Source organism: Humulus lupulus, chromosome 7 (assembly GCF_963169125.1).
Source record: "Humulus lupulus chromosome 7, drHumLupu1.1, whole genome shotgun sequence".
Taxonomy (NCBI): domain Eukaryota; kingdom Viridiplantae; phylum Streptophyta; class Magnoliopsida; order Rosales; family Cannabaceae; genus Humulus; species Humulus lupulus.
Window position 1 is genome coordinate 66,911,599 of NC_084799.1, and position 144,179 is coordinate 67,055,777.

At 37.6% G+C, this 144,179-nt stretch overlaps 2 protein-coding genes and 1 long non-coding RNA gene across 6 annotated transcripts; all 3 read left to right on the plus strand.

Annotated features, from left to right (window-relative positions):
* Positions 1 to 32,902: 32,902 nt before the first annotated feature.
* On the plus strand, positions 32,903 to 88,533 carry LOC133788240 (pheophorbidase-like). Of its 4 annotated transcripts, XM_062225641.1 has the most exons (5): positions 32,907 to 33,405; positions 59,267 to 59,419; positions 77,833 to 77,955; positions 87,089 to 87,321; positions 87,828 to 88,533. In XM_062225641.1, the coding sequence occupies exons 1-5, from the start codon at positions 33,091 to 33,093 to the stop codon at positions 87,859 to 87,861; spliced, it is 858 nt and encodes a 285-aa protein (XP_062081625.1). In that variant the 5' UTR covers positions 32,907 to 33,090; the 3' UTR covers positions 87,862 to 88,533. The 4 variants fall into 4 exon arrangements, with proteins under 4 accessions (XP_062081626.1, XP_062081625.1, XP_062081623.1 ...); XM_062225639.1 differs by lacking the exon at positions 87,828 to 88,533 and having other exon boundaries at positions 32,908 to 33,405; positions 87,089 to 87,575; XM_062225640.1 differs by lacking the exon at positions 87,828 to 88,533 and having other exon boundaries at positions 32,911 to 33,405; positions 77,836 to 77,955; positions 87,089 to 87,575.
* Positions 35,858 to 38,509, plus strand: LOC133788243 (uncharacterized). The gene is made up of 2 exons (XR_009873155.1): positions 35,858 to 38,225; positions 38,310 to 38,509. It is a non-coding gene; the product is annotated as an uncharacterized LOC133788243 (long non-coding RNA).
* LOC133788241 (uncharacterized) lies at positions 44,450 to 49,356 on the plus strand. The gene is made up of 2 exons (XM_062225643.1): positions 44,450 to 48,035; positions 48,135 to 49,356. Exons 1-2 carry the CDS (start codon positions 47,264 to 47,266, stop codon positions 48,182 to 48,184), a joined length of 822 nt encoding a protein of 273 aa, XP_062081627.1. The 5' UTR covers positions 44,450 to 47,263; the 3' UTR covers positions 48,185 to 49,356.
* Positions 88,534 to 144,179: the final 55,646 nt, after the last annotated feature.

Genomic DNA, 144,179 nt, shown 5'->3' on the forward strand with positions numbered 1-144,179 from the left:
CTTCCTGAAAAGCCCTGAAAGCTCTCTTGAAATCCGCAGAGAAATTCTTCCATGAGCTGATAGAGTGCTTTTTGTACTGTTTAAACCATTGCCTAGTCGGCCCGATCAAAGTCGAAGGGAATATTAGGCACCTTAGCTCAGGTCCAATGTTGTGAGCCATCATTAGGGTATTGAACATTCCCAAGTGGTCGAATGGATCTCCATCTCCATCAAATTTTGATAAATGGGGCATCATGAAACCCGGCGGGTATGCGGTTGCCGCAATGTTTAGGGCGAAAAGCTCGAGCTCATCCCCTGAATCATATTCATCTTTTTCCTTTTCTGATAGGAGTCTTTTCATCAGCTCCTCCATCTGGGCTAACCTTTCGAGGGTTTGGTCTTTGATTCCTTGGTTATTTTGGGGTTGTTCCATAGCTCCTGTCCTACTGTACGCGTTCGACGGGTTGTTGTCCCTCCAAATTCGAGCTTGGTTTGGTGGGACATTCCCGTTATCACGTACTTTGGAAGGACCTCCCTCTTGACGAGTGTAACTGACTCCATTTTGGGCTGAATTTCTCCTCTATGAGTTTAGGCGATCTCGAAGATCGGTCTGGGGATACACTTAAGGGCTCTGAGCCGAGCTCAAATGATTTCTCAAATCTGCATCGGACCTGCCACTTCGACGACTCTCGGTCCAATAACTCCCACTAGCGAAGCTTAGTGCTCGCAGTTGAGGATGAGGATCTGGGATACTGTCGCGTGTCTGTGGGGAATAGGTAGGGGCAGCGGGAGGAGGATTTCTCCTGCTGTCCCCATAAGCAGGAACATTTCACGCAGAACGAGACAGTGTTGGATGTCTTATGGGTGATGGGGGATGCCTAACCGACGAGGAAATTCTTGTCCCGTCAGGACAAACCAAATTAGCCCGCAGTTGTTCTGCTCCACACTTTCTAACTCTCTGCATCTGGCGATCTGATCGTGATGTAGGAGGGTTGGCTGGAACATGTTGTCTTCGTGAGTTTTCCCCAGACCTTCCCCATGGGTTTCCATGGGCATTTCTAGGAACATACGACGATGGTACTGAACTTGGGGTCGAGGTCCTAACCGACCGGCTGACTTGCCGATGACCCCTGGGAGGGCAATCAAGCTTAACATCTTGGTGATCTTGTGCCATGGGCGCAGAACTTGGGGTCAACGTCCTAACCGGTCGACTTGGTTTGGATCAGCCATCCCGGGGAGACTTATGAGACCCACCTTGCCTCTTTCCGACATTAACATTAGTTGCAAGAGGGGGTAGCCAAGCCAAAACCTCCCTGATTTGCTTGTTTGCTTTGGCCAAATGGCTTCTTAACTGCATGTTTTCCAGTTCTACCTGTAACGACCCAAAAATCACTAATAAGGCTTAAGGGCCTTGATTAGTATGCCAATAGGGCATAATTGGTTTATGTGTGAATTAAATAATTTAATGCATGATTCCATGATAAGCATTCTTATACGATTATATGGATACATGAGATGCATGTCTAAGAGTATTAATATGCATGTAGGCCCTATTTAGCTTAAAGGGGCATATTTGTAATTTTAGCCCATTGAGGGCATAAATGTGATTATATGTTATAATTTTGAAGACCACATTATTATGTGGATATATATTTGCAGCGAGCGGCTTGAGGCGATCCTAGGGAGCCAGTTAGCAGGAAAGTCACAACGGGACCCAATACTTGACTCGGGACTAGTCAAGGGGTATTTTGGGTATTAGATGGTTATTTGGGTTATCGGGTTATGGAAATAAATAATTTGAGATATATTTGAGGTTAGAAAGCTTGGGAGGGAATACTGGGGAAGTTTACCATTTTTCCCTCGGGAACGTTTTTGGTACCCTGAGCTTTAGGATTAACTTAAGTAAGATAAAACAAATAAGGGAATAGCTAGAAACACCTAAACTGACCCTTCTTTTCTGTATCTCTCTCTCTCTCTCTCAAGGAACCACTGAAACAAAAGGAAAACTTGGCTGGAAACTCAGAAGTTTGAGTTGAAACTTTTGAGATTAACTCAGTATTAGCTAAGGAATTCAATCAGGAGTTGAGGTAAGTCTTGAATCACATTCTTGGTCATTTAATTATATAGCTTTGGGATGGGTTCTAAGTGTTTTTGGGTTCTTGATTTTGAATATTAAATTGAGGCTAAGGATTTGGGAATTAGCTCAACAACTAATTGGTGGATTGGTTCTTCAGTGAAGGTAAGCTTTAATTTAAAGTTTAGCATCTGAATTCTGTGTTTCCTTGGCTGGGTTTTGGTGTTTATGAGCTTATGGGTTTCAAGAATTAAAGTGAGATTTTGATGAGTTTGTAAGCTAGGTTTTTGTTGGGTTTTGCTGCTAGAAACATGTTAGGATGTTTATGGTAGTTGAATTATGTCATTAGCATGGTTTTGGGTTGATTTGAGTGAGGTTTAAATGTTGGAAATGGTGAATTTTCTGGGTTCGAAGGGGTCAGGTCGCGGCTCAGTTCTTGGTGTGTCGCAGCCCTTTGGAGCAGATGGGAGCAGAGGAAGAAGGGTGGGTCGCAACATGGGGAGTGTTGGGCTGCGGCCCGTGTCTGTTATTTGGTGAGGATGGGCCTCTGGATAGGGGCGGGCCACGACATAGAGAGCTTGGGTCGCGTCTCTTAAGGGAATTTTTTGCCTTAAGGAGGTTTTAGGCGCGGGAACCTAACCTAGGGTGCTCGGGATCGATTCCACTACCGTGTTTGGTGGAATTCGATGTTTCGGAGGCTAGAACTTGGTCCGGAAACCTTTGTACAATTATTATTGATGGAATCCCTTATCTTGGTTGTGATTAGGTGTAAGCTAGGGCTCGAGAAATAGATCGTGCCCAAGGGTCATCTCTCGTAATCAGAACACTTGGAATTAAAGGTGCACCCGGTTGTGAGTTTATGACGAGACTAAGGGTTCCCTATTCTTGTATGCATTATGTAAGGTGCTATTATGCCATGTGAATATTAAACAAACGGCCTAAGAGTGTCAAAGTTTACATTGGCGTACAGGGCGCGGCTCAGCCACTCGTAGCTGAGGACGGCTTAATATTCACTGAGCTCGGTTTAAGCAGACCGGAGTCGGTGGGGAAAACAGAGGGTGCGACCTAAGGGCGTCGACCCTGATTGTTATGTGATTTGGTTATTGTTATTAACTGATGAGTATGACATGCTGAATATTTGAGTATTAGTTTGTGGATTTCCTAGTTATGTTTATTGATTATGTGATTAATATGGACTGTTAAGTATATGAACATGCTTAAAGAATTATTTGATTATTATCGTTGTTTGTGCTATGATGTTATGGTTTTCTTGCTGGGCCTTGGCTCACGGGTGCTACGTGGTGCAGGTAAAGGCAAGGGTAAGCTTGATCAACCCTGACTTGGAGAGCTCTAGAGGCAGAATGTACATAGTCAGCTGCCCGACCACCACGGTCGTGGGTTGGACAGGAACGGGAGAACCTTACATGTCTGTTTTTCCCTTAGAGTGGCTAGTGGTTGTATATACCTTGGAATTTTGTAAACTGTCCTTTTAACTCTATTTTCTTTTGGGATCCCATGTTTGAAATGTTTATTTAAATGAATGGTATCTTTTATGACCAAAACCTTTTAACCATAGTTCATTAATGGTTTTAGTAACACATTTTCAACTAAATGACTTGATTAGCAAGTCTTGCACCTTTATGAATACACAGTGTAACGGTCTTGGCTACCCAGGGCGTTACACTACCGCAGTCAAGTAATCCGGGTTCGAATTCGGCAACAATGATGCTAAAATCCCGATCGTTGCAGGACTTCAGAGATATGCTCATCGGAAACAGCAGCATGGTGAGCCTGTTGGGGTTTATGCCCTAATTAAAACCCAAATTCTTTGTAATCTCATTTTATTATCAATAAAAGAATAGAAATCATTTTTTGACTTGGTTAATCACTTTGCTCACATGTTTTATTTTCATAATTATTTGTTTAATATAAACTTCTATTAAATCCCGAGCATATAGCTAATCTTATTTATAGTGACGTAATCACAGTGGAATATAAATATGATTATATGTTCAAAATAAGTTAGTCCTAAGATTAGTCAGTGCACAGGATTTACACTGACTTGCCAATCTACGATATGATCTACTTATACATTACAATGTTATGTTCTTTCCAGAACATTAGCAAAGTAGATAAGATCTAATGTATATGTTACATCGGACAGGACCAATATTGACAGTTGATAAGATAAGTAAACATACCGTTATTATCTATTCTAGTCATATCATATAGTTGACCATAGGTCAATTCAATCTCAATTCTGAGTGGTTAGTGTAACGCCCTGGTTACCCTAGAACAGTTACGGTGAACCGGAAATTTGACCCGCTACCCGAGTCCTTTGGTTAAAAATGTGCTCTAAGTGTGATTAACAGGCTAAGGTGGAAAACCAATAAAAAGGAAAGGATATATTTCATTAAGTATATAAACTGCTCATGAGCTATTCAAAACATTTACAAGTTGTTTGCAGTACAAAATGGTCACTACTATTTCAACTTTACAGCCCTGCCGACCTAAGCGGCAAAAATAGGGTAAACCCCCTAGTTCCTCTGAGAACGCCTTGGCCGTGATGGTCAAGCGGCCGCATATGTACACATCACCACCTAAGCTCTCCACTCAAGGCAGGGTGAGCTTTTCTTTCCCTTTACCTGCACCACATAGCACCCATGAGCCAAGGCCCAGCAAGAAAACACAATATAGCATGATATAATATCAACAATGATTGTAATAATCATTCAGGACTTTCAGTCCAAAACAGATAGGTGACAGTCGCAAAAGTCACTAAGATGGGGACAGTTCCCTTTAGCCATGTGACGATAGGGTCACCAGAGCTTAACAGATAAGTGAACCTTTCACTAGCTTAAACAGGATAGGTGCATGGTGATTAGTCACCAACATAACCTTCCTCGTGACCATAGAGTCATAACCCTGGAACATCGTTCCCTAGCCATGTGACAAGCAGACACCTAGGCCTTTGGCCCTGGCTCTCAGTAACTAGTCTTAGACTAGCCAAGCGCTTATAAGTTCATCGACCTTAGGGTCGGTCCAGCATTAATGCCTTAGAGCCATTCAATGCTGATATCGATTAGATCTAATCTTCATTCGGCCCTGCGTTCAGGACGCTTATGCCATTTCTGACTCTTAGGTCAGTGCCCCTGACTAGTCAGTACCATATACAAGTAAACAATATTCACTAGCATTTAATATGCAATCCATGTCCACATTTATCAACCAACATGCCTCAATAACAATCATGCATGTCATACATACACAGGGTGCAGTTTTCTTACCTCAGATTCGAGCTAGAATGATTAAAAGAACGATCCTTGAGAACGATCAACCTTTAGTCCTTTAGCGATTACCTAGTCATAACCAAATATAGAATACCATCAATAAAAATGATCAACATAGGTTTCCAAACAAAAATCTAGCCTCCAGGACATCAATCCAAACTAATCCAAGTAGTAGGAATGATCCCGAGGCCTAAAACCATGTTCCTGGGGTCAAAACACACAAACGGGCTCAACCCTGCTCAAGGGCTGCGGCTCTGGCATCAAGGACCGCGGCCCCCAACCACCTCTGAAGCAAGGGCCGTGGCACCCTACATCAAGGGCCGTAGCACCCAGAAAAGGCAAACTTGGCCACCTGCTTCTTCGAGCTAGGGCCGCGGCTCTCCAAGAACAGGGCCGTGGCGCCCAACCCAAAACATGCCCAAACTCGTCCTCCAACATCCCAAAGCCTCCAAAATCATACCTAAACATTCCCAAATCATCAAATCAAAGTTCCCAACCTTCCCAATGGTCCAAAACCATCAAAACCCAAGGTTCAATCGAACCAAAAGCTCAACGATTCACAAAGTCCAATTCAAAGCTTAGAAACTCTAAAAACTCAAAACTTTAAACTTAAATTACCTTCGATTAGGTTGTTTCTCATCAAATTCTTCGGTCAAGAAGCTTCTAATCTTTCCTAGGATCGCTATGCCTCGATCCTCGCTTGATTTTGACGCCTAGAACTTGAGATATCTTCGAAAACACTTCGAACGGTAAAAATGAGCTAACAGGGAAGAACGAGAGGTTTTCTAACGTACGTTTTATCTAACAAGCTACTTCAAGCTTAAGTAACCTCAAATAAAACCTAGTGCTCGGGACCCCAAAAACACTCCCGGGGATATTATAGTCAAAACTTCCAAGATTCCATCCTGATCTCAAATACTCCCAATTTATCACCAAATTCCATCCTTATCTTTTCTATCAAGTATCTGAACTGGTTACTCCTCAAAGGAGAGATCTGGCTCAAGCTCCAGATCTTCATAACTCAAGATATGGCTCACATCAGATACATACCTCCGAAGATCTGAAACATGAAACACATTATGCACGGCCGACAACGCCGGAGGCAAAGCCAATCTGTAAGCCACTTGACCAATCCTCTCCAGGATCTCAAATGGACCTACGAATATGGGACTCAGCTTGCCTTTCTTCCCAAACCTTCTCACCCCTTTCCATGGCGAGACTCTAAGGAAGACATAGTCTCCCACTTGGAACTCCACGTTCCTACGCTTGGGATCTGCATAGCTCTTCTGCCTACTCTAAGAAGTGAGCATCTGAGCTCCAATCTTCTCAACGGCTTCACTGGTCCTCTGAACTGCCTCAGAACCTAAGTATCTTCTTTCACCTGTCTCATCCCAATGAATGGGAGATCTGCACTTCCTACCATACAGCATCTCATAAGGTGCAACTCCAATGGTAGACTGATAACTATTATTGTATGAGAACTCTATCAAAGGCAGATACTTACTCCAAGACCCACCAAAGTCCAGCACACATGTTCTCAGCATGTCTTCTAATATCTGGATCGTCCTCTCAGATTGCCCATCTGTCTGAGGATGATAAGCAGTACTGAACTTCAATTGTGTCCCCATGGCCTTCTGCAAACTTCCCCAGAACTTGGAAGTAAAAGTAGGGTCCCGATCTGACACAATCGACCTAGGCGCTCCATGGAGGCGCACGATCTCTCTCACATAGAGATCTGCATACTGATCAATTGTATAGGTAGTCCTCACTGGCAGAAAGTGAGCTGACTTGGTGTAGTGATCCACTATCACCCAAATTGAATCATTCTAACCAACAGTCCTGGGTAAGCCCACCACAAAATCCATTGTGATGTCTTCCCACTTCCACTCTGGGATATCCAGAGGCTGCAACAACCCTGCCGGCCTCTGATGCTTAGCCTTGACCTGTTGACATGTCAAGCACTTAGCCACATACTCCACTACATCTCTCTTCATCTCTGACCACCAATACAACGATCTCACATCCTGATACATCTTCGTGGTGCCTGGATGCAAAGAGTAAGGTGTAGTATGAGATTCATCCAGAATCTCTCGCCTCAAAACAGTGTCTAACAGAACACATATCCGCCCCTTGTATCTCAACAAGCCTAGCTCAGACACGGAATAATCTCTGGATGCTCCAGCCAGAACAACCTCTCTAATCTTGATCAGCTGTGGATCACTCAGCTGACCCTCCTTAATTCTCTCTAACAGCGTAGACTGTAGCGTAATATTAGCCAACTGGCCCACCAGCAACTCTATACCAGCTCTGGTCATATCATCAGCTAACCCCCTGGCTATCAGCCTCATACCATAAATCTATCCCGGACCCTTCCGGCTTAAAGCATCAGCTACCACGTTGGCTTTTCCTGGATGATACAAAATCTCACAATCATAATCTTTTACTAATTCCAGCCAACGCCTTTGCCTCATATTAAGATCTTTCTGGGTGAAGAAGTACTTCAGGCTCTTGTGGTCTGTATAAATCTCACACTTCTCTCCGTAGAGATAATGTCTCCATATCTTTAGAGCAAAGACCATCTCTGCCAACTCTAAGTCATGAGTAGGATATCTCTTTTCATACTCCTTCAACTGACGAGAAGCATAGGCAATTACCTTCTCTAATTGCATCAAAACATAGCCCAAACCCTGATGAGAAGCATCACAGTAAATCACAAACTTCTCCTGATTTTTCGGAAGACTTAGAATTGGAGCTGTAATCAATCTCTGCTTCAATTCCTGGAAGCTATTCTCACACTTATCTGACCACATAAACTTCTGGCTCTTATGTGTCAGTTTAGTCAATGCAGTAGCAATCTTTGAGAACCCTTCCAGGAAATGCCTATAATAACCTGCCAAACCAAGGAAACTTCTAACTTCAGAAGCATTCTTTGGCCTTGGCCAATCTCTGACCGCTTCGATCTTTGCTGGATCTACCTTAATCCCCTCCTTACTAACAATATGCCCAAGAAAGGATACCTAAGATAACCAGAACTCACATTTCTTGAACTTAGCAAACAATCTGTGTTCCCTCAATCTCTATAGAAGCAACCTCAGATGTTGCTCATGCTCTGACTCTGACTGAGAATATACCAGAATATCATCGATAAAGACGATCACAAACTGGTCTAGATAATCCTTGAATACTTTATTCATCAAATCCATAAAATCAGCAGGGGCATTAGTCAATCTAAAAGACATAACTAGGAACTCATAATGCCCATACCTAGTACGAAAAGCAGTCTTCAGTATGTCTCCTTCCTTGACCCTCAACTGATGATAACCAGAACGAAGGTCGATCTTTGAGAATACCTTTTTACCTTGCAACTGATCGAACAGATCATCTATCCTTGGCAAAGGATACTTGTTCTTAATTGTCAGCTTATTCAATTCTCTGTAATCAATACACATCCTCAGAGAACCATCCTTCTTTTTCACAAACAGAACTGGCGCACCCCACGGTGAAAAACTAGGTCTGATAAAACCTAAATCTAACAGCTCTTGCAACTGTACTTTTAATTCTTTCAACTCAGCTAGGGCCATTCTGTAAAGCGCTCTAGACACTGGCTCCGTCCTTGGTGCCAGTTCTATAACGAACTCAATTTCTCTATGTGGTGGCAACCCTGGCAAATCTTCTGGAAACACATCCAGAAATTTACAAACTAACCTGGTATCTTCTGGTCTCACTGGCATGACCTGGGTGGTATCAACCACACTGGCTAAGAATCCAATGCAACCTCCTTGCAATAAATCCCTAGCCCTCAATACAGAAATCATAGGAATGCGGGGTCCATGCACAGCATCAACAAACACAAAAGGATCCTCACCTTCAGGCTCGAAGGTGACCATCTTCCTTCTGCAATCAATGGTTGCCCCATACTTTGCCAACCAATCCATACCCAATATCATATCGAAGTCAATCATAACCAACTCTATTAAATCCAATGACAACTCTTTGCCTTCCACTATCACTGGCAAAGATCTGACCCATCTCGTGGATACCACTAACTCTCTAGTGGGTAACAAAGTACCAAACCTCACAGCATAAAAATCACAAGGTCTACATAGTCTGTCAATAACACTACTAGAAACAAAAAATGTGTAGCACCAGAATCAATCAATACATTATAAGGGGCTCCAGCACTAAGAAGTTGACCTATTACAACTGAGGGAGAAGCCTCAGCTTCTGCTTGAGTCAATGCAAACACTCGAGCTAGGGTCGAGCTGTCCGCTTTCTTGGGTTCTTCTTTTCTTGCCTTAGGGCAATCCTTTTTAAGATGACCCACTGCTCCACAAGAGAAGCAGGCTCTTGCCCTATATTCTCCCAATTGATGCCTCTTGCGTCTGGGGCACTCAGGATAAGACTTCCAGGCTTCACTACCACCTGGACGACCCATAGAAATACCACGGGGCCGCCTATCAGGACCTGGAATTGGGAAGGTGTCAGGAACCTTCCTCTTCTCATCACTAGGGCCAACACCCCTACCTGAACCCACAAATGGAGGACTTGGCCTCCTGAATTCCTTGCTGGCTACACTGTCACGCCAGATTCTGTTCTCTACACTCTCAGCTGTGAGTGCCTTCTCAACCACCTGTGCATAGGTAGTAACCCCAGCCACAGTTGTGATACGTACATCTCGGGCTAACCTGGGTTGTAGCCCCTGAAGGAATCTCTCCCTCCTGGTCCCATCAGTGGGTACCAACTCCATGGCAAACTTTGCCAAACCATCAAACTTTAAGGCATACTCAGTGACTGAAAAATTTCCCTGAAGTAGCCAATAAATTCCTCGGCCTTCGCCGCTCTGATAGCATCATTATAATATTTTTCATTGAATAGAGTCTGAAACTCTTCCCAACTCAGAGCATTTACATTCTTATTCTAGGTAATCACTTCCCACCAAATTCGGGCATCCTCCTGAAACATATAAGTGGCACAGGCCACCCTCTCATTACCAGTTACCCTCATAAAGTCAAGGATAGTGGTAATCATGCTCATCCCTTGTTCTGCCTTGGCAGGATCTGCACTGCCCTCAAAAACAGGAGGTTGTTGCTTCCTGAACCTTTCATAGAGAGGCTCCCATTTATTTCCAACCTCAGGCAGCTGCCCAACTACTGGCACCGACACAGGAGGTGCCTCTGATCCACTGGCCACTGCAGGCACTTGTTGTTGCTTCAGGAGACGAAGCTCCTCTCCCTGCCTTAATATTGTAGCCTGTAGATCACTGACTATCTGCTGCTAGTTTACAAGAGCTGGCTGTGGAATCTGAGACTGGTCATTTTCTTGACCCTGACTGTTATTATTATTCTGGCCCTGATCACTCTGGCCAGCTGAAGTGTCTGTCTGCCTTGGATTCATAATTCTATCACTGATACCTTGCTGAAATAATGATCAATACGGCCAGTCAGGTAGTAATAACTAAACCTCTTGCCGCCTTACGGTCCAAGAACAAGCAGACAATTATCACATTCCACAGTCATACAAATATATAAGCAGATACATGTCTATAGCATTTAGCACTCAGCATGTATCACGTAATAGTTCATAAACAACCATACTAATAAGTATGTTCCAGCAATTCTAGTACTAATAAGCACAAAGTTGCTGAGGATATAATATTTCAGGGCACATTCCCAACTCATCAAATCAAAGCTCCCAAGCTTCCCAATGGTCCAAAACCATCAAAACCCAAGGTTCAATTGAACCAAAAGCTCAACGATTCACAAAGTCCAATTCAAAGCTTAGAAACTCTAAAAACTCAAAACTTTAAACTTAAATTACCTTCGATTATGTTGTTTCTCATCAAATCCTTCAGTCAAGAAGCTTCTAATCTTTCCTAGGATCTCTATGCCTCGATCCTCGCTTGATTCTGACGCCTAGAACTTGAGATATCTTCGAAAACACTTCGAACGGTAAAAATGAGCTAATAGGGAAGAACGAGAGGTTTTCTAACGTACGTTCTATCTGACAAGCTACTTCAAGCTTAAGTAACCTCAAATAAAACCTAGTGCTCAGGACCCCAAAAACACTCCCGGGGATATTATAGTCAAAACTTATAAAATTCCATCCTGATCTCAAATACTCCCAATTTATCACCAAATTAACATTCTTACTACCCAATAATTGACCCCGTTATGACAAAACCACTAATCCATTATATAGGACCGTCTCATGCCGAATAGCTCGAATATATCTCCATAATAATGGGATCTCATTCACAATTCACAATATGCACCCAAATATACAATTATACCATCAATGGGCCAAATTATCAAAACATCATAATATACAAATGTGGACCCACATGCATGCATATAACATCATATAATAATATAATTCACATAAACATGCATATTATCATTTAATGGCATAACTAAACAAGTATGGCCCTCCCGGCCTACTAATCCCGCCATTAAACCACATCGGAGAATTCGGGGCATTACAGTTAGTATTCTAACTGATTGTATTATTTGAGTTCTTTGACTTGTTCGTTACCAACTTACACTACTGACTAGCCCATACTTACATCTTGGGAACTCGGTAGTATAATTGAGTGGGAGTGTTAATCATAGATATGAACATCTATAGCTTCTGATGAATAAGTGAAATGATGGTTTCCTTTTAGTTTGGTTCAAGGTGTTAAATGATAGAGATCTCATTTCAGTAATTAAATTAGTTTACTGAAATATCATTTACAAGGAACTAAGTGTTTTAAGGATAAAATACAATGAGGAGTAAAACGGTATTTTAGTCCTATCTCATTGTAGACTGTCTATAGAGGATTGAGTGACAATTATGGTTGTAACAATGGATAATTAATAGCGTATCTATATTTGTTATAGAGCGTTCTATGAATTCAAAAGTGCAATTCCGAGTCTATAGTAGAGTCACGAGGAATTAAGAAGTTAGTAAATTTATTTGTTAGATTTATGATAACTTATTGGAGCTTGATTTCATAGGCCCATGGTGCCCATTGTACCTTGGATAAAATCATCTAGATAGTTTCAATTAATTGATTTAATCATCAATTAGAATTATCAAAGTTGACTAGGTTAATTTTGGATAGTTTCACAGAGTTGTGTCGAGTTCTTCGAGTAAGTTCTTATAGCACATTTACTCAATATGTTTTGGGCATTAGCTATTTAGGCAACAAATTTTGTTTGGCTTCATTTTTATTGTAATGGTGCACTCGAGTATTCAGTGCCCGATCATATATAATGGTGACCACCTCATGTTTGAATTTTTGTTTGAGAGAAATTATAATAGCAATTCCGTCAAAATGGAAGTCAAAATACATGAAAAAAAAATATCAAAATGGAAGTCAATTCCGTCTCCATTCTTATTTTTCTCAGGTACTGTGCTCCCAAAGGTCCTCCCACGTAATACCACTCACAACTCACGTGACCATGACGTGCTGAAACACAAATTCTAATTCTTCCCACGTAATACGTGACTGCTTCCTTATGTTTTTAATAATAGCATACTTTATGTAATTTTGACTGATGTGCAACCCTATTTTTGATAAGTGACAGTACATTAACAACTCCACCATTTACAGGAAGACCTCACCTTACACTTACTTGATCCACTCCTCCATGCTTGTGTTTTCTATATGTATATATATATATGTGTGTGTGTGTGTGTGTAGGGATCGTGTTGACCTCAATTCAATCTCCACCACCCTACATGTATACTTGTCTATCCTCATTTTCTCTCTAAAATGGACTCCACACCTTTCCCAATGAATAACATCGTTAACTTCCCGTCGTTTGATGACAATCATCTTGAGCAAATGCAATACATTAACAGAATTGTGCATGACAACGTCAGGCTGGCCACCGAGTGGAACGAATGGGAGAGGAGATACAATGCGTCCAACATCCAGAACACTCTCCTTAAGTCTGACCTACAGTCCATCAAGATGTTTCATTTATTCTCCAACAATCAAGCAAGCAAGCAAGTACTGACTCTCCTAATTAATTAACCATCTAAATAACATTTTTCCATACCTAATTGAGTTAGTGATTCATTCATCCCAATATTGAATAAATGAAACTTCTCTAGGGAAAAAAGTTTAAAATATCTTATAAAACAACTACAAAATATATATCAGTTTTACTTACGTGGTTATTGTTGCGTCTCACTCAACATAACATATAAATCACTAGGCGGAAGCACAATGTTACGTTACCAAAATCGTAAATATCTCTCAAATTCATATTAAGTTTACAATCAAGTCCTCAACTGTACATATTTTTGGACAGGGAATTACTTTTTTGCCCCTATTTTTTTATACCCACATCACCAGCAACTTTCCAACCGGTTCACACAATTCTTCATTGCAAGTCAAAAACAAATGTGAAAAAAAGACTTACTCCTATAAAATTTGGACAATTAGCAAAAAACTGGACCCCACACTGAAGGACTGAGCCTGCGAGGGACTGAATAATTCATCATATATATATATCTAGATAACTTAATAGAATGATTGATATTTGGGTAGTCATAATAAAGACAAAAAATTTCATTATACCCATATAAGACAAAAAATTTCTTAGAACTGACTATAATTAATAGTAATATGTTTATATCTTTTGGAACTGTCTGTAATTAATAGTAATATATAACTACAAAAATACTGAGTTCTGAACCTTCCAACTCCACTTGTACATATGTTATTTTATATATATAGTTTGAATTTATGTTTTTATTGCTACATTACGTAAAAGTATGTTAATATTAACTTGGAATTTGTATCTCACGGTGATGTGCCGTAGGCACGTATCTAATCCTAGTATATATATATAAATAGATTTGAAAGGAAAACAAAAAAGTTAAAAACACTAGTAAAGATAAGTCCTAGCTAGAGCATTATATACAAAAGCATCTGGTTTTCCTAATCATAATAATTTGGTGTTTTGTAATTATTGTCATATGTTAAGTTCAAGCCATATCCTTTTCTTTTGTTGCTATACAACGCATATATCCATTATCTCCGTTATTTGTCACTTCATTATCTCAAAATCGTTGAAAAAGTTTATATAAAATAATAACATAATTATATTAGACGTAACCATTTGAATTTTTACTTTTTTTTTTAAAAAAAAATTTAGATCTATACATTTTTTTGCACTTGAATCCCAACTTTAAATTTTGATGTTAATTTTTTTTTCCTCTAGATAACTTCAAATTTATTGAATATATATATATATTTTAATTATTTTTAATTGATAGATATATTAGATCTACTATAATATCAAAACAATAGTTGATTTTTTTTCTTTAATGTACTTTTAACATAGTTGCAATTAGCGACAAACTGCCATAATTTCATTTAAGAGGGCACAATTTAAAAATATATATATATATAATTTGCTAAAAAAAGATAATTAAAAGAAATGAGACAACTCATTGTTGATTACAACATGTGAAATCGATTACCGAGGAATGCTATTAAGTACTTTTTTTTTTTTGCTGAATGGAATGCTATTCAGTACTTTAAAAAAATACAAACAATAGCTTAAAATCTTAGCAAAATAAATCATGAAACCACTAGTTTTATTGTTCATTTATATAAAAATTCATTATCTTCCACTACCTAATATTTTCTTGGATTTTGTAAGTTAAAAAAAATAGGTTGAGGAGGAGAAATGACAGATAGAAAAAAAGTTGTTTTATATCTAGTCGTAAAATTTGCTGTGATTAAAAAAATACATTTACTCCGAACAAATTTTGACTTGGACTTTTAGCCACGAAAAATATATATAATGAAATCTTTAGTCACAATTTTTTCACTATTAATCACAAATCTTCTTTTCACTAACCCTACGTTTGGTTGAAAGGAAAGTAAAATAAAGGGAAAGAAAAATTATAAAAGATAGAAAATAGAGAAGATAGAAAAGGAATGTTGTTTCTTTTATGGTATATAGGGTGGAAAAAAAATATAATAGTGAAATTATAGTTTTATATTAATTATTTTGAATTAAATACAAGGGTAAATAAGTAATTTTACTTAAATGTGTATTATAAAAGGGGCATTATATTTGCACACCAAGAATATAAACAAGCACTCCATTAATAAAAAAAATTAAAATCATTTTTAACACTTTCTCTCAATATTGTTTTTTATATTCTTTAATTTGTTTTTTTCTTTTTGTTGATTTCAATTATTATATTTTATCTTGTTTTCATAATTTTTTAGAAAAAAAAAACTCTTACTTTAACAAGTTTTTATATATATTTTTTGTTTTAATTTTTTTAATTTAAATTTTTTTTATCTTGTCGTAGTGGGAGGGTTTCTAGGAACTCCATTCGCTATGGTTTGGATAGTGAAACCAATATGGTTGTTGGTGACACTAGTGATGATGATCTGTTATCTTTCAAACAGGCAATGGCTAGCCCTAAAAAGGAACTATGGCTCGAAGCCATGAAACAAGAAATGGAGTCCATGTACTCAAATTCCGTCTGGGATCTTGTAGAAGCACCTAGTGACTTTAGGGACATTGGGTGCAAGTGGATCTACAAGAAGAAATGAGGTGTTGATGGAAATATCGAGACTTATAAAGCTCGATTAGCGGCAAAGGGTTATACCCAAAGAGAAGGCGTGGACTATGAGGAAACTTTTAGTCCGGTAGCCATGCTCAAATCTATTTGCATCCTCCTATCCATAGCAGCCGCTCTCGACTATGAGATCTGGAAAATGGACGTCAAGACATCTTTTCTTAATGGAAAGCTTGACGAAGTCATTTATATGGATCAGCCAGAAGGATTTAAAGTATCTGGACAAGAAGGAAAAGTTTGCAAGTTGAATAGGTCCATCTATGGACTTAAGCAAGCTTCTTGTTCCTGGAATCTTAGGTTTGATGAAATAATCAAAACCTATGGCTTTGAACAAAATATTGATGAACCCTGTGTTTACCAATTGAAGGAAAATTAAATAGTGGTATTCCTGGTTCTTTATGTAAATGATATCTTATTCATTGGAAACAATGTTAAGAAATTCTCAGATGTGAAGAATTGGCTGAGCACTCAATTCCAGATGAAGGATTTGGGTGAAGCAAGTTATGTTCTAGGTATCCAGATCATCAGGGATAGAAAGAACAAACTTTTAGCTCTATCTCAAGCAGCTTACATTGATAAAGTGCTTGAACGTTTCTCTATGACAAATTCCAAGAAAGGGCGTCTACCGTCCCGTCGTGGAATTCATCTTTCAAAGAAGCAGTCTCCCCAGACTCCTGAAAAGGAAGATACAATGAGAAAAGTTCCTTACGCATCTGCAGTTGGAAGTCTGATGTATGCCATGTTGTGTACTAGACCAGATATCTTCTATGCAGTGGGAGTAATGAGCAGGTATCAGTCAAACCCAGGACCGGAACATTGGATAGCAGTTAAGCATGTCCTGAAGTATTTGAGACGGACTAGGGATTATATGTTAGTCTACAAGGGTGGTGTTCTGAACCCTGTAGGCTACACCGATTCATATTTTCAGACTGATGTCGATGACAGAAAGTCTACTTCTAGAATGGTGTTTACTCTTGGGGGTGGAGCTGTGATTTGGAGAAGCGTAAAGCAGTCTGCAATCTCATTTTCTACCATGGAGGCTGAGTATATAGCTGCGTCAGAAGCAGCTAAGAAAATAGTCTGGCTTAAGAATTTCTATTCGAATCTTGGTGTTATTCCAGAAATGGATAAACCGCTTGTGTTGTTTTGTGACAATACAGGAGCGATAACCAACTCAAAAAGAACCTCGAAGTCACAAGAGGAGTAAGCATATAGAAAGGAAGTATCACATTATTCGAGAATATGTAGCCAGGGGAGATGTGAAGGTTATGAAGATTGCAACTGAAGACAATCTTGCGGATCCGTTTACAAAGACACGACCAGAAGCTACATTTGATAATCATATCAAGGAAATGGGATTAGTAGAATTAAGACATTAGTTTCAATTAGTGCAAGTGGGAGTTTTTTGGGGTTTTATGCCCTAATTAAAACCCAACTTCTTTGTAATCTCATTTTATTATCAATAAAAGAATATAAATCATTTTTTGACTTGGTTAATCACTTTGCTCACATGTTTTATTTTCATGATTATTTGTTTAATATAAACTTCTATTAAATCCTGAGCATATAGTTAATCTTATTTATAGTGACGTAATCACAGTGGAATATAAATATGATTATATGTTCAAAATAAGTTAGTCCTAAGATTAGTCAATGCACAGGATTTACACTGACTTGTCAATCTACGATATGATCTACTTACACATTACAGTGTTATGTTCTTTCCAGAACATTAGCAAAGTAGATAAGATCGGATGTATATGTTACATCGGACAGGACCGATATTGACAGTTGATAAGATAAGTAAACATACTGTTATTATCTATTCTAGGCATATCATATAGTTGACCATAGGTTGATTCAATCTCAATTCTGAGTGTTTAGTATTCTAACTGATTGTATTATTTGAGTTCTTTGACTTGTTCGTTACCATCTTACCCTATGGACTAGCCCATACTTACATCTTGGGAACTCGGTAGTATAATTGAGTGGGAGTGTTAATCATAGATATGAACATCTATAGCTTCTGATGAAAAAGTGAAATGATGGTTTCTTTTTAGTTTGGTTCAAGGTGTTAAATGATAGATATCTCATTTCAGTAATTAAATTAGTTTACTGAAATATCATTTACAAGGAACTAAGTGTTTTAAGGATAAAATACAATGAGGGGTAAAACGGTATTTTAGTCCTATCTCATTGTAGACCGTCTATAGAGGATTGAGTGACAATTATGGTTGTAACAATGGATAATTAATAGCGTATCTATATTTTTTATAGAGCGTTCTATGAATTCAAGAGTGCAATTCCGAGTCTATAGTAGAGTCACGAGGAATTAAGAAGTTAGTAAATTTATTTGTTAGATTTATGATAACTTATTGGAGCTTGATTTCATAGGCCCATGGTGCCCATTGTACCTTGGATAAAATCATCTAGATAGTCTCAATTAATTGATTTAATCATCAATTAGAATTATCAAAGTTGACTAGGTAAAGTTTGGATAGTTTCACAGAGTTGTATAATTTTGAGAAGAAATACACGTCGTTGGCCAAAAACGCGGTCAACATTTTGGCGTTTTCATTGAGAGCCTGAAGAGAAGAAACACATGACTATCATATCGAAATGGCACCCAAGAATACCAATGTGGCATCCAAAAAGTCAGGCACGTCAAAAGAGCCTGCTAGATCAAAAGATCCTGGACCGCAGAACCCAGAGACTGAGCCCAGGGTGTTTCTCGAGGAGACCACTCCAGAAGTTGAACAATTCCAGGAAGCAATAGGTGCTGTCCAAGAGGAGATGATGAAATTCAATGCTCGGCAGGAGTCTTTCGCTGAAGAGATGGCCAAGCAGAGAGCTGTGTTAGAGCAGCAAAGGTGCGATATGGAGGCCAGAAGCGAAGAGCTTAGACAGCGACAGGAGGAAGTTGACTAGAGACATCATGAAGCAGCACTTGCTCTAGAAGCGGCTACCCAATTGGCCCAAGCCAATGCTCAAGTCGCGGCATGAGAAACCTCCCAGGGAGCAAGAAATAATAATGCTAATCGGAGGACCACTGACAGAGCCAATTCTCGTGGACCGGACAGAAGCAGGAGTAACCCCCGTGGTCAAGAAGACAATGGGGACCGATCTAGAACTGCCTCGACCAAAGGGAGCACTCTAGAACCCCCTCCAGGAGCCACCGATCAGAAACTTCTAGATCAAGGAGTCACTGACCGGGCAGTAAAAAGACTCCACCCAGGCAGGATCAGACCAAGACTCCTCGAGATAAGAGGACTTCACAATTCAGAGATGGGCATGGTCGTGATGAGGGTGATAGTCATCACACCGACCAGTCAAAGGAAAAGAGGGGCAACGACCAACAAGGAGGAAAAGACTGCTCGGGACGTACCGAAAAGCCCCCACTGCACCCCGACCAGCAGCGTAGTGGGAGAGAGCAAGTCCCGCGTAGTAAGCCCTCTGAAAAATCGAAGAGTACGATGTTCGATCGGGCAGGAGAGCATGCTTCCCAGAGGGGTCTAAGGGACGTTATCACCAACAAGAGGAGGACCGCCCTGGTCGAAGGGCAAAATCTGAACCGCCCTGCCAGTCAAGTAGAAATACTTGACGGAAGTGCACCAAATGGTAATGCCCGACCAGGCGGTCAAAACCTTGGAACTTCATCACTTGCACCAACCATCCAAGCCCAGATTGACGTGCTAACAGCTGCAGTGCAAGGTTTATCAAAACGACCTTCCGAGATGAATGCGATAGACCACCGGTGTGGCAGCCCATTTTGTGCCCCGATAAGAGCAGCTCAGCCGCCGGCGAAATATAAAGCACCAGTTCTGCCAGTATATATAGAAAAAGCAGATCCTATCAGACATGTTGGGAAATTTGAGGACCAGATGGAATTGCTCGGAGTAAGTGACGATTATCGATGTAGAGTTTTCCCAACTACATTGTCAGATACTGCCCAGGAGTGGTATTGGAAGTTTAAGCCGAATTCCATTACCTCTTGGGAAGCATTCAGAAAGGAATTTTGTAGACAAGTCAACACTGCCTGGACTCAACCATTTTATGCCAACCACTTGGCAGATATCAAACATGGAAAAGATGAATCTTTAAAGAATTATATACAGAGATTCATGAGAGAAGCCAATAGAGCAACTGCTGTAGGAGATGAGGGGAAGATGGTTGCCATATCCACTGGGATAACTTATCGGAGCCCTTTATGGGACAGTATACATAGAAATCCAATTTCAACACTTCAATAATTTCTTGACCGAGCAGACAAGTATATGAAATTGGATGATGCAATTGAGAAAGAGGAGAATGGCATAAACAATCCGGGCGGATCAACTGACTCTCCTAAGAATGGTGAAAAGAAACGTGGAAATAACGGGTCTGACCACCATGAGGAAAAGAAAGCAAAGTTGAGTTCAAGCGAAAAGCCAACCAAGTATGAGCCTCAATTCACTAATTACACCACTCTCTCGGCCAGCCGAGCGGAGATATATCTTGCTAGTCATGAAGAGGCTCCCTACAAGAAGCCTCCCCCCATCAGGAAAGAGATGAGGAAGAGAGATATGAATAAGTTTTGTCGTTTCCATGGAGATTATGGTCACGACATGAATGAATGCATTCACCTCAAGGACGAGATAGAATTTCTTCTCCGGTCGGGCAAGTTGAGAAAGTACCGGGCAGAGACACCCTAAGGAGAAGGAGACAGCAGCAATCCCGGGTTCAAACGACAAAGATCTCCACCCTTGCAGCCCGGACCTGTGGACTTTACCTTAGACACTATATGTGGAGGTCCACACTTAGCTAAGGTCAGCAACAAAGCAAGGGAGAGGTATGCTGAGCGGGAGTGCTAGGATCATAAACCACTGGAGCAGCGAGCATCGGAGGATATATTATCACTAAATACCGCTTTCAAAGTGGTAGTTTAATTTCAAGTTGTTTAACTTGTTATTTAAATTTGGTTTGTGAGCTGGTTATTTGCTAACCAGTCATCTATTTTTGAACAATTTTTGTTGTTTAAGACTCGCTATTAGACACGTATTGTCCTTTTTTAATTTACGAGTAATAAAAGAGATTACGCGCAACGTGGTCGATTCTTGCTACAAATATGCATGTGTGTTAATTATTCGAACAGTGTTCAATTGGTCGATACGTTCAAGCAGTGTTCAACTGCTCGAATATTTTCAATATATTCTATGTGTTTCATGAGTAATAAAATGCTCGAACAGATTCGGTCAAGTAGCAAGTGACCCAGGATCTTTCAACCCTCAATCGATTCGGGGCACATGGGGTATGCTGATATATAATTTAACACAGGCAATAAGAGCACGAGTAAACATATTTTTTTTTAGGCTAACTTGTAAAATTTTGAAGTCAAAAAAGGCCATTAAGCTAACTTGTTTGACAAAGCTTAAGTAACTTGGAATTTTTTTAAAAAAAATTTCAAGTTAGAAGCAAATATTCGTGTGACAATAAACATTATGCTCATAAAATGTTAGAGCAATAAGAGTGTGAGAAAGTATACTTAGTATGGACTTATGAAATGTCTAGAATTTCTAAGTTAGAAAACTAAGTACTCATGCGAAAATATATGGCATACATCAGAGTGACTTTACTATTCATAAAAAACTTATAACTTTTTCCGTCTAAAAAGACTTAGAAAGTTTCAAGTTAACAAAGAAAAGTAAAGTATAATTGCATGAACCATAAATATTTTGAGCAAACCCGAGGACATAAAGGCATGCATCTGAATGGTTAGGCTATGGTGTCCGAGTAGCCAAGTGCATAGCGAAGCAGCTATGCATGTCCGAGTGGCTAGAGGCGTGTCCGAGTGGTGAGGCTGCATGTGTCCGAGCGGCAGCGTGTGCGACCGAGCAGCTGCATGCGTCCGAGCGACTGGGTGCTGGTCCGAGTAGATGGTGTGCATCTGAGGAGCCAAGCAGCAAGAGGTGTCCGAGCGAATTTGGTGCATGTCCGAACAGCTGGGCATCTGAGAAGCTGCATCCGAGGTTGCGTGACCGAGCGGATGGAGGAGCATATGAGGGGTTGGCGTGTGTGTCCGAGCAGCCTGGGGTCTGCATCCGAGCGGTCATGCGTGCGTCTGGGCGGATGGTGGTGGGCGTGTCCGAGCGGAGCATACGTGTCCGAACAGAGCCTGTGTGTCCGAGTGGCTTAGATGCGCATCTGAGCAGCTTGGGACATACCCATTGTCCGAGCGGTTAGATGAAAATGGCCGATTGGCCATACACATATTTTCCAACGAACCATTTCCGAGGAACTAGGCCTATCCTATTAGTCACGTATGCATTCAAGGGCCAAAAAATAATGACCAATTGGCTATAAGGCCCAAAAGAGCAATAGAAATGAGAAACTGATAACTACCGTTTTCATGAAAGGAAAAGTTCAATCGTGGGTTCAATTGTGGGGTTTTTGTCGTTTTGACGTCTACACGTCGCTGGCCAAAAATGCGGTCAAGACATTGGAAGATTGTGAAGAAAATAGAAGATCGGTTCAGTTTCTTGATAATACTCTGCGACAGAGAGCATACAAGAGTTAGAGAAACTGAAGGAAGGACTCTTTAATTTCGCTGCGTATACTATAAGTATTCTATTCTTTGTTTCTCTTTGAATTCAATTTTAGAAACATGTTTTAGGCTATCTCGTATTAATTTGTTTAATATTAGATATACATGAAAATAAATAAAGATCATGTATAAGCTAATCTAACAGAGCCTCCTGCCCACCATGTTGTTCCATTTCATTACCGTGCCTCAATCGAGTGACCACCATGATGAACTTTGACTGGGATTTTGATGAAAGCACTAATCTGCAGCTCTCAATGAAAGCACCAAACTATTGACGCGGTTTTTTGCCAACAGTGAATTATGAAAATAGCTGGGATGGATTAGTGCTTAATGGTAAATCGCAATAAGAAAATGATACTCAAGAGCACCATAAAAGAACTCTCAAGAACACTCGTCTTTTTTACGTGGTTCGGTGGTTAAAATCCACCTAGTCAATGAGTCTATATTATTACTATTTTTCTCTCTAAATTTAGACAGGGTTTTTGCATTACAGAAAACTATCTCTCTTCCCTATCCAAGATCTTAGTATTTATAGAGAAAATCCCTGGATAGGCCTTGGGGTCATCGCGTGACTTAACCCCCAGTGTGACTTGTACCACACTAATTATAAATATTACAATTTATCCTAAGGTATGGTCTGATCATTAGGTAAAACTGATCATGGATCCTCAAAGATAATCGGACATGTCATGCCTGACCATGCATGATTATATTAGGTGTCCGGGTTTTCAGGGATCCGCGGATATGCTATGTCTGACCATGCATGTCTATATAACGTATCCGGGTTTCTAAAGATCCAAGGATACGTCAGGTCTCTAGCGTACCCCGAGTTGAATACATCGTGAGCTCGTGTCAGGGATGCTACACCTTATAAACATTACAAGCTCATGCTTATGGCTTTGCATTCCCTAGCTCGTGCTATTGACCTGGGGAACCATGCTGCCTTAATGGAGAAAATACAGACTTATGGATTATTTATTATAGTTCTTTACTCACCAGCTATACACGAGCTAAATAAAAGACTCGTGCTGAATTTTAGGATGCACACAGTGCTTGGACCAGAGGTAAGAAAACTACACCCTGTGTTATGATTAAGGCTCAGGGCCCTATGAATGAGCATGATTATGCATGTGATTGTTTGATTAAGCATGCTTGAATGCTCTGCATCTGCATAATGCTTAAATGAATTGTACTTGTCTGTTTTATTTGATTGAAAAGCTTGACTTATGAGTCAAGGGTGGCAATAGCGCGATGAGCGTAGGCTGATATGGTTAGGCATATCCAGGAGCGTGGTATACGCTTGACCGACCCTATGGTCGCTTGGAAAATAAAGCGCCAGGTGTGCTTGGCCATCCCTAAGGCTGGTTATACAGATAATAGGGCAACGGACCCCGGGGTGACTCTACAATCGTTTATCTAGGGCAACGGGCCTTGGTGTGACTGTAACGCCCCACGTTACTAAGGTTGCTTCCTGGAATGACAACTGGCCCTACAAACCAACACGAGTCTTTCTAGCATGCTTTGTCCTCACTCGCACGCTTCCTGGGAAAACTTCCCAGGAGGTCACCCATCTTGAGATTACTTTAGGCCAAGCACACTTAACTTTGGAGTTCTCAAGTGATTGGCTACCGAAAAGAAGATGCATCTTGTTGATATAGGTAGTACCCATCAATCCATTTAAGCCCTCTTCAACTGTGTAGTCTCATACCTACACAGTCTCATAATCATCACACTTGACCTTCCCCAGACAGTGTGGGATTGCACAACTTTACCCGGTCTTCCCCTCTACGGATCACGGGATACTGACTGTCACAATCACCCCCCCTTAGGAGTCTGACGTCCCTGTCGGGCACACTTCTGGCTAGGTCAAGGCTCTGATACCATTTGTAATGCCCCACGTCACTATGGTTGCTTCCTGGAATGACGACTGGCCCTACAAACCAACACGAATCTTTCCAGCATGCTTTGTCCTCACTCGCATGCTTCCTAGGAAAAGTTCCTAGGAGGTCACCCATCTTGAGATTACTCCAGGCCAAGCACGCTTAACTTTGGAGTACTCAAGTGATGGGCTAGCGAAAAGGAGATGCATCTTGTTGACATAGGTTATACCCATCAATCCATTTAAGCCATCTTCAACTGTGTAGTCCCATACCTACATAGTCTTAGAATCATCACACTTGACCTTCCCCAGGCAGTGTGGGATTGTACAGCTTTACCCGGTCTTTCCCCCTACGGATCACGGGATACTGACTGTCACAGTGACTCTATAGTCACTTATCTGGATTGAATGCATGCATGAGTAGGGTTATTACTGCTAGGCATGCTAATTATGATTCTGTAATATGTTATTAATTTTTTATGAGCATGTCTAATTTTTATTGATGAGTCTTGGCTCACGGGTGCTATGTGGTGCATGTAAGGAAAATGGGAAGTTGGACCAGCGATGAGTTAGAGAGCTTCGGTGGTGGTGTGTACATATGCAGCTTGCTCGACTACCACGACCGGGGATTCACAGAGGAACTAAGGTTGAACCCTAACTTTATCGCTTAGGTCGGCCGGTTGTATTTTTTGAATTGTAAATGACCTTTTAACATTTTATTCTGGGATCCCGTGTGTAATCTTAAAATTTTTAATGAAATGATTACTTCTTTTGACCAAAAATTTTAACCATAACCTATTAATTACTTTTAGTTACATGTTTATGACCAAATAACTCGACTAGCGAGTCTAGCACTTTTTAAAGTACATTGTGTAACGGTCTTGGTTATCTAGGGCGTTACATATTTGTTCTTAAGCAAATATACATATGTGAACCTAGAGCAATCATCTATGAAAGTAATAAAATATACACTTCCTCCAGTAGTCAACATTCCATTTAGTTTACATAAATCAATATGTATCAAATCTAACAATTTATAATTTCTTTCAACACTAGGAAATTGTTTCTTTACCATTTTAGATTTAACACATAGTTCACATTTATCATGCTCAACATTATCACAATCAATCAGTCCACATCTAATTGCTCTTTTAATTGTGCTAAATCCTATATGTGCATGTCTAACATGCCACAAAGTAATAAAATTTGAGCTAAGCATATAACAAGAAGAACTATAAGATTTATTATTTATATTCTCAATGTGCTATCAGACCGGTTGTATGATCTCTACACCAGCACAAAGGCCCCATTTGGGACAGCTTTTAAAAAAGCTAAAATCTTCTTTCTGGAAAAGCTGGGCAATGATAGTGTTTGATAAACAGTCAGAAAACAACTTATTAAAGAATTTATGCAGAAACTACAGCTATAAGCTAAAGCTGACAAAACTCAACTTTTAATTTTTTTCTAAAAATAAATTTTTGAATAAGCTTTGCAATTAATCTATTTATTATATATTACTCAAAATAAAAATATTTATAATATATTAATATTGTGATAAAATAAACAATATTTAATTCTTAAATATATTTTTTTTCAAAAAATATTTTTATAATTTATATTTATTATATATTATTTTATTTTAGTAAGTTTAAATTAACAAACCATTTTAATATAGAGTTTGTTATACACTATAACATTATTTTTGTATCTCGTAGTATTTTAAATTATAATTTATCAAAAACTTATTAATTTCATGTTTTAGGAAGAAAAATGGAAAATAATTAAAGACATAAAAAATTAGAGTTTTGAGATAACTTAAGTTTTACATATTTGATTATATCATGAACAAGATTATAATACTATCATCATTGTAATTCGAATATTAACTACATTGACTAATTATAATATATATAATATAATATAATATTTTTGTTTATGATCACTTTAATAGTCTCTTATCAAAAATATATTTAATTTAAACATGTAAATTTGTTTAAATAAAATAAATATGACATCCTGATACAACTTTTTCAACTCACAGTACTTTAAAATCTGTAATTTACCAAATACTCAGCAACTTTTTCCCACAACACAACTACGCCTGCTTTTCCCCACAACACAGCTGTAGCAAACTGACCCAAAGACCGCAAATGAGATTTGGCAAACTTTAGAGAAAAAGTACAAAGCGGAAGAAGAATGTACAAATAAATTCATCAACACTCAATATATGGAATTTAAGTTTATGATATGAAACTCCTTCCCCAAATACAGGAGTTGCAAATTATTGTGAATAAGCTATCTACCATAAATATTGTATTGCCTGAGCAATTCTTTGTTAATGTCATAATAGTCAAGTTGCCTCCATCTTGAAGGAGCTTTAAGAAGAAAATCATCAACAAGAATAAGGAGATTTCAATAGAGGAAATTCTCAAACACTTGAGTATTAAGGAGTAATCCCGTTCTAGAGATAAGAACTAGAAAGAGACTAATGGTGAGACTTCAAATGTCAATATGGTGGTTAATCCTCTCAACAAAGGCAAAGGAATTTATAAGAATAATGGCTTAGCCCGTCGAGATTGCTGCCTATCTCAACAGTCTCCAAGAGGCTCGTCGACATTTCCTCTACCTCGGCGGGCCACAATTTCCGATATTGCTCCACACTTGGTCGAATATTCACCAATCTCGTCGTGCCTAAGAAAGCCCACCAAAATCGACTCAAAATTCTTGGTGGGCCATAACCGCCGACATAGGCCAATTAATTAGTCTCCGCACTAAAATGTTCAATGGACCCGGCAAGTCAGATACAATGTTTTTTTAGCAGTGATATATATATCGGGGAATTCTTCCATCCCTCGGTTTATTTTGAAGGACTTAGTACTGTGTTGATTTTGAGCTTTTGGATTTATTGTTTTAGAAAATGGATGGTCAGATTTAGTTGCTGAGTTTATTGGGTGTCAAAGTACCGTTATGCCCTTAGTCACCCCTTAGTAACCGGTCACCTTTTTTTTTATTCTTGTTTTCGCCCGTTTAGGCCATTCTTCTCCTTTCAAAAGGAAAAGTCCCTCCGAACCCAAACAATAATTGTTTGGATGGAAAATTCCCTCCCCTTTAGTCAATTCTTCTCCCTGACGAATTTGAGGTAGATTTTTTTGTTTGGAGTAGTGGGGATTTCGATTGAGCTTGGTAATTTTTTCCGGCGTGGTTTGGAGGTGTTTGATTCTACATGCGATGTTGTTTGCCGTGAGTTAGAAGGACCGAGTGCCCACTATTCTGATGTAAAGCATAAATCCCTGCATCTTTGTGTCGAGTTCTTCGAGTAAGTTCTTATAGCACATTTACTCAATTATGTTTTGGGCATTAGCTATTTAGGCAACAAATTTTGTTTGGCTTCATTTTTTTTGTAATGGTGCACTCGAGTATTCAGTGCCCGATCATATATAATGGTGACCACCTCATGTTTGAATTTTTGTTTGAGAGAAATTATAATAGCAATTCCGTCAAAATGGAAGTCAAAATACATGAAAAAAAATATCAAAATGGAAGTCAATTCCGTCTCCATTCTTATTTTTCTCAGGTACTGTGCTCCCAAAGGTCCTCCCACGTAATACCACTCACAACTCACGTGACCATGACGTGCTGAAACACAAATTCTAATTCTTCCCACGTAATACGTGACTGCTTCCTTATGTTTTTAATAATAGCATACTTTATGTAATTTTGACTGATGTGCAACCCTATTTTTGATGAGTGACAGTACATTAACAACTCCACCATTTACAGGAAGACCTCACCTTACACTTACTTGATCCACTCCTCCATGCTTGTGTTTTCTATATGTATATATATATGTGTGTGTGTGTGTGTAGGGATCGTGTTGACCTCAATTCAATCTCCGCCACCCTACATGTATACTTGTCTATCCTCATTTTCTCTCTAAAATGGACTCCACACCTTTCCCAATGAATAACATCGTTAACTTCCCGTCGTTTGATGACAATCATCTTGAGCAAATGCAATACATTAACAGAATTGTGCATGACAACGTCAGGCTGGCCACCGAGTGGAACGAATGGGAGAGGAGATACAATGCGTCCAACATCCAGAACACTCTCCTTAAGTCTGACCTACAGTCCATCAAGATGTTTCATTTATTCTCCAACAATCAAGCAAGCAAGCAAGTACTGACTCTCCTAATTAATTAACCATCTAAATAACATTTTTCCATACCTAATTGAGTTAGTGATTCATTCATCCCAATATTGAATAAATGAAACTTCTCTAGGGAAAAAAGTTTAAAATATCTTATAAAACAACTACAAAATATATATCAGTTTTACTTACGTGGTTATTGTTGCGTCTCACTCAACATAACATATAAATCACTAGGCGGAAGCACAATGTTACGTTACCAAAATCGTAAATATCTCTCAAATTCATATTAAGTTTACGATCAAGTCCTCAACTGTACATATTTTTGGACAGGGAATTACTTTTTTGCCCCTATTTTTTTATACCCACATCACCAGCAACTTTCCAACCGGTTCACACAATTGGTCATTGCAAGTCAAAAACAAATGTGAAAAAAAGACTTACTCCTATAAAATTTGGACAATTAGCAAAAAACTGGACCCCACACTGAAGGACTGAGCCTATGAGGGACCGAATAATTCGTCATATATATAAATATATAAATATAAATAGATTTGAAAGGAGAACAAAAAAGTTAAAAACACTAGTAAAGATAAGTCCTAGCTAGAGCATTATATACAAAAACATCTGGTTATCCTAATCATAATAATTTGGTGTTTTGTAATTATTGTCATATGTTAAGTTCAAGCCATATCCTTTTCTTTTGTTGCTATACAACGCATATATCCATTATCTCCGTTATTTGTCACTTCATTATCTCAAAATCGTTGAAAAAGTTTATAGAAAATAATAACATAATTATATTAGACGTAACCATTTTAATTTTTACTTTTTTTTAAAAAAAAAAATTTAGATCTATACATTTTTTTGCACTTGAATCCCAACTTTAAATTTTGATGGTAATTTTTTTTTCCTCTAGATAACTTCAAATTTATTGAATATATATATATTTTAATTATTTTTAATTGATAGATATATTAGATCTACTATAATATCAAAACAATAGTTGATTTTTTTTTCTTTAATGTACTGTTAACATAGTTGCAATTAGCGACAAACTGCCATAATTTCATTTAAGAGGGCACAATTTAAATATATATATATATATATAATTTGCTAAAAAAAGATAATTAAAAGAAATGAGACAACTCATTGTTGATTACAACATGTGAAATCGATTACCGAGGAATGCTATTCAGTACCTTTTTTTTTTTGCTGAACGGAATGCTATTCAGTACTTTAAAAAAATACAAACAATAGCTTAAAATCTTAGCAAAATAAATCATGAAACCACTAGTTTTATTGTTCATTTATATAAAAATTCATTATCTTCCACTACCTAATATTTTCTTGGATTTTGTAAGTTAAAAAAAATAGGTTGAGGAGGAGAAATGACAGATAGAAAAAAAGTTGTTTTATATCTAGTCGTAAAATTTGCTGTGATTAAAAAAATACATTTACTCCGAACAAATTTTGACTTGGACTTTTAGCCACAAAAAATATATATAATGAAATCTTTAGTCACAATTTTTTCACTATTAATCACAAATCTTCTTTTCACTAACCCTACGTTTGGTTGAAAGGAAAGTAAAATAAAGGGAAAGAAAAATTATAAAAGATAGAAAATAGAGAAGATAGAAAAGGACTGTTGTTTCTTTTATGGTATATAGGGTGGAAAAAAAATATAATAGTGAAATTATAGTTTTATATTAATTATTTTGAATTAAATACAAGGGTAAATAAGTAATTTTACTTAAATGTGTATTATAAAAGGGGCATTATATTTGCACACCAAGAATATAAACAAGCACTCCATTAATAAAAAAAATTAAAATCATTTTTAACACTTTCTCTCAATATTGTTTTTTATATTCTTTAATTTGTTTTTTTCTTTTTGTTGATTTCAATTATTATATTTTATCTTGTTTTCATAATTTTTTAGAAAAAAAAACTCTTACTTCAACAAGTTTTTATATATATTTTTTGTTTTAATTTTTTTAATTTAAATATTTATAATATATATTATTTATATGTATATTTTAGGATATGAAATAGAAATTTTTTTTAAAAAAAAAATGTGAGAATAATTTGAAAAATATATATTATATATTAATTTTTTTAAAAAAATTGGATATTTAATCAAATTTTGTGGGGTAAATATAATGTCCCATTATAAAAATATTTTTTTTCACTTTTCTCTCAAAAATTAGAGAGAAAGAAATTGGTGGGGCCTATATACCAAATAACATAAGGGAAGCGAGTCAATAGTTAGCATGTGTTGTCATTTGAAATTGCTCTATGAGCATTTCGGTGTGTTAGTACTTTGTTAGATTAATAAATTTTCTATTACTTTAAAAATAATGGTGGGATCCACTCAATTTTTTCCCACTATATTTCTTACTTCTCTGTAAAAGTAAATTTTTTTGCTCACGTTAAAAAGAAATAAAAAAAGTTAATTTTACTATGGGTTTATATTTTTTTGGACCCTGTATTTTTTCTCATTACCTGTTTAGACCTTGTGTTTTGATAAATTATTTTTTGGACCATAAATTTTGTAAAATGGTTAAAATAGAACTCTAAACCCGATTTTGGTCAATGTTTTCTCAACTAAAATCACAAATAATTTACTAAACTAACAATTCTGAACAAAAATAAAATTATTCTGCTTAAAAATTGTATTGTTATATTCAATTTTTTCTTCATCAAAATTGAGTTTAGGGTTCTATTTTAACTAATTTACAAAATACAGGGTCTAAAAAGTAATTTGTCAAAATACAGGGTCCAAACAGGTAATGAGACAAAACACAGGGTCCAAAAAGGTATAAACTCTTTTACTAATTTTATCTTTTCATGTCATGAAAACTCATGCGTGCATATATAGGACAATTCTTCTATAGGGACTTCACTTTAAGCCCTACCGATAGGGTTTTCAGTGTTTCTCGACCCGTAAACAGTTTTCGGCGCAACTTTTTTTTTTTACCGTGTATATTGTAGCTATTTAGAGCATCCTGCAAATTTTCAGAAAATTCCGAATAGTTTACAGTACCGAAAACTAGGTTCAAATGTTTTCCACGCGCATAAAAAAAATTAGTCACGCGTGCAACAACATGTTTGAACTTAGTTTTCGGTACTGTAAACTATTCGAAATTTTTCTGAAAATTTGCAGGATGCTCTAAATAGCTACAATATACACGGTCATAAAAAAATCGCGCCGAAAACTATTCACGGGTTGAGAACACTGAGAGCCCTACCGATATGGCTTAAAGTGAAGCCCTTATAGGAAAATTCCCCTATATATATATATATATATTTATATAGGACAATTCTTCTATAGGGGCTTCACTTTAAACCCTACCGGTAGGATTCTCACTATTTACAACCCGTGAACAGTTTTCGGTGCGATTTTTTTTATAACCGTGTATATTGTAGCTATTTAGAGCATCCTGCAAATTTTCAGAAAATTCCGAATAGCTATTTAGAGCATTCTACAAATAATCCCAAAGTGAAGAATAAGAAGAATATCAATAAAATGACATTATTGAGTTTGTAATGACTTGTAATAGACTTGGTGATATTTTTTTATGAAATGTTATTAGTTTAACACTCATCGTTAAGTAATGAATATTTTATAATATATGTTTGTTTATGTTATTATTAATGTTAAATAATTTATTTAAGAAACAATGTTAAATATTTTTAAAATTAATTACTTTCATTTATTATTTATATTAATTTAATTTAAATATATAATTAAAACTACCTATCTAAAAAATTTTACTTACCAATAAATAAGTTTAGGTAAAAATAGGTATACCACAACATGCCACGTGGACCAATCATTTAGTGCCACATAACCGATAAAAAGAGGATAAGTAACACAATCATTCGAATTTCTTGTAGTACGTGGACAAATTATTATTTGACACGTGGAGCAACCACAAGATGCCAAGCGGCGGTATTGACGTATGCCACATGTATGCTACTATAGAAACTATGTCAGCAGACACGTAGGATGACACGTCATCTGACGACTCATCAATTGATTTATAACTTAGTGTGGTCCACTGATTCTTTTACCTACCAGTATTAATAAGTGTAGTTAAAGATTCTTTCTCCATTAACATTTACCTACCAGTCTCTATCAATTCAATATTAGTAGGTAAACCATATCACCTACCATTAGGCTAGTTTTACTTACACTTACAATTGGTAGGTAAAGACCCAATTTTCTTGTAGTGTATATTACCATGTATCCAAACTTAGTACCACGTCATGTGTGCGAATTTTTTGGATAACTACAGTGCAGTCCATAATTTTTCCTATTTTTTTCACTTCATGTAAACTCGCACGTATGTATGATAGATGGACAACATACAAATTAGAAATAAAGGTGTAGAGATAAGGTATAAGGCAACCAGAAAAGAAAACTAGTGTGTGTATATTTACATATGCTCCAGACCAGACAGTAAGAAGAGAAAGAAGAGATCACAAGTGAGCACTGAGACCCCATCCTCGACGACTACAGAAGTAGAGAAAAGAAATAATGCAGCCAAAAATGAAAACTACTCTATACATATCTATCATCCTTATGATCATCCTAGAGATAAGGATGATGAATTGCGAAAGTGGTTTAGGTTCAAATAAGCAACTTCACTTCGTGCTAGTCCATGGAGCTGGGCATGGAGGGTGGTGCTGGTACAAGATTCGGAGTCTGCTCGAGGCTGCAGGGCACAAGGTCACATGTCTTGACCTTAAGTGCTCAGGCATCGAACCCACTGATTTCAATACCGTCTTCACCTTCGACGACTATAATCAGCCTCTTACCACTTTCATGTCCTCCCTCTCTCCCAATCACAAGGTATTAGACTTACTCCTCATACTTATATATGCATACATGGTCTCCCAATGATTTTCTGTCCCTTTTGTTTAATAATTTTGTGTTCTGTCTGTTTTTCTCTTATATTTTGTAATTTTTTTTATAGGGTCTTCTATTTTGATAAGGATGTTTCAATTTTATTTGTTCCTCCGTATGAATCTATATATCTACATCGTTAAATTAATCCAATTTTAATTTCAAACCGATCTAATATAATTAATTAATAATTAGATCTTTTTTATCTTCAATGTTAAATAATTAAAAAAAAAAAGTTATCATTTTAAAAAATATTTTAAATATAATATTGAATATTAAATACTAGCTAGATTTGTTTTGATTAGTTTGCTCATAATTCATTATAAGTTTTAGTAATTGTTGTACCGAGAAATAAACCTAAGGCATACATGTTTGATGTTGTGGAATTCGTGTTGGTCGAATAATCAACCAAATTGCCAATGTATTTTTTCTATTTGTTTTGTATATTTATATATCCCTGATTTAAATTAATTTATGTTTTGTGTTTATATTTTTCTCTCTTCTTTTTTTGTTGGTTTTTGTTGACTTTGATTTAGGTTGAAATGAAAATGACATCATTCAATATTGCTCAAAGAGAAAATAAATGGTATATATAGAAGAAAATATATATTTTTTTATCGGATAAAAGAATATAATTTTAGTTTGAGGCCTACCAACTGATAGATGGTTAAAGATTTATCTTAACCACACATCTTAATTACGAGAAAAATACAGACCCAGCAAAGAAAGAAAAAACCCAAACCAAAATAAGTGAAAGTGAGGAAAAGAATAATTAGAAGATGAAGAAAATCATAGTGAGGATCCAAAAACAATATAAGAATTTTATGACTTTATTTGGGAGACATTAAAAATCTACAATGTCTCCCGCTGGGGGAGACATCGTAAGTGGAGTCATTGTAGGTGCATATCTCACGTCTCACATTGAGAGAGGTGAGAGACATCTCACGTCTCCGAGTGGGAGACGAGACGTTGAAATGTGTCAAAAAACGTGAACTTTCAATGTCTCCCACTGAGAGACATGAGATGTCTCTCACCTCTCTGGGAAACGTGAGAGACATTTCACGTCTCCTAGTGGGAGATATTGAAAAGTCTCCCAAATTTTGTAAAATAAAAAAATTAAATTAAATTAAAATTTATTTAATATTAATTTAAATTAATTAAAATAAATTTGATTTAATAATTAATTAAATGAAAATTAATAAAATTAATTGAATTGATATAATTAATTAAATTGAAATTGATATAATTAATTAAAATGAAATTGCAAATCTTTGTTAATGAAAATTTAGAATATTGTTTTACAAGATAAGAAATATTTGTTAGACATATGCAAAATTAACAAATATTACACTATATATGAAGAAAGCGGTAAAAAGTAATGAAACCTAATAACGAGGTTGGTAACTTTGGATTATCGGTAACACATATGTCGTCCATTCTTGTCGCAACTCATCAATTTGTGCTTCTGTATATGGCGTACTTGTTAGCTACAAAAGTTATATAAAGTAAAATATATTAATTAATTAATTGATTACAATTATATATATGGTTTCAAAAATAATTTGTAAACTTTAATTAATAATAATGTTCTCAAGTAATGTCTTGGACTCACATGTTCAATCAAATCCTTCAACATCCTCATCATGTAGTATCCACATGCCACATGGTCCGGTTGGTGTGAACATTAATTATTTAAAAGTATAAGTAATTAATTTGGGCAGCATTCCCCTATATTATTAACCTAACCATCCATCGATTTAATAAAATCAACAACATGATTTAAATACAAGAAAAAAATATATAATCCTAGATAAAATCGGGCAGCATTTCCACTACAAGAAAAAAACTCTACAGCATCGACTTTTGTCGTCGTTGTAGATCAAGAAGTCGTCGTCGTTGTAGGTTCGTATGTGTAGCGACCTACAACAACGACAAAACGCAGTTGTCGCTGTAGTATTTTACTACAGCAACCACATGTCGATCGCAGTGGGAAATGTTTTTTTCAGTTGGACTAGGATATTGCGACGACATGTCGTCGCTGTTTGTGGTTACAAAATTTGAAATTTTGAATTTTAAACACTCCTACAGCGACCACATGTCATTGCTATAGGTCCTTCGATCGCCCCATCTACAGCGACGGCATATCGTCACTGGAGAGTGTCTGGGTTTATATTCCTTCAGCGACGATATGTCATCGCTGGGTCACAAAATCTCACATTTTTCGTGTTCAGCGAGCACCCTTTGGTGACGACATGTCTTTGTTGTAGGTATATAAGTTTTTTTTTAAAAATTAATTAATTATATTAATTAAAATTTGTTTAATAAAATATTAAATATTATTTAAATAAATAAAACCAATTTATTTAATTAAATAATAAAGCCAATTTATTAATTAAATAATAAAACTAATATATTAATTAAATAATAAAAAAAATTAACAATATTCATAGTCTCCAAAATGTAAAAGACAAAACATTTTGTCATCATTATCGTCTCTAAAATAAAAAAAAAACAACACAAAATATTAATAAGTTCAAAATAATAATACAATCAAACTAAATGTCATCTAAATCAATTCCAAAGTCATCATTATCGTCGGGTTGTTGTGATGGCTGTGGTGATGGTTGTGGTGGTTGTTGTTGTGGTGGTTGTGGCTGTTGTGGCTGAAAGTTCGCCATCATGGGCTGTATCATATTCATGTCCAAGTTGACAGGCTGAAATTGTGGAGCTTGGATGTTCGGATTTGTACTTGCAAAAATTGTTGCATTTGGTTGAAGTTGTTGTTCTGGGTCATAATGGCTTGACTGAAGTGTTGAACCATGGTTTGGAAAGCCTCAGGTGGTACCGTTGGAGGGCCGACTGTAGTTGACTGAAATGGTGATGCCTCTGATTGTGAAGAGGATCTGGTGGCGCCCGAGGCAAAGGCACTAGTGCCCTTCAACTTGCGTCCAATATATCGGTTGTCGCCATGACGTTGACCAAGTACATGTGAGACGACTTGTGTCTCATTGACAGTGGCACTTCCTGGTGAAGATTCAGATTGAGATTGGGATTGTGTCTGGACTTCTTGCTGCAAGGCATCCTGCAGTTTAGAAACAATACAATTAATACATAATATATTTGAATAATATACATATATACAAAACTTAGAAAGTTACTTACATATGCATCCTTAGCATTCGTGTTCACCCATCAACGTGTCGGATAATTATACATGTCATGGAACGTATCGATAATACTGGGCAATTCCTTAGTCTGAAGATTCATCTTTAGAAAACAAAATATCAGTTAAATATTGAAATTATTACTAAGAAAACTTAAAATATTTCAAATAATCTATATATTTTTATTTAGCTTCTTAAATCGAGCAAAAGCATAAGAGGTCGATCAATGGAGATTTGGATACTTCTGTTTTGCTCTGCTGGTAGTATTTTCCTTTGAGTGTGCCATGAACTGTGGAGTGGTGAAAAAATCCAACCAACTTCTGCCAACTCTCAGTGTCCATGTCCTCTGGTGGATTCTTTCTGGCTATCTCGATATCATCATACCCTCCATGTTCATCAAAGTGTCTTTTCTTGCGACCTTTTCTATCCTTGTAGCGATCCTGAAACTCTCACTCAATCCCAGTCTCTAACAGTCGCCACTCAGGGAGAGCTCGAGGGAAGAATGAAAATTTCCTTCAAAAAAAATAAAATGGTTAGAATTTTGAAATTATATATAAAAAAAAAATAGTACATGTGAATAAGTTGATAAATTTACCTCAAGCTTTTGCATCAATCATATTTTGTGCTCATCCGGAACACCTTGCCACGAGTCATAATATAACGAGACATGGTGACCAATAAGGTTATCAATAAGTCTCGTGAACAATGTCCCAAAATTACTAACTGTTTTGTAGGTTCCCTCCTTCAGATCAAATTATAGAGTCAACGAACCTTTATTGTAGTTGACAAGTTGCTGTAAATTTTTGGATCGAGACCGACCTTTTCCTTTTGTGGCAGCCGCTGCATATGTTAATTAACCAATAAAATTAAATTGAATAAAATAATAACAATTTTTCATTTATTGATAAAAGATAGACTAATTATAGTATATTACCTATCTCACAGAAAAGTAGGAACTCGTGTGGGATCTGAAGGAGGATCACCCGCTCCATCACCGCCATGAGAACAAGCAACAGTAGCAGACATATCTTTGTAGCTTAAATAATAATTAACTTAACATTAGTTATAGTTGGAGGTTAATTACATAACCTAAATAATTTCAGTAATGCATTTGAAACTATTGAAAAACAAACATTGTTGAGAAAATTCATATATTGATTGAAAAATCATGAAATTAAAGCATACACATTAAACATACAATAAGAATATGCATAAGAAAATATTTGTAACGCCCCACGCCACTATGGCTGCTTCCTAGAATGATGATTTGCCCTGCAAACCAACATAAGTCTTTCTAGCGTGTTTTATCCTCACTTGCACGCTTCCTGAGAAAACTTCCCAGGAGGTCATCCATCATTAGACTACTCTAGATCAAGCTCGCTTAACTTTGGTGTTCTCAAGTAATGGGCTACCGAAAAGAAGATGCATCTTGTTGGCATAGGTAGTACCCATCAATCCATTTAAGCGGTCTTTGACTGTATAGTTCCATACCTACACAGCCTTAGAATCACCACACTTGACCTTCCCCAGCTAGGGAAATCTTTTTGAAGATTTATGTTTGAATTTTGTCGAAGGCATTCGCTATATAGCACAAGGATTAAGGTAAGATAACAATTTGTTATGAATTAAATTGAATGAATTTATATATGTTTTGAGCTACTTACTCCAAATATGGTTGGATTTCAGGGAAATTGTTGAGTACAAACCACTCTGCTTTTTCCGATGAAGATAGTCAAGGGATATGATTTTCTTTTTGCTACTTGGACGACATTGTGATTCAAAAATTGACAACTGTCTTTTAGGAATAACAATATTTGCATTTCTTTTTGAACGATTAAATTTTGTCTCTACACCCTGAAGATATTGCAAACAAGAAATCAAAGTTTCATTGGCAACATAACCCTCCACTATAGAACCTTCAGGGCGCACCTTATTCCTAACATTATTTTTTAACTTCTTCATATATCGCTCAAATGGATACATCCACCTTATGTAAACTGGTCCTCTGAGAATAGCTTCTTGTGGTAAATGAAGAATTAAATGAATCATTATGTTAAAAAAGGCTAGAGGAAAAATTAACTCCAACTTGCACAAAATTTGTATCACTTGATCTTCTGCATTCTCCATGTCCTTAACAACCAATGTACGGGCACAAATTTTCTTAAAAAATTGCAAAGCTCAATGATTGTCTTCGAAATAGACTTATCCAAGTAGCTTCGAACTCCTACCAGCAACAGACGTTGCATAAGAATGTGACAATCATGGGATTTCAACCCAACAATGTTTCCATCATTGTCAGTTACTTTCTTAGAGAAATTTGAACCGAAGCCATCAGGAAGTCTAACTCCTTTTACGAACTGACAAAAAAATCGCCTATCATCCGGTGTGAAATAGTACATAGGATGTGGTTTGATCAACTTCGTACTGTCTTCCTTAAGGTGCAACTCTTCTCAGATACCCCAATTCTTCAAGTCTACTCGTGCGTTGGTGGTGCCTTTAGATTTCTCATTCATAAGAAAAATACCGACTAAATTGTCGCAAACATTTTTCTCTACATGCATCACATCTAAATTGTGCTTCAGTTCAAGTTCGAACTAGTAATAAAGTTCAATTTAAATATATTTTTTTACTCAATTAAGCTCTTTTGGATCTCACTTTCTTTTCACACCCCTGAAACTAACATGTTTACCCGGAAAATGATCTGGAACATACGCTAATTGTTCGAGTATGTCTTGACTACTGAATTTTCTTGGAGGGTGTCTTTTTTCATAATTCTTAACAAGCGACTCTTCCTCCACTTATGCGTAGAAGATAAGAGTCTTCTATGAGCAACATAACTCATCTTCTCAATTATCCTACATGAAGGAGTGTCTTCATTGCATGAAGGACATGCCATATATCCTTGGCCACTCCAACCAGACAAACTACTACGGGCCGGAAAATCATTGATAGTTCATAATAGTGCTGCACACATTCTGAATACACTGTTCATTGCAGTGTCTCTGGTTTGAAATCCTTCATTCCACAACTCCTTCAATTCGTCTATCACATGCCTCAAAAAGACATCCATGTCCTTCCCAGGTGATTTCAGACCGAAATCAATAAGGTCAGCATGAATAATGACTCTTTCATGCACAGCCAAGGAGGCATATTGTACGTGCAGAATATTACCGGCTATATGCTGTAAGATAGACTCATGTTACCAAATGGATTAAAACCATCAGCAGCCAAACCCAATCGAATGTTTCTGGGTTCTTTGGAAAAATCAGGATATCTGGAATCAAATTGTTTCCAAGCACTCCCACCAACAAGACGATGCATCACACCATCTTCTTTCGATTGTCTCGTACTATGCCAGATCATATCATTTTCCTTGAACCATAAAGATGCTTCAGCCTAGGAGTCAAAGGGAAGTACCGCAACACTTTGTGGGCGAATTTTTTCCCCTTTGTGTCTTTGTCAACTCTCACCACATACAAGACAACTCTGTTTTTGGGAATTCTCATTCCAGAACAAATAACAGTCGTACTTGCAAGCATGAATTGATTGATAACCTAACCCTAACTTCCTCATTTTTTTTCTTAGACTCATAGAATGATGTCGGAATCTTATTCTCCTTCGGGAATGCAAATTTCATAAACTTCAATAGTTCATCAAATGAACTATTTGTCCATTTATTCTTAACCTTCATATGCATCATCTTCACCAAGAAGTTCAAGGAAGACAACCAAGTACAACCAGGGCATAACTCAGCTTCGGCCTCTTGAAACAGCTCATCAAATTGATTCTCTGCACTATTGTCACCACCATCTGAAATTTCTTCATTTACGTCTTCTTCGTTAGTGTCTTGTTCACCAATAACATCATTGATGATGTCAATCATCTCATTAGTCACTAGAGCCCCGTCGTCCACTACTGGAGGCATATCAACTTCACCTTGGTAGGTCCACTTCATGTATTGCTGCAGAAACCCATATCTGTGTATGTGAGCCTCCACCACATCCAGTTTTTGATTTAGCATATTGACACACTGAACGCATGGGCATCTGACTTCTCCCGAAGCATTCATATGATTCTTGGCCATTTGTATAAATGTTTGAAGACCATTCCAAAACTCATCAGAGTTACGTCGTCTATTAGTTATCCAACTATTCTCAATCTTCATAACTAATTCAAGTGGAAAATAAATTATCACAATGTGATCGTCATAAAAAACTACCTTTATTTGCTAATAATTTTTTTATCATAAAAAAACTAATTTTTTCAAGTAAATTGTGAAACCTTATGAATAAATTATTAAATTTTATGAATATATTATCAAATTTTATGAATATATATTTATTGTTAGTTATGAATGTATTATAAAGTTTCATTATATAATCAAATATTTAATTATAATTATTATTATGTTATTTAATAATTATCAAATTCTTAATATAATTTTCACTTTTTATTTTTTTAAAACAACAATATAGTTTTATTATTTAAAATTATTATTTTTATCTTAACTTAATTTTAAGAGTAAAGTTAACTTAATTACCTATTTTATCTACATATATTATCAAATTTTATGAATATAATATAAAAGTAATCAAATAAACAAATATTTAATTACAAATTTATTAATTTACCAGATTATTATTTTAATTTCTACTTATTTTATTAAAAAAATATTGATAAAGTTTTATATTGTAAAACTATTATTTTAATTTAAACTTGATAATTTTTTAATTAATTTTTATTAATTGATTTAAAATTTATTAATTAAAAAAATTAATCACACTAACTTTAAAAATATTTTGTAATGTTTAGTTTTTCTAAATTTACAAAAATTTCGGCAGCATAACAGCTGTAATCTAACATATCCCAAAATTTAAAATCTGCATATAAACTAAAAAAACTAGTCCCAGAGCATACATAAAATTGCATAAAATCATTTAAATTCTCATATCAACAAAAAAAAAATTATAAATAAATAATACAAAATATTAACATGATTTATCAATAAATTATCAACATTTATTTATAAACTATAATCTTAAATAACATTAAACATCTAACATGGATTTATCTAACCTAACATACAATTAAAAAAAATTATATCATCTAACCTAATATTTTTTTTATAACATACATTCATATTTTCTTAAAACATAAATAAATAAATATATAAATATACAATTTTCATCTTTAAAAAGCACAAATATAATCAAATTAACAAGCAAATATACTTCTAACAATCATTTAAGTATTTAAAACGAATCTAAAAAAAATTAACACCATCTAAAATAACTAATCGCACACCGATAAAATATAAATTAAACATACATCAATACATTCATCAATCACAAAAAAAAAATGCAATTAAAAACAATACCCAAGGGAGGATCTCTACAATCTGACCAATACCCAAAAGCGGATTCCTCTGTTATCTGAAAAAAGAAAAGAAAAAAACAAACATCAAAAACTCATTTTTACCAAAAAAATAAATAACCACAAAAACATACACACATATACTAACAAAAAATACATTTTAAACCGTTAAATACAAAGAAAATAGGATTAGATTACCAAAATAAGACAAAAATGGCAGCAAAAGGCTCGGATCGATGAAGAAGGCTTAGATGGACTCTGGTTTTTCCAGAAAAAATTGCAGAAAATGAAGAAGAAAGCTCGGGCTAGGGAGTTATATCGACTAACTTTATAGCAACGACGTGTCATCGCTATAGAGTACAATAATGTCGTCGCTGATATCAAACGCATCGTTTCACTCAAACGGTGAGACCCTACAACGACGACGCATCGTTGTAGGATAGTGAATAGTGCACGAATCCTTTCGTGTGCTACATGTCGTCGTTGCTATAGGCAGTGAAATTTGACTGAAATTTTTTGGCGGTCCACTTTCCCAACGTTTTATTTACCCTATTGCGACGACATGTCGTTGCCATAGACAAAAAAGTAACTAATCAGTGGATTAAATTAGAATTTATAGCGACGACATGACTCCGCTATAGTGAGTGAAAATAGGCAACCAACTCTTGGCGGTTAAGTTCCCTCCCCTATCCTACAGTGACGACATGTCGTCGCTCTAGAAAAACATATTTCCCTCCTTTTTTTTACGAGGACTCTACTACGACGACATGTTGTCGCTAGGGAGTGAAAATAGGCAACCAACTCTAGGTGGTTGAGTTCCCTTCCCATCCTACGGCGACGATAGGTCGTCACTATAGACATACATATTTCCCTCTTCTTTCGATAGGTCGTCACAACATGTCGTCGCTATAGGGTTTCTCGACGAAAAAGAAGAGGGAAATATATATGTCTATAGTGACGACCTAATCTACAACGACGACATGTTGTCGCTGTAGAGTTAGTTCCCGCCTCTAGTTCCCTCCAAAATCATGGTACTCTACAGCGACGACATGTTGTCACTGTAGGGTACCAGGATTTTGGAGGGCCCGGTCGTGTGTTGTTGACGACCCTACAGCGACAACATGTCGTCGATGTAGCTTATTTATTTTAATAAATTAAAAAAAGGAATTTTTCGTGGATTTCGAATACATACAGTGACGACTTTGGAGTCATCGCTATAGAGTCTTTTTCTTGTAGTGTTCCTCTATAATAGTGTCATAACCATCTGCATGTGAATAGAAAAACAAACAATTCAAACAACATATAATAAGTTTCTTCCTTACAGCTCCACAGCACACGACCAAATTTTCCCAAACCTACTTCACTAAAATACACAAGTTCTCAACCTTCGGTTATCACCACAGCACACAATTTTAATCTTTAAGCCTAATTCACTATGGATGAATATTTAAGATATTCAAACTCCTCTAACATTTGTTTAATAATATTAAAAGTAAAAGTAAAAGAATATATAATAATTCAAGCTAGAAAAATTACTTCACTTAGCAATCCACTTTGCTATTAAATCCACAACCAACAAAATTAAATTAATAATTAATAAATAAAATATCACTAAATATCTAACAATATATAATTATTCTTGTGATTTTAGAAACTTGTTCCCTCAAATTTGTGTTTCAAATAGAAATTTTGAGGCAAACATCACCACAAAATCTCACTCCAACAAAACATCAACCTACAAAATTAAAATTAATTAATAAATAAATGATTACTAAACAAATAAAAAAAATTCAATGAGCCACTAATTAAGCTAAACATAAAATGTGGTATATATAGAGCTTAGACTTATAAACTTTAACAACTAAGAGGGTGTTTGACACCTTAACTAAAAAACTGTTTTTTGTTTTTGAAAGCTAAAAACTGTTTTTTGAAAACAAGTTGAGGTGTTTGGCATTGTTTTCAAAAAACAGTTTTTTAAAACAGAAAATTTTGAGTTAATTAAAAAGTTGTTTTCTATTGTTCTCAAATTTTTTTTGTCTATCTTTTTTTTATCACATTATTTTTTTAATTATTATTATCTAACATCATTTATTGTCACATCATTTTCTCTGTCATTAGTTTCTCTCTCTTTACATTCTTTCACATCACTTTCTCTCTCCTCATTTTCTCTCTCATCATTTTTTCTCTCTCCCCATTTCATCTCTCATCACTTTCTCTCTACATACTTCTCTCTCTCCACTTTCTTTCTCATCACATTCTCTCTCATTTTTTCTTGGATCAATTTCTCTCTTCTCAATTTCTATTTCTTCAAATTTTCTATCCTTACTTTCTCACTTTTTATTTTTCATCATTTTTTTTTCAAATTATTTTATCTCATTATTTATTACAAACTTTTAAAATATTTTTCTCTTTGTAAATATATTTGTTAATTTTTATTTAAAATTTAAAAAAAATAAAACTAAAAAATTGTTTTTAGAAAACATTAACCAAACACCTCTTGTTTTTTGAAAACTACAAAAACAGTTTTTTGTTCTCAATTCTGAGAACACAACTTTGAAAACAAAAAACTGAAAACAATGCCAAACAGGCCCTAAGTCACTAAAAACTCAATAATCAATAAAAACATATAACTTTTCATATTGTTGACGCCGTTTTTTGTCAACTTAAAATGTCGAGCAATTAAACAATAAGAACTATGGTGCAAATGAATAGTATGGTGGAACAACAAGGGTTTTACGTGGTTCAACAATTAAATCTGCCTAGTCCACGAGTCTATTTTATTAGAACTTGGAGTTTTCTCTCTAGATAGCAAAAGATTCGTCCCCTTTTAAGTGTTCATGACCTCTCTATTTATAGAGAGTTTTCAGAGTTCATTGCCACATTTTTCGGGAAGATACTCCTGCTTATTAATTGAAATAATGATATTAAATGTTGTAACTCCTATATATAAGGAGACGTCCCCTGAAGACCAGGAAAACGGATAACAGACTTGTTAATATCCCTTTAATGTACAAAACGTGTTACATCAGATGATTCATCAAATCTCCGAGATCAGCAATCAACATCGCATCAGTCAAGGTTTACAGACAGGTTACGAACTGACCGTCTTACTCCAAGACCTACTCGGGGCAGATAAATACCATTGAGACTGTCATATTTCGAGCTTGCACTCTTTAAGATCGAGCTACTCGATCCGAAGACACTTGATAATGGATGTATCCTGATGCTATGTTCTTTCGAGCTCAGAAAGAATCCTGAGGCTACATGTCTTCGAGGTTGCCGTCTTGCTTCGAGGGTTTTACAGGTGTACCATGAACACACGTTTTTATATATTTCAAGCTCACACTCGACGAGTCCAGCCTTCGAGGTCATAATTTCTTGTCTCGAAATCTGGGTGTAACAGTTTGCCCCCTCAAAAGTATTATTTCGAATCCTATGAGAAGGAAACTTTTGAACTACTTCCATTGGGAATCGTACCATCAAACATACTCGAATGTGGACACGTGTCAGCTAGGTATTAACCACTCAAAGTACTTGAGTACCTTGGAAACCTACCCACGTCTATCCTCCTGCCATCCTTTATGGTCCCATCGAATCATTTGTCCCTGACCGTCGGATCTGATACAAAATATGGCCAATGGCCTAGATTAATCCAGCCTTTTGCATTCCTACGGGTTTATAAATTGGAATTCAGTCGTCTTCTTCTTTTACTCTCACATTCATTTCAGAGAGAGAAAAGGAAAAAAGAAAAACCAGAGACCTCCTTGCCCATTCCTTGCATGTTCTCCAAGCCGAGTAGAAAAGTAACATTGGACTCTTTGATTCCGTGAGATCGTACTTGCAGCCGCTTCTACAATCATCCATTTCTCTGCTTTCGCCAATCGCATTGTGTAAGCTCTATGTTCATGGCTTCTTTGCATTATATATATATAGATATATATATTATGCGTGTTTATGTTTCTGTTGCACCTTGGGCACTAGGATTTTGTTGGTCCATTAGTTTAATGCACTAGAACGTTTCGGCCATTAAATATTAGGTTTAGGTTCTGACATTATTGACTCCAAACCCAGTTCATGCGCAAAGAGACCCAAATATGGCTCTTTTTCTTAGTTTTCAAATTTCGGAGGACATATCTTGCACACCAAGATATTGGGTACAAAATCAGGGTTTTTTTTTTAAGAATGCACGATTCCCAAAAATAGCACTTTTTGAATAACCGCCACCTTTTGTCCCTGATTTATTGGGATTTCCAATAATATGTCCACCTTCTTTTCTTTCGGGTGACTACACGCTCTGAGATTGGCCTCATCCTTTGGATCGAGCTTGCCTCGTAGCCTCGATCATTCGAGCTTAGGAATTCTACTTATCTCATTATTTCCAGCTTGCATGGCCCTCACCCTTTTGCTTTCTTGTTAGATGCCGCAGAAATCAGGTAAGTGGTGGGGGTCAAAGCTCGCGATTCCTTATTCACCCGCAGCTCCGAGCCCGGAGTCTCCTTTTACTCGGAACCAACGCCTGATTCGGGAGCACAAACTGAGGCGTGAGCAAGAGAACATTCGAGACCACTTCCGATGCCAGATAGACGAGGTCGAAGTAGGGAAAAGGAGAAAACTAAGGGTCCCCCTTTATCCCGATTCAGACACCGAGCCTAGGCCGATTCCTCTCGACCCTACGCTCAAAGTGATCGTCGCCTTCAAGCTGGGAGATCTTCAATTTTCACTAATGGTGGAACCTTCCACCTCGCAGCCGAGGAGAGAATTCTTCGAGGCCGAGCACTACTGGAGCTCGGTCACGTCGCTTGGTCAGATAACTGACATCCTGGCCTTTCACGACATTAGTTTGTCGGGCTCGCTAAGGTGTCGAGCTCCGACCTCCCACGAGCAAAGTTGTCGTGCTTCAGGAGATGGAAATCCTGACAGCAAGCTGAGATACGCGGCTTGGAGCCAGGAACACATGAAAGCAGGGGCAGTGCTGCCCTTGAAATCCTTTTTCAAGGACTTCACTGTCTTCGCTGGGCTCGCTCCCTTCCAACTCAACACCAACTCATACAGGGTTTTGTCAGTCCTAAGGTCGCTCTACCATGAGCTAAAGTGGGCAAGACCTTCACCAAAAGAGATTTTGTATCTCTTTTGCTTGAAAAGCAATCCCTCCCGAGCTCGGGGAGGGGACGGCTTCTATTACCTTTCGAGCTATCCCAAGGAGCCAAAGATCTTTGGGGATTTACCCAATCATCCACCAGACTTCAAGAAAGCCTTCTTCTGGACGGATGGCCTTGCTCTGTCTAGATATTACTCATTTAGACGAATTCGTAAGTATCTCAACTTCTTTCTTTTTTGTGCTCGAATTTTGCTTAGGCTTGTATTTAGTTGAAATGTGTTTTCTTCCAGCCAACTACCACCGCCTTACTCCAACCAAGGATATGAAAGATCATAGAGAAGCTCTGCTTCAACTCCCCTATGGCAGAAGGTCCCTTTCCTATCTCCTGCATGAAGACAAGCTCCGGGCATGCGGCCTTTTGGGGGAGGATCAGTCTACATCTGACTGGTCCAATAAGAAGTACGACCAGTGGGAGCTCGTGTCTCTCCCAACCGGCAACCTTCCTCCGAGGAGAAATGCAAGGCCTCCATCTCCAGCTCAGCATTGCAGGAGTCCACAATCGGGAAATGAGGCCAACGATGAGGCCTCGAGCTCGGGCTTAGATGAGAGAGGTACAGTCATCCTTAGCTCGGATTTGTGGTCTCCCTCACTACTAAAACATAAACCTGATAGATTAATATTGTGTGAGGATGATAGGAACCATTTCTATGTATGGTCTTGGGTAAATGAGAGGGTACATAGGTTTGACTGTTGGCTCGGGAAATACGACACCATGTATAGCCTAAATGAAGTATGGGACAGAGTAGCCGTTCAATACGTGACTAACGACTATAGGGACCTTTCGAGGTTGACTTCCACCTATAGGGAAGGCACTCCCCCCGCCTCTTCTGAAGATGGGGGAATTTCATGGTCGCCGAACACAAGCTCAAGGGAGAGTTCCAGTTAGGTTTCTCTCCACTTGTATTTTCAGTCCTTGTTTGTCTTCATTATGCCAACTTGTTTTGTTTTAGGCTATCTCATAATGTGATGTGAATGTGCAGGTGAGATGGACTCCGACCTTGACAATGTACTAGCCAGCAGAGGAGCTTAAAGGAGTAAACGCCCGAGGGGGTCGCGGAAAACAGATCGGCCTGCTAAGGTCCTTAAGAGGACCAAGAAGACGCCTCCTCCCCCAGCTCCAGTTGCTCCGAGCCATGTTTTGAGTCCACCTACTCAGGCCGAGATGTCCTCTTCGACCTTACCTCTTGCTCCTCCTGTACTCCAGGTCCATTCCACACTTGGCCACCTCCGAAGAAACCCTCAGCCTCAAGAACACAGTTGCTTTCGGTTTCTACTCACGTCGATGAGTATGTGATTGACAATGCAGCTGGACCCCACGGAGCTACGCTAGGCTCGGACATTCTATCTCGAGTGGACCAGAGTTTTGGTAGCTTTGACGCCTCTCACTGGCAGTTTTTGAACAGTGCTCGAGATTGCAATACTCTTTACGAGAAGAGCATCGAGCTTACTGCTGCAGTAATATTTCCTCTCTTGCTTCTAGCTATATCTGTACTTGGTTCATATGCTAATTTGATTTCTTCGTATGCCAGACTCTTGTTGTCTCTGCTCAACTTAATTACAGGTTGAACCATGAGGTCCACACGAGTATGTCTTTTGCTCAGGAGGCAAAGGATCTCCAATTCAAACTGAGTGACGAGCTTAAGGCCACAAAGGCAAAGGTGGAGGCAGGAGCTAAGGAGCTAAAGGCCAAGACATCCGAGCTTGAAAAGCTGAATGCCCAGCTCGCGGAGCTTGAGAAGGAGAATGCTCGGGCCAAGGAGATCAATACCAAGCTCGAAGAAGAGAAGGCTGCCACTTTCGAGATCATGGAGGGTGAAAAGACTCGTCTTCTCGAAGAGTTTAAGGAAAAGAAGGATCGGGCAGTCAACATGGCCATGTACGAAATCTGGGCCAACAATGTCAACCTCGACACCAGCTTCTTAGGCCCTCTTGAAGCAAAGTTCCTGGCTAAATGGCAAGCTCGGCTTGATGAGGAGGAGACTGCTCGGGATGAGGCAGAGGGAGCCAGGGGTGGTGCCGATGCTGAGAAGGCCAAGGAGAACGCTCCTTCTTCTTAAATCTTGCCTCAAGGTTGCGTCCCTCTTAATTTCTTTTAACAGTTTTTTATGATTGATTTTTATTTCTTATGCCCCCGAGGCGAAGATAATTTTACAGCTTGTGAAAGAGCTGCCTTTTGAGATATCATTTTTTGACTTTATTTTAGTACATTTTCTTTACATTTCTTGGGTTGAAATATTTTGCGCATTTTATATTAAAGTGTCATATATGCCTGTTTATTCATACAAACATAGTTTGGATTTAAGCTCGAGGTTCAATGCATTCATGCACAGTTTGCTCGAAATATCCGTATTCGATCTCGTTATTTTATCAAGGTCAACGATTACTTTTACCATGCACCCGAAAGTACTTATATGGTGTGTAATGCAAGTGGTTTAGTTATATCTTACTTTTTTAGTTACTTTTTCTCGTCCTCGGGTAGCTCCCCGAGGTTATGAGATTGAAACTATCGTTTTGCAAGATACTCCAGCCTTGATCTCGACTTAATGTGAAGTGGGTTTATGCTCCAACTTACCGTCGATTAGTTTTAGCTGGTTTGTTCCAAACCTATTAAGGTTGTGCTTGGTTTGTAATCCATACACTTATATTATTCATCTGGTTTGCGTATTTGGTTATATCCAAACATTTTTAACTCTTGATAATTTGGTTACGTCCAAACACTTGTATGTTTTTGATAGTTTGGTTATATCCAAACTATCTTAGCTCACGCATTTGGTTATATCCAAACACTTGTATATTTTTTATAGTTTGGTTATATCCAAACTATCTTAGCTCGCGCATTTGGTTATATCCAAACACTTGTATATTTTTCGTATATGCTATTTTATTTTTTCAAACCGATGGTATATGTACCACTAATGCCCCCTTAATATCCTATGATTGTGATCATAGGTTATTTAATTAAGAGAGATTGCAAAAAATACAACATATTAAAACGAAATCAAACTTTATTCGAATAATCCAAAAATAGAAAAATAGTACAGACAAATAAGCATGGTTATAGGCGACATCCTTCCTATACTATTGATAGTAAGGTCGTAGGTGTTCGCCATTCCATGCTCGTGGGACCAAACTTCCATTCAATCTTGCCAACTTATATACGCTGGGTCGGATGACTGATTCTATCTGATAAGGTCCTTCCCAATTTGGCCCAAGTACGCCAGCTGCGGGATCCCGTGTTGCCAAGAATACACGCCTCAACACCAAATCTCCTACGCCGAATTTTCTATTTCGAACTCTTTTGTTGAAGTACCGGGTAGCTCGCTGTTGGTATGCATCATTTTTTAATTGAGCTTCGTTCCTTCTTTCTTCAATCAGGTCCAGAGTTTCTTCGAGCTGAGAGTGGTTTGAGGTTTGGTCATAAGCAAGAGCTCAAATTGTGGGAATTTCGACCTCAATTGGCAACATAGCCTCGCAACCATACGCCAGAGAAAATGGGGTATGTCCTGTTGATGTACGGGCCATGGTTCTATATGCCCATAGAACTTGGGGCAATTCTTCGAGCCATCTTCCTTTAGGTTCTTCCAACTTTTTCTTTAGCGAACTCTTTAGGGTCTTATTTACAGCTTCAACCTGGCCATTTGCCTGGGGATGGGCCACCGATGAAAAGCTCTTTATTATCTCATTTTTTTCGCAAAAGTTGGTAAATAGATCGCTGTCGAATTGAGTACTGTTATCGGACACAATCTTCCTTGGCATCCCATATCGGCATATGATGTTTTTCACTACGAAGTCAAGGACTTTCTTCGAGGTTATTGTTGCCAAAGGTTCGACTTCAGTCCACTTCCTCAAGTAATCTACGGCGACTACTGCGTATTTTACTCTGCCCTTGCTAGTGGGCAGTGAGCCTATGAGGTCGATTCCTCAGACCACAAATGGCCACGGGGAGGTCATCATAGTTAGCTCGGAGGGTGGAGCTCGAGGAATTGTGGCAAACCGCTGGCACTTATCACACCTCTTGACATAGTCGAACGAATCTATTTTGATGGTAGGCCAGAAGTACCCCTGTCGTATGATCTTCTTGGATAGGCTATGCCCCCCCAGTATGGTCTCCACAGAACCCTTCGTGAATTTCCTCTAAGATTTTCTTAGCTTTGGGTGGGGACACACATCGGAGTAGCAGCATGGAATATCCTCTTCTATACAGCTTTCCATCAATATGGTATACCTTGGGATCTGATACATTAGTTTTCGGGCCTTGGTCCGTTCTTCTTGGAGACTGCCGATCTCAAGGTATTCAACTATCGGAGTCATCCAGGTTGGCTTGGAGTTGATCATGCAAACATCCTCCTGCTCAGGCTCGTGAATGCTGGGTGTCGCGAGATGTTCGATTGGCACGACATTCAGCTCATCAGTCTCGGAGGAGGTCGCAAGCCTGGCTAAGGCATCCGCATTCGAGTTCTATTCTCGGGGGACCTGTTCTATCGCATAGAACTCGAAATGCCCCAGTGCTGATTTTGCCTTTTCTAAATATGCTGCCATTCTAGTACCATGAACCTAGTATTCTCCTAAAATTTTATTAACCACCAACTGGGAGTCACTGTAGCAATGTATCGCTTTGGCTTTGAGTTCCTTGGCTATACGGAATCCTGCCAGTAGAGCCTCGTATTCGGCTTCGTTATTCGATGCGTCAAAGTCAAATCTCAATCCATTTTCATTAGAAGACCTGTCAACATAAAGTTTCCACAGATCGCGGGCCGGGGTTATAACTTTGTCTTTGGCCACGCCAGTGCACTCCACTATGAAATCTACCAAGGCATATCATCTTATGGTCGTCATTGGATGATAAGTGATCTCGAATTGTCTGAGTTCAATGGCCCATTTGAGCAGTCGACCTGAGGCTTCTGGCTTGGACAGGACTTGTCTTAGTGGTTGATGGGTAAGTACATGGATGGGGTGCGCCTGAAAATAGGGTCAAAGCTTTCGAGATGAGTGAATTAGGCTGAGAGTTAACTTCTCCATTAAGAGATATCTCGATTCTGCCCCCAGTAACCTTTTACTGACATAATATATGGGTCTTTGCACCTTTTCTTCTTCCCGCATGAGTACCGCGCTTATGGCGTGCTCGGTCGTAGCAAGGTACAGGTACAGGACTTCTCCCGTAATGGGTTTTGACAATATGGGGGGTTCTGCGAGGTGTTTCTTGAGCTCTTGAAAAGCCAACTCGCATTCCTCCGTCCATTCGAATTTCTTGCCTCCCCTCAAAGGGTTGAAAATTGGAAGACAACGGTCCGTAGATTTCGAGATAAACCTACTTAACGTCGCCATCCTGCCAGTCAAACTTTGGACATCCTTATGCTTCTGAGGTGAGGGCATATCAATCAGAGCCTAGATTTTGTCTGGATTAGCTTCTATTCCCCGAGCATTTACAATGAATCCCAAGAATTTTCCTGAAGACACTCCGAAGGAGCACTTCTGAGGGTTGAGTTTCATGTTATATCTCCGTAACACGGCGAAGCATTCTTAGAGGTCATCCACATGGTTATTGTTAAGTTGAGATTTAAATAACATATCGTCAACATAAACTTCCATGTTATTACCTATTTGTTCGGAGAACATCATGTTCACGAGTCGCTGGTAAGTGGCTCCAACATTTTTGAGCCCGAATGGCATGATGTTATAACAATACAGCCCTTTGTTTGTTATGAAACTCGTATGCTCTTGGTCAGGGGCATGCATGGCAATCTGGTTATATCCATAATAGGCATCCATGAATGACATGAGTCCATGCCCTGCCGTGGCATCCACGAGCTGGTCGATCCGAGGTAAAGGGAAGTAGTCCTTAGGACAGGCCTTGTTGAGGTCCAAGCAGTCAAGACAGGTCCGCCATGTCTCGTTAGGCTTCGGGACTACTACCGGGTTGGCTACCCAATCGGGGTAAAAAGCATCCCTGATGAATCAGTTTGCCTTTAATCTGTCGACTTCCTCTTTAAGGGCCTTCTTCCTATCGTCATCTAATAGTCTTCGCTTTTGCTGCTTCGGCAGGAAGCTTTTGTCGATATTCAATGCGTGACTCACCACATTTGGAATTATCCCTATCATGTCCGAATGTGACCATGCGAAGACATCCTGGTTCTTCTTCAAAAAACAAATTAATTGCTATTTGGTTTCTTTGGGGAGGTTTTTCCCGACCTTTACTGTTTTCGGGGGGTCTGCTTCTTTGAGCTTGATTTCTTCGAGCTCTTCCAATGGTTCGAGATCAGCTCTTTCCTCTATTCTTGGATCGATTTCTTCATCTATCTCAAAGATTGTCCTGTCTTTATTCTGAATAACGACGAGTGCTTGTGCGCTTGTCTGCTTCTTTCCTCTTATGGAAATGCTATAGCATTCCCTTCCGGCTAATTGGTCTCCCTTCAATGTCCCGATGCCACTAGAAGTCGGGAACTTGATGGCCAAGTGCCTTACAGACGAGACTGCCCCCAACCCTACTAAGGCGGGTCTCCCGAGCAGAACATTGTAGGCCGATGGCAGGTCCACTACTACGAACTCCAGCATCTTAGTTGTTGAGACTGGGTAGTCTCCTAAGGTCACAGGGAGTTCAATGGACCCCATACAAGAAATCCCTTCTCCTGAAAAACTGTATAGCGTCGTTACACAAGCTTTTAGGTCACGAAGCGTGAGTCCCATCTTTTCTAAAGTGGCCTTATAGAGAATGTTCACTGAGCTCCCATTATCAATAAGAACTCGGTGAACCCTCTTGTTCGCAAGCTGAAGAATGATGACCAGTGGGTCGTTGTGAGGAAACTGAACATGGGACGCATCGTCCTCAGTAAAGGTTATAGGCTGAGATTCAACCTTTTGGTACTTTGGAGCTTTGGGTTCGAGTTCAAAAGGGGACCCGTCCCCAGTTTTCAGCTCGTTCACATATCGCTTTTGGGCATTCTTGCCCAATCCTGCGAGGTGAGGCCCGCCCAAGATGGTTACCACATCTTCTCCATCAATCAAAGGGGGTCTCTCTTCTTCCCTAGCCCGGGAATTGTTGTTTTGGGCAAGCGGCAGTGCAGCTGTCCTCTGGCTGGTAGAAGCCTGATTGTTGTTCTGGTTCCTGATATATTGCCTGAAGTATCCTCTTGAGATCAGACCTTCGATCTCATCCTTCAGTTGCCTGCACTCATCAGTAGTGTGCCTAGTATCTCTGTGAAATCGACAGTATTTACTGGAGTCTCTCTTGGACTTTTGGTTTCTCATGGGGTTTGGACGCCTGAAAGGGTCCTAGTTTTCATTAGCCAGGTAAATATTCTCCCGAGACTTGTTGAGCTCGGTGTACACCTTGTACACGGAGAACTACCTTTCCACTTTCTTCTTCTTTCCCCCTTCCGCCTCGGGGTTATTTCATTCATTCTTCTTTCTTTTGGAAGGGTTTTTTGCAGGGGGTTTCGAGGCTGATGGGTCCGCCGAGGTTGAGGCAGAGTTTACGTTTGTCGTTGTAGTTATGGGCTGAGAGGTCATATTCAGTGTCGACCTCGCCTTTTCTACATTGAAAAACCTCTGAGCTCGTCTATTAAACTCGGTTATGGACCTCACAGGCTTCCTCTTCATATCTTCCTAGAGGGGACTTCCCGGCATTACCCCAGCTTGGATGCCCATTAAATGACTGAAGTCATCTACATCACGAGCTCGGGCGACTTCCAGATTAAATCTTGTAAGATAGATTTTCAGCGTTTCATTTGGTTGTTGCCGGACGTTGGTCAGGGTCGATGCCTCGGGCCTTATCCCCATCATGGCTCTAAATTGCTTCTTGAAATCCCTTGACAGCTGATCCCAAGAAGTGATTGAATGCCTCTTATATTTTTTGAACCAGCTTTTTGCTGGTCCTGTAAGCGATTCTAGGAACAACATGCATCTAAGCTCGTAACCCACATTACTTGCCCTCATAATAGTGTTGAATGTACTTAAGTGACTGTATGGGTTGGATTTCCCTTCAAAAGGTGGGACATGAGGAATCCAAAACCCCTGAGGAAACAGAGTGTTGGAAATGTGGGGAGCGAATGGTTCGAGCTCCTCATCAGAATCTTCGTCCCGATTCTGGCCTCGCTCATTCTGTAAGAGCCTAATGCTCTTTCCAGTTGACCAATTCTTTCCTGAACTGGATCCACAGGGGGTCTCGCCTGAAATTGGTTATCGTTGATCGCAATTCCAGGCTCGCGCCTTCGCATGGGATCATTGCGTCCATTTAGGCGATCTCTCAGGTCTGGGTTCAAGGGATTACCACTACCCCGATTTTGGTTCAGGTGTTCCCGCATGTCAAGGTGGTTCCTTTGGTTCCCAGTATTTCTACGTCCTTGATCATACATACTGACTGATCTGGTGTCTCCTGAGTCGTCGCTGGCAAGGCTCGTTGCATAATTGTTTCGAGATGGATTCCTTTCAGGCTGCCTCGTCTTTGCAATGCGAGACCGAGACATTTGCCTTCTCGTAGGCTGGGCTCCTCTCCGTTCTCTAATATTTTATCCATTCCCCTGCTTCCGTCCAGCTCGCCTTACCCTATCACCCTGAGTCGGTTGTGTGTTTCTCCAAGGCGGTGAGGGATATCTTATTGGCGATGGAGGGAACTGTATGGGTGATGGTGGATGCCACCCATTTCGGGGTCTGGATGGTCCCGATTTCGCCTGTGTCGGCTCGGTAACATTCTTTGTGTTACCAGGATTCTGAGTCCGAGCCTCTGCAGGGGCTCGGTTATTCCCAGCTTCAGCTGGTAACTCAGCAGTTGAGTTAACCGGAGCTCTAGTCCGGGTGTTTCTTCGGGGCCTCGAAGGGGCAGGTTGTTCTGCCGGTGGCAGAGGTTGCTCCGTTCTTCTTGTGGCGGCATTTTTGCGAGGTCACCCACGAGATCTACGGGGAGGAACATGAACGTCCCGTGGAGGAGGGACCTGGGCCTCAGACGGAGGTTAAGGCTGAGCCGCCTATGCCTCCGCATCCAATCTAGCTATTTCTTCATTACGCTTCTTGGCCCCAGCCAACTGTTTTCTTAACTGACAATTTTCGAGTTCCACAATGGGAACATATCGCTCAAGATTATAGTACATGTCCTCGTAGTCCCTGGGGGCCGGTGGTGCCGGAGGTCCTCGAGAATCGGAGGACTCACTTCTCTCTTCTAGTTCTGGATTCGTCATCGGCTATTTCCCAGGGTGCCGTGGATAGTTTTCTTCAGGAATATTCGGATCATTTGCGGCCATAGCTAATTAGGAATTGTACTGCTTAAGGCTCTCAATGAAAGCACCAAACTGTTGACGCCGTTTTTCTTCAACTTAAAATGTCGAGCAATTAAACAATAAGAACTATGGTGCAAATGAATAGTATGGTGGAACAACAAGGGTTTTACGTGGTCCAGCAGTTAAATTTGCCTAGTCCACAAGTTTATTTTATTAGAACTTGTAGTTTTCTCTCTAGATAGCAAAAGATCCGTCCCCTTTAAGTGTTCATGACCTCTCTATTTATAGAGATTTTTCAGAGTTCATTCCCACATATTTTGGGAAGATACTCCTGCTTATTAATTGAAATAATGATATTAAATGTTGTAACTCCTATATACAAGGAAACGTCTCCTGACGACCAGGAAAACGAATAACAGACTTGTTAATATCCCTTCAATGTTGAGACGTTACAACAATAAATATCGTTAAATGTACAAAACGTGTTACATCAGATGATTCATCAAATCTCCGAGATCAGCAATCAACATCGCATCAGCAAGGTTTACAGACAGGTTACGAACTGACCGTCTTATTCCAAGACCTGCTCGAGGCAGATAAATACCGTCAAGGCTGTCATATTTCAAGCTTGCACTCTTTAAGCTCGAGCTACTCGATCCGAAGACACTCGATAACGGATGTATCCCGATGCTATGTTCTTTTGAGCTCAGAAAGAATCCCAAGGCTACATGTCTTCGAGGTTGCCGTCTTACTTCGAGGGTTTTACAGGTGTACCATGAACACGCGTTTTTATATATTTCGAGCGCACACTCGACGAGTCCAGCCTTCGAGGTCATAATTTCTTGTCTCGAAATCTGGGTGTAACACATATATCTTTAGTTTTTAAAAAAATATTTTAACATAACTATATATAATCAACCTAGCTAGAATGTTAATACACACACACACACATATATATATATATATATATTAATAGAAACCCACTCAAAATCTACTAATAAAGAAAAATCCCACTAAATATCATTTTAACAATTATTTATACTTATAATTTTGAAAACTTATCTCAAATGTCTGCTTGAAATACAAATTTTGAGTCAAAATCTCAAGTTCCTACACCTCTTATACTCTCCAAGAAAATCCTACAAATCCATTAAAAAATCTCATAATCATAAAATACTAACACAAAATCGCATATATATATAATCTTAATAGTAAACCCATAATTTTTTTTTAAGAAAATTTACATCAAAAGCTTGAAAATGGAGAGAATTTTGTAACTTTCAAGCCCTAAAATTGCAGAAATTTTCCCCAAATGCCTCTATGTAATTGCGCACGAAGAAGGAGAAAGAAAGAAGCCAAGTCGCTCATTACATATATGCAGTGAGGACTTCCAACGTCTCCCACTGAGAGACGTGCAAGTCTCTTAGTGGGAGACGTTGGAAGTCATGTACTTTTAACGTCTCCCACTGGGACACGTGGCACGTCTCCCAGTGGGAGACATTGGATGTCATCCCTGGACACGTGTTAGGCAAGGGTTTTTCAATGTCTTCCCACCCTTTTAATGTCTTACAATTTTAGTCATTAATAAAAAAATTCAATGTCTCCCAACATAAGACATTAAAAACCCCTCCTAATTTTTAATGTCTTACACCAATGGTGTAAGACATTGTAGGGAGTCATTGAAAGTAGAATTTGGTGTATTGTAGACATGCTTATTTACAGCAACAATCACCCATCTAAACCATTTTTTGTATTATATCCCTTACTCTAAATGTTTTGTATTTACATCCCCAACCACTTAAAAATTAACATCGTTAAACCTATTTACTTTTCCATCTTTTTGTTTTTGTTTGTTAAAAACTAAAGTTTTTTGGTAAAAATCCCTAATCTACACATCATTTTGCATTTAGGTCCCAACTTGAAATTTTTATTTATTTTTATATAATCTGATCAAAATAATAATGACATTAACTTTGTAATTTATTTATTGTGAATTAAAAGAATTAATTATAATTTATCTTTTAAATTTTTAAAGAACTTAGAATATAACTATTGATTAACAATTATTTATTGGGAGTATACAAAAAATACATTTTAAAAAATATAAAGCTTAACTATTGTTGAGATATTATAAAAAAAATTATATTTTGAAATATATGTTTTTTTAATAAATTTGAAGTTATATTTGTTTAGATGGAAGAAAAATCAATGCCAAAATTTAAAGTTGGGGATCAAAATACAAAATGATGTATAGATTAGGTTTTTTTTTTTCACACAAAAGTTGGTTTCTTTTTTAACTGAAAAGGTGAAACCTTCTAAGATGTTAGAATTATGCAAATAATAATAATAATAATAATAATAATAATAAAATTAAAGCTGGAGATCTAAGTACAAAAGGTGGATTATGTTAGGGATTTTTGCTGCAAATTGGTCCTCAACGTTCAGAGAGAAAAAAGATGACGATGATGGTAATTGATGGAAAATGATGCTTCTGGCATGTATGAGTTTCATTCTATTAAAAGAAAAAGAATAATGACAAAGAAGAGAATGAAAAAGGCATACCTTACCAAATATTGAGCCCTAATTTTTGAACTTTTAATTTATGAATTTTATTGTGTTTTGATGAATTTTTAATTCTTTTAATTAATTTTTTATTGCATAGAGATGTTGAGACAAAGTTATGAAGAACTAACATACAATATAAGTATGCACAAAAAAAAAATACAATATAAGTACGACGTGCTTAAATAGTTTTATCCATCCATTCAAATTCACACAATTATATTTTGATATTGGATTTTTACCAATTTAAATTATATACATTATGCTTATTCAGATTAGATTTTTAATCTCAAAATTAGCAATTATTTTTCGTAATAATATTGAAAGTAATATTATCGTAGGTAATAATGGTGGGTCATAGCGCTGGGGGTAGCACTGTCACAGATGTCGTACACAAATTTGCTGACAAAGTCCCCATGGCCATATATGTGGCAGCTGCAATGGTCAACAATAATAGCAGTATAGTTTCAACCGATAAATATTCATCAAATCAAGTAAGATCACTCACTTTATTTTTCTTTTTTTTTAATTTAAACTATAAATTTCATTTTTTTTAACTGTCCATCATATTTTATATTTATTGTCATAAGTAAATCGCAAAATTTACTATTTTTTTAGTAAAAAAAGACAAAATGAATTGAATTCATTTCTTACACAAATAGATATAAAACAATGAAAAATTTCACATTAGGTGTGAAATTTGATTTGATTTGAATTTATTTTGTGTGATTAGCATAAAAAATTGACAAACTTGAGTTTAGATTGATACAAACCACATCTAAATATGTTGGAAGCAATTGGTGAAATTTCGGAATGATTTAGGCATGCAAAAGAAGGCAAAAACGTTTGAAGACATGTCACTTGAAACTAAATTTTGAAAACTTCAGTAAGTGGTGATATGCCGTTTGGTTTATTTTCTATTGCGACATGTCACCAAGAGAGTGGCAACATGTATCGGCCTAATGACTTTTTTGGCTAGCTCCAAAAATGTGTGCATGCATTCGTAACAGAAGTAAAGATTATATTATTTTGGTAAAATTGAAGAGATAGAATAAATTAAAAAGTAAAATTAAAATAATGAAATTGGCTATATTGATAGATAAAGAGTTTGTTAAGGTAGAGACACACTTATGTAAATCTTATTCTAACACTTATATTAATTCTAACACAATTCTACATCATTAATTACAATTAGAAAATATATATGATTAATGCTTGAATTAAATAATCTTAATTAAATTGAATATAACTTCTAATTTCATAATATATCATATTATATATCTGAGAATAACAAAATACTAATGACAAAATACCATAAAAAACCTATAGTATAACAAATAAAACAAAATCAAGTCTAAATTATATAAGAGAAATGTGATTGCGAACTTATGTAAAAGATGTTAACTAAAATTTAGGATCCAAATCAGAAAATAAGAACAATTTAATAATTGAGATATGCAAATGAAGTATTAAAAATGGTGATGTCAGTAGTAAGAATAAGATGTACAAAGCAAGTAAAATTAAGCTAGAAGTAATTAAAGTAAAATAAAAACAAAGTAAAATTTTCTACTCCAAAATTAGATGTCTTTCTACACTACCAAGGCTCACTATTTATAGTACCACAATGTAGGCAAAATCTGATATAATGAGTGGGCAAATGGAGCAACAATTTATGAAGTATAGAGGCAAGTAATATCTCAAAGAGATAAAATCATTTTTAACTTAAATATTTTTCACATTTAAACCCATAAAAGTAAAATTTGTTAAGGAAAATTAAGGATTCCATAACAAACGCGTCACTGTTCTTGTGGAGGGGGAGCGAATTCACCCAATAAAGGGGTGTCAATATGATTGACAAAGGTAATAATATCATCAGAGGAAAAGGATTGATTGAGGTAAAAGAGTGTGAAATGAAATAAGTATGGGGTTGAATGAGTCTTAGCTTTCTAGGCAGTCGGCCTTTGTGGGTGATTGTTTGAGGAGTAGTGGAAGTATGGATTAGGGTTGGGGTGAGAATGGGCTATGCCTAGATGTGTTTGGAAGTTTGCGTCGAGTCTCGCGAATAGGTCTACATTGCTACGCAGCTTTTTTTTTTCTTTTCTTTTGAACTTACTTAATCACAATTATTAAGAAATTATATATAAGTAAAAATAATCAAAATAATAAGGATATCTTTTCAAAAAACTAAGTTTTTTTACTCTCTATTCGTTGGAAATATAGTTTTGTTTTATTACAAAAGTACAATCTTTTGCATATGATACATGACATTTAATCAATTTTTTAAAAATGTACCAGACATCTATTTTAATATATATATATATATATATATATATACACACACAAGATTTCTCAATTATTACTACTCATAGATTGATACTAACAATTATGATGATGTGGCAACATAGTCACTTGGTATAGTAAGTCACTAACAGATATTTTTTTTTTCTACATTAATTTCGAATTTTCAGCTTAAATAAGATTTTTTTTAATTTTTTAATTTAATAAATATGTGACCGTCATGTAATTATGTAATTTTTCCAAAAATTTAAAAAAATCAAAATTTATTTTTAGAAATGTTAATTAATAAATATAAATATGGATAATTGATCTTAATCTAATGGTTAATATTAAAATAATCATCTATGGGTAGTAACCATTAAGAGTGTCCCATATATATAAATATATATATATTAGGTAGAAGCAACGTGCAATACACGTTTGCATAGTTTTAAAGTCATAAAAATTATCTATATTTTAATAAATATTAGTTCACTATTTTTTTAAAATATATATATATATAATAGAAAGAATTATAATTCTATAGTATATATAAATATTTACATGGTTACACGACACATATATAAAATACAATAATATTTAAAAAAAAATTAATAATAGAAATAAAATAAGAATAGAAAAAGTCATAGTGTAGACAGTAGTATACATATATTAACTATTTTTAGTTTCTAATGTATTTCACAATGTCATTTGATGAAGAAAAAAAGAGCTCCAATCACTTAAGAAAAAATAAACTATCACACAAATTTATAAGATAAAAAAATGATATGTATGTCTTTATTATTTTTAAATAAATATGATTTAATTATTTAAATTAACATAAAATATCTTTAAAATATTATTTTTTAATTAATTTTTTTGTTATTTAAGTTTATGTTTGTTCTAGTTTTTTAATTTGGCAGTGACAACAAAAGATTATATATTATATGTTTAATATAATATTAAGTTTAAGTTTAATTATATTTTATTTAAGTTATAAAATATATAGTTTTATTATTTTTAAATAATTATCATTGTAAAATATCTCAAAAATATCATATTTTAATTTGTTTAATTATTTGTTGACGCCGTTTTTCGTCAACTTAAATAGTAGAGCAATTATACAATAAAATATTGGTGCAAATGAATAAAGAGGAAAACTAGAGGATTTTTACGTTGTTCAGCAGTTAACTCTGCCTAGTCCACGAGTCTCTTTTATTAAGACTTGAGAGTTTTCTGGAAACTTTTCAGAGAAGAGTTGCCCAGAGTTTTCTCTCAAGAAATCAGAAATCGGTCTCTTACAAATGGTGTCTCCTTCTCTATTTATAGAGAAGGTTGCATAATTCATTCTCACATATTTCGGGAAGATAATCTGTAAATCAATTAAGATAATGCTATTTAATGCATTATTTCCTTTATATACGGAAACGTCCCATGAAGATCGAGAACGGATAACAGATTAAATGATATCCCTTAAATATTGGGATTGTACAACAATAAACATGTTCACACGTAACTGATTATCCCAAATGATTCATCAAATCTTTGAGATCAGCAATTAGTATTGAACTTGCCGAGACCATGAGTCAACCACGAGCTCATCACCTAACTTCGCGCTATGCTCGGAACAAGTAGATGCTGTCACATCCGAGCTTGTACTTCCCGAGCTCGATCCATCTCGCCTGAAGCAATCATGGAAAAGTATACTCATGCGTCATACCATGACCATTGCGAGCTCAAAGCACACTCGAGGCCACACATTCTCGAGGTCGTTGCTTACTTCCAAGAGGTCTGACAGTTGAATCATATGATGATCGCATATGTTTCGAGCTCACACCTGACGAGCCCATTTTTTGAGGTCATAACTTCTTATCTCAAAATCTGGGTGTAACATTTTGCCCCCTCAAAAGTATCAGTTCAAATCCCATGAGAAGGAAAATTTTGAACTGCCCTTCTTGGAAACTGTACCATTGATTGTACTTGAGTGCAGACACGTGTCAGACAGGTATTGGAAGATCAGCGTACTTGAGTATGTTTGCACCATGCCCACGTCTTCTCATCTGCCACCCTTTTTGCCACCATTGCCACGCCTGTACCCATTCGTTTGATCAGATACCAGACTCATCCAACGGCCCAGATTGATTCATCGAATGACATTCTCTTGTGGCCTATAAATATGCCTGTGCAATCTTCTACCCTTACTTTCGCATTCAGAGCTTTTAGAGAGAAGAGAAGAACAAAAAGCCAGAACTCAAAAACTCATTCGGTTCTTGCATGTTCTTTAAGCCAAGGAAGCAAATCAACGCTGGCATGTTCGACTCCGTGAAATCGTTCTTGCAACCAATCCTTTGGTCATCGATTTCTCTGTACCCACCAGCCACATTGCGTAAGTATCTGTTCTTGATCGTGTACATTCTGTTTTTCCATGCATGTTTATGTTATAGTAGCACTTTGGGCACCAGTTTTAGTACCAGTTTAGCACTAGATTGCTTTAGTCAATGTCGTGTAGTTTTTAGGCTCATCCAATGTTACGGATTTCCAAACCCAGATTTTGCATGAATGATGCAAATATGGCTTTTTTAATGGGTTGTCTTGATTTTGAATATCATATCGTGTAGACCAAAAAATGGGGTATAAGATTAGGGTTTATAAATTGCACGTTTCCCAAAAATATGACTTTTCGAGTAACTACCAACTTTTTCCCTAAAAATCCGAGATCTTTTAAAAATAAATCCACTTTCCCCCTTTTTCGTCAAATACACGCTCGGGGCTTGATTTTTTTGATATCTCAAGTTTCCTCCGAACCCGATCTCGTTCTTTTAATCGAGCTTATTCGATGGTCTCGAGCATTCGAGCTCAGACCATTTCAATTTTTATCCTAGATTTCTTATATGCCTGGCCCTCACCCTTTTTCTTTCTTGCTAGATGTCGCAGAATTTGGAAAAGCGGTGGGGGTTAGTACTTGCGATTCCTTACTCGTCGTCAACTCCTAGCCTGGAGTCACCCTTTACTCGAAACCAGCGGCTGATTAGAGAGCACGAATTGAAGTGTGAGCAAGAGGATACTCGAGCTCATTTTCGATGCCAAATCAATGAGGTCGAAGAGAGAAAATGGAAGAGCCTTAGGGTCGCAATCTATCCAGACCTAGACCCCGAGCCTAGACTAATCCCCCTCGACCCTACTCTTAAAGTGACAGTAGCTTTCAATCCAGGCGAACTTATATTTTCACTGATGGGGGAACCAACAAATCAACCGTCCACCTCGCAGCCAACCACCATTCCCACCTCGAGGGGGAATTTTTTGAGGCCAAGCATTATTGGAGCTTGGTCTCTTCGTTGGGGCAGATAACAAAAATCCTAACTTGACATGGCCTGGGATTATCAAGCTCGTTAAGGTGTCGAGCTCCAACCTCCACTGAGCATAGCTGCCGTGCTCCGGGAGATGGCAATCCCGACAGTAAGATAAAGCTCGTGGCTTGAGCCATGAGCATATGAGGGTAGGGGCCTTATTGCCCTTGAAGTCCTTTTTCAACGACTTTCTGGATTACGTTGGGCTCATGCCTTTCCAACTCCAGACCAACTCGTACAGGGTCTTGTCAGCCCTGAGGTCACTTTACCACGAGCTAAAGTGGGAAGGTTCTTCACCAAAAGAGATTTTGTATCTCTTTTGCTTGAAAAGCAATCCCTCTCGAGCCCGGGGAGGAGATGTCTTCTACTATCTCTCGAGCTATCCCCGGGGGAAGAAAATCTTCGAGGACCTGCCGAACCATCCTCCCAACTTCAAGGTGGCGTTCTTTTGGATAGACAGCCTGGCTCCCTCCATATATTATTCGTTCAGACGAATCTGTAAGTATATGATCTCTTTCCTCTTATGCTCGAATTTTGTTTAAGCTCGATCCACTCATAATGTATTCCGTGTTCTCAGCCAACTATCACTGCCCCACTCCCATGGACGCAATGAGGGAGCATAAAGAGGCTTTGTTCTAGCTTCCTTACGACAGGCGATCTCTATCCTATCTTCTTCATGAAGATAATCTTCGAGCCTGTGGTCTTCTAGGAAGGATCAATCCATAGAAGATAGAGCCTACAGGAAGTACACCAAGTGGGAGTTTGTGCCTCTCCCCACCAGCAACCTTCCTCTGAGGCGCAGTTTAAAGGCACGACCCACAGCTCGCCGTCCGAGGAGTCCGGGTTCGGGGAACGATGCTAACGATGAGGCATTGAGCTCGAGTGATAGAGGTAAATTCATTTTCAGCTCGGCCTTGTGGTCTCCTTCCCTCCTTAAGCATAAACCCAACACCTTGGTCTTGTGTGAAGATGATAGGAACCACTTTTATGTATGGTCCTAGGTAGATGAGATGGTCCATAGGTTTGATAGCTGGTTAGGGAAATATGATATGATGTATAGTCAGAACGAGGTTTGGGATGGAGTAGTCGTACAATATGGGACAAACGATTATAGAGACCTTTCAAGGTTGACTTCCACATATAGGAAAGGGACTCCCCCAACCTCCTCCGAAGATAGGGGAATTTCTTGGTCGCTGAGCACGAGCTCGGAGGAGAGTTCCAGTTTGGTCCCTTGTCACTTGACTTTGATTCCTTAATCTGTATGCATTATGCTAATTTTAGCGTCTTGAGGTCATTTTCTAAGGTGATTTGATTGCGTAGGTACTATGGACTCCGATCTCGAGAACCTGCTTGCCAGGGGTGAGGGGGCCAAGCAGAGTAAGCGTCCGAGAGCCTCACAGAGGTCTAGTCGGCCTGCTAAGGTCCCCAAAAGGACCGAGGTGACTCTACCCCTAGCTCCTACTGTTTTGACCCCAGTAGCAGACCCTAATTCCCAGGTTAATGCTTCCACAACAGATGTTCCTCCCTTGCCTTCCACAACAGATGTTTCTCCCCTGCCTCCTGCCACCAAGATCCTCCCAACGCTCAGCCCACCTCCTAAGAAACCGGCGACGAAGGGGCGCCTGTTGTCGATTTCTACTCATGATGAGTATGTTGTCGATAAGGCTACTGAGGCTCGTGGGGCCACCCTGGGCTTGGACGTCCTGTCTCGGGTTGGCCAAAGCATCAGTAATTTTGAGGCTCCCCAGTGGCAGGTTTTGGTCAATGCTTGGGATTGCAACACCCTTTATGACAAGAGTGTCGAGCTCGCTGCTGTGGTAACCTCTCTCACCTTATTATTTGTTGTAGTTGTACTTAGTGTATGTTCTAACATGGTTTGTTTGTGTGTTAGTCTTTTACCGCATTTGCTCAGCTAAATTACAAGCTGAACAATGAGGTCCACTCGAGCATGTCTTATGCTCAGGAGGCGAAGGATCTCCAGCTCAAGCTCGCAGGTGAGTACAAAGCCTCGAAGTCAAAACTGGAGGTCGAGGACAAAGAGATGAGCTCTAGGGTTGAGGAGCTTGAGAAGCTGAATGCAAAGCTTGGGGAGGCAAAAAATAAGCTCAAAGAGAAGAGCTCCAAGGTAGAAGAGCTTGAGAAGATCAATCCCAAGCTTGAGGAGGAGAAAAAGGCCACCTTCGAGGTGATGGAGGATGAAAAAGCTCGTCTTCTCGAAGAGTTCAAACAGATGAAGGATCAGGCGGTTGACATGGCCATGTACAAGATCTGGGCCAGCAATGTCAATCTCGACACTAGCTTCCTAGGCTCTTTTGAGGACGAGCTTGTGGCCAAATGGCAAGCTCAGCTAGATGAGGAGGAAGCTGCTCGGGAGGATAGTCATGCTATTCGTCCTGGTGGGGGTAGTACTCTCGATGATGCTGAGAAGGCTAAGGAGGGTATTCCCTTGAATTGAAATATTTCAAGCAACTTATATTAAAAGTTTTCCTTATGTTTTCTTATTCATACAAACACATGTCGGATTTAAGCTCGAGCTTCCATGCGTTCTCGCATAGTTTGTTCGATACATCCACCTCCGATCTCGTTATTTGTCAAGGTCGAAACTTACTTTTACCATGCACTCAAAAGTACTTATATGGCGTGTAAGATAAGTAGTTTAGTTGTATTATGCTTTCTAGTTACTTTTACACGTCCTAAGATAGCTCCCCGAGGTTGTGAGGTTGAAACTTTTGTTGCAAAATACTCTAGCCTCGGTGTAGACTTAGCTCGTAGTAGGTTAATTTTTTCCCACTTGCGTCGATCAATTTTAGCTGGTTTGTTCCAAACCTATTTAGGTCGTGTTTGGTTCATAATCCATTACACTTGTATATTTTCAATCTAGTTATATCCAGATCGTACTGGTTTGCATACCTGGTCATATCCAGATACTTTATTTTATATGATTTGGTTATGTCCAAATTTTAGCTCGTGCATTTGGTTATATCCAAACACTTTAATTTTAATAATCTGGTTATGTCCAAATTATCTTAGCTCGCACATTTGGTTATATCCAAACACTTTAATTTTAATAATCTGGTTATGTCTAAATTATCTTAGCTCACTCATTTGGTTATATCCAAACACTTTAATTTTAATAATCTGGTTATGTCCAAATTATCTTAGCTCGCGCATTTGGTTATATCCAAACACTTTAATTTTAATAATCTGGTTAACGATCCAGACATTTGCTTGTTTTATTTTCGAGCAATTTTTTCAAACTTATGGTATATATACCACTATGCCCCCTTAATATCCTATGAGTGTGACTGTAGGTTATTAAATTAAGAGAGTTTGCAAAAAATACAACATACTGAGACGAAAATGAAGTTTATTCAGAATTGAACAATTTAGAAGCTTAGTAAAGATAAATAAGCATGGTTATAGGAGACATCATTCCTACACTATTGATAGTAAGGTCGTAGATGTTCGCCATTCCATGCTCGTGGTACCAATTCCCAGTTCAATCTTGCCAATTTGTAGATGTCAGGTCGAATAACTGACTCGATTTGATAAGGCCCTTCCCAATTAGGTCCGAGCACACCTGCGGTTGGGTCTCGTGTAGCTAGGAACACGTGCCTTAACACCAAGTCTCCCAATCCAAATTTCTTGTCCCGAACCTTTTTATTGAAATATCGAGTAGCTCACTGCCGATATGCTGCATTTTTTAGTTGAGCTTCGTCCCATTTTTCTTCGATCAGGTCCAGACTTACTTCGAGTTGGGATTGGTTCAAGGTTTGGTCATAAGCGTGGCTACGAATAGTGGGTATTTTGACCTCAATTGGTAACATGGCCTCACATCCATATGCCAGAGAAAAAGGGGTATCTCCTATTGAAGTGCGAGTTGTGGTTCGATAGGACCACAAGACTTGGGGCAACTCCTCGAACCATTTTCCTTTAGCTTCTTCCAATCTATTTTTCATAGAACTTTTTAGTCTTATTTACAACTTTGAATTGTCCGTTTGCTTGGGGATGGGCGACAGAGGAGAAGCTCTTTGTTATCCCATTTTTCTCACAAAAATTGGTAAACAGTTCATTTTCGAACTGAGTATCATTATCTAATACTATATTCCTTGGCATTCCATATCGGCAGATTATGTTCTTCACTACAAAGTCCAAGACTTTCTTTGAGGTGATCGTTGCCAGAGGTTCGGCCTCGGTCCACTCTGTAAAATAATCTACCGCGACCATTGCGTACTTAACTCCACCTTTGCTAGTTGGCAACGAGCCTATGAGATCAATTCCCCAGATTGCAAATGGTCATGGGGAGGTTATCATAGTTAGCTCAGAAGGTGGATCTCGCGGGATTGTGGCGAATCGTTGGCATTTATCGCATTTCTTGACATAAGCAAATGAGTCTGCTTTGATAGTGGGCCAGAAGTATCCTTGTCGTATAATTTTTTTTGATAGGCTATGCCCCCCAGTGTGGTCCCCACAGAATCCTTCATGTATCTCTTCTAGGATCTTCTTGGCCTCGGGTGGAGTTACACATCGGAGTAGTGGCATAGAATATCCTCTCCGATATAACCTTCCTTCCACAATAGTGTATCTGGGAATCTGATACATCAGTTTCCGAGCCTTGTTCCGTTCTGCTGGGAGAATGCCGGTTTCAAGGTAATCAACTATTGGGGTCATCCACGTTGGCTCGGAGTTAATCATGCAGACATCTTCCTGTTCAGGCTCGCTTATACTAGGTGTGGACAAATGCTCGATTGGCACAACATTCAGCTCGATGACTTCGGTGGATGTGGCGAGCTTGGCTAGGGCATCTGCGTTTGAATTTTGCTATCGGGGAACCTGCTCTATTGTATAGAACTCAAAATGTTCGAGTGTTATTTTTGCTTTTTCTAAATAAGCAGCCATCTTTGTTCCGCGAGCCTGGTATTCCCCTAAACTTTTGTTGACCACCAACTGCGAGTCACTGTAGCAATGAATCGCCTTAGCTTTGAGTTCCTTTGCTATTCGGAGTCCGCCCAATAGAGCCTCATATTCAGCCTCGTTGTTAGATGCTTCGAAGCCAAACCTTAAGGCGGAGTGAAATCGACTTCCTGTTGGAGTGATCAATATAATTCCTACCCCCGATCCATGTTCGTTGGACGACCCATCGACATAAAGTTTCCACAGCTCACGGGCTGGGGTTATAACTTCATTGTCAGTCATTCCAGTACATTCCACTATGAAGTCTGCTAAGGCTTGTCCTCTTATGGTTGTCCTCAGATGATAAGTGATCTCGAATTGTCTGAGCTCAACAACCCATTTTAATAATCGGCCCGAGGCTTCTGGCTTTGATAAGACTTGTCGTAGTGGTTGGTCAGTCAACACATGGATGGGGTGTGCTTGGAAGTAAGGTCGGAGCTTTCAAGACGAGTGGATTAGGCTGAGAGCAAACTTCTCCATTAATGGGTATCTCGATTCTGCCCCCAGTAACCTTTTGTTGACATAGTACATTGGTTTTTGTACCTTCTGATCTTCTCGGACGAGCACGGTGCTGATGGCATGCTCGATTGTAGTGAGATATAGGTACAAAATTTCTTCTGTGATAGGTTTCGACAAGATAGGAGGCTCCGTGAGGTGTTTCTTGAGCTCCTGAAATGCTAGCACGCATTCATCTGTCAACTCGAATTTTTTGCCCCCTCTCAAAAGATTGAAAAATGGAAGACAACGGTCTGTAGATTTCGAGATAAACCTACTTAATGTCGCCATCCATCTAGTCAAACTCTGGACATATTTATGCTTTCAAGGTGAGAGCATGTCAATTAACGCATGGATCTTGTCAGGATTAGCCTCTATTCCCCGTGCATTCACAATGAAACCCAGGAACTTCCCCGACGATACTCCAAAAGAGCATTTATGGGGGTTGAGCTTCATGTTGTACTTTCGTAGCATGGCGAAGCATTCTTCAAGGTCATCCATATGGTTATTGTTATGTTTAGATTTGACTAACATATCATCAATATAAACTTCCATGTTATTACCTATTTGCTCGGAGAACATCATGTTTACGAGCCGTTGGTATGTGGCTCCAGCATTCTTGAGCCCGAACGACATGACATTGTAGCAGTACAGTCCTTTATCTGTCACAAAACTCGTATGCTCTTGGTCCGGGGCATGCATGGAAATCTGGTTATATCCAAAATAAGCGTCCATGAATGACATAAGTCCATGCCCGGCTGTGGCATCTACGAGCTGGTCGATCCGAGGTAGGGGAAATCAGTCCTTAGGACATGCTTTATTGAGGTCTGAGTAATCGATACAAGTCCTCCATGTTCCGTTAGGTTTTCGGCATAACACCGGGTTGGCGACCTAATCAGGGTAGAAGGCGTCTCGTATGAATCGATTCGCCTTTAACCTATCGACCTCTTCCTTCAGGGATTTCTTCCTGTCATTGTCCATGAGTCTTCATTTTTTGTTGCTTCGGGGGGAAGCTCTTATCAATGTTAAGGACATGGCTTATCACATTCAGACTTATCCCTACAATGTCCGAATGTGACCATGCGAAAACATCCTGGTTCTTTTTCAGGATGCAAGTTAATTGCTACTTTGTTTCTTCCAGAAGGTTTTTCCCTACCTTCACAGTTTTCGGGGGATCAACCTTTTTGAGCTTGATTTCTTCGAGCTCTTCTAGCGGCTCGATATCAGCCCTTTCTTCTACTCTTGGATTGATCTCTTCGTCTATTTCGAAGACTGTCCCATCCTTATTCTGAATTACGACAAGTGTTTGTGCACTTGTTTGCTTCTTTCCTTTAACGGAAATGCTATAGCATTCCCTTCCTGCGAGCTGGTCTCCTTTCAGAGTCTTGATGCCACTAGAAGTCGGGAACTTGATGGCCAGATGCCTTACAGACGAAACTGCCCCCAGCCCTACTAGGGCGGATCTCCTGAGCAGTACGTTGTAGGCCGACGGAAGATCCACTACTACAAACTCCATCATCGTTGTTGTTGGGACTGGGAAGTCTCCCAAGGTTACGGGGAGTTCAATGGATCCCATACAGGAAACCCCTTCTCCTGAAAAGTCATACAACGTCATTGCACAGGCCTTTAGGTCGTGAAGCGCGAGTCCCATCTTTTCTAAGGTGTCCTTGTAGAGGATATTTACTAAGCTCTCGTTATCAACAAGGACTCGATGTACCCTCTTGTTCGCGAGCTGAAGGGTGATGACCAGCGGGTCATTGTGAGGGAACTGTACATGAGATGCATCGTCCTCAGTAAAAGTTATGGGTTGAGATTCAACCCTTTGCTATTTTGGAGTTCTGGGTTCGGGTTCGTAAGGAGACTCGTCACCTGTTTTCAGCTCATTCACATATCGTTTCTGGGCGTTCCTACTCGATCCTGCAATATGTGGTCCCCCCGAAATGGTTATGACATCTTCTCCATCAATCAGAGGGGGTCGTTCGTCCTCCCTTGCTCGAGAGTTGTTATTCTAGGCAGGTGGTGGTGCTGCTGCCCTCTGGCTGGTGAAAGCCTGATTGGGGTTTTGGTTCCTAACATATTGCCTGAAATATCCTCTCGAGATTAAGCCTTCGATCTCATCTTTTAATTGCCTGCATTCATCGGTCGTATGTCTGATATCTCTATGGAATCTGCAGTACTTGTTGGAGTCTCTTTTCACCTTTTGGTTCCTCATGGGGTCAGGCCATATGAAAGGGACCTAGTTTTCATTAGCCAGGTAGATATTCTCCCGAGACTCATTGAGCTCGGTATACACCTTGTATAAAGAGAAATATCTTTCCCCATTCTTTTTCTTTCCCCCTTCCGCCTCGGGATTATTCCCTTCATTCTTCTTCCTTTTAGAAGGGTTGTCCCCAGGGGGTTTTGAGGTCGTAGGATCCACCGAGGTCGAGGTAGAGTTTGCGTTTGTTGTTGTAGTTATGGGCTGAGAGGTCATATTCAAGGCTGACCTCACCTTTTCTACATTAACAAACCTCTGAGCTCGTGAATTGAACTCGGTTAAGGACCTTACTGGCTTCCTTTGCATATCTTCCCAGAGAGGACTTTTAGGCATTACTCCAGCTTGGACAGCCATTAAATGGCCGCTATCATCGACATCACGAGCTTAAGCGACTTCTAGATTGAATCTTGTGAGATAGTTCTTTAGTGTTTTGTTTGGCTGTTGTCAGACATTGGTCAAGGCAGATGCCTCGGGCCTAATGCCGACCATGGCCTTGAATTGTTTTTTGAAATCTCTTGATAATTGATCCCAAGAAGCAATCGAATGTCTCTTATACTTTTCAAACCAGTTTTTTGCTGGTCCCATGAGCGAGTAACAACTCTCGAGCAAGGGAGGACGAACGACCCCCATTACTGGCTTGCATGGTTTGCTGGCCCACATTACTGGTTTGCATGATTGTATTGAACGTACTTAAATGACTGTATGGATCCAAAATCCCATCAAATGGTGGGACATGAGGAATTCTGAATCCTTGAGGGAACGGGGTGCTAGAGATGTGCGGGGCAAAAGGTTCGAGTTCTTCATCGAACTCATCATCCCTCTCCCGGCTCCGTTTATTTTGTATGAGCCTAAATGCTCTTTCCAATTGCTCAATCCTTTCTTGGACTGGATCTACGGGGGGTCTGACTTGAATCAGCGGGAACTGGTTATCGTTGATTACAACTTCAGTTCCCCGTCTCGGCGCAGGGTGCTTGCGCCCGTTGAGATGGTCTCTCAGGTCTGAATTCGGGGGATTGCCACACCCCTGATTATGGTTTAAATGCTCCTGTAAATATGGGTGATCACTTCGATTTCCAGTGTTTCCACGCTCCTGGTCATACATACTAACCGATCTAGTGTCACCCGAGCCTTCACTGACATGGCTCGTTGTATGGTTGTTTTGAGATGGATTTCTTGTCGGTTGCCTCGTCTCAATAGTGTGAGATTGAGACATTTGGCTTCTCGTAGGTTGGGGACCCCTATGCTCCCTAATAGTTTCCCCATTTCCACGCCTTCGCCCAGCTTGCCTTTCCTTATCACCATGGGTTGGTTGTGCGTTCCTCCGAGTAGGTGAGGGATGCCTTATTGGCGATGGTGGGTGTCTTATTAGCGATGGTGGGTGCCTTATTGGTGATGGTGGCTGCCATCCATTACGGGGCCTAGAAGGCCCTGAGTTTGCTCGATCATGCTCTGCCATATTCTGCGTGGTACCAGGATTTCGGGTCTGAGCCTCCGAGGGAGCTCGGTTATTCCCTACCCCGGTAGGTGCCTCTGCAGTCGGGTTGACAGGGCCTTTAGCCCGGTTACTTCTTCGGGTTCTCGGCGGAGCAGGTTGTTCTGCTGGCAGCGGAGGTTGCTCTGCTCTTCGGGTGGCGGTGTTTTTGCGTGGCCGTCCTCGAGGCCTACATGGTGGAACGTGAACGTCCCGCAGAGGCAGAGCCGAGGCATCTTGCGAAGGTGGAGCCTGAGCCGCCTGCGCTTCAGCAGCTAGTCTGGCTAGCTCTTCGTTGCGTTTCTTAGCCTCTGCCAACTGCTTTCCCAGTTGACGATTTTCAAGCTCCATTATCGAGACATATCGTTCAGGATTTTAGTATATGTCCTCGTCGTCCCTAGGGGTTGCTGGTCCCCGAGAGTCGGATGAACCACTCTTCTCATCAGGATCTGAATTCACCATAGGCTACTTTCTAGGGCAACGGGGGTACTCAGCTTCATCTAAAATTTCCTCCTCAGGAACATTGGGATCATTTGCTGCCATTGTTGATTTGGGAGGCTTCCTGACTAAACAGACTCACACACGTGTTGTTTAATGGCTCTTAATGAATGCACCAAACTGTTGACGCCGTTTTTCGTTAACTTAAATAGTAGAGCAATTATACAATAAAATATTGGTGCAAATGAATAAAGAGGAAAACTAGAGGATTTTTACGTTGTTCAGCAGTTAACTCTGCCTAGTCCACGAGTCTCTTTTATTAAGACTTGAGAGTTTTCTGGAAACTTTTCAGAGAAGAGTTGCCCAGAGTTTTCTCTCAAGAAATAAGAAATCGGTCCCTTACAAATGGTGTCTCCTTCTCTATTTATAGAGAAGGTTGCATAATTCATTCTCACATATTTCGGGAAGATAATCTGTAAATCAATTAAGATAATGCTATTTAATGCATTATTTCCTTTATATACGGAAACGTCCCATGAAGATCGGGAACGGATAACAGATTAAATGATATCCCTTAAATATTGGGATTGTACAACAATAAACATGTTCACACGTAACTGATTATCCCAAATGATTCATCAAATCTTCGAGATCAGCAATTATGATTGAACTTGCCGAGACCATGAGTCAACCACGAGCTCATCACCTAACTTCGCGCTATGTTCGGAACAAGTAGATGCTGTCACATCCGAGCTTGTACTTCCCGAGCTCGATCCATCTCGCCTGAAGCAATCATGGAAAAGTATACTCATGCGTCATACCATGACCATTGCGAGCTCAAAGCACACTCGAGGCCACACATTCTCGAGGTCGTTGCTTACTTCCAAGAGGTTTGACGGTTGAATCATATGATGACTGCATATGTTTCGAGCTCACACCTGACGAGCCCATTTTTTGAGGTCATAACTTCTTATCTCAAAATCTGGGTGTAACATTATTTATTTATTTAATTTTATTTAAGTTTAAGTTGTGTTTATAATCTACTGTTAAATATAAGAATATTCTGTTAAATATAAAAATATTCTGTTAAAGTTAATGGGGAAAAAAATTAAAAACTATTAAAACCAATAATTTATGTTAAATATAAGAATATTCCATTAAAGTTAACAAAAAAAATAAAAAACCGTTAAAACCAAGAATTTCCGCTATCTACACACTTTATTATATAGAAGATATATATATATATATATATACTAGATACAGACAACGTCCAATGCAAGTTTGCTTAGTTTTATTTATAGAATTTATTAATTATTTTTAGTAAATTTGTATCATTGTTATATAAATTTCAAATAAATAAACAATATTATGTATAAAAGAATGACATAAACATATTAAATAAAAAATTAAACCAAAACATTGTTTGTGATTTTTTAAAAATATATATAATATGATAATATTTTTAAACATAAATGATAATTTTTTTAATAAAAGTTAAGAATATGTATTATGTATTATTATTATAATGATGTTTATAATATTTAAATATATTTTAATATAAGTATTAAATATTTAGTATTGTATTATATGTTATATTATAACATTTTATAATATTTAAATTTATATTAATATAATTATTAAATATCTAGTCTTGTATTATATATTATTATAATAATGTTATTTTATAATATTTGAATTTGAATTTATATTAATATAATTCTTATATTTGTAGTCTTATATTAAATATTGTTATAATAATGATATTTTATAACATTTGAATTTAAAGTTAAATTTATATTAATAAAATTAATAAATATCTATTTTTAATTAATTTTAAAGATATATTCAGTTGAATATTTAAAATATTCCGGTTAACAAAACAATATATTATTATCTACACTATAACTTTTCTATTCTTATTTTATTTCTATTATTAATTTCTTTTAAAATGTTATTGTATTTTTTATATGTGTCATGTAGCCATGTAAATATATATTTATGTCAACGTTGTGTTTAGATGTCATATATGTAGAGATTATTGATATAAAGTATAGAACTATAATTCATTCTATTATATATATTTAAAAAAAAACAGTGAACTAGTTTTTATTAAAATTATAGACAACGTTTACAACTTTAAAACTAAGTGCTTCTACCTAATATCTCTTCTATATAATAAGTGTGTAGATAACAGAAATTATTGATTTTAATGGGTTTTTATTTTTTTAATGTTAACTCTAATAGAATATTCTTATATTTAACGGTAATTTGTAAATACATAAACTTAGATAAAATAAAATAAATAATTAAAAAAATTAAAATAGGATATTTTTTAGATATTTTACAATGATAATTATTTAAAAATAATAAATAATTAAACAAATTAAAATATGATATTTTTTTATATATTTTACAATGATAATTATTTAAAAATAATAAAATCATACGTTTTATAACTTAAATAAAATTTAATTAAACTTAAACTCACTTATTAGAATAATATCATATTAAACATATAGTATAATCTATTGTGAATTAGCAACAAATTGCTTTTTTTTTTTAAAAAAACTAGCAAGAAACTTAAATTTAAAATCCACTTAAAATATTTAATATTACATTAAACATATAATATATAATCTTGTTGTCACTCCCAAATTCAAAAACTAGAACAAACATAAACTTAAACAAAAATAAATAAATTATTTAATTAAAATAGGATATTTATTTAAAATTTATATGACATTAATATAAATTTAATAAAAATAATTAATAAATTCTATAAATAAAATAAGCAAACGTGCATATTGCACATTGATTGTATGTAATATATCTCTTCTATATAAAAGTGTGTAGATAACGGAAATTCTTAATTTTAACCGTTTAGTATTTTTTTAATGTTAACTTTAACGGAATATTCTTATATTTAATGTTAGTTTGTAAACACTTAAATTTAAATAAAATAAAATAAATAATTAAAAAAATTAAAATATGATATTTTTTTAGATATTTTACATTGATAATTATTTAAAAATAATAAATAATTAAACAAATTAAAATATAATATTTTGGAGATATTTTACAATGATAGTTATTTAAAAATAATAAATAATTAAACAAATTAATATATGATATTTTTGAGATATTTTAGAATGATAATCATTTAAAAATAATAAAATCAAACGTTTTATAACTTAAATAAAATTTAATTAAATTTAAACTCACTTATTAGAATAATATCATATTAAACATATAATATAATTTAATGTGAATTAGCAACAAATTAATTTTTTAAAAAAACTAGCAAGAAATTTAAATTTAAAATTTACATATAATATTTAATATTACATTAAACATATAATATATAATTTCTTCTTGTCACTCCTAAATTTAAAAACTAAAACAAATATAAACTTAAACAAAAATAAATAAATTATTTAATTAAAATATGATATTTATTTAAAATTTATATAATATTAATATAAATTTAATAAAAATAATTAATAAATTCTATAAATAAACTAAACAACGTATTACTTGTATCTAGTATATATATATATATATATAAATAAATGTATAGTATTACACATTAAATGTCAAGCTATAATATTAACCTGATTCGAATGTCTTATATGGTGGTTAATGATTATTTTTTCGTAAAATGTGTTCTAGCAGCTGAGAGAAATTGATGCATATGAATTCATATTTGGACTCGGACCAGACCAACCTCCAACTGGGGTCATGGTTAAGCCTGAACTTCGGCGCCAAGTTCTGTACAATGAGAGCCCTGTTGAGGTAATTAAAAACACCAAAATTAAATAATGATAATTATTAGATTTTTTCACGGGAATTTAAAAAAAATATGATTTTTATAATATTAATATACAAAAATATAGGAATTATACTATTTTAAATTTGTATGAGAAAGTTTATTAAATAAAAACTTATAATATGAGAAACATAATTAGTAGTTAACTAAAATATAGAAATGCCACATTTTTTATTATAGTTATATTTTCTTTGATTTTAAATGTTATTTTTTTCCTTCATTTTTAATTATTTTTCAGTTATTTTTTTTTACTTATTTTTTCTTCCATTTTTCCCTTTTCTTTTTATTTTTCTACAAATTTTTTCTTTCATATTTTTTTCTCTTTCCATTCTTCTTATTATTTTCATTTTTATTCATTTATCTAATTTTTTTTCTTTCATTTGTATTGTTTGTTTTTTTTTGTTAATATTTTTTCAGTTTTTTTCCTTATATTTTTTCTTCATTTTTGAATTTATTATTTTCTCCTTTCATTTTTTTTTATTTTTTCACACATATGAGCTTTTTTTCTTCTTCTATTTTTTTCTACCAATTTTTTCATTCATATTTTTTCTTTCCATTTTTCCATTTTTTTTCACCTTCTTTTCATTTTTATTCATTTATCAGTTTTTTTCCCTCATCATTTCTTTTGTTTTTTTTCTTCATATTATTTTAGTTTTCTTTCCTAAGTTTTTTTCCTTCTTTTTCTTCATTTTTATACTTATTATTTTCTCATTCCATTTTCTTTTATCTTTTTTTTTTCACACATATTTTAACATTACATAATTATTCTACTATTTTTTTATTTATTATCTTTTATTATTGTAATTTTTTAATAGTTTTTTCCAATATATATAAAAAAAATCAAATCAATTTTTTCAGCATTTTCTTTTTACTGTAACCTTTATTGAAACAACAAAATTTGAAAACAAAACTAATAAAAATATGAAAACATGAATGGGTAACCAGTTACCGTGATGGGAACATTCAAATCTAGAAAAAAAATTATATGAAGAAGATGGGAGAGAAGGGAAAGGGAGTGGATCTGAACCAACGTGGGATTCCGCTCCAAAAAGAACCCAGAGGTTATGAACCAGTAGTGTCTGACATCCGGGGGTTGCTTCCAGGAGCTATAAGGGGCATGATAATTGCCACGAGGCTTCAGTCTATAGAAGCCGTCCCGGGTCTTATCCTTGGCATTGAGCAGCAACTCCAACTTGTAGAAGTATAGCACCTCCGCCAGGGTAGGCTCCAAAATGCCCTTCACCACACAAAAAATGTGCCATCCCGTGAGAAGCTTATTGGTTTAAGGCAGGAGCTGGAAAGGCTCGATCCCCACGAATTTCAGAAATCGTGCGAAATAGTCATGGAGCGGGAGAGTGGCTCTCGCACTAATGTGGCCCATGCTCCAGGCCCCGAACTCGCCCACGTTGGTATGGGCCCTCTCCTCCTTCCTGGTCAGACGATTATAGAAGAGCCCGGGAGTCGATTCCAGTCCTAAGTGCTTCTCCAAAGCATCCAGCATCCAGTAGTTTCATAATTTATTTTTCTCCCCGTCCATCTCCCATGTGTTGCCACTGGGAGGTTTGCGTCCTTCCAGGACGATGGGGGCTGACTGGACATATTCCTCCGGGTGGAGAGTAACGCCAAGACTCATGGTCGGTGACCTGGGAACAACAAAGGAAGCTAACAACCAAGCAGTTAGCACCAGAACCCAAAAATATTGGTTGAGGTACGTGGGCTCTCCTAAGAACTGCTTGGATGAGTCCCCTCCGGACCAGATCCGGGATCATTGGAGATCCCCAAAATCTTGATCGGGAACTAGGAAGAAGAATTTTTTTCTCAGTTTTCCCAATTCAGTCTATAATGCCCTGAGAAGATCCGGGACGACCTAGACCGCTTGTTCTATAGACCTATTACGCACAGAAACACCCTAAACAGTGGCCCCGACTCTAATAACCCTATAGCCGCAGATGTAATACTACAAAACAACAAATACGAAGAAACAAAAATAAAGGTTCAAGGAACTTACTGTAAAGTACTGGTTGTGGAGGTTGTAATGTTTCTGGTGATAAGGTCGGCAAGATCTCAATTTTGAACAGACGGAGGCGACACAAGAGCTCGTCTAATGGTCGAACTGAGATCGCACTATCAGATGATGGCACGGAAATAGGGCATGTTGGAAAGAGGCGGTGACAAAAATAGAGTAGTTGTTGAAGAAGTTCGTCGGCGAATTCAGACATAAAAAACTCTCTTTATAACTCTGGTTGTCCAGAATGCATAAACTTGCAAATGAAAATATGGGGGTATTTATAGAGCCAAAAGCACATTTCTTGATCCGATGGTTCAGGATGACTTCCCTCATCTAACAGTCCTAGATTATGTAGGGGCTTTAATTAGCCCACTCAAGTATTGGATTGCGGATTCGCCAAGTCGCGATTCGCGCCATCCCGATCCAACGGTCCAAAAAAGGAAATTTCAGAAATTTTCCCATCCGACGGTCCCAATTGATGCAGAAATATTAAATGATCCACTCGATTACCCCATCAGCATCACTCGTACAAACGGGACACCTAGGAATTTACGCTGACGTTTGGCTGCCAACACGATAATCAAGAGATTCTCCTCAAATCTGTCAGGCGCGAGTAATATGGACGCACGAGTTATAGGGAAACACGTGCATGTAGCATGATGAAGTTGAAAGGTCAGGGGTCACCCAAGCTTCCTTGAAGTAAACGAACCTGCCTCTTGGTAAACAAACCGGGCAGTTTGGATTTGATCAGGGATATTGGCGCAAACACTTTTCATGCGAGTTTACATCAAGCGGTCCCCCACTAAAATGGACCCATTTCTCAGGGAACAAACCGAGATACTGAAAATTGATCCAGGAAATGAAGTAAGCCTCCACAACGCGAACACAAATAAAGGCTTGGGGGGTAAATGTTATCCACGTTTCCTCCCCACACACATGGCATGGTACACCAGGTCCATGGGCTATCCTGAAGGGATCTGAGGCCTAGATTGAGCCCAATGGACGGGGAAGGAATGAATTCTGGTGGCCCAAATATCGACAAGCCCAACATTATCCACTAGACATCCCCACACCGAGGAAGCTGGGACCATGACTTGGGCACGGTTCGTCTTCCTGGACCCCGTATAGGGCGTCGTCCAGGGTGCGAATAAGGAGGGTGTTTCCAAGTCTAAGAATGGGTCGGGATGATAGCGGATGAACCCGAGCTCTGGTAAATGAACCAGGGTCCTGGTAAATGGACCGGGACATTGGTAAATGAACCCGGATTGGGCATTCGGGTTGGATATGATGGACTGTCCCTGACACTAACACCACCCCGAGAAACACTGAGTTTTTTCTCCTCAACTAACCTGCATAAGAGGTTACATACGGAATGTACGCCGTTATTCAAAACAGTACTGCCACTACTCTGATGGATCCTGTCCCCAGGATCTCCTTAGAAGCCCACGCGAACCAGACTGAAGCTGTGTACTGTTGTCAGTTGTACAACGTGGTTATGCTTGAGTTGGCCCAATGGGCCCTGATTAGTGTATTTTATTTGATAGAACCCTTTGTATTAAGCCTCCGTTAGAGAGAAAATCCTAATTACATCCGTATTGGGCCTGGATTAGTCCGACCCAAGTCCAGTGCATCCAACTGCCTATAAATAGGGTCAGTTGTGCACTGTAGAGGGGATCTGATTTTCTTTTGTAAGCACATACTCTACTCTAACTTACAGAGAACTCCATTGCTAAAGCTCTCTAAGCTCTAATACAATAGACTCGTGGACTAAGGCTCTTTAACGCCCCAACCACGTGAAAAAGTGATTCTCTTTAAATCCTTTCTTTTTGCTCTCTTATGTTTGATAATTCTAGTTTTCGAAAAACTCGGTAAACACTTTTAATTAGGTTAGTTATCGTTAAATATATGTGTTTTTATAGTTTTGTTATTGAAAGTTATTACGTGTCATTTTTTTCTGATCAAAATGAGAGAACAAAAATTAGAGAGCTCTACCAATGACAAAGCCATAATTTATAGATAAGGGGGGCCAATTTTGTTTTTGTATAATAAATATCATACATAATAATTCATATTGTTACACAACTATAATTTATAATAATTCATCATAAAGATCCAAATATACTATGTATATAACCTTTAAAAACAAGTTATAGTCTTTCAAATAACAAGTTTCTCAATCATAAGAGCGACAATGATAATTCAAAACATCAATTTTTATTTTCATAAGTAAGTTGTGCTCGACGATTCTTTATAGATGCAAACTCATCTATAATGGATTCAGTACTAAATTTTTAGTAATTTCTTTCTCAATACAAACAATTAAGCAATCATTCAAAAAAACTATCTTCCATCTTGTTTCAGAGCTTTGTCTTGATAATTTCCATGATAGAAAATGCTCATTTTGTAGTTGCTGTTGATTCAGGAAGAGTAAGGAAAAGCCTAAGTAATCTGTCAATAAGAGGATACATAGTTGCTTTCCTTGTTTTCACCAAGCCTTGACACAATTCATGAATACTAGATAAATTCTGTAATTCAGGATGATTTGGAATGTCAAGCAGAAAATGTTGAAGTTCAATTCTTAGACATACTACTTCTTGCTATGAAAAATCACCAGGATAGAACTTATCTGCAAGTTTGCAAACATCATCAATCTTGAACAATTTAAATCCATCTCTAGGATCAAAAGCAGTGCAAAGAACAAGAAAATCTATTGAATGTTCATTGAATCTAGAGTTTAATTCTTGCAACTGATAATCAAGTGTAGTAATAAAGATATCAACTCGATAATAATGCATAACACTAATCTTATCTTGTTGATTTCGAGATCCTCCACCCCTGCAACATATTGAGCATCCAAATTTGGGATATCAATTTGATGTTGCTCACAAAATGATGTAACCTTCATGAGGAAAGAATCCCATCCTGAATCTCGAAAGCTCTTAAGTAGCCTTTTTGTACTTGCAACAATATGCATAGCATTCAAAATATCTTGTGATTGTCGTTGTAAGGCTACATAAAGAATACGAGTAATTTCCAAAATCTCTTTCACAAGATGTAATATGAAAACAAACTCAAAAGATAATAATTGATTGCAAGCAAAATCTGAATCTCCATGTTGAGAATATGAAACTTTTTCTTTTGCAATTTTACTCAAAACCACACAAGTTGCATTAAACATTTTGAGCAAGCTAGAAATAGAATCCAAATGAGAACCCCAACGAGTATCTCCAGCTCGCTTTAAGGTGCCAATTTGATTTAGCCCTGTCCCTGATTCGATTTCATCATTTACAATCTTAGTAGAAAGTTCAACAGATTGAGCCTCCTTTAATTCATCATTACGCTTGCAAGATGCAATAGCAATATTGATAATGAAAACCAAGGTAGAGAAAAATTGATGAACTTGACTTACTTCTCGAGAAGCTTCAACTAAAGAAAGTTGGAGGCGATGGGCTAAACAATGGATGTAATATGCATATGGACATTCATTACAAATTAAAGCCTGCGAGCCATTCCACTCTCCTCTCATGTTACTAGCTCCATCGTACCCTTGCCCGCGTATGTTAGAAATAGCTAAATTATGTTGAGAAAGAACAAAAAATATACCTTCTTTCGAAACTAATGCCGTAGTGTTTCGTACATGGACAACACCAAAAAATCGTTCACGAATGAACCCTTCTTTATCTACAAATCTCAAAACAAGAGCCATTTGCTCTTGGACACATCACGTGCTTCATCTACTATGATGCAAAATTTTGAGTCTCCAATTTCTTGACGAATCTCTTTCTTGACCTTGTTGGAAAATATATAAAGAATCTCCTTTTGAATATCAAGTGATGTATATGTGGCATTTAAAGGAGCATTTTCTTGAACAACACTTGCAACCTATACATTAATTTTAATTAAACAAATTATTTTATGAAAGAACATACAAATATAAGAAATAAAAAAGAATACAATTTTTAGAAAATGATATATAAAAGAATAAAAATCACCATTACCTTATCATTGTAAGATGCCAATAACTTCAGAAGTTCATACCTGCACTTTCCACCTAGTTCACTGACCTCACAAGTCTGATTTGGCTCTATATTGTCCACCAAGGAAACTCCAAACAACTCCACTGCGACTGAGCGATCTCATCGATCTGACCTTCCTACTCGGTATGGAAGGACTCTTGACTGACTCTGAGACTCAGTCTTCTGACTTGGATTGGCATACTGGGGTCAATTCCACCCTATCCTCTGGATTCCATCTCCTTTACGTACCGCTAAGGTTTTCATTCCTAACTCATCAAATCAAGTAGATTAATTGATTCTTTACTTTCGTCACGTCCTCGAAAGGCACAAGCTTGAAAGGCAAGCTATTTGACTACATCAATTGTAACTTGAAGTCTTAATCTATTATTCTCAATTTGCTCGGAAGTTTGTTTTTCAATAAAACCTCTAATATGTATTGAAGCATTCATCAAATCATTGTAGGCTTTTACATTATTTTTATGAACTGAGTTAGGATTTTTACCCACATGTCGTAAGAGAGCACAATTATTTCCATCGTTGACTTTCTTCCAGTTCTTAAAGCCTCCAAGAACAAACTTATTTGCTTCCATCTGTCCAATTGGCTTACTAAATAAATAGCAAGGCAAACAAAATACTGCATCAACTGATGGAGAGTATTCTAGCCAAAGAGGAAACAATTCAAACCAAGAGCTACAAAAATTTCGAAGATGCTCCTTTGATCCGGATGGCGGATAACTTTCAAGTTTGATTTGATATGGTCCAGCTTTGATATAAGCTTGACGAATTTTATCTTGTTGATTAATTGGATATTCCTAAATTGGAGGACGTTTTCCAGGATCACGCTCCAAAGAGGCAATATCAAATATTTCACTTTCAATTCTTTAAAACCTTCTTAGGATGTGTGGGAACTAAATTTTTAGAATTTGGAATAGATGTTTGACCATTTTCTTGAAATTATTGATCTTCAATGCCTTTTCTTTTAAAAAAAATGCATCAATTGTATGCTTTCCCATGACCATGAAGAGTATTTGAACCTAAAATTGTATTGTGAAACTATATATAAGAGAAAAATAAATCAAAATTTATAACAACACAAATATATAATTTTAAATGTAATAGATTTGTCAATTGTAATTATGTACAAATTACAATCCATAACCACACAGCAATACAATCAATCTTTCAATCAATTAAATTATAGCATCTTATATGACAACCAACGATATCAGTTTTATCAACCTTTTGTATTGCTTTGTAACAAACGATGTATATATATATATATTCTTATGAAGTTTTAATTAGTTGCTGGCATTTAGTTAATTATATTAATAAAATAAAATCCATGAGATATTAAAATCATAACAAATAAACCCAACAAAAAAAATTATAACAAATAACAAAATCATAAAAGATAATTATAACTAATTACTTGGTGGAGGACCTTGATTAGGGGCTCTTGATTGGAAGGGTATTGGCTCATTCGAGAAGAAAATTTTGGTGGAAGAGGAAGATTAAAGACTAATATAAGCTTCTTCGCTAACTTTGTCGAGATTACTAACAAATAATATGGGCCAATTTAATTATGAGCCTTATACATAATTTTGTTAATAGTTGTAAACTTTAAACCCAAATTTCAATTATTACATTTGTTAATTTATTATTTTTTTATTAAATAATAACTAAGTTATTAATTAATATAAGTATGTAAAAAAATTAAGAAAAAGTTGAGGGGGTCATGGCCACCTCCAGCCCCCTTGTCTCCGTCATTGAGCTCTACATTGTCCTGAGAGGTTTCTCTATGAAAAGTGAGAGAATCTTTATTGTTTGAGAGCAAGAGAGAAAAGTTGAAGAAGGATTTGTCACTGGTTTTGTTCATCTAAGTTTTTATTGGGTGGGGGAATTAATGTGTCGTCAGGCATTTTGGTTGTCTCGTCTAGAGAAAGTTTTGTCTTGATAGTTCTTTTGGATTGTTCCACCGTTATTGTGACCGTAGAACCTTGAGTTGCGGGTTGCTATGGACAAATTGCCAAGAATTGTGTTTGTTACTTGTTTTGATTTTCTTTACTAATAGAAAGTCCATTGTTTGGTATGAACCAATGTTGTTTTTGTGTTCTTGTTTTCTTTATGTTTAATATTGGGGTTTGTATTTTTTTAGACTATGTAAATTGTCACATTCTTTGTTTAGATTGTCTTTTGACAAATTACTTTTTGGATATTGTGTTTTGTAAAATTGTTCAAACATACTTTTAAATCTGATTTTGATCAAATATTTTGAACTAAAATGATAAATAATTTACCAAGTTAATAATTAAGAACAAAAACACAACCATTCTGCCTAACAGATGTGTTGTTATATTCATTTTTTTATTTATCAAAATAGATATATTATTTGAACTATTTTACAAAACACATAATTCAAAAAATAATTTATCAAAATATAGAGTCTGGTCTAATAATTAATGAAACAAAACACAAAATCTAAAAATGTATAAACTCTTAAGGCTTGTTTGGTATTGTTCTCTGTTTTTTGTTTTCAAAATTGTGTTTTCAGAAATGAGAATAAAAAACTGTTTTTGTAGTTTTTAAAAAACAAGAGGTGTTTGGTTAATGTTTTCTAAAAATAATTTTTTAGTTTTATTTTTTTTAAATCTTAAATAAAAAATTAATAAATATATTTACGAAGAGAAAAATATTTTAAAAGTTTGTAATAAATAATGAGATAAAATAATTTGAAAGAAAAAATGATGAAAAATAAGAAGTGAGAAAATTTGAGAACAACAGAAAACAACTTTTTCTTGTTCTCAAAATTTTCTGTTTTTTGTAACTTTGTTTTTAAAAATTATTTTCTAAAAACAATGCCAAACACTCCATTTGTTTTCAAAAAACTGTTTTTAGCTTTTAAAAACAAAAAACAATTTTTTAGTTAATGTGCCAAACACCCTCTTAATATTTTGCCCTTTTTTTCTTGTTTTCATTTTCTAAGTTTGGGATCCTATAAAGATTTTACGACATATACATATAAAGAAACTATTAATTTTGTATCAATGTTGATGATGTGATGTTATATATGATCAGGATTTCATACTAGCATCAATGTTGCTGAGGCCATCACCAGCGAGGGCTTTACATTCAGCGAACGTAGTAAAAAACGGCTGTTTGGAAAACATAGTAGTGCCAAGAGTGTTTATAAAGACAATGAAGGACAAACTATTCAAGCCAGAGCGCCAAGAGAGTATGATAAAGCAATGGCCACCATCTAAAGTGTTTGCAATTGATGAAAGTGATCACTCCCCATTTTTCTCGACCCCGTATGTGCTTTTTGCCCTTCTCCTTGAAGCAGCCACTTCCATCAAAATGCCATAATTTATGAGACATAATGCATCCATTAATTACATATCATAACCATGCCATATATATGCTTTGAGATGTGTGTTAATTAATTTTGGTTTGGTTAATTTGTCCGACGTGCACTATATTGGGTCGATAATTAAGAATATTAATAATGTACTTGTAAATCCTATAATTGACATTTTTATAAAAACATCTTTTTTAAAAAGATAAATTGATTGTTTCCCTTTATTATAATTTTCGGAATTAATTGTTTCCCTTCATTATAATTTTCGGAATTGTTTCTTTCCCTTTATTATAATTTTCGGAAATCCACTTTCCCATTTTGTGAATTTTGGATAATTGTGAGCTTCCTTATTTAGCTTGTATTGTCCCATTTTGTTTATAAATGGAAGATTTATATTGCAAATATTCGGTACTTACCCAAAGTTGTTTCTGGTTTATTTGTTTATATATTTTCGTGCAGCTCAAGAATTACAAACAGGAAACTGGTTCCTTAATATCATTAATTGTTGTTTCCTTTTTGAGCTTGTTTTTAATCCGACACATGTCTGAGCTGTCCCCACCAAAATTGTATCTTTCGGATTAGCATCTTCTAAAAAAGACAACTCTTCATCAATCAAGAATATCTTCAATTATTCTTGCCTTTATTAGAAGAATTATTTCTCTGCCTTTATGAGCACGAAAAATGACTCTATAAATAGGGCTCTAAAGGCAGTGAGAAAGGTGAACTCTTTGGTACATTATTCGTGAGCATTATTGTAATATTTGTGAGAGTTCCTCTTTGTATTCAAGATCATAAGTATTCATGTGATCTTGTAGAATTATGTGTGTTTAGTTTTAGTGGTGAGTTTATACCATGTTCATGAGTGAATACACATTGTAATTTGAACACAACGTTTATAGTCTTCGGGAGAAGATTTTTACAAGCCTTGTGTCGGGAGGATGCAAGCACTCGCTGGCCATTGAAGGGAGTTCAAGTGGTTGAGCATTTCAATCAAAATCAGATTAGTGAAGAGAAGTACAACAAAGTTGCGGCAAATCTCAAGAGGGAGTCTTGTTTTGTTTAAGTCAATATTTTTGTACTTGTGATTCTTTATTAATTGGTTTTATTCTCTGGGCGTGGCCCCAATGAGTAGGTTATCCGAAAGGGTTTCTGAACCTTGTAAAAATTCGTTGTGTTCTTTATTGTTTTGCACTGTCTTTTTATTGTGTTCAGTTTCTGTCGTAACAAGTTTGGGTTCTGTCCCGACAGAACTGTTATCTGTATAAACAGTTAATTACCATTCCGCACTTTAATTAATTCACATGGTTTCATTAATTTGGTAATTACTAAAAACGGAATTTCAGTACTGTTTAAGATAATTTAGTTGAGTCGATTGGGTTGTGTGTTTCGTGCATACTTTTTTTTTCTCAAAATAAAAATTATATTCTGTTGGAATATCACAACAACAAGCCTTGAGACTAATCTAGAACATTCACAGATACAGTACGAAATTACCCTAGTTCAGCCCCAATATGGAACCTACATCCAGCTAGAGCTCGTCCACACATGAGTTCTTGAATCCACTAAGAACAGTAACAATACAAACCCAGTCAAGACAAATGTTCTTGACAACTCTCACAAAACTCTCAAACACTCTGTGAACAATCACTCTTTGAAAAAACAAACAAGTAAATGGTACACACTCTCTTACTCTGTTTTCTCTCCAAGAATCAACTCACTCTATGTTTCTTTCTACTTTGTTACATAATATAAAAGTATTACAACTCTCTCTCTCTCTATATATATATATATATACTGACCTAAGCGGATACAAGAAATAGATGAATAAGGAATTGACATGTGGCTGTCAATATTGTTACTATGAGAATTAAACACCACATATACTTATAAGTATGTCTAAATAAACTAGCTAGTGTATCCTACTTTTGGGTAGTAGACGTTGTTTGAATCGATTGGGTTGTGTTTTGTAGTTACTTTTTTCTTAAAATAAAATATAGATATTGTTGATGTGATTTAGATTATCCTGACAAGAACCGAAAAAATTACCAAGAAATTAACAGCAACAAATATGAACAGAACACAAGAACTTAATCATAAAACTAAAGGAAATAAGAAAACACCAAATTTACGTGGTTCAACTCAACTAGTGAGTCTACATCCACGGAGGAACAGCCTTGTGGCATTTGCTTCTTATTGATTTATTTGGATGACTTTACAACTCTAAACTTTCTAATAATGCTAGCCAAGAGAAAGACTTGTCGAGTTGTATGATATAACTAACTTAACGACTTGAACTTGAGAGAGCCACTTTAATTGTTCACGTGTAGCTGAAGTGAATTCAAGTGGTTGAATCATATCCCAACAAATCCTCCTTGATTCAGTTACTTGAATAAATTTGAAGAATTTAAAATAAGTCTGTTCCCCATTGCCTCCGAGGAGGATTCATCAGCAACTATCAACATTTAGTAAGTTTAGGCAGTGCCAACTTTTCTCGAGTTACACTCTTTGTAAGCATATCAGCTGGGTTGCCATGGGTACTTATTTTCTTGACAACAATTTCTTTTCTTTCAATGATGTCTCTAATGAAGTGTAGCTTTATATCTATGTGTTTTGACCTATCATGAAACATTGGATTTTCCATGAGGTGCAACACACTTTGATTATCACAGTGAACATCAAAAGTTTCTGAGTTGAACCCTAATTCCTTTGTGATTCCCTTTAACCAAATTGCCTCTTTTATTGCTTCTGCAGATGCCATATACTCTGCCGCAGTAGAAGAAAATGCTACAAGAAAAGCACCCTATAATGACGACTTCTACTGTGACAACACAGAAGTCATCGCTGAAAGTAGGCAAATTCCACCAAATAATATTTTTTTAAAATTTATTTAAAATATTGAGCTATCATCGCTGTAGTGATCAACGAAGAAATGGCCAGTCTCTCAAATTTCCTAACGCCCTACAGCAATGACATGTCATCGCTCTAGGGTCTACGTATAGTAACTGAAACGGTGCGGGTATTGTCGCTATAGAGTCAGACGATATATCCACCAACCCGAGCCTTCTTTTTCATTTTTCTGAAGTTTTTCTCTGAAAACCAGAGACGGAAATCGCCTACCTCCGCCGCACCTTGCTGCTCCAAGGGTGTCCCAGCCCATTTTTTGCCCATTTCTTCCAAGTTTCGGTATTCTAACCCATTATCTTACTATTATAGCCTTTAAAATGTATTTTTTTTCTTAATATGTGTGTGTATTTTTTTTTTTGTGGAAATGGGTTTTGACATTTTTTTTTGTTTTCTTTTTCAAATTTTAGTATTGGATCATTATCCCGAGCCTTTGCTTTTGAATAAGGCCCGAGCCTTGGGTAATTTAAAAAAAAAAAATTTTATGATTGATTAATGGTTAAATTATGTTCTTAATTGTGTAATTGGTAATTTTTGATAGTGTTGAATTTTGTTTTTCATTTTAGAGATTTGTATTGTTAATTTAATTATATTTGTGATTTTTAATTTTGTTTTATGTTAATTTAATTTAATTTAATTAAATGTTATGTTACAAAAAAATGTATGATAGGTTAGATATATGTATATGTATATAAATTTGAATATGTTTATATGTATATAAATGTGAATGTGAATTATATTTTTAAATTGGTGGTAGGTTAGATTAATGTGAATGTGAATATTTTAAAATATGTTTACAATATATTTATGCTCTCGGACTGGTTTTTTTGTTTTTATGTAGATTTTAAATTTTGGAATATGTTAGATTATAGTCGTTATGCTGTTGAAATTTTTGTAGATTTAGAAAAACTAAACATTACAAAATAGTTTTAAAGTTAATGTGATTAAAATTTTTAATTAATAAATTTTAAAGCAATTAAAAAAATTATAAAGTGTAAATTAAAATAATAATTTTACAAGTATAAAACTTTATTAATATTTTTTTATAAAATAAGTAGAAATTAAAATAATTATATTTAATGGTAAGTTAATATATTTATAATTAAATATTTATTTATTTAATTAATTTTATAATATATTCATAAAATTTGATAATATATATAGATAAAATAGGTAATTAAGTTAGCCTTTCTCTTAAAGTTAAGTTAAAATTAAAATAATAATTTTAAAATAATAAAACTTTATTGTTATTTAAAAAAAATAAAAAGTAAAAATTATAATAAGAATTTGATAATTATTAAATAACATAATAATAATTATAATTAAATATTTGATTATATAATGATATTTTATAATACATTCTGTTATCCTAAAATATTTGCATGATGACATGGCAAGTTTAAGAGGCACATGGACAACACGTGACTGGTTATTGATGAAGACCTGGTCGACCAACGAATATGATATCGAGAGTAAATTAAAGCTGCTCGATAAGCGTGAGGAATATGTTGAGCAACAGGAAAAGAAGATGTGCGGACACATGCGAGCAAACGCTCGGGGACGGTCATGAGTTAGATATTCCCAAGATATTTGATTATTTTTATATGTAAATATCATTATTTATTTCAATTAAGGACATCCCATAGGTCCATATGTACATTCTTGAGCCTATAAATAGGACTCATGGGATTCATTTATTTCATGCGCAATATTTTGTATTCAAAGAGAACAAGTGCTTTTATACACGATCATTGTATTCAACTTCGGAGCTTGTGAAACTTAGTAAACCCTAGTTCGCTGATCGCAGGTTTTGGAGTCTACATCAATAAAAACACTAAGTGGACGTAGGTTATTACCAATCTCTGGGGCCGAACCACTATAAAACCATTGCGTCGTTTTAATTCTTGCATTTAGTTCTATAATTCTTATCGTTTTTCGTGACGCCGTGTCATTGACAAAATTGAGGGTCAACATTTTGGTGCTTTCATTGAGACCTGAACTCAAGAACTTCAAGATAACAATGGCCAATAACTCTAGGAGAGTGGGTCAAGCTGGACAAACATCTGGAAATGTACCAAATCCGCCTCCTCCACCAAGTGTAGCGGAGGATGCGCCACATGTGGAATTGGAAGAGGAGGAGATGGACCCTGAAACCTTGCGAACAACTTTGGGAATGTTGCAAGATGAGTTAGCCACTCTAAAAGCTCACTAAGAGAATGTGGCTGAAACTATGGTGATGCAATAGATGGAGATCGACCGATAACGCGGAGAGTTGAACGAATGACAAGTGGACATGGATCATCAGCAAAGAGACGCTATAGTGGATTTAGAGGCATCCATTCAGTTGGCTCGAGGATAGCCACTTGCTCCACTTGCACCAACCTCTTAGCCAGATCTGCCACCAAACCCTCACCCTCCTCAAAATCCACAGTCAGATCACCCCGGGTGTCCTCCAAATCCAGAATCAGATCACCCCGAGTGTCCTCCAAATCCACAATACCGAAGGAGTCCACAGTGACTGGAACAACATCCAACTGCTCAGCAGAAAAGGTAGACCCATAAATTTAATAGAAACAACGAACAAAAACAACCCTCTCATGCTAGTCGAGATAATACGCAGCAGCACAGACAGAATAGGGACAAGCAGCGTCCTAGAAGCCCTAGATGTCAAAAAGTTGACGAACAGAACCCTCCTGGAAGGGGGCAACGTCCCTCAGGAAGTAAGAGACAAATGGACTCAGGCTCTGCAGTCTGGGACTCCCCATGACAGAGTAATGTTCGGGGACCCAACGACCAGCGCAGGCCTTCACCTGTTTACCGAGACGGACCAGGGAGAAGAGAGGGGAACAGGGCGTACAGCAGGTTACACACTCACATGTCGCAATTCAAAGACGGCCATGATTACGATGAAACGAACTCCGGTTATGATAGGAGAAATAATGGTCAATAGCAAGAGGAAAGGAACGGGCAGCAAAACCCTCCTCCAATGGACAACCGACCAACAAGCCAGAACGCTAGGGGGCAGCCTAAGCAACCCAACGTCTTTGACCGACTAGGTGCAAGTAAGCAAAGGTGTAGGCATGACGATCTAAGGGACGTACTTAATGGCCGAAGGGAAAGGCACGATGAGTACGCCCTACCAACAGTGGGCGCTCCTGCCATACCAGACGCTATTCAGGCTCAAATAGATGGCCTAAATCAAGCTGTGCAACAACTGTTCGGGAATAAAATTTCCCATATAGAATATGACTGGAGAAAGGGCACCTCATTCATCAATAGAATTGCTATGGCAGAGATCCCGATCAAGTTTACTGCCCAACTTTACTAGAAGAGAAGACCTGGTATCTCACGTAAATAAATTTGAGAAACAAATGGACATCCAGAAGGTGTCCGAAGATGCTCGATGTATAATCTTTCCTGATACTTTATCTGATTCTACCTAGGAATGGCACTTCAAGTTTCTGTCAGACAGTATAAGTTCACGGGAGATGTTCATAAAAGAATTTTATGGACAATTTTATGCTGGTTGCATACATCCAACATAGGCCAATCAGCTGGTCGATATCCGACAGAAGGAAGGAGAGTCTCTCAAAGAGTATATGCAGAGGTTTATGCGAGTAGCTACTCAGGCCAAGACTGTAGGAGATGAGAGAAAGATGATGGCCATCACGGCTAGAATGCAACGCCAATCTCCCCTCTGGAGCAGTCTACATAAAAATGGAGTCTATTAAGAATTTCTGGATCGAGCAGACAAGTACATCAAGCTGGAGGAGGCCATCGCTAATGAAGGAAAAGTCCCCAAAGGCTGACCAGGGTAAGAAGGAAGAGTCAACCAAAGCTGCTAGTGGGTCTGGCAAACACAACGGTAGCAACGACAAAGGTAATAATAAGAATGGAGGAAAAAGGGCAAACACTGAGCAGGCGACATCTGATAACAAGCGCCCTAAGCATAATAGACACGAGTCGAGATTCACTAACTATATGGCCCTGGTCGATATCCGAGCTGAAGTGTATCAGGACAGCCACACTACAGTCCCTTTTAGGTGACCAGCCCCGATCAGGAAAGACATATCCAAGAGGGACACAACCAAGTTTTGTAGTTTCCACAACGACTATGCCCATGATACCAATGAGTGTAACCAACTGAAGGATGAAATCGTGTTCCTTATCCGACAGGGACATTTGAGAAGATATGTACGAGCAGGGGGAAATTCCCAAGAAGGGGCTAACAGAGGCAACGAGTAGGCACCTATACGTTAATGCTCGCCTCCTATACAGTCCACTTCGGTCGCTGGTACTTTTCTAACCATCTGTGGGGGACCGCATATATTTGGTGACATTAGTAAGGCAAGAGAGAGATATGCCAGAACCCTACATCACGATCAGGACATAGAGATGTTAAACGTTGAGGAACGAACTCCCAAAAAACCTCGAACAGAGGAAGAGTTAATAACTTTCTCTGAGTTGGATGCACAGCGTGTCCGATTCCCCCACTCAGATCCTTTGGTCGTGGATGTACAAATTTCCAACATGATGGTGAAACAAGTATTGGTAGATACTGGAAGCTCGATAAACATTCTATACATGTCTTCATTGGAAAGAATGAAACTACTAGTACAAGATTTAGAACCATGCAACCAGACCATCTATGGTTTCTCTGGTGAGGGACTAGCACCAATAGGATATATCAGACGTCCGTTCACGACATGAATGCAACCCGCAAACAGGACATTACTCACTACTTTTATAGTAGTTGATTTTCCGTCTACGTATAACATCGTGATTGAAAGACCCATCCTGGTAGATCTGGGAGCAATAATTTCAATCTAGCATCTGGCCATGAAGTTTCCAACCGATGTAGGAGTTGGGTGCATGTTGGGAAATCAGTGAGAGGCCAGAGAATGTTACAACTCCTCGATCACAAAGGCAAAAGGGGTGAGTCGGGGAGCGGGGAAGAAAAAAGGTTGCTGGTGGTAAATGAGTCACAAGCCCAATCAGGTGAACAAGTCACCAAATAGGGACTTAGATCCTCGCTTTGGGGATTTTGAAGAAAGCATTGGACCCGTGGAAGACCTCGATGAGGTCCAACTAGAAGAAAAAGATCCGACCAGAGTTATGAAAGTCGGTAAAATCTTAGAGACAACAATCAAAATAAAGTTGGTAGAGTTTTTGAGGAGGAACCAGGAGGTCTTTGCCTGGTTCCATAAAGACATGATTGGGATAGATCGAGAAGTTATCAGGCATGTCCTGAACATATACAAAAATCACTCACCAGTGCAACAAAAAAGAAGGCTGCTCGACAAAGACACGTCTAAAGCCTTAAAGGAAGAAGTCGAGAAGGTGAAGGAAAATGGATTCATCAGAGTAGCGTTTTATCCATCTTGGGTCTCTAATCCCATACTAGTTTCTAAACCAAATGGTAAATGGAGGATGTGTGTGGATTTGACAGACCTTAATGAAGCTTTCCCGAAAGAGTATTTCCCACTTCCAAGAATCGACCAGTTGGTCGATGCTACACCAGGACATGAAATTTTGTCATTTATGGATGCATACTCCGGATATAATCAAATTAGTATGCACCCACCTGATGAAGAACACACTAGCTTTCAAACAGATACATGGTTTTACTGCTACAAAGTAATGCCTTTCGGTTTAAAAAATGCTAGTGCGACTTACCAATGACTAGTAAACCACATGTTCAAAGATCAAATCGGCAATATCATGGAAGTTTACGTCGATGATATGTTGGTTAAGTCGAGAAGAGCTGGTGTACACATTGAGGACTTGTAAGAATGCTTCAACATCATGAACAAATATCATATGAAGCTTAATCCTCTTAAGTGTTCTTTTGGAGTAGGATTAGAAAAAATTTGGGATTCATAGTAAACTCGCGAAGAATTGAAGCCAATCTTGAAAAGATTCAAGCACTGATTGAGATGTAGTCACCAACCAAACTTAAAGTTGTACAAAGACTGACAGGGAGAATCGTGGCTCTGAGTAGATTCATAGCTATGTCTACGGACAAGTGCGCCCCATTTTTTAATCTACTAAGAGAAAACAAAAATTTGAGTGGACAGAAGAGTGCGAACAGGCTTACCAGGCACTTAAGGCCCATATGTTGCGACCGCCCATTCTGTCCAAGCTGGTCGAAGGAGAAATTTTGTACATCTACTTAGCCATAACAGAGTATGCTGTCAGTGATATTTTAATCAGGGAGGAGGACAACATTCAAAAGGCAGTATACTACATAAGTAAAAGGCTAGTGGAAGCAGAATTACGCTATCCGGCTATAGAGAAATTGATTTACTTCTTAATACTAGCATCAAGAACACTATGACCCTACTTTCAGGCTCATCCCATAATTGATTACCGACCAGCCCCTATGACAAGTCCAGCAAAAACCAGAAGTCGTTGGTCGACTCCTAAAATGGGCAGTTGAGCTAGGGCAGTTCGAAATTTCCTATGCACCTTGAGCAGCCATAAAAGGTCAAGCCTTAGCGAACTTCGTAGTTGAATTCATCGGACTCCCAGCCAGCGAGCCGATTATAGAACCTGAGGCTCAAGACAAAACTCCCGCCTAGAGACTATTTGTAGACGAGTCATTTAATGAGCACAACTCGAGGGCAGGGTTGTTTTGAATTGCCCTCGAAGGGCATCGATTTCACTGCGCAATAAGATTCAACTTTACTGCCTCCAACAATGACGCCGAGTATGAAGCACTGCTCGCAGGATTGAGACTAGCCAAGGATATGAATATAGTCATTAGAGATATACATCGATTCTCAGCTAGTTGTTAATAAAATCATTGGAGAATATCAGGCTAGGGGTCTTAAGATTGTTGCGTATCAAAACAAGGCAAAAGACTTGTTAGCACAATTCGAGAAGTATACTCTCCAGCAAGTACCTCGGGACCAAAACTCGAACGTTGATGCCTTAGCCAAATTAGCGAGTGCCAAAGACGCCGATACTTTGAGTATAGTGTCGGTCTAACGTTTGACAGCTCCCAACATTCAAGAAGAAGAATCCTCCCTAGTAGTACAAGTGTACGACATGTGGATGACTCCAATTATTCAATATCTCGAACAAGGATGGCTACCTGCAGATAGGAATAAGACGAGGACACTACAAAGGCAATCAACTCGGTTTATCTTGCTTGATGGAATTCTATATTGACGAGGATATTCAATGCCTTTATTGAGATGTATTTCCAAAGAAAAAGTTAAGGAATTGATGCGAGAAGTACATGAAGGGTTCTATGGAGATCATGTTGGGGGGCAAAGTTTGTCAAAAATGATTCTTCGACAAAGATATTTCTGGCCTACAATGATCGAGGATTATATGGAATTTGTTAAGAAGTGTGATAAATGCCAAAGATTCTCCAAGATACCCTACGCAGCCCCAAATTCACTTAAACAGATGCAAAGCCCATGGTCATTCACAGTTTAGGGAATAGATCTGATCGGATCTTTGCCCACAAGAAAAGGGAATGTCAAGTACGTAGTAGTTGTTGTCGACTACTTTACGAAGTGGGCTGAAGCTAAATTGCTCGTGACAATCACAACCAAGAAAATGATGGATTTATTTGTCAAAAACATTGTATGCCAATATGGGTTGTCAAAAAAGATTGTATCAGATAACTGCACACAATTTGACAGCAATCTGTTCCCCGATTTATGAGAGCGGCATGGCATAACAAAGAGTTTTTCATCAGTTGCCCATTCACAAGCCAACAGACAGGTAGAAGCTGTAAACAAAATTCTAAAGGACACACTGAAGAAAAGGCTCGAAGAAGCAAAATGAGTGTGGCAAGAACAATTGCCCGAAGTAATCTGGTCGTATAGAACATCACACCGAACAACAACAGGCCATACACCATTTTCCTTAGCCTATGGGTATGAGACCATGTTACCAGTTGAGTTAGATCCACCCTCACATAGAAGGATAACATACGACCAGAATATGAATAACCAATTATTAATGGAGTCTTTGGACTTGGTTAACGAAGGGCGCGAGCAAGCCCAATTACAAGTTGCAGCTTACCAGCAAAAGGTCGCTCGATGTTTTAATTCTAAAGTACGCGAAAGAAAGTTTGATATAGGAGACTTGGTACTTAGAAGAGTTTTTCTCAACACTCGTAATCAGGTTGCTGGAGTACTTGGACCAAACTTGGAGAGTCCATATCAAATTGAAGAAATTCTTCAACCATGCACATACAAACTTGCTCGCTTAAACAGATATCTCGTTCCTCATTATTGGAATGGAGAACACCTGCGCAAGTATTATCAATGAACATTTCTTTTTAAAGAATTGGCTTGTATAAATTTACTTTTTACAAGTTTTTGAACAAGGGCTGGCCAGTTAGATGGTTGGTCTCTTATAAGTGTAAGATCAATTTTTGATCACTCGTACAGACATGAATTTTTGTCCATTTTTTACGAGAAATAAATGGAACCATGCGCAGCTAGTTACTCTTCCCAATTAATGTATTTATTACAAGTATTTTCTCATTATATGTGTTGTTTTTCTATATTATCATTGATTATTTATAAGTACGCGAGCAGTAATGTTCGAACAAGAATTAGTCAGTGGCAAGTGACCGAAAACCTTCAACTCCTCAATCACTTAAGGGGCATATTAGATACTAAGCAAGCAAAGCATATTATAAACATATGTAAACACACGAGCAAAATAAGGGAAAGCATACTACGACACTTAGACTATTTTTCAAAATTTTTAGCTAATTTTGTAAGATAATAAAGTGTTATGCTAGGTTCGGTCATACGAGAAGATGCTATAATAGCAATTGTAATATCAAAATGAAATATCTTTACACCGCGAGCAATTGGTGCTCGAATGTAATTAAAAATAATAAAAGTAAATGAAACTGCATTAGGCAACAAATTGTCTTAACACCGCAAACAGTCTGTTCGGGTGTTCTAGTTACATAAAAATTTTATAATTACCGTACAGTTGAAGGGGGGTCTTGTTGAGGTTGCTGATTGACGGAGGTTTTGGCTTCCTCTTCGGCTCCATTAATGCCCGTTACCAAGGAAATTTCAAGAGATTCTGGGGGATTTGTATCCTTTTCCAGGCGAGCAACGCACTTGGCAAGTTCAACCTATTTTACCTGCTCAGGTAGGTAATCAAAGTTCACATCTTAATTGTTCTTCAAGAACATGTAAAAGTAGTTAAAGGTGGCACCTCGGAACTTCTCCAAGTTTTCGGCATTCTACTATTCGAGCAGCATAACTCGATCCTCAAGACTGTTGGCCTCCTTCATGCTCGCCTCTAGATCTTCTTGCTACTTGGCTGCCTCCTTATAGTTAGTTTCAGAGGCTTCCTTGAACATGTCCTTAGCAGCAACAGCCTTGGCAGATCTTCTTGGCTCTTCTTCAACTCCTCAGTCAAAACATCAGCTTTATCTTAAGATATCTTAACCTTGGCCTCCAACGCTCTGACATTGGCCTCCCATGCCTTGATCTACTCAGCATGCTTTGAGTCGACCTCCTCAGCGCGGCGCCAACCATTGTTCACGGTCAGAAGACCTTGCGAACAATGGAAAGATGAAGCTGTTATAGCTAATAAAAAGAAATGTTGTTCAACTAAAATAAAATACAAAAGAAACTTACGTTGAGGACTTCATTGAACCCATGAACAAGGACTTGACTTGGTCTCAGGGAAGGGAGAGAAGCAAAGGCCTCTTGGCTGCGGTGATGCTCAGCTATCTTCTGAAGTTTACCAATTGTTGAGATAGAAGCATTGTTCAACTATTGTTGGTATTAAATGATCCAATCAAAGGTACACAGCAGAATATATGGACCCATTTCAATAAATATTAGTACCAACCAGGATAATATACATATATAAATATTAAATCACATGCAAATAGATAAATAATTACCTTTTGTAGCCAATCAAGTGTCATTGAGTCTTTTGTATAAATCAACAATCTTCCTATCCAGTGTTTTGAGATCTCACACCATGATCTTCCAGACCAATCCTCAAACACACAAGGACGTGTGTGGGCACGTAGGATTCAAAAGATTGATTTATGTGACTCCCTAGATGTACTAAACACATGAGATCTAGAGAGTTTTGACAGAGAGAATGTTTAGAATAGTTTTCAGGTTTAGAGAAAACTATTGCTTTAGAGAGAGTCTGATTATCCATATTTTTTTCTTCTGAATATCAGGTATATTAGATTTATAAAGATATTTAATCTAATTAAATAATCTTTATTTAATTAAAATATAATTCAAATAAAAACTAATTAGATATTTTCATTTAATTATCTATTTAAATCATATTTAAAAAGAATAATTAAATAACTGATTAAACAAATTTATTTGAAATTCAAATTTAAAATCCTAGGGATAAAAACCTTGATGCTAGGCGCCACACACTGTACTGTACAATGTGTGTCGCCCAGGCCTATTAGGGTTGCCCTAATTTTCTCATTTGTTTATTTAATCAATTTTTAAGACAAGATATTTATTCCAACATAAATATTAGTTAATTTAAAATTAACTTTATCTTAAAATATCAATTTTAAAATAAATAAATAAATATCATATTATAAATAATATATTTATTATTTTCTCTCTTTATATTAATCCAAACAAGATTAATATTAAATTTAACATATAGTTTTTCAAATAAAAACTATATAGTTAAATAATTAATTAATTCAAAATTAATTAATTACCCATAATTATCAAATAATTATTTCCTCGCCATGGAAAATTAATTCCTTTGCAATTTAGTCATTTCTCTTAATAAATCTTTCTTTTGACATCCTTACCCTTGACAGTGTAGGACAGAGATGATCTGGGGACCATGGACCTATAATACGAAGCTCCAATAAACCAGATTATTAATTAAACTCTTTAATATAATAATCTTATTTATTGATTCCATGAGTACTCCACTATAATTATGGGATTGCACTCTAAGTATTTATAGTATTATATTTACAGAGTTTTCTCTAGTAGTCCATTGATATAATCAATATATGTATTCTGTCCTCCATTTATTGGTTCGTTAATTAGAGCTGGTCAAAATTACCGTTTTACCCTTCTAATTACCTCTTGATCTTTAAGTACTCTTAATTCACTAGCGAATAATTAATCTATAATCTAATTATAGATTTGAGCTCAATAACTATTCAGTTCTACAATCAACCCTTAAGGGAACAAATATTCGATCCGTTAGGAAAGCATGGATTCCAATATTGTAATTCATGTTCCCAACCATCCATGATATTGAATCTCCAAAACAAAAGTCATTAACCTCATTATTCTAAGAGACCTTAACAAGTGAATCAAAAGATCCAATAAACATAAACAGGAGTTCATTAATACTCGAGATTTAGACTGATCTAGAAATGATCATCTATTATGACAAGAATTAAATCTTTACGTCAAACGGCAAGTTTATAAAGATAATTAATTCTCATCGGTCTTGTCATATATAATCTCTATTATATACAACACCTTTACTAAGATGTCTATCCACATCAGTAATCCGAATATAGATTACTTGCATCTCGTATGCTTAGCAAACTGTACTAGTAACCATTCATTAAAGATTCCTTACTTTAATATGTTACTGACTATTTAATTGATTATATATGATTTTAATTCTCTCGTACTAACACAAGATCATATTCTCATGAATGCATATGAAATTTTCTTGATATTATTATATAATTAATTGAAACAATAATTATAACATTCAAATATAATAAAGTTTTACTTTTATTTAAAAACCAATAAAATGTCTTTACATGCTTTTAGAGCATTAATCCTAACAATCTCCCACTTGCCCTCAAAGCAAGTGAGGCATTTCCCTTAATCCCATATTGCGCACGTGACCCATGACGACTTTGCAGGAAATGTCTTGGTTAATGGGTCAGCCAGGTTCTGTTCCGACGCTATCTTCATAATAGTCACATCACCTCTGTGTACAATCTCTCTTACCAGATGATATTTTCTTTCTATATGCTTCTCTTTCTTGTGGCTTCTAGGTTCTTTGGAATTAGCTACTGCTCCACTGTTGTCACAGTATAAGATTAGTGCCTTATCCATATCTGGAACAACTTCCGGATCAGTGTAGAACTTCCTCAACCAAACCGCTTCCTTAGCTGCTTCACAAGCCGCTATGTATTCGACTTCCATGGTTAAATGAACTATGCTGGATTGCTTAGTGCTTATCCAGAACACAGCTCCTTCACCAAGAGTGAACACTGACCCAGATGTCAACTTTCCACTGTCTTTGTCTGATTGGAAATAAGAATCAGTGTATCCAGTAGGGTTTAGCTCACCCCCTGAATATGCCAGCATATGGTCTCTCGTTCTCCTAAGATACTTGAGAATGTGCTTTATTGTAATCCAGTGTTCCAAACCAGGATTTGATTGATAACGACTTACAATCCCAACTACATAACATATGCCGGGCCTAATACACAACATAGCATACATCAAACTCCCAACTGATGAAGCATAGGGATACTTTCTCATATCCTCTTCCTCCCGAGGTGTCTTGAGACATTGTTCCTTGGAGAGAGCAATTCCATGTTTGGTCGGTAATTGACCTTTCTTGGAATTCTCCATAGAGAATCTTTCAAGCACCTTATCTATATAGTTAGCCTGAAAAAGTGCTAAGAGCTTGTTCTTCCCATCCCTTAGGATTTGGATTCCTAGAACATAGCTCGCCTCGCCCAAATCTTTCATTTGGAACTTTTTAGCTAACCATTTCTTTACATTTGACAATGTCTCTACATTGTTCCCAATGAGCAAAATGTCATCAATGTAAAGAACTAAGAAAACCACCACTTTTCCTTTGATGTATTTATACACACATGCTTCATCGACATTCTGTTCGAAGCCATATGTTCTAATTGTTTCATCAAAAGTGATATTCCAAGATCTAGAAGCTTGCTTTAATCCATAAATGGATTTCAGCAACTTGCACACCTTTTGATCTTCCCCTTTCTTTATGAAACCTTCTGGCTGTACCATATAGATACTTTCATCAAGATAGCCATTCAGAAATGTTGTCTTGACGTCCATTTTCCATATCTCATAATCATAGGCAACCGCTATGGATAAGAGGATACGAATGGATTTGAGCATGGCCACAGGAGAAAATGTTTCTTGATAATTAACACCTTATCTCCGAGTGTAACCTTTGGCTACAAACCTCTCTTTGAAAGTCTCTACTTTCCCATCTACACCTCTTTTATTCTTGTATATCCACTTACGCCCTATGGGCCTGACATCTTCAGGTGGATCCACAAGTTCTCAGACAGATTTGGAATACATCGATTCCATTTGTTGGTTCATGGCTTCTTGCCATTTCTCCTTTTCAGGATTGTCCATTTCCTCTTTAAAGGTTAATGGATCGTCCTTGTCTGTATTAGAAACAAGGACATGTGCCTCACGTTCGTAGCGAAAGGTTGTCTCACAATCCTTCCACTATGACGTTACACCGGGGTTTCTTTTCCAGGACATGGTTTCCTCGGTTTTTCTTTTATCATTTAATGATAAAGATGATTGTGATGGAATCTTATAAGCTGCGAGTTCCTCCAATACTACCTGTCTCCAAGGTTTATAGTTATTCATACAGTCATGTTCAAGGAGGGTTGCATTTGTTGAAACAAATACCTTTTGATTCTTGGGACTATAGAAATAACCACCTCTTGTTTCTGGAGCGTAGCCAAAAAAATGCACACTTCCGACCTTGATTCAAGTTTACCTAATTTAGGTCTAAGAACATGAGCAGGACAACCCCAAAATGCAAAAATGGTTCAAACTAGGTTTGTTTCAATTCCACAGTTCCAGTGCCATTTTGCTAATGGTCTTAGATGAGACTACATTCAAAATGTACGTCGTCGTTTGAAGTGTATATCCCTAGAATGAGAGAGGAAGTGAAGAGTAGCTTAACATAGATCTGACCATGTACAACAAGGTCCTGTTTCTTCTTTCCGAAACACCATTTTGCTGTGGTGTTCCTGGTGTTGTGAGTTGGGATAGAATACCATGCTCTAGCATGAAATATTAGAATTCTAAATCCAAATATTCTCCACCTCGATCAGATCAAAGTGTCTTTAGAGTCTTACCTAACTGCTTCTCAGCCTCAACTTTGAATTCTTGAAACTTACCAAAGGTTTTAAATTTCCTAAGAATTAGGTAATTATGACCATATCTTGAGTAATCGTCAATAAAAGTGACGAAATACTCATACCCACCTCTTGCTTGTACATTGATTGGACCTCAAGCATTGCTGTGTACAAGCTCCAAGGTTCTTTGGCTCTATTGCCTTTCCCTGAGAAAGGACGTTTTGTCATTTTACCTTCTAGACAAGATTCACAAACCGAAAGAGTTCCAACTCTTAGTTCTCTGATTGGTCCATCTTTTGTTAACCGGTTTATCCTATCTAGACCTATATGACTAAGTCTAAGATGCCAAAGATATGTGTCATCCTCGTTTGAAACTTTTTGTCTTTTGTTACCTTGCAGTTTTGCTACTTTAAATAATTCTGAATTATTGAGAATTCGTTTAATTTAATGAAAGCGATAAAGCCCAAATATTCAATTGCATGTCTAAAGAATTTTTTTTTTTAAGAATAATCAAATTATAAATAAAATATTCTAAAGTCATTACATGCAATAAAATTCCAAATTAACTAAAAAATGAACTAAAAATTGTTCAAACAACAATAAAATTTTCTTTTAGTAAAACTATAGAATTTTAAATAAATGGACTTTCTTTAACACTTTCTTGAACTAGACACTTTTGCTCCTTTCCTCTTCAACTTTTTGTCTCCATCTGCAAGTTCCTCTTGATCGCTCAAGTGTCAGTAAAGAAGAACAAATAACAAAAAATATGATTAGTGGTTTCTAAATCAAAGATTTAGAACTTTATGTATCATAATCCACTATTAAGCCTAACGTAAAGGTAAATCATATCTACCTTTTTCGTGATTGTGGTCTTGTCTATAAATCCTCAAAGGCAGCATCCCACAAATCATGAGCATATTCAATGTGTTCAAACTTTTTCCTTAGCTTCTCTTCCATGGTACTAAGGTAGTAAAATCTTGCCATGTGATTTGATCTCATCCAATCAACATATTTCTCATGTTCCTCTTTGCTTGCATCCCATGATGGAACAGGAGGAGACCTCTTATCATTATAGATATGTTAAAGATTTTTGGCCAGAAAAATGAAAAAAGTTAAATTTGCCCATCCATCTTCATCCTCTTCAGTCATTTTTACTTTCTTTATATGATCATCAATCTTTTTATGCATTACTAGGCATGTTATAGGAAAATAATTGGGTAGCAACATTTTATGACTGAAAATAAAACACAATAATATTATCATTTGAAAAAATATCAATGTTTTGGATTGTAAACATGATGCATGAATGCAACAATTAAAACACATAAATTAACATTTACTTTTTCACGATAAAACTACCCAACAAATAAAGTGTCGCCTTAGGGTCGGTCAAGTTAAATTCAAATAGCTTATAAGACAATCTTATCTTAATAATTTTAAACTTAAAATAACTCTTTATTTTCTATTTTAAATATAAAGTACCACTGGTTTGGTTAAGATGCAATTATCCATCACAAAAGCTTAATTACATCTTTGTAAGTGTAACCAATTATTTTATATTTCATAACTTAATTTAGAGAGTGTCGTCAAGCCTAAAATACATCATTTTCTCCTATCTTCGTAAGAAGCCAACCTTGGTATTGATATGTCTAGAAACCTTCCTTAGGGGAACGGAAACAAAGCCGCCTCGAGGCTCTATTCATATCTCACGGTGTTGTACTAATAATGGAGACCATAGGTCACATTGAGTTGTTCACCTTCTCCCACTTACTATTTAAGATTAAATGTGTTTTATTAAACTAATCAATTAATTCTAAATTAATTACTAGTTTATTAATAACCCTATGAATATAATTAATTACAAAAAACATAATTATAAATGAGCATGTTTCTATAATTAATGTGATATAAATAATTACCCATTACATTTATCTAGGTTTACTAAAACGCTTTTTACATAAAGTTGGTTATCTTAAAGGCCTATAAAAAAACTATTGTTTTTATTATGGCGTGGTTACCAAGTTTTAACTAATTTAATACTTAGTAGTTTACATGCAATTGATTTCACCAAAAACAATTTATATAAATAAATAGGACAATCCTAGATAATCATGTTTCTAAAAGATGCATGATTAATGAGAAACTGTGTTGGGTTTCATGAATGACATGTAATTGACTAATGCATGATCATGTTATCAATCAAACATCAATGAACATTTATTTAAATAAATACAATAAATAAATATATAAATATAAATGATGAATCGAGTACTAATGGGTATTTCTAAGATATACCACCCTTTGAAAAAATTAGGAATAAAATTACAATCTAAGCCTATGTAGCTTTCAAGACTCTCCAAAAATGCTTCTCCTCTCCTTTAGGTTTTCTTGCTAATCTTTACGAACTTTGTTTTGCCCAACTTATTAATTAGAAACTAATTTTTTAATTAATTAATTTAATTAAAACTAACTTTTAATTAAATAATCATTTTGTCATCTTTTTAATTTAGTTGAATTTAAATAATTAAATATTCAAATTCAAATAATTATTTAAACTTAAGATATTAAAATATCGTAACCAACTAAAAGTTATTTTATTTTCTAATAAAATAAAATAAGATAATTAAAATTTTAAATTCAAATAATTTAAAAATTAATTAAATAAAAGATATTTTATAACAACTTAGGAATTAGGGTTTTGGGCACCAAGATTGGTGCCCTAGGGCTGGTAGCATAAGGAGCCAAGGGCTCGGGTGGGTGGCAGGCTAGCGTGCAAGGGCTCGGCCAGCAGCCTGGTGCACGCAGAGGCAGGCGTGTGTGCGCGCATGGGCGCTGGGTGCATGCTCGAAGCCACGGGGCTACACGCAGGGAGCCATGGGGCTGCACGCTGGGAGCCACGAGGCTGCACTCTGGGAGCCGCATGGCTGCACGCTGCGAGCCACAGGGCTGCATGCTGGGAGCTGTGGGGCGACGACAATAGTTGGAGGCTCTGGGCCTGGGTGCACGCGCGAGTGAGGCAGCCATGGGGCTGGTGCGTGCGGATGCAGGAGGCTCGGTCGTGTGCCTCCTAGGTGCATGTTCGGGTTCCTCCTCATCTTTGTGTACATGTTATTTTAGAAAAAAAAAATCATATTTCTCAAATAAATTTACAAAAATCCTATGCCATTTATGACTTACACAAGATCTAGAAAAACAATAAAATTCCTAACCCAATAGCACCATATAATTAACGATCCATCATTCAATATACATATCAACATACATATAACAAATGCAAGAAACCGCACAATATTTAATATATATATGTATAGACTGCTCTGGTACCAATTGTTGGTATTAAATGATCAAATCAAAGGTACGCTGTGGAATATATGGACCCATTTTAATAAATATTCATACTAGCCAGGATTATATACATATATAAATATTAAATCACATGCAAATAGATCAAGGATTATCTCTTGCAGCCTATCAAGTGTCCTTGAGTCTTTTTGTATAAATTAACGATCTTCCTATCTAGTGTTCTGAGATCTCACACCCTAATCTTCCAGACCAATCCTCAAACACCCAAGGACATGTGTGGGCACGTAGGATTCAAAAGATTGATTTATGTGACTCCCTAGATGTACTCAACACATGAGATCTAGAGAGTTTTGAGAGAGAGAAGGTTTAGAATAGTTTTCAGGTTTGGAGAAAACTATCGCTTTAGAGAGAGAGAGTCTAATTATCCATATTTTTTATGAATATCACATATATCAGATTAATAAAGATATTTAATCTAATTAAATAATCTTTATTTAATTAAAATATAATTAAAATTAAAACTGATTAGATATTTTCATTTAATTATTTATTTAAATCATATTTAAAAAGAATAATTAAATAAATGATTAAACAAATTTATTTGAAATTCAAAATTGAAATCCCAGGGATAAAAACCCCGATGCTAGGCGTCAAACACTGTACTGTACAGTGTGTGTCGCCCAACCCTATTAGGGTTGTCCTAATTTTCTCATTTGTTTATTTAATCAACTTTTAAGACAAGATATTTATTCCAACATAAATATCAGTTAATTTAAAATTAATTTTATCTTAAAATATCAATTTTAAATTAAATAAAGAAATAAATAAATATCATACTATAAATAAGATATTTATTATTTTCTCTCTTTATATTAATTCAAACAATATTAATATCAATTTTAACGTATAGTTTTTCAAAATAAAAAACTATATAGTTAAAGAATTAATTAAGTCACAATTAATCAATTATCCATAATTATCAAATAATTATTTCCTTGCCCTGGAAAATCCATTCCTTTGCAGTTTAGTCCTTTCTCTTAATAAATCTTTCTTTTGACATACTTACCCTTGATAGTGTAGGACATAAGTGATTTGGGGACCATGGGCCTATAATACGAAGCTCCAATAAACTAGATTATTAATTAAACTCTTTAATCTAATAATCTTATTTATTAATTCCATGATTACTCCACTATAAATATGGAATTTCACTCTCAGTATTTATAGAATTATATTTACGGAGTTTTCTCTAGTAGTTCATTGATATAATCAATATATGTAGTTCTGTCCTCCATTTATTGGTTCGTTAATTAGAGCTGGTCAAAATTACCATTTTACCCTTCTAATTACCTCTGATCCTTAAGTACCATTAATTCACTAGCGAATAATTAATCTATAATCTAATTATAGATTGTAGCTTAATAACTATTTAGTTCTAGAATCAACCCTTAAGGGAGCCAATATTCGATCCGTTAGGAAAGCATGGATTCCAATATTGTAATTCATGTTCCTAGCCATCCATGATATTGAATCTCAAAAACAAAAGTCATTAGCCTCATTATTCTAAGAGACCTTAATGAGTGAATCAAAAGATCCAATAAACATAAACATGAGTTCATGAATACTCGAGATTTAGACTGATCTATAAATGATCATCTATTATGACATGAATTAAATCTTTACGTCAAACGACAAGTTTATAAAGATAATTAATTTTCATCGGTCCTGTCATATATAATCTATAGTATATACATCACCTTTACTAAGATGTCTATCCACATCAGTAATCCGAATCTAGATTACTTGCATCTCGTATACTTAGCAAACCGTTCTAGTAACCCCTCATTAAAGATTCCTTACTTTAATATGTTACTGACTATTTAATTAATTATATATGGTCTTAATTATCTCGTACTAATACAAGATCATATTCTCATGAATGAATAGGGAATTTTCATGATATTATTATATAATTAATTGAAACAATAATTATAACATTCAAATATAATAAAATTGTACTTTTATTTAAATAAAAACAAATAAAATGTCTTTACATGCTTTTAGGGAATTAATCCTAACAACAATTCCGTCACCAAAGATCCTCCTGCCTGGTCGGTGGAGGGAATAGTGCGAGGAGGAGGAGGGGGGTTAGTTGCTTTGGAAGAAATGGAAGCTAGAGGGACTTATGGTCGAGCCTTTTTTCTCGAAGGTTCCCCATTGGTATCTTTAGAATTTTTCCTCCTTGATTTCTTCGAGCTCGCCGGTTTGCCTCTAGACGCATAAATGTCGAACACATCGTCGGTTTGCATGACTGTAAGAAAAACAAACACGAGCAGATATGTCAAGAAATATTTTTGCATGATAAGGAAACAAAATAAAAGAAATTCTAAGTAGTATACCCGAACTACAATTATTGGTCGTTACGTTATCTAAGGAACTACTGCTACACTCACTATCTTCCTCGAAGAAGTCCAAGTTAAAACTACTGGTCGAAAAATTAATGTTGTCATCCCTATCGAATAGATGATTAGGGATGGGCAATGTATCTAAGAGTAAAAAATATATACCGTTCTCATTGGAGGATTCAAGTATAGGACCAGCATATTCAGGTAATTTTTGTTTTTCCCTCCCATGTTGGGGAGGGATATTGGTTGGTTGAGTGTTGGGGTTGGGAATTCGAATGGTCACTCCCATTGGTCGATGCCTTTGGGGCTGTGACACATACTGTTGTTGTTCGAGGCTTTCTTGTTCATCAGTGGCACTCCCCGCAGTTGATTCCCTCACCTCTTGGTGAGGCTCTAGAAGGCCAACTAGCCTTAAATTGCTTTCCGTGACTAGCTCCTTGATGCTGTTTTCTATATGTGAAATGTTGGTCAGGATCTAGCCTTTATCTCCATCCCTGGAGTGGGTTGTGGTCGATACCATGGACCTAGGCACAATTCAAGCCAACTAAGAATAAGGAAAAGATACAAAACGACTAGAAGAATGTTGAACAAAGATTAAAGAGTTTACTTCCTCGTGTAAAGGCCATGTTATCTGCAACCAGGTCGATCATGCGGAAGTACTCTTGGAAGTACTTTCTCACATTGGATTTATAAGTTATATCAATCAGGAATGTGCGATTGGATTCTTGGTGATAAAAAATGAAGAACCACATGTTGCTTTGGTTGGGGTTGGATTTGAGATCGAACAGGTAGTTGATCTCGTGAGGGGTAGGCACAAGCCACTTTTTATGATTATACAAGATATAGAGTGCTGAAAGGACTCTATATCCATTGGGAGTTATTTGGAATGGGGCGACCTTGAAATATTTGGCTACCCCTTAGAAAAAGTTGTGCAAGGGAAAACTTGCCCCTGCTTCTATGTGGTACCTTGACCAGGCGCTAAGGGCGCCTCCGGGCATGTTTGCCCTCTGTTCTGGTGTAGGCTTATATAAATTAATCCCAGGAAGCCCATACTTTTTGGGATACTTTGCCACCATCCTAGTCGATATGACGCTTTCAGGGGCGATGTACCAGGGTACCTCTGCTCGTGGGCCTTCATGTGGGCGGTTCTTAGGTTGGATCTTTGGGGGTGCAATGTTCAAGGGTTGAGGGTCATTCGAAGGACCCTTGGTGTTAGTAGCTAACTTGTTGGTAGGTGAGTTTGTGATTTTTCTTTTCCTACTAGCAATGTGTTTGACACGACCCATGTCTGGTTGCTTCTTTGGATGATTGGTTGCTTCTTTGGATGATTTTGAGGAAGGTTGGTCATATGAATTGGTGGTGGTGTCGAAGGCTCTCGAAAAGGCAGAGAAGGTTATTCCTAATCCTCGAATAGTAGAGCAAGCAGATCACTGTCTTCTGGTCTCTCACCTCCCAGGGATCATGCATGAATATTTGAGAAGAACAAAGGGGAAGTGAGAATCTACGACCAATAGAGAAAAAAGAAAAAGAAAAAAGAAAAGTAAGGATAGCGCTGCTCGTGTATAAAAGTTAAGCTTTTATACGACCTGCAGTATCTTGATAAAAACACAATAAACATGTGAACAGGTTGGAAAAACAGATCAAAAAGTGAATATGAAAAGTTTTTTTTAAAAACAACTAAAAAAATAGGCGGGAAAAACCCAGTTTTCTCGAAATACCCAAAATTGAATTTTCACTTCGATTTTTGACCCGATATCAATGTAAATAAACCCAATATTTCATCTAAACATTGTTTTGTGCATTATATTGCCTAAAATCCCTATTCTAGCATTGTTATTCTATGTGTGTTTTTTCCTAAACCTGATCTACCCTAAACCTCGCCAAGAATAATGTAAAACCATTTATGAAAATAGGTAAATCATAGTCAAATGTAGGTAAATTGTTAGAAAATCTGAAAAGGTTGCTCGAAAACTTACATGGAATGAATATTGTTGAAGAAATTACAGAGAAATTGCTCCAAAGGCTTCTGATTGCACTGAGAAATGCTTGACAGGCTTGAGAGAGTTCGGAGTGTTCTTGAAGAGAGAGAAAGTTTGGGTAAAAATGAAAAGGAGTGAAGAGGCTTATATTTATACTGCTCAGGGAATTAATGGTGAGTAATGATGAGAATAAGGTTTTGATGCATGGGAAATTGCAATAACCATAAAAAAATCTCTGGGAAACTAAAAGGGTAATGATTACATACCTTTTTGAGAAAGTAAGTACTGACAGATGTGACGGGTCAGTAGGATTGCTGGTCGAATAAGTTTATTAAATGTTGATCGCATTACAATAAACTTGGGGGGAAAATGTTTTCCTAAAATATTTGCATGATGACATGGCATGTTTAAGAGACACATGGACAACATGTGACTTGTTATTGATGAAGACCTAGTCGACCAACAACTAGGATATCGAGAGGAAATTAAGCTGCTCGATAAGCGCGAAGAATATGCTGAGCAGTAGGAAAAGAAGATGTGCGGACACATGTGAGCAAGTATATTCGTAGGACCGAGGCAAACGCTCGGGGACGGTTAGGAGTTAGATATTCCCAAGATATTTGGTTATTTTTATATGTAAATATCATTATTTCTGTTACTATTTGGTTATGAATTTAAGGATGAACCATAGGCCCACATGTACATCAATGAGCCTAATAATAGGACTCATGAGATTCATTTATTTCATGCACAATATTTTGTATTCAGAGAGAACAAGCACTTTTATACACAATCTTTGTATTAAGCTTCAGAGCTTGTGAAACTTAGTGAACCCTGGTTCTCTGATCGCTGGTTTTGGAGTCTACATCAATAAAAATACTAAGTGAACGTAGGTTATTACCAATCTCTGGGGCCAAACCACTATACAAAAATAGAATCGTTTTAATTCTTGCATTCAGTTCTATAATTCTTATCGTTTTTCGTGACTTCGTGTCGTTGACTAAATCGAGGGTCAACACATTCATAACTAACAATAAAATATATTCATAAAATTTGATAATATATATTCTTAAAATTTAATAATTATTCATAAGATTTCATAATTTACTTAAAAAAATTATTGCTTTGGTGGTAAAAAAAATTATTACCAAATAAAGGTAGCTTTTTTTTTTATGATGATCACATTGTGATAATTTATTTTCCAGAATCAGCTATGACGATTGACAAGAGTTGGATAACTAATAGATGACGTAACTAAATGGTCTTCAAGCATTTATAAAAATGGCCAAGAATCATGTGAATGCTTCGGGAGAAGTCAGGTGCCCATGTGTTCAATGTGCCAATATGCTGAGTCGGAAACTATATGTGGTGGAGGCTCACATACACAGATATGGGTTTCTGTAGCGATTCATGAAGTGGACCTACCAAGGTGAAGTTGATATGCCTCCAGTAGTGGACGATGGGGCTTCAGTGACTAATGAGATGATTGACATCATCAATGATGTTATTGGTGAACAAGACACTAACGAAGAAGACGTAAATGAAGGAATTTCAGATGGTGGTGACAATAGTGCGGAGAATCAATTTGATGAGCTGTTTCAAGAGGTCGAAGCTAAGTTATACCTTGGTTGTACTTGATTGACTTCCTTGAAATTCTTGACGAAGATGATGCACATGAAGGTTAAGAATAAATGGACAAATAGTTCCTTTGATGAACTATTGAAGTTTATGAAATATGCATTCCCAAAGGAGAATAAGATTCTGGCTTCATTCTATGAGTCTAAGAAAAAAAGAGGAAGTTAGGGTTAGGTTATCAATCAATTCATGCTTGGAAGTATGATTGTTGTTTATTCTAGAAGTAGAATTCCTAAAAACAGAGTTGTCCTGTATGTGGTGAGAGACGATAGGTTGAAAAAGACACAAAGGGGAAAAAAGTCGCCCACAAAGTGTTGTGGTACTTCCCTATGACTGCTAGGTTGAAGCGTCTTTATGGTTCAAGGCAAATGATATGACCTGGCATAGTACGGGACAATCGAAAGAAGATGGTGTGATGCACCGTCTTGTTGATGGGGGTGCTTGGAAATAATTTGATTCCAGGTATCCAAATTTTGCCAAAGAACCCAAAAACGTTCGATTGGGTTTGGCTACTGATGGTTTTAATCCATTTGGTAACATGAGTCTATCTTACAGCATGTGGCTGGTAATATTATGCACGTACAATATGCCTCCTTGGTCATGCATGAAAGAGTCATCATTCATGTTGAACTTATTGATTCCTGATCCGAAATCACCTGGGAAGGACATGGATCTATTTTTGAGGCCTCTGGTAGATGAATTAAAGGAGTTGTGGGATGAATGAGTTCAAACTAGAGACGCCGCAACAAACAATGTATTCAGATTGCATGCAACATTATTATGGACTATCAATGATTTTCTGGCCCGTAGTAGTTTGTTTGGTTGGAGTGGCCAAGGATATATGGTATGTCCTTCATGCAATGAAGACACTCCTTCATGCTAGGTAATTGGGAAGAAGACTTATGTTGGTCATAGAAGATTCTTATCTTCTACGCATAAGAGGAGGAAGAGTCGCTTGTTTGATGGTAATTATGAAAAAGGACGTCCACTAAGAAAATTAAGTAGTCAACACATACTCGAACAATTAGCGCATGTTCCAGATCATTTGCCAGGTAAATATGTCAGTTTTGGAGGTGTGAAAAGAAAGGGAGATCCAAAAGAGCTTAATTGGAGTAAAAAGAATATTTTCTTTGAACATGATTACTGGTCCGAACTTAACCGAAGCACAATTTAGATGTGATGCATGTAGAGTGGACTTAAAGAATTGGTACTTTTCTTATGAATGAGAAATCTAAAAACACCACCAACACATGAGTGGACTTGAAGAATTGGGGTATCCAAGAAGAGTTGCACCTCAAGGAAGACGGTACGAAGTTGATCAAACCATATCCTATGTACTCTTTCACACCGGATGATAGACGATATTTTTTGTCAGTTCATAAAAGGAGTTAGCCTTCCTGATGGCTTCAGTTCTAATTTCTCTAAGTAACTAACAATGATGGATACATTGTTGGGTTGAAATCCCATGATTGTCACATTCTTATGCAACGTCTGTTCCAAGTAGGAGTTTGAGGCTACTTGGATAAGTCTATTTCAAAGACAATCATTGAGCTTTTCAATTTTTTTAAGCAAATTTGTGTTAGGAACAGTTCCTAGTGCGCAGTGGAAATTGCGGTAATGGTAGTATTGTATACAACATATATTTTTTTTCTTCATATAAACAACTTTGTATGAGGATCCTTTAATATGCAATATGTTAATCAATATAATATTTATATGTAAAAATAATACGAAATGATTGACCTCTTGTAGCCTATCAAGAATTTGTGAATCTTTTTGTATATATTTTGATCTTCCTATCTTCGCTGGAGTATTCACACCTAGATCTTCCAAGACGTTCTCTACACCTCAAGATGTGGGTGGGCACATAGATAACAAGAATCAATATTTATGAATCAAAAGTATTCTCAACACATGAGACTCTTAATTATAGGATAGAGAGAAATGTTTTTCTTTTTGTGTGAAAAAAAAATGATCAATATTTTTCTCTGTTGAAAAAGTTCTCTTCTATTTTCTATCATATAGAATATATAGACATAATAATAATAATAATAATAATAATAATAATAATAATAATAATATTTATCATCTTTAATAATAATAAAAAATGATTAAAGACAAAGTCTTGCATTCCATTTTAAAATCATTTTCAAAATGTTTTATTAATTAATTAAAAAAAATAAAAAACCAATAACTGATCATCATCATTAGTGGTACACGCATAGGGCAGTCCAAGAAGCCCTATGCGTTTTCTTGATAAATGAGATTTGATTTTTTCATGCATTTTTATTTTAATTAATTAATAATTAGAAATTCAAATAATGTATCGTCTTTATAAGGAAAATATGACAATTTAAATTTCAAAATTCAAAATTCAAAATTTGAATTTCCATTATCATCTTATTATTAATTAAATAAATATAATAATCAAAACCAATTTTGACTATCCATATTTATCCTTTCACAATAAAATAATTGATTAAAATCAATTTCTTTTATTTCTACACAATTTCAAAAATTGCACAAATGCAATAGTAAATTGTGCAACTTCAATTATCACATAATTGCATATTTATCCCAAAGAATAAATATTCTCTCAAATAGCCCATTCATATTTTTACCCTTGTATCAACTCTTATCTTGAATAGTGTTGATAGAGCTGCCTTTGGGACCTATGGACCAATAATTCCAATCTCCAATAAATATTAGATTATTAACCAAAAATCTTTGATTCAATAATCATACTTATTAATCTCATGATTACTCAACTAGAAATATGAGACTGCACTATTGAGAATTAAAGACATATTTACTGAGTATTTTATTGTAACCATAAAATGTCCATTGATAATCATTACATAAAAATTAATCATCTATTGATGATTCATAATTAAATGCGAATAGAATTACCATTTTACCCTTTTAATTATATCTTGATTCCTTGTGTACCATTGACTTTACTAGTGAAGGTTAATTCATAATCTGATTATGAATTTGACGTCAATAACCTTTTCAGTTCTAAAAGCCAACCCAATACGGAACCGTTGTACCTTATTTTTAGCACGAGTTCATTCACTCAACTTGAGTATAGCTGGCAGATAAATACATGGAAAAATAACCAAGTACAAAATCTGCTTATTATCCATATGGACAGCTCGAGATTCATAAATATCAGATATGGTGTTAGGCGTGTTGAGTTTATCATGAACTAAGAACACGATGGAAATTGAGCACGAGCTCGGAATCAGATAACTGTCGAAGCATGAGTTTGGAGGAGATATCCAGTTTGTGACGATTCAAATATAATGCATATTTAGGGATCCCAAGAGACTCGGGATCTGTTTATATGTTTATTTATGACCAGACTGTCATATTTATTATCCGAGATAGTAGAAACATATTTTTTCTATTATAAAATCATATCCCCATATAAATGGAAATTATTTGTATTGAATATAGAAATTATGTAAATGCGTGATTGACTCACGCGGTTACCCAAATCTGTCCATGGAATTCCCCTATAAATACTAGGAATGTTGGACAGGAAAGGGGGAATTATTTTGTAATACCGATACTCTACCAAAATAGTGAGAGAAACAGTAATAATAGTGACTCGTGGAATAGGTGGATTTTAACCACTGAACCACGTAAAAGTTCTGTGTTCTTGAGTGAATTCTTGATATTTTCATTACGGTTTACCATTAAGCACTAATCTGCCCTTTAGTATTTCTTAATACACTGTTGGCAAAAAAATGTGTCAACAATTTGGTGCTTTCATTGAGAGAAAATTAGTGCTTCACCAAAATCCCAGTCGATTCACACCATGGTACTCACCTGCTCAATACACGATAATGAGATGGAACAGACTGGTGGGCAGGAGGCCCATCATACCGATGTCTTGAATGAACATGGCCCTGAGATTCAGCAACATCCAGGAAAACAACTGGCTGGTCAAGGTGACACTGGGATTTCGGCATCATTACTACCAAACCCAAACCCAAACTACCTAACTGCCGTCGAGATGGAGAACATGCAATTGAGGAGCCGTCTCGCTAGGGAAAACATGTTGATTGAGAATGTTTTGGCTTGGTTACCCCCTCTTGCAAACGATGTTAATGTCAAAAAGAGGCAAAGTGGGTCTCATAAGTCCCATAGGAATAATCGATCCAAACCGAGTCGACCAGTCAGAACCACCACTCCATGTTTTGTACCTGCCGGGCGAGATTACTGGAATGCTTGACCCAATGACCATCATAGGGGTCGTCAGCAAGTTAGTTGGTCGGTTAGGACTACAACCCCAAGCTCGGTGCCTTCTTTATAGGTCCCTAGGAATTCCCATGACAATCCACGAGGAGGGGCTGGAACAGGCTCACGAAGACAAAATGCTCCAACAAATCCTCCTATGCCGCGATCAGATCACCAGGCACAGAGAACTAGAGACATTGGAGTAGAACAGAGGCTGGCTAATTTAGTCCGTCCTAATGGAACAAGGATAGCCTCACCAATAAGGCATCCCCCGTCACCTATAAGACATCCAACACCACCTCATCCTCAATGGGATATTCCAGCTCATGGAGACAGTAGGAGAAATCCTCCCCCATCAGCCAATACTTACGTCCCACGAACACGTGTCGAGAATCCAGGTCCTCGGCCCCAGCCACAAACTGTAAGCTTCATAAACGGGAGTTACTAGATTGAAAGCCATCATATTGGCAGGTCCGAGAGCGACCTAAGGAATCATTTGAGTTTTGCACAGAGCCCTCGGTAGGACCCACAAACCGATTTGCTCGATCGTCTGAACTCGTAGAGAAGGTATCCAGTTCGGGATAGAGATATTATCTATACTCGACAAGAGGGAGGTCCGTCCATAGTACACGCAAAACCAAGCTTCAAACTTGGAGGGACAATAACCCATCAAATTCATATGATAGGATGGGAGCTGTTGAACAGCCTCCAGCTAACCTAGGGACTAGGGACCAAACCCTCGAGAGACTAGCTCTGATGGAAGAGCAAATGAAAAAACTCTTGTCCGAAAAGGAAAAGGACGACTGCGACTCAAACGAGGAGCTCGAGCCTTTTGCTCCAAATATTGCAGCGGCGACATATCCTGTGGGTTTCAAGATGCCACACTTGTCGAAATTTTATGGAGATGGAGACCCGTTAGATTACCTCGGAATGTTTAACACCATGATGATGGCCCACAATTTCGGGCTCGACCTAAGGTGTATTTTGTTCCCTGCAACTCTGGTCGGAGTTGCCAGGCAGTGGTTTAAGCAATACAAGAGACATTCCATAAGCTCATGGAAGAAGTTTTCCTTCGAGTTCAAAAAAGCATTTCAAGCTTCACAAACAGATCGAGTTGAGGCTGATTCATTGGCCAACGTAAATCAACAACCTGGTGAAACATTGAAGGCATATCTGAGTAGATTTGCCAATGTTGTAGCACGAGCTAGGGATGGTGATGACAACTCCAAACTCATGGCAATAAGGACGAGAATCCTCATGGGGGGGCGACCTATGGCAAGAACTCCAAAGAAAAGTAGTTAAGAGCGTAGATGAATTCTTAGCTCGGGCTCAAGAGTGGATAAATCTCGAGGAGGTGCGAGCCTCTGTTGCAGGAACCAGACAGACCCTTATTCAACCCATTGGAGCGGCAATAGATTTGGCAATTACAGCCCAAACCGTTACCCAGAATAACCAAGGGGGAATAACAAAAGAAAAGGGAATGGTGATCCCGACCAGAGTGGGATGAAGAAAAATAAGCCCGCAGAGAAGTTCAAGCCTATCTATGCCATGTATACCGACCTAACGGATACACGTGAGCATATTTTTCTGGCCAATTCTAGTCGCCTTCCATGGAAGAAGCCAAAACCATTGAAGAACTAGAGGTTGAAGAGGGATCCCTCAAAGTTCTGCCAGTTCCACAACGATATCGGTCATAAAACTGATGATTATCGATAGCTGAAGGATGAGATTGAAACCTTCATTAGGGCAGCACCTTTGGCCCAGTACGTCCGAAATCTGGTGAATCCGAGTCAGCCCGCTGGGCAGACCCTGCTACCTGTTCCGGAAGCTCCGACAAGCCAACCTAGAGCTCAAGAAAATCAGGTCGATCCTCCTTCGATAGTAGGGGGAGATATAACCACCATTTCAGGAGGACCTCATTTGGCAGGCACGAGCAGCGGAACCCAAAAGAGGTACATTAACGAACTGAAGTCCCATAACAGGGTGGAGTTTGTCGTGGAACAACGATTATCAAAACAACAACGATTGGAAAAGCAACCAATCATTTTCATAGAAGAGGATGCTAGCCATGTCCAATTCCCACATAACGATCCACTGATGGTAACCGTTCAACTCGCCAACCAAAGAGTCTGAAGAACACTAGTGGATAACGAAAGTTTTGTGAATTTACTTTTCAGGTCCATCCTAGAAAAAATGGGGTTATCCGTAATTGATTTGAAGGCGACCTCGATGACTCTGTACGGGTTTTCTGGAGAAGGGTCGGCAGCCATCAGGACGATTGGATTGGTGGTGACATTGGGAGAAGAGTCGAGAACTGTTTCCAAGATGCTCGAGTTTGTGGTAATCGATTGTCTGGCTGCATACAATGCAATTTTGGGCCGACCTGCGCTTATGACATTTGAAGCCATAAACTTTATCCGCCACCTAGCAATGAAATTCCCCTCAGTTGCGCAAATATGCGTTGTCAGAGGTGATCAGCTCGCTGTTAGGGAATGCTATAGCATTTATATGAAGGGAAAATACAACCCGGGCAGCAAGCGATGGTCATAAATGACGGAGGAGAGGAGTCCCAGGAAGTAGAAGTTACTCACGGGACTGAAGAATCTCAGCAAAAAGAGGATAGTGAGGTCGCCCAACGTGACGACATTGACCCACGGGTAGGCGAAGACAGATCAGAGCTCCAAGCCATAGAAGAGCTTGAGGAAGTAAACATCGACCTAAAAGAAGCTTCAAGAGTCGTAAAGATTGGAAAGAATCTTGACGATAAAAGGAAGAAGGAGTTGGTTGATTTCTTACAGGAAAACCTAGACGTTTTTGCTTGGTTATATGAAGATATGGAGGGAATAAGTCCGAATGTAATCATGCACACCTTGAATTTGGACAAGAATGTGCCTGCAAAATCCCCAAAATTGAGATATTTGGGAACGGTCCAAGCTGAAGCCCTTGAGGAAGAAGGAGCTCGGTTATTAAAATTCGGGTTTATCTGGGAGGAAAAATACCTGATCTTGGTCGCCAATCCTGTGCTGGTCCCGAAGCCAAACAGGAAGTGGAGGACCTGTATCGACTTCTCCGATCTAAATAAAACTTGTCCCAATGATTGTTTCCCATTGCCAAGGATTGACCAGTTGGTAGATGCCACGACAGGTCACGAGCTCATGTCCTTCATGGATGCGTATTCTGGATATAACCAGATCGCGATGAATCCTGCGGACCAGGAACATACTAGCTTCATGACTGAACATAACATATACTGTTATAAAGTTATGCCCTTTGGGCTGAAGAATGATGGGGCTACATATCAACGCTTGGTCAACAAAATGTTCGCTAGCCAGATCGGGAGAAATATGGAAGTGTATGTTGATGACATGCTTGTCAAATAAAAAACTTCCAATAACCATGTGTACGATCTAGAAGAATTTTTTGGAATATTAAGGAGGTATGGCATGAAGCTGAATCCCCAGAAATGTACTTTCAGAGTGGCATCTGGAAAATTCCTGGGGTTCATAGTCAACACGAGGGGAATAGAGGCGAATCCTGAGAAAATCATATCGTTGTTAGAAATGCCCTCACCCAGGTCACGTAAAGAAGTTAAAAGCCTAACTGGAAGGGTTGTGGCTTTGAATCAATTCATTTCAAAATCCACTGACAAGTGTCAGCCATTCTACAACTTGCTTAGAGGAAACAAGAAATTTGAGTGGACTGAGGAGCGCGAACAGGCACTCCACGACCTAAAAATGCACCTGGCCGAGCCCCCGATATTATCTAAACCTATGTTTGGAGAATCTCTGTTCCTTTATTTGGCCATGATAGAGAATGCAGTCAGTGCCATGTTAGTTCGAGAAGAAGACCGTGCTAAGAAACTAGTATATTATGTAAGCAAGAGACTTCTCGGAGCCGAGTCACGATATCCACTGATAGATATGCTGGAATTCTATCTAATATTGGCTTCCAGAAAGCTCCGACCATATTTCCAATCCCATTCAATCAACGTCTTGACCGACCAACCTTTAAGGCAGGTTTTGCAAAAACCTGAAATGTTGGGATGTCTTTTAAAATGGGCCATCGAACTTAGCCAGTTCGAGATATTGTACATGCCACAGACCTCAATCATAATTTAGGCCCTTGTTTATTTTATGGCTGAATGCACCATTTTTCAAGAGGAGCTCTTGAGGGAGCCGGTGCAAGAATTATGGAAAATCTTCATTGACGGATCGTCAAACGAGAACAGATCAGGAGGGGATCATCTTAATCTCACCCGAAGGGCATCGATTTCATACAGCTCCGAGGTTCAGATTTGAGGCATCCAACAACGAAGCTGAGTATGAGGCCTTACTAGCAGGACTAAGGTTAGCAAAAAAGCTTAAGGTGAAAGCCATCCAACGCTATAGCGATTCCCAATTCGTGGTGAATCAGGTATTGGGAGAGTATTAAGCGCGAGGTACCAAGATGGCGGCCTACCTAGCTAAGGTAAAGGGAGAACTATCTGAATTTGAGTACAACCCTGTTGAATTGATACCCCGCGAGCATAATTCTAATGCTGATGCTTTAGCACGACTTGCTACCATAATAGAGGCTGAGAAATTGAATGTAATGCAAGTGGAGTTCTTGGAGAGTCTAAGTGTGATAGGAGAAATGATAGAGGTTGAAATGATCGACATAAGACCGACCAGGATGACTCCCATAATGGAGTACCTCGCAACAGGAAAGTTACCTGATGACAGAAAAGACGCGAGAAATATACTCTATCAAGCTCCACGATACGTAATAGTAGATGGAACCCTATATCAGCGTGGTCATTCGTTGCCTCTCCTTCGATGTGTTATGCCTAAGGAGGCCAAAACCATTTTACAAGAAATATACGAAGACTTTTGTGGAGATCATGCTGGGGAGCAAAACTTGGCATTGAAGATATTGAGACAGGGCTATTTCTGGCCCACTTTAACAAAAGACTCGATCTCATATGTTTATAAGTTTAACAAATGCCAATGTTTCACCATAGTTGCCCGACCTGCTCTAGTCGATCTAATGATGATTTCATCCCCAGGGCCATTTGTAGTGTGGGGAATCGACCTAATAGGTTCCCTACCGATGGGAAAGGGAGGAGTTCGATATGCGGTGGCGGCGATCGATTACTTCACAAAATGGGTAGAAGCCGAGCCTTTGGCAACCATCACTTCAAAAAGAGTCCTAGACTTCGTGGTGAAGAGTATTATATGTCGATTTGGACTTCCTAAGAAAATCGTGTCAGACAACAGGAAACAATTCGACAGTGATCTCTTCACGAGATTCTATGAAAGATATGGCATCACGAAGAGTTTCTCGTTGGTAGCATACCCACAAGCCAACAAGCAGGTCGAGGCTGTAAACAAAAACCTTAAAGAGAGCCTGAAGAAGAGGTTAGACGAAGCCAAAGGACTGTGGCCCGAACAGCTCCTACAAGTACTTTGGGCCTACCAAACTTTTCACAAGACCTCCACGGGGCATACTCCTTTTTCCTCAACTTTCAGAAGTGAGTCCATGCTTCCAATCGAAGCCATGGTAACTACTCACAGGCAAAGGGAGTTTAATCAAGAGCAGAAGGATGAGCTACTTAATGCATCTCTTGATTTGATCAAAGAAAAATGAGAAGAATCACAAGTACAACTCACCCATTATCAACAAAAAATCACTCGCTATTTCAATTCTAAAGTTAAAGGGCGCAGACTTGGATTGGGTGACCTAGTTCTTCAAAGGGTCTTTTTGGAAAATAAAGGCCCGAACTAGGAGGGACCAGACCAGGTCGTAGAAGTCCTGTGTGAGGGAACTTTCAAGATAGCTCGATTGAATGGGGAAGTAGTCCCACAGACCTGGAATGCTCATCATTTGAAAAAGTATTATCAATTGTATAACCATCAATGTAAGGCTTATTTATAAAAGCCATTTCGATTAAATAATAGGTGGATTGTTAAATAACTATTTCTTAGTGTTGTTATTGCAAGCTCATGTTCTCATATTTGTAAAAGCAACCAAGAAATTTTATACATTCTGGTTACTTGGGGGACCATAGCGCGAGGTTGGAAAAATTAAGCCTGCTCGGATAAGATTAAAAAACTAAGAAACTTGGAAAATTGATTATTCAATGGCTTTTTAAAGCTCAAGTTTTCAATAAACCTAGCGCGAACTGAGTTTAAATCATCTAAAACCCTAGATGCAACTAGGTCCACAAACTTAGAAATTTTTGAGAATTGATTATTCAACGACTTTTTAAAGCTTGAGTTTTCAATAAATATAGTACGAACTAAGTTTAAAAAACTCCCTGGATATAATAACCAGAATTGAGGCCTGATTCTTAACAGGTGCGACGCAAATAAGCGAACAAAAACTTGGACATAACCAAGTTCGTTAAAATCTATCTCGATTTAAAAGTCGATTCCTAAAATCTCGAATGTACAAGAGTCTAAGGATTCATAAGCATGAGAATATAAGAAAGGAAAGATGAATGGATCAAAAGTTAGATATATATTAAAATAAGACAAACAAATATATTGTCACATCGAGGAGAAATAACCTCGAACTAAGCCTGAAGGAAATTTTTTTATATCGAAAGATTGTTAGACAAATACAAAGAAAATTATAAATGAGATCACTGGGCTTCGTCAGCTCGCCCCGCTGAAATAACCTCCTCGCCATCTCCCTCCGCCACTCCGAAAGCCTCACCAGTCTCCGAAGGTTCTTTAAAAAACTGAGCCTTGAATTTAGCATGGTATGGACCCCACAGCTCAGACTCCATGAAGGAGACATTCTCGTCCTAGTTGAAAACCCAGCAATGGTAAAGCATCTCCTCCATAGTTGATGATGACATTGCCGCTTCCTCCTTGGCTTTAACTTTGGCCTCGAGTAGTTTCGCTTTGAGCTCACCAATCTCGACCTAAAGCTGTTCAGCACGATAGTTTGCTTCCGTGGTCTGAGTTTGGGAGGCGGATAGTGTGGTCTTTGCGGCCTGCTCCCTTTCTTGGGAAGAGGTAAGAGTAGCCTTAGCAACATACTCATTTTTTTGAGCAATTGTCAAGGAAGCTTTGGCGGCCTGCCTACCTTCCTGAGCAGCATTCAGAGCGGCCTTGGCAGTGGCTAGCTCGGCTCGGATCTCTTCATTTCTGGCCTTAGCATGAGCTATGCTTCGGTATTGGGCTAGGACGGACTGCAGAATAACCAAACAAGTTCAAATAAAAAAGAAGAGGAAGGAGATATCACTATACCAAATGCCTTTTTCCACAACATAAGAAGATAAGACTATTTAAAAAGTATTATAGTAAGGATGTCCAAAACCAAATGAAAAAAAGGCGGCACCTTTAGGAACTCCCGCTATATTGAAATAGCAAGCATTTTGGTTTGACTATAATATAGTCTCTATCTACTTTTTTCACATAAAATAAAATAAAATAAAGAAGAAAGAAACCCTTTCTCCCACCCGATCCTTATACTTTCCTTTCTCCCTCTCTCTATCGCATTTTTTCTGCTAGGCCCGAACGACGACGGCAGGGGCTTGGGGAATGGTGGTCGACGGCGGCAAGGGGGTCGGGGTCGGGCTGTTCGGCGGCAGGGGGCTCGGGGCTAGGCTTGACAGCAACGACTGGTGGCTCGGGGCTGGGCTTGACAGCAACGACTGGTGACTCGAGGGTTGGGCTCAACGGCGGGTGGGGGGGTCTCGGGTCTGGGCTCGACGATGCAGGGGCTGGGCAGGACGTGGCTGCCATATGTTTGATAAAAGTCTTCAATGAGACAAAGGAGTTTGGCTTAAGCTACCAGTTGAACTATCTGAGTTTGTTCCAATTGCTGTGAAGGTGAGTTATTTTGGCTGATTGGCATTTGAGTCATTTGACCTTAGTCATTTAGGTTGTCTTTGCAATTAACCTTAGTGTTCTATTTTTCCATACTAAAGTCGTCCATGTTAAAGTCCTCACTCTCTATTTTCTAATTTGTATTTATATATGGCCTCACTCTCTTTTTGCTAATTTGCAGGTGCATCGGTGGGGTTCGACCGTGGTAGAGCTCAGCATAGCCGAAGGGCTCAATGAAGGTAGGCACGACAGTATGTATCTCTTCTCATTCTGCTTTTGTTTTTTTTTCTTTCTCTCTCTTCTCTGATTTTGTGTTTGGCTCAGGGTTGAGGATGTGTGGAGGTCTCAATCGTGAAGTGGTATTATAGAAGTCTTTAAGGATGGTCTTAGTAAAACCAAGGAGACATAGGGAGATTGAATCTTTTTGACAGCAATGGTGAGACCTACTTCAACCTTCACTCTCCAATTTTATTTCATGGTTATATTATTATGCCTCATTCTAGCTACTTCAAGTGGTATAGTATATATTTTGTCTCTTATAGAAATATTTCTTTCTCTATTTGTTTGGTTGCCGAGAAAATATGAGACAAAAGCTCAACTTTATTCATACTTAGTCTCAATTTTCCATATATTTGGTCAATGTTTGTGTAAAACTGAGTCAACCAACTGTGAAATTTGTTTTCTTCATCTCATGTGGTTGTTTGTTTGAGTTGAACACCAACACAAGCACATTTTCATGGGCTTTTACTAGTTATCTTAGGAGCATTTTCATGGTTTAACATTATAAATATATAAAGGATTAACTTTTTTTTGTGGGCTAATGTTGATGAGGTGATTGTTGGAAGTGGATGTCCTAATCTGCTAAGGAAAGCTATTAATTCAGCTAAAAGATTGAGAGCCTATGTCAGACTCGATGAAGGGGATGTATGTGATTTTCCTCTTTGTAATATTTTAGCATTTAAATTTTGAGAAAAGAAGCCATGGCTATAACTCTATGCATCATACTCTCTCTGTCCGCTTCTCAATGATATATATGTTAGTGCATTTAATATATATGCACATATATATAATTTACTGAATGAAAATGCCATTAATATTGTTGTAAATTATATAATATGTGAAGGTTTTTGATGTATTCAACTATGTTTAGTTATGGACTTCCCTTTTGGGTGTGTTTGGAAGCTCCTTGTGCTTGCTCTGGAACTGCCTAATTCTAATCCTTTTTTTGCTTTTCTTGTTCAAAAACTTTCAGTTTGCACATAAAGATTGTATACAGGAATGGTGTAACAAGAAAGGGAATACAACTTGTGAAATATGTCTTCATGTAAGAATTCAAATGATTTAGATTTCTCTGTTTTTGAAACTTATTTTTTCGGGTCCTTTTTCTGTATTTGCATTTCAGAAAACTACACTGGTTTTCATTTGAATTGATCGAACCAAGTTTTCATCGTTTTAATTTTGTTCATGATTTTGGCTGCCTCAAAATTTATGTTTTTGCTCAACTTTTCTTTTATGTTTACAAGAATTACTCTGTTTTTCAATTTACAAGAATTACTTTATATGCTCTCTTTGGGGGCTGATTTTCCCTTGAATTTTCCAGTAGAATTTACATTCGGGTTTTTGATTTCAGAGTGTTTTCTGACGATTTTAGTTTTTGGATCTTGCTTACAATAATGATGTCTACATACCATAATCTTGATTTGGGAAGGACTGTTTTGGATTTGGTTGCTTGTGGCTGTTCATCCAGCTCTTCATTCTACACCTATATATCTAATTAACTCGTAAGAAGCACGTCACTGTGTATAAGATATTTTAGGCAACTTGTGATTTTTTTGTTGTTCTTTAATAAATTTTGATAGCAGAGATGAATTTCCTTTGTTGCAGCAATTTTGTGGAGGACTAGCTACAAGGTAAATTTTGTGGAGGAATAGCTTTTATAAATTTTGATAGCATAGATGTATTAAAGAGAAGGCTACAAGTGTTCTCAATAACACAGAATAAATGTGAGATGGATACAAGAGCCAATAAGATGATGCTTACTTGGAGGGAATCATCAAGGTAATTTGCATAGTTATATTTAAGTTCATAATTAGTAGTCTCTGTCTCATATATATTTCATGATTCTTCATCTAGCTATTTAAGTATCATGTTTGGTTAATAGAGATGGACACACTTAAATCTAGAACTCACCATAGGATGATGTGAATCCTCTCTGTAAACATGATCTGAAATCTTTTTGAGAGCTAATGCAAGTATTATTTGATTTTTGCATACCTGATCTTGCAACAAGTTTATATGTTTTATCCTCGTGCTTAGTTTAAATCACTCTGATTGTTGCAGCAATCACAAGTGCATGTGCAAAGTGCATAGTTTGAGGTTTTCAAACAGGTTGCTGCATTTTGTTTATGCAATATTTTTTCATGGAAACTTTTCATTTGGCTAGAAAATAATTGCTGGAAAACTTGTTATATGTAGAAGTTGAACCTTGCATATAATTTTGATATTCCACTGCTCTGAAAATATTTGAAAAATGTTATACTCCAAATCCAAAACTAATACTAATCCAAAAGAAAAAAAAAGAACAGAATAAGTAAAGAATAAATGAAGTACCTAACGTATAATAACAAGAGTGGGCAGTAACCAAACAAATTAAGAACTGAAACAATTGCAGAAATGGAGCACCTGATTTTTTTTAGGTACCATTTGATCTATATAATATACATGGATATATACATGTAACATCAGCCATACATTATATATCAATGAAAAATTGAAAATAAATCTCTTGTTTCATATCAGGCAATGAGTATATATTCCTCAGTATTACTATCTACTATTGATATCTGATTTCCATGTCCAGGAGAGGATATTTTTGTATGCATCTGTTTGGCAATCTTGATATTATTATTTGATGATGAGGGTGAAAATAACTTAATAGCTTGTTGCTAAATTCTTATTTTCTTTCCCAATTTCCATGAGCCTAGTTCATAGCTCCTACCATTTTTTCTTCAGGGTTTATTCTGGCAATATAGTGGCTGTAGTTAAGGTGTTTGGTCAAAGGCAGATCTCTTTAATGCTTTAAATTTTGTCATCTATGTTTCTATAAATCCGCTTGTATTCGGACCATTTATTAGAAATGTTGTTATGCATTATGCCAACACTACAACAATTATGCCCATATATTACAATAAAATATCACATTACAACAATTATGCCCATATAATGCTTTCCCAACAACACTAACTGTTTTGGTTAGTTAGTTGTTCATTGTAACTAATTATTGTTATTTTGTAGATTAGTTACTTTATTAGTTTTGGTCTTTTCTGTATATATACTCTTTTGTATCATTACTTCATTAATGAGAATTGATTCTATTAATTTAGTCACTAAGTTTGATTCTATCTGCTTTTCTCTTTTTCCTCCTTTGGGTTGACGATGGTTCTTGGTTGTGGACGAGCTATTCTCATTATTTTTCTTCTGTTTGGGTTTGCGTTATGCAGGTTTGTAGGTATGATGGTTGTGGTGGTGAGGGTTTGTGGTAGTGGCTCACGGGAAGGTGCTGATGCGGTCATGCTTTCTGGAGAAACTGCCCACGAAAAGTAAGTTAACTAATTCATTTGGCTTTGGGTGGCCTCTTAATATATTTTCAATGTGCAATGGCTATTGAAAAAGTATTATCAAAACTCAATAAATATGTTTGTTTTCTAAATTTTTTGCTTTCTTTGTAGTAATGTGTATTCCACAAAAATAATTATAGTAGTATTCTCTAGTTAAAAAAATGTTAATGATTCTTAGACACTTTAGAGTTATCAGTTATGTATGAATTTTTCCTCTTGTCTGATGCAAATTTTCTGTCTTGTCATTTCCTTTCTTTTATTTTACATATCTGCCGTCTAATTTTGTGATTATAACAAAGATATCCATTGAAAGGCGTCAAAGTAATGCATACTGAGTTAACAGGATGTATGGCTGTACTCCTAAGTCATTATCGACCTTACTCAACAATATTTGCCTTCACAAATGAGTAAGTCTATCATGAGGAATGATATGTAATTCATCTCCAATGTATCATTTCTATCTGTAATTTTGGTTCATAATTACACTTCAACGATTCGTATGCTAACACAGTGCGTTTATTAACAACATGGCTTTGGGCAAGTAGCATAAAATAACATTTGGAAGGTGAACATAAATAATATATTTAGCAGGATTTTTTTTTGACAAATTAGGCACACGGGAGTCTTCTGTAGTTAATGTATCATTATTTTGCCTGATGTACAGAAATGGGAAAAGAAAGTAAGTGAACAGGATTAGCAAAATCTGTGCCAGCACAGCTGATGACATATTTGACTCTTCAAGATTTCAACTTAGCTAAAATAAAGTTACTGGATGCATAATTATGAACTGAACTAATTTCGTAAACCATCTAAGTACTATTTCTTTTTTTTTTGATCAAAAAGAAAATTTTTATTGATCAACAACGAATTACAACGAAAGAGAGGTTGGAGACAATCCACCTCAGAAAAACTCACAAGTTACAGATTACTAACAAATTTTAACATTTGTTTTTCTCTAGGAGAACAATTACAACCTATTAAATTCAGAACTCTAGCTTTGATTGAAAATCTAATCAATTGATCAATCTTATACACAAGAACTGGATCCAATTCATGTACTGAACTGGCCAAGAAAATCCTCTCAGCCACCCTTGGATAGAAAGCAGAATTTTTCTGGAGAAAACACACTCAAAAAATAGATGAGAATGATTTTCATCTGCTTGATAACAGACTGGGCAGTTTAAAGATTGAAGAGGCACATGGCAGATAAGTACTATTTCTTATCTGTTATTATAATTATCATCCATATTCACTAACGGCATATTTTTTCTCATGCTAATTGAATATATTCAACACTCAAAATATGCTTGGGTGCTTATTAAATTTTAGAGTAGCACGGTTTTGCAAGTGCAAAATATTTTATCTGACATGATAATTTGTGCTCAGCAGAGAAAGGATTAAGCAGAGGCTGGTGCTTTATCATGGTGTTCTGCCTATATATATGGAATTCTCAAATGACACTGAAGAAACCTTCTCTAGAGCACTCAAGCTCTTACTGGTTAGTGAGGTTTAACTTCAATTTGCCAACGCTGGAAATCGAAGCTTTTCATCTAATGCCCCACTGATTGAGAACTTTGATGCTCAGATTGTCATTCCAGATGTGAGTCTTTTTCCTTTTTCTTTTTGCTTTGTATAAATGTAGTTTATTCATTAATTGGGTGCTTATCATGAATGGATACAAAATATTAGATTAAACCCTGAAACTGTTTGTAATAAGTCTTTAAAGAGAATTAGATGAACTAACTTGTAACGACCCAAATTTACTAATAAGGCTTAAGGGCCTTGATTAGTGTGCCGGGAGGGCAAGATGGGAATTATGTGTGGTTATTATGATTAAGATGTATGATTATGATTTTAAGCATGTTATATGACTATGTGGATTATATTATGTGATAATTATGATATGTGAATTGTACATCGTGGGTGCTGTGATACAAACGTGATGCACGTGCCAGGACGGTTCTAGGAAACTAGATAATGGTAACTGGTGATTTGGTAACCTGCGTAACTGTTGGTAACTATAGAGAGTAACAGGTTTTATTGGGAAAGTGGTAGAATTGCAAAGTTAGGGAAAGGACAAATAAGCCCTTGAGGTCTAGTTAGTAAGTGATATTAATGGAGGGTTAAAATGGTATTTTGGCAGTTAGTAGATGAGTTTGAGCTAAATGAATAACATTTACGTATAACACTTTGGGAGTTGGTTTATGCTGAATATTGGAGACCTAGAAATATAACAGAAGAAAGAAGGAAAAGAGAAGCTGAACTCTAGCTCTTGGAAGGAGAATCAAGGGGGTGATTGAGGTTATCAACCAAGCTTAGGCCAAGAAAACTCAGAGGTAAGGATTTGGCTATAATATGTTTAAGTTTCAAGTCTGAATTTTTAGAGATGAATATGAATTGAAGCAAGTTGGTGGCTGGTTTTGCATGAATTTAGAGTTGGAGTAATCAAAAGGAGAAGGTGATTTGAAGCTAGAGTTGGGGAGAATCCAAGCTGAGTACTTGACTGAGGTAAGAGTGTATCATGTTTAAATTTTCGTAGCTATTATGGTTTAAGAATCTAAAGGGGCTGGTTTACACATTTCTCAAGCTTTGGTTCAATGGTTTAAATCTGAATTTAGGTGTGAATTCTGTGGGTAAATGTGTAGTTGAGTTGGGTTATAGTGTTTAAAAGTTGTTGGTTGGTCTATGTGGGGTTTCAAACAGGTTTTGGGGCTTGGGTATGAAGTTGGGGTGATTTGGAGTGAGTTAGGCTCGGGAAAAACGCGAAGGAAAACCCAGAAATCTGGGTCTGCGATGGTGTGCCGCGGCACAGCTTTTGCTTGCCGCGGCCTAGGGGTCTCTGGTGTTGGGTGCCGTGGCACAAGGCAAATTTCAGGGTGTTACATTTTGAAATTTTTGGCCTTTGCTCCGGGGGTTCGGGGGATGTCTCCGGGGTGTTGTTCTAAGGTTTTGGGGGTTCCGAGAGTGTGGGTTAGGTACCGGGAAGGTAGTCTTGGATTGGTTAATGACAAGGAATATTATATTTGTGTTGTGATTAGGACTTTGAAGAGGCTCGGGGTAGAGGACCGTGCTTGTGGCTACGTGGCATCGGAAACCAGTGAATTGAAAGGTAAGAAAACTGCACCCGAATGTATGATTGTGGTGGGACTAAGTGCTCCCGAGAATTGTATTGTGTCATCGTTGGTATTATGCCAAGGGACACGTATAAGCGGTCTAAGAGTACCGTTCATGATTTTTAGCGCACGGGGCGCGAATTGGCCACTGGGTGCCAGAAACAATAGGATAACAGAGGGAGCAGCCTGTGAGCGCTAGCCCTAGTTATCGTCTGTGCAATATGTATTATGAGTTGAAATGCTTTGTATGTGGTATACTTGAATGATGGTATACTTGAATTTATGAGATGCTGTATGAGTAACTGAGTTGATTGCTAATTGTTCATGCTCTGTTATTACTGTGTTTTCTTGCTGGGCCTTGGCTCACGGGTGCTTCGTGGTGCAGGTAAGGGTAAGGGCAAGCTGGACCAGGCCTGAGGTGGAGAGCTCCGAGGTGAAATGTACATAGCCATCCGTTCGATCACCACGGTCGAGGAGTGTGTCTGGACGGAGATTACCTAACTGCTCATTTTGCCTTAGTATGGCTGTTGATGTATATAGACTTTGTAACTTTTGTAAATGGCTCTTAAACTGTCATTTTTGGGATCCCATGTACATAAACAATGTTTAGTAATGAAAACGTATCTTTTGAGACCAAAACTCTTTTAACCCTAGTTCCTCTACTATTTAAGTAACACGCTTTTACTTTAAATACTTGATTAGCAAGTTTGGCACTTTATAAACACACAGTGTAACGGTCTTGGCTATCCAGGGCGTTACATAACTTTTTTCCCTCTCATCAGTGATAAAAAAGAACTTAAAGAACAAGTTGGAACTTTTTAATTAATGGCATGTTTCTGAAGACTTGACATGTGTTCATGTGTTGAGGTTTTCTATCAATTTTTTGCATTTTTAGTTACTGTTTGGATAGCCTCATTTAAAAAACTTGTTAATGAGAGAGTTTGATAGTGACCACACAATCTTATTATCACAGTCCTAACTCATGAAACTAGTCCTATTTTTTAGTATTTGACTACTTTGTTTGCTTGTATCTCATTTAGAGATTGACTCTTTTTTGGGATTGCTAAGTTTTTTTTTGGAGTCTAATGTCAAAACTGGATATTTATGCAGCATTGTTCCTTTGTAAATTTCTATTTAATTAGCATTTGAAACATTAGTGGTGAAATTTGGGTTTTCAATAAGGTCTTCTATTTCTTTGAAACTCTTTTATGACTCTTTAATTTAAGGTCAATCACTAGAGTCTTACTTGGTTTCTCACCAATGTTATTGGTACTGCAGAGTTATACACAGTATATCCCTTTGCCAATCAGTGACCTTGATTCTTGGTTGAAGACACCCTCCATATATGTTTCTGGTTGCTCTGCGGCTGGGGGAATATTGTGAATGCTTTTATTGAGGTAAAGCTTTAACTCAAAACATATAATGAATTGATATATGTATTGATAATTAAGGTGCTACGTGACATGAATTCATTATTTGTAATTCAGATATTTATATATAAATATATTTGTAAATTTAGTGACTTGATTTGATGGTTTGGCAGCTTCATGATTGGGTTGCTTCTAGCTCCTCTGGATCCACAAGGGATTGCATTCTACTTGGAGCTTGTGAAGCACATGAGACTCTTCCACAAAGTGCTGAATTTCCTGCAGATGTGTTTACGTCTTGTCTCACAATACCTATTAAGATGGCTTTGAGATGGTGAGCTTCTTTTCTTGTTCGTCTGTTAGGATCGCCTATCGCGTTTATACATCTTTATTTGGGATCATGCAGTTTTCTGGTTTTTCCTTGTGGTGTTTATTCCATATTGGCTGCTTCCTAGTTATTTTTAGTTTGTCAACTGAAAGTCTTTTAGCTGTGCTGTTTGTTTAAAGCTGTAGGAAGTTAGAAATGGCATGGTATTTAAAATATAGAGAAATCAATCCTTATTCCTAAATCCAACTCGACCGATGCCTTGTGACGTGATTGGTTTGAATAGATGCTTTGAAATATACACAAGTTAGCTAATCTCTGCCTCTATTTTGGGCAGTGAATGATTTTTCTTACGAGACTAAATTTTTTTTGTTGTATTTTAAGTTGTGGATAACAATTGGTTTTTATTTTGTAAGATAACAATTGGTTTTTGTGCTATGGATCATTAGATCTGTTTTATTAACATAAGGATGTAATATTTGCTTCTACATTTACTATCATTCTAGTCATAGAAATTTAGTATAGTTTAGTTACAAGTTTAATTGTTTTGCACCTATAAGGGCTCTATAACCTATGCTTGCAAACTAGAAGTGACATCAGGGAAATAGTGTTTGAAGTGTTTGTTGATAAGGAAGTTTTATACTGTATTTCAGATGAATCTGAATGTAATGGCCCGAATTCTCCGATGTGTTTAACGGCGTGAATAGTAGGCCGGGAGGGCCATACTTGCTTAATTATGTTATTAATTGATAAAATGCATGTATATGTTGATTATATTATGATATGATGTGAAATGCAAGCATGTGAGTCCATATTTCTAATTACAGGGGTGTGATGGTAATTTGGCCCGTTGAGGGTAAATTGTTTATTTGGATGCATGTTGGTGATATATTTTGAGACCACATTATGATGTGGGTTTGTTCGAGCCATTCGGCATGAGACGATCATGGTATGTTAATTATTGGTTTGGTCATAACAGGCTAAAGCTCGGGGCTCGGGGTGAGTCTCGGGGAGTTTTAAGGATTAGAGTGTTATCGGGCATTAAAGGGTAACGGGATGTGAATTATTGGTGTTTGAGAATATTGAGATTAGCGGGAATTGGGAAGCGTTAATTATCATTAACGGTGTAGGTGGAAAATGCCAAAATTACCCGTGAAGTGGTTTTAGAAGCTTTAAAAGACCTAGGGGTATATTGGTCATTTGGGATTTGGATATATATGGTTTTAGATGGCTATAAAAACAGAACCAAAAATAGAGTTTTCTTCATCCTTCCCGTACGTCCATCTCTCTCTTTTTCCTCTTTGGAGTTTTGAGCTCAAGGTGTGGAATTAAGCTAGGGAACTTAAGGGTTGAGGTTGTAGACTTGGTTTAGCCATTGGAGAGGGTTCAAAGATGGTTTGAGGTGAGTTTTATCCATTGAGTTTCTGGTTATACTCTGTTTTAAGCTTGGGTTTTCAGCTTGTAATTGTCTAGTGGATAGTTGGAATCAAGGGGAGTTTTTGTGGTGTTTTACTTGGGTTATGACGAGGGAGAGTTATGGGTGATGTTTGGAGGTTTAAATGGGTGTTTGGAAGAGGTTTTCAGTTGGTTTGAAGGGCTGGTTCTAAGGAAAAACGCAGAAGGATGCTTGCTGGTGCGTGCTGAATTTTGGGCATTTTAGCTTATTGAGCCGCGGCCTGGCATAGGTGAGCCGCGGCCCAAGGTGCCTGTCAGGAGGGTGGACGCCTCTGTTTGGAGGCGCGTCGCGGTGCAGCTGGGGAGGGTCGCGGCCCAACAGGGCAATTTTGGCTAGAATAGCGTTTTTAGCATGGGGATTCAAACCTAAGGCCTCGGGGTAGAACCTACTACCCGGTTGAGTAGTGTTTGATGTCCCGGAGGTTAGGTTTTGGTTTGGGAACCTTTTATTGTTCAATTTATTGATGGAATCCCATAATTGGTTATGACCAGGTAACCGCTAAAGGACCAAAAGGTTGATCGTTCTCAGGGTTGTTCTTGTATTCATTCTAGCTCGAACCAGAGGTAAGAAAACTGCACCCCAAGTGTGACATGCATGGATACTCGTGAGGCATGTTGGTTGTGTAATATGAACGTGGATTGAATATAGAATGCTTAGCTTATGTTGCTCACTTGTGCGTGGTACTGGCTTATTAGTCGGGTTTGGCAAAGGTGCTAGTATCAACTGTGAAGCTGTGACTCATTAGTCAGGTTCGGCAGTGGTACTGGGCACTGGTCACGTTGCATTGACTCATCAGTCAGAATTGGCAAAGGTGTTAGCATCAACTGTGAAGCTGTGACTTATTAGTCAGGTTCGGCAGTGATACTGGACACTAGTCACATAGCGCTGACTCATTAGTCAGAACGGCCTTAGCGTGGATCACGCAAGCCAACAGAGATTAGATCTAATCGACTATTAGCATTGAATGACTCAAAGAGCATTAATGCCAGACCGACCCCGAGGGTCGATGAAAGAAATAAGTGCTTGGAGGCTAGTGGCTTACCTAGCAGCCACTCTCCCACTTGAATCATGTGATGTTCACTCATTTGTTTGGAAGCTTATTGCTCAGTGTGATTATAATGATAATCATTTGATAATGTTTATATAAAGTGTTATGTTTTCTTGCTGGGCTTTGGCCCATGGGTGCTATGTGGTGCAGGTAAAGGGAAAGAAAAGCTCACCTAGCCTTGAGTGGAGAGCTGATGTGGTGATGTGTACATATGCGGCCGCTTGACCACCACGGCCAAGGAGTTCTCAGAGGAACTAGGGGGTTTACCCTATTTTTGCCGCTTAGGTCGGCGGGATTGTAAATTTAAAACAGTAGTGACCTTTTTGTACTGAGAACAACTTGTAAATGTTTTGATTAGCTCTGCAGAGCAGTTTGTAATGAAAATCTCAATTTTGTTTTATCGGTTTTATTCCTTAACCTGTTAATTACACTTAGAGCATGTTTTTGACCAAAGGACTCGGGTAGCGAGTCAAATTTCCGGTCCACCGTTCACCGTAACTGTTCTGGGGTAGCCAGGGCATTACACTAAATCTACTTTTCATGAGGCTTTTCTTAGTCGTCTTACGGAAACTGGTGCAACCGAAAGTTCATCTTTATGTGACCTTTCTAAACAGATGGAAGGTGATCAACAGAGAGCCTCTGAACAGACTAAGAACATCTTAAGTAATTTAGTTGCTGCTGTTGACAATTTGTGGTATCTAAAAGATGGAATACATACTGTAGTCTTGAAAAAACTTTCAGAAAATGGTAAGAGCTATGTGGGTTTTACAGTTTTATTTTTGTATGATACTTCAAGCACTGATGTGTAGACTTATCTCAGTTTTTGGTGGATCCTACTCCATTTTCTAGGATCTTGCAGGCAAAGGACACCAAGTGAATTAGATAGAGAGGTTAAGAACTTGAGGGTAGCATTTACTGACCTGTTTTTGAAGCATAACACTTTCAAAGTAACTACAAAGCCATCGAGATATTGATGCAAAGAATAAAGCCGAGATATTTCACTAATTTTGTATACATTTCTTGTTTTGTATTTAGTGATAAAGGAATCTTAATTGGGCATAAATTATGTTGTAATATGATTTTTTAAGCCTAGACTAGTAGACTAAATATTGCAATTACATTTGAATAATTAATAAAAATTTATTTATGTTACCTTATTTGGCTTCAACTTTCATATTTGTTTTCCTAGTTTTGTGTAAGTAAAAAAAGATTATGTTTCTGTAAGCTAATATAACACATGTGTTATACTAAAGTGTAGTATAACACAAATAATGTGTTATACTAAAGTGTAGTATAACACAAAAAATGTGTTAATACTAAAGTCTAGTATAACACAAAAAATGTGTTATACTAAATTGTAGTATAACACAAAAAAAGTGTTATACTAAAGTGTAGTATAACACAAATTTATAAGTATTGAAATGTGTTATATAATCGACTATAAATAACATAATTAAACACTTATCTATTTATTAAAATAACACAGAAATTGTGTTATCATTGACAGTATAATAACACATCTGTATAACAATGATAAAGTGTTATGTAAAGTACCTTGACCTACGATAACATAGTCGGTCTTAACACATCAAAAAGTGTTATGGTATGTTTTGATAACACATTTTCGGTGTTATTAAAAGCATTTTTTCTTGTAGTGTATTAAACAAAAAGGAAAAAATCAGTTATGGGAGAAGGAGTCATGGTGAGGTTCATCCCCATGGCAGATTCGAGGACGTCCTCCGGGCTGCACTCCACTATGGCCCTCAGGTCCCTCACACCGGCTTTGTATGTGTGGCCCACCATATGAGTCACAGTCTCATATACTATACCTTGAAAGGCATCGAGGATCTTTTTCAGGTCCTGTGTTTCCACCAGTATTCGGACGATGGGGGCCTCAGTTTGAATGACTTGGGGAGGTGGAGGCATGTGTTGAGGAGGAGGAGGAAGTTTCTCAATGATGACGGTAGTCACTGGAGCTGGCTCTCTAGAGGAGCTCGTGTCTTTACCCTTGGAGGGGGATTTTGTAGTATCCCCCATCTTAGGGGCGGTCTTCTTCGCCACTCTGGGCTTCTTCATGACGGGGCACACTCCGACTTTCTTAGCCTAAAAGGTAGTCCGTAGATCGGGAGCTTCGGCTGATTCCATCTCTTCGCATGAAAAGAACAAAGGGAGTTAATTCACAAAAGTTATGTTTTAAAGATATGTAAAGAAAAGGGGAAAATAAAGATCCTACCCTACGGGCTGGGGGAGGAGTCTATTATCACCAGCTCGAGCGTATGAGTCAGGCTAGGCATGACCTTCGGCTCTGAGATTAATGGAGGGGAGGGAGAATCTAAGGATATAATCTCTAAGTTCCTAGGGGGCTCAAATCCATCCTCAGGGCTTGATTCGTCTACATACTTCCTAAACCCAAGAGCAAATGCTCCCTGGAGTAGAGAAGGCCAAGTCCTAAGGTTGGTTCCGTACTCTTCAAAAATAGAAGACCTAAAGTTCAGCGTGTTGTCAACTAAAATGATGTGAGTGGAATAACTATGGTCATAACATACTACTAAATGATCTACGCATTGGAGGAGAGTTACATTTAGGTTTGGGTCAGTGGGGTGGCAACTAACTAGCTAGCGGGGTTAAAATGTATTAGCCTATAGCTAGCAGCAGCTCGGTCTAACTCCCTAAAATGGTACGGGTTACCTTGGCCAGAGGGGCCGGATGCTACCCTAGAAGTAGCCCAGTCAGGATCAGGTCGCTAATCAGCGTCAGGAGCTCGTCTTTTTCGAACGAGGGGCACCTCAGCCTCCTCCTCATTGGTGTCCTCGACGGTGGGCAAAGCCTCTTGTGAGAAGGGAACCTTGGGGATCACCAGAAGGGGAGCTCGGGTCCTTAGGGTCAGTGTCTGACCCTCACCGATCAACTTATAGGCCAACATCATGACGTCATTCATGACCTGGCGATAATCTTTTTCACCGGGGGAAATTCTGGACAGTTTCTCGTACTAACCCCCGAGGGACACCAATTTTTCCGTCCTAGCAAATATGGCTGCATGAAAAACAAACTTAATCAGAACATGTTTAAAATATATATATGTTTCAAGGAATAAAATTTCATGAGCTGAATTTGCAAAGGTAGAAGACTCACAAGGTCAGTTGAAGTATCGGTGTTCGCAATTCTTGAAGCCATTCGACATAAAGAATAAATTTTTATAGTCTTTTGGATGGTTGGGAAGCTCGATGATGGAGGCGGAGCTAAGGAATCGCGTGAGGTAGTAAAACCCGTCACCACATCCTCTCTAGTCGGGGCTTGCTTTGAGACAGAAGAAGAATAAAATATCTGCTGGAGAGGGGACCTCCCACTCATGCTTCAAGAACAAATATTTCAGCCCCGCCAAAAGTCTGTATGAATTTGGGGGGAGCTGGAAAGGAGCTAGTCTTCAGATGCTCATCGCTCTAGGCCACGTAATAATCTTGGAAAGGGGCACAACTCATTTCCCCTTCAAACGCAAGTCGGGCAAGGAGTCCGCCAGCTCCCATCTCGATGTTGTGACTCAATAGGATTTTATTCACCTTCCCTTGAGTCTTGATTTTCGAGACTATGTGCTCGGCTTCGAAGAACGCGTTGGGGTCGATGGGAACTTCTTTCTCCACAACCAGACCGAAGTGCGGAATAGGAGAGTCAGGGGCGACCTACATCCCTTTGTCTTTACGTTGTGTAGAAGAGCTCGAAGATTTTTTCTTAGGAGGTGCCATCAGCTCACCTGACGACAAAGCGGCCTAGTTAGTAGGCAATGTAACACCCTACTTCCTTAGAGCCGTTACCAAGTGTGTTTAAAATCGTGCTTTCAACTCGCTAATCGAGGTTTTAGTTCAAAACGTGTAACTATGCCTTAGTTAAAAGGAAAACGTTAGAAAAAGTAGTTCTTCATAGCTAATCATAAAAGTTTACACTTGGGATCCCAAAACATAGTTTAGAAAACATTTACAATACAAAACTGATCAGAGTCAACTAAGCGACAAACTCTAAGTTCATTTACAAGCATCGCCCAAAATCCCCTAGCTGTGACGGCCAGGCTGGCCGGACATGTACACGCCGCCTCACGCTAGCTGTGCTCATGGTTGGTTGATTTTCTCTTTACCCTTACCTGCACCACAGAGCATCTGTGAGCCGAAGCCCAGCAAGAAAACCCATAACATATAACATATGCAATACATAAATCAAACATATAAACAGGCCACCAATGGCTAAACACGTACGGCCTAGCCGTCCCAGGCGTTTACCAAGCCCTGGGTTCGCGGACCATGCCGTAAGGATATCCCAGGTATCCTGTTAGGGACTCGCCCTGGAAACTCGCACCCCACGTGCTCAACACCGCTCCCGGCCTCTTTCCGTTCTCGGCCTCGCACTCATCGTGCTTGACGCCGTTCTCGGCCCCACGCCGTTCCTGGCTCTTGCCGATCACACATATAATATCAAACACGATATAGCAACAAGCACAGAATCCAAGCATAAACAAATAAAGAGCCATGCTCTGCAATTCTAGCATATAGGGCTCGGCCCTGCATATCATTTCCATTCAACACAAGCTCCATGGAAACAGGGGTTTTCTTACCTGAGTTCCGAGCTTCCTGAGCACCGATGCCCCGAGCACAGTCCACTAATGTGAGCCTCGCCAAAATCCTTGACACAACACATAACAATATCCGACCATCAAATTCCAACCCAACAAATAACCACTAACCGTAATCCTAACCTCCAGGATCCTGAATTCTATCAATCCGAATGATAAAATCCATCCCGAGCCTTACCCTTTAAGTTCCCAAGTCAAAAATATCATTAAAATCCTCACTGACACTAAGGGCCGCGACCCCACCCACTAGAGCCGCGGCTAGCCTCAAGACAGAGGCTAGCTCTCCACTGACCACCACGCGGGCCGTGGCGTGCTCGAATTTTCTCAGCCCTCCATGGCTGCGCGCGCATGCGGACCGCGGCGCCAAACGACGAACCCAGATCTTCCATCAGTTTTTCCATCCTTTCTTCAGACCAATTACCACCAAAACCAAACTAAGACTCCTAGATATTCAACATAATTACTCCAGCACAGAAACAACAACAAAACCTCATCAAAGTGTGCTCCGAAGCTTAGCTAAAATACCCAAAGATTAAGCAAGCTTAACTACATGCAATCCTCTAGAACCAGCAGAAAACTAAAGACTAGACTTTAGTGTTTAGAGCTTACCTTGCTGAGCTTAATCCCAGAATTTTGATCCCTAATCCCAAAGCTTCAAGCTCCTAAAGTATCCCAGTTGAAATCCCCTTAGTTCTAGCCAATTCTTTTGAGTTCCTTCTTGAGTGTTGTCTTAGAGAGTGTAAAAGAAAGGAGAGCAAAAGCTAACTTCAGTTCTTAGGAGAGTATGGGTCGGTTTCTCAAGGTTTCTAAACAGTTCCACTCATTTATTTGTTTTATATAACTTAAGTCTAAAGGTTACCTCAAGGCTCGGGGTACCAAAACGTCCCCGAGGGCAAAAATGGTAAATTCCCCAAATATTCCCGCCTAGACATTCTATCCTCGAATATATCTCCAAATATTTATTTCTATGTCCCAATAATCCCATAATCCAACTAATACCCGAATTACCCCTCGACTCGCCCCGAGTCCGAATCTCAACCCCGTTGTAACTCCCTGACTAACTGCTCCCCAGGACTGTCTCGGATCGTGCTGTACAGACATACCACACATATACAACATACACTTCATTTATCACATTTAACTTAATTTAACATGCATCATAATCATATACACACATAAATTCACATATAAAGCAAATTAAACCACTTATTGCCCCCAGACACACTAATCAAGGCCCTAAGCCCGATTAACAAATTCGGGTCGTTACAACTATCACCTCCTTACAGAAATTTCGTCCTCGAAATTACCTGAACAACTCGGGGTACCGCTCCCTCATCTCTGACTCAAGTTCCCACGTCGCCTCCTCAACCTTGCTGTTCCTCCATAGCACTTTCACTAAGGCGATGGTCTTGTTCCTCAAGACCTTATCTTTTCGGTCAAGATTCTGAACCGGCTTCTCTTCATAGGAAAAATCCTGATCAAGCTCCAAATTCTCAAAACTCAAGACATGCGTTGAGTCCGACATATACTTCCGGAGCATAGATACATGAAATACATCATGAACCCCCGATAAAGCTGGAGGCATCGCTAATCTGTAAGCTACCTCACCAACTCGCTCCAGTATCTCGAAGGGGCCGACAAACCTGGGGCTCAACTTACCCCGAACGCCAAATCGTTTCACACCCCTCATGGGTGAAACCCTAAGGAACACATGATCTCCCACCTGAAACTCCACGCTCCTACGTCTCAGGTCTGAATAACTTTTCTGTCGACTCTGGGAGGCAAGCATACGTGCTCTGATCTTCTCAACTGCCTCATTGGTCCTTTGAACCATCTCTGGACCCAAATACCTTCTCTCACCTGTCTTATCCCAATGAATAGGTGATCGACACTTTCTTCCATAAAGCATCTCATACGGAGCCACACCGATGGTCGCTTGATAACTATTGTTGTATGAGAATTCAATCAAAGGAAGATACCTACTCCACGATCCCCCAAAGTCAAGCACACAGGCTCGCAACAGATCCTCCAATATCTGAATCGTCCTCTCAGACTGCCCATCCATCTGAGGATGATAAGCGGTACTAAACCGTAACTGCGTACCCATAGCCTTCTGTAAGCTCTCCCAGAACTTGGAAGTGAAGGTGGGGTCTCTATCCGACACTATCGACCTCGGAGCCCCATGAAGTCGAACAATCTCCTTTACATACAACTCAGCGTACTGCTCAATAGTATAGGTTGTCCTAACAGGCAGGAAGTGGGCAGATTTGGTATACCTATCTACAATCACCCACACAGAGTCATGTTGTCCCACAGTACTCGGTAAACCAACCGCAAAATCCATATTGACATCCTCCCACTTCCATTCTGAGATCCCCAAAGGCTGCAATAACCCCGCTGGCCTCTGGTGCTCAGCCTTGACCTGCTGACAAGTTAAGCACTTAGCCACATAATTTACCACGTCCCTCTTCATACCCGACCACCAATATAGAACTTTCAAGTCTTGGTACATCTTCGTCGTACCAGGGTGCAAAGAATAGGGAGTGGTATGCGATTCATCCAGGATCTCTCGCCGGAGATCAGAATCCATCGGAACACAGATCCGACCCTTGTACTTCAGTAATCCCATCTCTGAAATGGAGAAGTCCTTTGTCGCTCTGACTAAAACACTCTCTCTATGACCTCGCAACAGAGAATCCTTCTCCTGTGCTTCCTTGATTCTCTCAAGGAGTGTAGAATGAAGAGTGATGTTGGCTAACTGTCCAGCCACCAACTCTATACCCGCTCTGGTCATCTCCTCAGCTAACTTATCGGATATCTGCCTCGAGCTAAACAACTGTCCTGGGCCCTTCCGACTCAATGC

Coding starts and splice junctions, on each gene's coding strand:
- LOC133788240 (XM_062225639.1), top strand. CDS start 33,091: ATGCAGCCAAAAATGAAAACTACTCTATACATATCTATCATCCTTATG. Junction 33,406..59,266: donor CCCTCTCTCCCAATCACAAG/GTATTAGACTTA, acceptor ATATTATCGTAG/GTAATAATGGTGGGTCATAG. Junction 59,420..77,832: donor ATAAATATTCATCAAATCAA/GTAAGATCACTC, acceptor AATGTGTTCTAG/CAGCTGAGAGAAATTGATGC.
- LOC133788241 (XM_062225643.1), top strand. CDS start 47,264: ATGGCCTTGCTCTGTCTAGATATTACTCATTTAGACGAATTCGTAAGT. Junction 48,036..48,134: donor AAGCTCAAGGGAGAGTTCCA/GTTAGGTTTCTC, acceptor GTGAATGTGCAG/GTGAGATGGACTCCGACCTT.